Source organism: Phymastichus coffea, unplaced genomic scaffold (assembly GCF_024137745.1).
Source record: "Phymastichus coffea isolate CEN01 unplaced genomic scaffold, Cenicafe_Pcof_1.1 PCOF00100, whole genome shotgun sequence".
Classification (NCBI taxonomy): Eukaryota; Metazoa; Arthropoda; class Insecta; order Hymenoptera; family Eulophidae; genus Phymastichus; species Phymastichus coffea.
In genome coordinates this window covers 583127-684326 of record NW_026706911.1, presented here as the reverse complement: position 1 = coordinate 684326, position 101200 = coordinate 583127, and the positions used below count along the sequence as shown (strand labels likewise).

The 101200-nt window shown below is 46.9% G+C and overlaps 4 protein-coding genes across 5 annotated transcripts; 2 read left to right on the top strand and 2 right to left on the bottom strand.

Annotated features, from left to right (window-relative positions):
- Positions 1-25651: 25651 nt before the first annotated feature.
- Positions 25652-37889, top strand: LOC131670137 (protocadherin-like wing polarity protein stan). Its single transcript, XM_058945520.1, has 18 exons — positions 25652-25923; positions 26402-26676; positions 27557-27896; positions 27957-28346; positions 28417-29378; positions 29448-30070; positions 30153-30644; positions 30730-33256; positions 33318-33642; positions 33717-34291; positions 34371-34737; positions 34808-35023; positions 35092-35664; positions 35736-36165; positions 36249-36489; positions 36571-36930; positions 37100-37526; positions 37613-37889. The coding sequence occupies exons 1-18, from the start codon at positions 25652-25654 to the stop codon at positions 37887-37889; spliced, it is 9672 nt and encodes a 3223-aa protein (XP_058801503.1).
- A 1145-nt stretch (positions 37890-39034) lies between these two features.
- Positions 39035-95862, bottom strand: LOC131670141 (dedicator of cytokinesis protein 3). Of its 2 annotated transcripts, XM_058945525.1 has the most exons (22): positions 95581-95862; positions 81549-81632; positions 81276-81469; positions 81001-81149; positions 48957-49041; positions 48412-48870; positions 47383-47682; positions 47092-47296; positions 46531-46713; positions 45995-46260; positions 45389-45862; positions 44763-45319; positions 44279-44701; positions 44172-44189; positions 43546-43708; positions 42676-43113; positions 42451-42592; positions 42047-42381; positions 41640-41980; positions 41173-41570; positions 40759-41114; positions 39035-40686 (listed from the first exon to the last, which is right to left on the bottom strand). In XM_058945525.1, the coding sequence occupies exons 1-22, from the start codon at positions 95618-95620 to the stop codon at positions 40510-40512; spliced, it is 5787 nt and encodes a 1928-aa protein (XP_058801508.1). In that variant the 5' UTR covers positions 95621-95862; the 3' UTR covers positions 39035-40509. The 2 variants fall into 2 exon arrangements, with proteins under 2 accessions (XP_058801508.1, XP_058801509.1); XM_058945526.1 differs by lacking the exon at positions 44172-44189.
- On the top strand, positions 69163-80765 carry LOC131670142 (innexin inx3). The gene is made up of 5 exons (XM_058945527.1): positions 69163-69471; positions 75844-76031; positions 76776-77203; positions 77753-78148; positions 78503-80765. Exons 2-5 carry the CDS (start codon positions 75869-75871, stop codon positions 78707-78709), a joined length of 1194 nt encoding a protein of 397 aa, XP_058801510.1. The 5' UTR covers positions 69163-69471; positions 75844-75868; the 3' UTR covers positions 78710-80765.
- Positions 95863-96356: 494 nt separating the features above from the next.
- LOC131670140 (dihydrolipoyl dehydrogenase, mitochondrial) lies at positions 96357-100784 on the bottom strand. Its single transcript, XM_058945524.1, has 7 exons — positions 100640-100784; positions 99562-99850; positions 99114-99480; positions 98696-99040; positions 98523-98614; positions 98120-98445; positions 96357-98033 (listed from the first exon to the last, which is right to left on the bottom strand). The coding sequence occupies exons 1-7, from the start codon at positions 100679-100681 to the stop codon at positions 97968-97970; spliced, it is 1527 nt and encodes a 508-aa protein (XP_058801507.1). The 5' UTR covers positions 100682-100784; the 3' UTR covers positions 96357-97967.
- Positions 100785-101200: the final 416 nt, after the last annotated feature.

Below are 101200 nucleotides of genomic sequence, written 5' to 3'. Positions count from 1 at the left end.
AAGCACGCCGTCCGTCTCTTTTGTGGCAAAAGTGGCACGCGCGTCTCTTTCATTTAACGCTGCGCTTCGACTGCACCGAAAGCCGGCTGCAAGTTTAATAACGCACTGAAAAATAAAACTGTTTGGTCAGTGAGTTTAGCTATTACGACGGAGCTCTCGACTCTCGGTTATCTAAACAAGGATTGCATGCATTGCTAGAATAGCCGGCGATGGTTCGCAATTAAAATACTTTCGATAAAAGATTCATTTTCATCGTAGGCTCTCTAAAAGCAATTACATGCTCTTCTCTACTCTCGCTCTCTTGTTCGTATTATATTCCCGCGCGGAGTCTTGGAGTGTATATGCCCACTGCTGCTCGCACGCGGTTCACTTCGGGAATACATTCCAAGCATTTCCGCGCTCGTGCACGCGAGTTGGACAATGTTTTCCATCGCGATTTATATGAAAGACTACGATTTATATATGTGGCCCTGGCGTTGTACAATGCACTTTTGTTCGCCTAAATACAATGCCGAAAAAACTCTTCGACTTTCGTGTAAAAGTGGCTGTGCATCCTGCCTCCCCACGCGCAGCAATTCTATTATGCACAATTCTTCGTCCATTATTTCGGCGTATATATCTCTATCTCGCGACGTCCTCGCGTATTTTCCTCTCGCTCGTCGTTCTCCCCGACACCAACGTCGCCAGAGTCATTACTTAGCTTTTATAGTTTTGCAAGTTTTTGTGTCTTCACTTCAGCCAAGAAATGGCCTTTTCTTCTCCTTTTTGTTTTTTATTTCTCTGACCAAAGATGTTCTCTCCGTCTTTTGTTTTATTACCCTTCGCCACTAGATCTCTGGTCTCGACTGAGAGAGAGAGAGAGAGAGAAACAGAAAACGGATAGAGATAAACTCAGAGATAGAGGTGAATGAAACTGACTCGCGGGAGCGAGGGTGCGCTAATCTAAATGCAAATTTTCGAATTTGTTGGACGTTTTTTACTTTTCGTAAATTTCTCTCTCTTCGCGGTTACTTATCAGCTTTTTTTCCCAACGTGCTGTTATGATGTGCTTCCTTAAAACGTTGTCTTTCTGCGCGCTAGATATATATAATTTAGATTGCAAACAGAGATTAAATAACTCAGGCGCGTACCTAGTACTTTACGCGTGAATTTTTTCTTCTAGTTGGCTGTATCAAATGAGTCTTGTAATTTATGAGTTTGAAGTTTGCAGCAGCCGTCAAGTAACATCTTTAAGCGAATAAAAACGTAACGTCGCAAAATAATCTCTTGGATAAAAACCTACTGATCTGATTGCAATCAATTGCTCGGGTAGTTATCATTTGATCCACGTAAGCGCCATTGCTGCTATAATGTTCGACGTCTGCACAAAATGCTATTAGAGGTTGAAAAAAAAGCCGACTATTAGGAAAGCGGACGGGCACTGGCTTTCCAGCATTTCACAGATGCCTTACAAGTCGTCGTCGGGCTTTTCCATCGGCAGAACTCGCGACGGCGATTTGCCCATCCGCTTGGTGTATAATAAAGAAGGCAAAAACAGGAGGAGGGAGGCTACTAAAAGACTAAAGAGAAAGACCACGTATACGTACATACGTACGCGGTAGAGAAAGAGAGTAGGGGACGAAAAACTCGAACCTGCCACCTGCCGTAGTCTTCGTCGTCGTCGTCGTCGTCGTCGTCGTCGTCGTTGCCGTTGACTTCCCCTCTTTCTCTTTCTACACTCGCACGGCTCGATGAGATAAATGAACTTCTGCCTGTGAAGCGATCGCCGACTCGTTCGTGGATATATACATGCGTCGAGCGAGATGAGAAGAAAAAAAGGAGCCTCCGTGCGCGACTCGGCGTTTGCGCCGGCTATAATGCCCGACGGAAAAAGCCGCCGCGAGGCCTTCCATTCGGGACGCCGGAACTTTTCGAGCGGTTACCTTGCGCTAATTGAATTATGTTTTTCCAGCGGCCGCGCGCCCTGCTGCGCGAGCCAGCTCCGATTGGGAAAAATTAATTGGCCGAGCGCTTGGCACGCTAGGAATACGGGATCGATTCTTTGTGGCGCGGAATGTCTATAAACGCGCCGAGGCGCTTCGCGTTCGCGCGGCGATTTATATTCGACATTGCGATTCATGAATTCATATACGCGCGCGGTTCAATTTTAGATGGCTATCTCGACGACATAATAGATGTGACGTGGCAGCTTGACAGCAACATGAAAATATTTTGTGACATTTTCATGTTTCAATATCGCTTCGTTTATCGGGGGTATTGGACACTATTACACCACGGTATTGAGCATTAATGAAAGAGCCGTGCATTGAGTAATTACACCTTGCATTTAGCGACGCAATAATGCTAAGTATAACAAAAAATAAACGTGTTCGAAGATGGGCATTACTGATGTCGAAGAGTTTTTGCGCACGCGCGCAGGTAATGGCACTGAAAAGCCAAAACAAACTGCTCCTATAAAGTGGAAACTATCAGCGAGCAGGCAGATTAACTTGGATTAAATAATATTTGTCTCGTTTTATCTTTCCGAAATCCAGTTATTTATCCGACAACACATTCGCGAATCAATTTCTTACATTATTTATTGACAATTACGGCGCAGCTTGACATCGCTGGTTTCGGCCTAAGACAACTGTGACCAAATTCAGTGAAATTCAGTGAGACGGCTCGAGCGAAAACAAGTCGTTACAAAATCAAAGCCGTCAAATTGCGAGCCAAAAAGAGTCGGGATCAAAGGGACACGCTGAAGTGTGCATGTCGAGCAAGTCGATGGGTGTAGCTATGGAGAAACCAACAGTTCGGAGCGCGTTAAGATTTGTCGAACGTCAGCTTGCCCGAGCGAAAATAAAGCTTACCCCTCGGCAAGTAACTATAGCTACACAAAAAGTTAGCCGCAAGAAAACCTCGAGAGAAGGATCGAGTAGAAAAGCCGCCCTACGAATTACCTCGAGGCGCGGCGGTTGCGCCGCCACCCCCCCCCCCCCCCCCCACACACGAAAAAACGTCTCAGATCCCAAACATCCTTTCGTCTCAATGTCAGGCCGCCGCGCCACGGCTTTATTACTGGAGCGCCGAGAGAAAAGAAAGCTTAATATGTGCGCGCGGGCAATTTTCTTCCCGGCGAACGAGCGAAATTTTCGTCCGGGTAGCGTGAGCGCCAGCCAAGGGCACGATGCGCGCGCCTGCTTGCGCATTCCTCTCGCGCGCGCGACGGGGCTTGCGAGCTTTCCGCTCGGGGAATTCCTTTCGAAGTATACAGGTATATGGCATACTCGGCGCTTTCTATACCCTCAATCTACGATGGACAAGTGCTTGGATAAATGTTTCTCGTTCGTAAGGAAGCTTAATGAGAGATGTCACGCCTTGATTTGTTCTATCGTTGACGAATCGAAAGGAGCTTTTTAGTCATTGCTTTTGTGAGTTATTATTTGTGAAATCAGTATCTTATATTACGATAGGCCTTGAAGAATTTTTCTTTTGGCGAGCCGTTGACGAACGTTAAACAAGCGTGTAAATGACTTTGGACAAAAGCTCTCGAAGTAAACTACGTATTGAAATAAGTTCATAGCATCTGAACTTAACGCAAGATATACGAGTTTACGAAGAATGTTATTAAGGACATTCGCGCTGATACGAGGCATATGAAAAATTCTTTGTCCCGCGCGGACGCCATTTTTTATTGGCCACGCAGCAAAAGTACGAGAGAGGGAAAGGTCCTCGTACGAGAAGAGCGTTATCGGGATCGAGCAGCGCCTGACGCCGACAGCGAAAGCTCGCCGGGGAAAATATCGGTCCGCGACGAGCCGCGGATAGGAAATTTTTCACGAGTGAGATTGAGTATCATCGAGAACGTCGTGGCACCTGACAAAAAGTAAATCGCACGCAATAATAACACGCGAGCCGCGCGCTCGACGTATTCATCCGTCCGACCCTAATTCTTCCAAGCTATTAATCGCGAACGACGGGAGAAAAAGCTCGAAGTGGACGTGGATTTTTGTCCGACAAGACGCGGAAGGCTGGATGCGCTGGTGTGCGTGTGTAACGCGCTCGCGCGAAGGAACGGCGAGCGAAGCGCGGGGAAGAAGAAGCAACAGCGAAGCGGAGAGGGGAGTTGGCGAGTTTGCGAGAATCTCCCTAGGGCGTTCGCCATAGGAAGGGTCTCGGCAGGCAGCGAGAAAGTCGAATGTACGTATATATATATATATATATATATATATATATATATACGTGCTCGCCGCTCGGAAGGATGGAAAATTGCGCGAGGCCAAAACTACACCGTCGCGCCGGCAAAAATGTTAATCTCTCGCTATTACCCCCATCCTCGCAGCATCGACGTGCCTTGCGTGTTAGATGCGCCCTCGGCTGTTTCTTTTATTATAAGTAACGAGCGCATTTTCATCCTTCGCGTGCCAACGGACGCCCGCAGACTCGAGCTTTTCCACTCGAGTTTTCTTCCGACGCGAGCGCGCGAATCTGCCAGGATTCGCCAATGAAAACGTATTGCTGCGCCAGGCAACGTCGCGAGTACGGCAAATCAATGCCCGATTCGATTTATTCGCGAGCGAGCGCAAATTTTCGGTACAAGCTCAAGAGCATTATCTCACTGCGGGTGCCTTATGCATAATCATCGGGCATCAAAAACATCCTGCTGTCCCGCCGTCGCGGGCGGCAATATCGCTTCGTGTCTCCGTCGTACGCGGGCAAAAGTTATGCAAACTGAATAATTTAATCGACGAGACGACGACTAATCCAGAGGAGTGAAAGTTTCCATTGCAAGAAAAAGGACGCAGATAAAAGTTGGAGGGACAAGAGAGATAGGAAGTAAGGAGGGAAGTACACGGGTGTGCACACATATACAGTGCGCGAGATAGCGTTCTGTGCGTTGCTTATCCAAGGTTTTATGGCTTTTTGAGTCGTCGCTATTTAATCAGACGAGAAGGGCGAGGGAACGGCATTAGAAAATGAGATAGCACGAGCCGCGTACACAACAGCCGCGAGGTTTTCACAGAGGGAGACGTGTAGTTTGGCGCTAATTGCAGCTAGCGTCGGCCAGCGGATAATGGAGCCGTTACGAGTGAATTTTCCGCGCGTGTAATCGACGAATCAAGCCGGGAATCCGCTTTTGTAATTGAATATACATGCCACTTGACATTATTTTACAAACGAGCCAGCGAGAGCGTGTAACGAGATAAAACCCCGACGCTGTCCGTGCGCAGCGCCAAGTACGCGCGCTCGCGAAAATAATAATTCAATATCAGGTATCGAAAAAGAAAGAGAGAGAGAGAGAGAGAGGAGGCTGAGGAGATAGCGTCCGCAAACTGGAAACTCACCTGGGCAAAAAGAAGCCGTGGAACTGCCGCCGAGCGAGCGCACAAAAGAGACACAGCGATAAAACCACGCGCTGACGCGTGCGAGAGCGAACGGAAAAACGAGAGCGAGCGCGAGCGGCCGGACGCTACAAATTTAGACGACGCCCCCGAGATATTGCCCGAGGAAATGGAGCGTCAAAGAAGACGCGACGCCCCGGGAAAGACAGTGATTTCAACGCCGATCCCTTGACGTTGATCGATCGCGACGCGCGCATTGTCGTCGAGATCGTTCGGGCGCAGCTCGATCATTTCGCGCCTCTCGCCGACACTCGGACGCCGAACGCGACGAATCGCTCCACTTGCCGTTTCTCTTATGTTTGCTCGGCCGACCGCGAGCCAGGATTGATGGGCACGATCTGACTTTGACGCGATGCCGAGGCTTTATTACTCGAATGCCCGTGTCAAAAGCTTTCGTCAGATCGCATCGCGGCAACTTCAAACTCCGCCTACGCGACACCGTCAAGCTCTCGGAAACGCTCGAGCTTTCTTATTTTTTTTTTCCGCTTTTAAGTTTGCCGCGTCGCGCAGGTGCGTCCGATTTGCTCATACCAGCGCGTGAGTCATTTAAAAAAGGACTAATACTAGACACGAGCAGCCAGAGAAATGCCATGTCATAAACTCTAGGCGAAAAATGTCATGTGCAACAACGTGTACAGTTAGGCCATGAAAGAGAGAAAGACAGAAAGAGAGAGAGAGAGAGAGAGCGGAAAAAACAAAATGAAATTTACCGTTTCGCGTTTTCTAGAAAGCCGCGGACATGCTAATCACCTGCTTATTACTGCTCATTGTAAAAAGTCGAGGAAATAAAAACGAGCACAAAGTAATGAAAAGCTCTCCACACCCTCGCGCGGAAAGAAATCACTTAGAGTCGCTCGAGAAATATTAATAAAAAGTGCATATCTAAAGGGCGACGCGGAGAGCGAATGGAAAGATAAGCAAAGCAGGCTGGAGGCATCGTTTAGATAGGACGCGTGCCGGTGGCGTTGGCGGCACACACACGCGCGCGCAAGCAAGCAAAGCGACGCGTAGAACGAGCCTTAGACTTCCGGCGAGAGCCTCGGCGAATCAATATTTGGAGGGTAGCTACACCCCCGGCGATACATGAGTCACTCACCCCTACTCCGCCACTCTCTCTCTCTCTCTCTCTTTCGCCCCATTGTTCTTCGCGCGCGCCCGCCTGGCTACTTCGGTTTCAGCTTCGCTACTCTCCTCTCTCTCCTTTTGCACCACAGCAGCGTAAGGTGACGTTAGTCGCTTTGACTGATTGTACAAGTCGGGGGGGGGGGGTGTCTTCTTCTTCTTCTCCTTTTGTAAATGACGGCCTCCGGGGATTTTCAAATTGAGTGCATTTTTCTGAGGGGAGCGTCGTCACGTCGTTTATACCGTCGTTTTTTGTTTCCACGACGGGATCGCGTATCTCTTCATGATATCTGATTTATTAAAAAGAATTTCTTGTACGCGCCGCTTCCAGATAAATCGCGTTCCCCGAGCGCTCACGGCCGACGCATTATTTTCGTAAGCTCGAAGCAACGTCATCGACGTTTGCGGTGCGCAGGTAAGTCGTTCGATGAAATAAAAAGAAAAAAAAAACGTAAATGATGCATAATCACACGGTAAACCCTCCGAGCATCTTATTACGCTCCATCCTGCGCGAGCAGTTTTAATTGCGAGTTGATTGATTCTCACGATGACTATATGGTCACGCAGCCGTATCCTCGTCGCTTATAATAATTCATCGTCCCATTATGGATCGCTGAATCACTCTTTCGCTAAATTTTTCTCTGCACAGCTGAAAACGGCTGCGACGGGACGCGGCTTTGATTTATAGGGGAGCGCATTTTTCGCCCGGGCTAGAAAATGCCGCGGCCGACGAGAGCAGCCCCACGTCGGCTGGTTTCCGAAATGAAGGAACGAAAAAAGTTTTTCCACTACGCCGTCGAGGAAAACTGCTGCGTTACGCAAAAACGCAAAAGTCAAGGGCCAATCCACTGACACGGTCCACGGTATTCGTACAAAGAACAAATAATCTTTCGCCAAGTCGAGCGCGTAATAGCGTCATTTGAGTAATGCGATCATCGTGATCATCGTGAACATCATGTAATTAAGTTATTAATATCGCATAGCTGCGTGGGCATATTACGCATCCCATTTACGAGACTGCCGTGGCGTCTATGGAATACAAATTACAACAGCTGTCGATGAAAGAGTGTATTAGGTATCCTCCTCCTCGCAGTACATTATGTTTGCTCTCTTTGTGCTTCGTCCATTATGATACTCTCGGTTTATAGTGTAACGATATCGGCCTTCCATTGCCATTCTCGTATTTCTCTATTTGCTCGCGAGCGACAAATTCATCCGTTGACATTGTCGCCGACGCGGGGAAAAGTTTTAACCGAGTAATTCATTTAAATATGCTGTAATCCCCTGCGAAATTAGCTCGTCGTCGCGCTATGCTATCTTCTACCTCATCGCTATTGTTCTTTCTACCAGTTTCTCTATTTTCTCTCGCTCCTTCATTGCCCGAATAAACAGCAGGCATATTGCGCTTTCATTTGACTCTCTCTCTTTCTCGTCTCTTCGGCACTCCCCCCCCCCCCCCCCCCCCCCCCAGTCGCATTGGATGACAACCCTCACGCACGCTCATTGGCTTTCCTCTGCGTTTGTTTCTCTCTCGCTCTCTCTATTTCACGCGTTAATTTTTCGACCTTCCCCCGCGCGTACCAAAAAAGTTATTACCCGCTGTCGGGACATGATTCATTGAAAGTTGGATGTGGTCGTAGGTTTTTCCTGTTATCCTTTATTGCTGTGAAAAAAAAAACCAAAATAGTCCATCTGGAATTCTTACGGAAGTATTTACCGGACCCTATGAATGTGGGAGAGAATGAATTATTGTTATTAAATTATTTTGAGTAACTTTGTCTTTCTTCGTTTTCACACGAAAACGTTATCGTCGGTAATCATGAATGTACAGCGATTTAATGTTCTTCAAATTAATTTTTAATCAATTCATTCAAACGTTCCTACTACATTCGTTCGCGATACAATCGATGATTCATGCAGCATTTGGGGGGGGCTCTTGAAAATTAGTCTGGCTTTCCAAATTACTGACATACCGCCTGCGCACTCCCCCTCGGCCAATTTCATATTCCGAAAGTCATTAATACCGTACCATAAATTTGACAAATATGCGCGCGCGCACGCACCCACAGAGTATCGCTTCAATATTATCGCGACGCTCGTCTATCCGCGCGATGGCGCGATACCGATCAATTAAAGGCTCAAAACGTAATTAATCAAGAAATATAAGGCGATTCAGCAGAACGTTTGCGTATAGTTTAATATTACCATCCAAAGCGAAATAACTCCCACCGTGACTTTCGTCCGACAATGCAATAAAGGAAAAAAGCTTGATCCTGCGCGTCATTTCTTCGACGCAGGAAAAGAAAATAGTCCAAATCATTTTCATTAAAGAGCCTTTGTCCGCTAGAGCTACATCTCGGCACAGCTTATTCAACTGAAGATACACAAGCACGCCGGTGGGGAGAGAGAGAGAGAGAGAGGCGAACAATCGAAGCCCCATGCTACGTGGAATCCTCTCTCGCTAGACGCGTGTACAATGGGCAGCACGCGTAGCGACCCCTTGGTCGCGACGCGAGGCGACATTGTGCATTCCCCACGCGACGCGCGTGCCACGATGCGACGCCGAACGTCGCGCATTATGCGCGGCGAGGCTTTTCGGCGGCGAGCGTTGCGATCGCCGGACTGCCGACGAATCGACGTGGGCGAGCGCGTCCCCGCGCGGCTAATTTACGGCTCGACTCTATTCATAAAGTATAACGGAGTCGAGCGCACAAACGCAAGGATGAAGAAGGCGGCGGAGCTTTTACGGTGGGCTCTTTGTACGACTCCTAGTTAGGCCGCGCCGACGTCTATTACGCGCGCCGCGCGGCAGACAGAGAGATATGCGAACGACTGCTGAAAGTCGCCGCGTGACTCCGTATCTTAATACCAGTTTGCCGCACTTTGCAAGCTTTTACAAGCGGACGTACAATATTGATCCGCGCGCGCGAGAGGTAAATAATAGCGTGAAATAAGGGGCTCGGAATCTGATTAGCGAGGAGCGCACACGCCTTCCTCGTCCGAGTGATCGCGGTGCATCGAGCGTTCTTCGCGGAACGCAAGACTCGGCCGAGAACTGCAAGGTTGACGAGTGCGCCGGTGACTCGCCGTGAGAAAGCACGTCCCACCCCGCGACCTACGGAAAAACGAGCAGCGGCCGGCGTTCGACGGCTCGCGCGATGACTGATTGCGCGCGTCTCTCGCTCTCGTTGCTCCGGTAAAGGGGCGCGCGGCTACACCCTTCGGGTTATTAGCGGACCCGTCGCAATTAGGCTCGCGAACGACATAATTAATCAAGATAATTTCTGGAGCGATTTGCTTGTAATCGCAGAAAAACAGCCGAGGAGGGAGGCATCAATTAGCTTCGGCCGCGACGAGGCAAAAGGATCGTGTTTCCAAGGGCGAAAACTTCTCTCCTCTCTCCCTTTCGCGCGCGCCGAGCACGCGGTTCGAGCGTCTGTTTTTATCTTGTTTGCTCTTAGCCCCGATCATCCTCAACTCTCTTTCTTCTCTCTCGCTCTTTTTTAATCCGCTCCGATGCTTCACGCACGCTTTGCTCGTCGATCGGCTTAAGCCTGTTTGACGCTACTAGTGGCTGCTCGCTTGAAACGTCGATATGTCGACGCTTGTGTTTCGTCGTGTATACAGTGAAACGGATGACTTTGCTTTTCATCTCTGTTTATCGAGACTGCTTTATTTTTACAACCTCCGGCAAGATAATATCTCAATGAAACGTTTTACATTCAAGCTTATTATTTGCCATTCGCACGATTATCAGCGATATTTACGACAGATCCGTGATCGCTGTTACTATTCGGCGTTGTGGGCCTCAATTCCCGAGGCTTATTTTTTTCAAGATTTTTGTACGTAGCTGCTCCGGCGTCGCTGAGACATCTGCGAAAGATGGTATATTTTTAAGTTGGCAATGATTTCGTATTAGCTCGTTTGCGAATATCTCGCGCGATCGCTGCGGCTGCGTTAATGTAACTGGCTAAAGTTGCTCGAGTCCAAAACTGGTTTACGGTAGTTCCATTGTTGACTTTTTCGAGAGTTAATCCGATGGTCAATTGACGGACGGCGGCAACGTCAGCTACTGGTTTGCCTCCGAGTAGTTTCATTGGTGGTTTGGGCTCGAGCCAATCTCCGATCGGGGGCTTCGACATGTGGTCGTTCTGTATTTATGGGTTGCAATCAGAATTCCCGATGACAAGTATCGGCAAAGCCTTCCAAGCCTTGTGTGCTCACGCGCATTGGTCCTAAGTTTAAACGATAAACGCAAGCGGCTTTATAAAAATTGCCGGTGGACGTCGTTACTCTTACATCGATAAACCACACGCGTACGATTCGTTCCTGTTCACATGTTCACAAGCGACGCTTTTGGCACGGTCACGTATCAGTCGGATTGGCGGTTATAGAGATAACGGTCTTTCTTTGTTCCTTCGATATAAACTTTTTTTGTAGCTATCTATAAGCGCCTGCTCTGTACTTTCTTCGTCGTTGTATGTTTCGCAAAGCAAGAGCAAAAGATCTCGATGAAAACAAAGGGAAGGCTCGCGGAATACTACAAACAACTGTTTCGGTAACAAGCGAAAATCTGGAAAGCTGCACGTTCCACTGTACCTTCTGAGTTTTTATTTAAACAAACTCAAGCGTTGAATGTTTCGTGTCATTAGTAAAAAATATGATGGAGTCAGCTGTTGACTTTCACCGGGGACGAATGCTCTTCCTTTGTATCGTTCGCAAACATTGAAATGGGCTTACACAAAATATATCCCAGCTTGCGTTTGCATTGATTTGCCGATTTAAATGACAACATTTTTCGGAATGTCTTCGTTCTGTTTGTCCCAGTTTTCTTTCTATTTATCTTCAACTCCTTCGGTTATCCACTGAATTAGATAATTATATTATACGTTACAATCGCGGACATCATCGCTCCGATTGAATTCGGCTAAATCCGTAAGTTGATAAGCAATCTTGCATAATTAATTTTCGTATACGTATCTAGGCAATGAGCCACCGACATCGAATGACTCATCGAGAGTTCAACTCGGTGTTTCTCCGTTGCCAGTAGTCGTGGAAATTATCGATTAACTCGTAAAAGTGTAACCACATAATAAATTGGGGTGCTATGTAAATGGGCGCAAAAGTCCTGGAAAAAAATGCGCTCAATTCAGGAAACATCAATCTCACTAAAGCAGCCCTCCATGCTCCCTCTCAAATAAATAATAATTAGTCTTAGGATATCAGGTCGGAAACGATCCTCTCGCCTTCCTCGCGCCTTACTCGATGAGGAAATAAATTCCAATTTCCCGTTTGTATTTAAACGCTGATCATTTGTCAAGTTTATCTACCTGTATACAAATACACTTGAAAAAATTAATGTCCTTCGTGACATTTATAATTACTGTGCGCTCGAAACTTTATTTTCCACAAAATCGTTCACTCTTACGGACAATTGCGCGATACACTTTGCCCCGAACTAAGTAAAATTATTCTGAATTATAATGCGACCGTATGGAAATTAATTGTCGCGAGACGAAATATAATGTCTTCATTCTTGCACAAAAGGAATTCGTATTCCCCTTTCATTCTTTCCCAATTCTCGCGCAGGTCGACCGACCTTTTCATTAAAAAATGAAATAAGTCCTGTCATTAAAAAGGAAGCATTCCCAGGAAATTATTATCCTTGGCATCTCTCCCCCCCCCCCCCTCTCTCTCTCTTTCTCTCTCACTTACCGTTCTCCTCTTTTTGCACGTGCAATTACAAAACGAACAATGCAGTACAAACGCGCGCTTTTCATTCTTCGAGCAGCGATCGCTCAAAATTATGTCATTGCCGTTTTGTCCAGGCACTCCATCAATCAAACATATATTCCAAGACGGACATAGAGAGTATTGAAACGTCGCATCACGATGCGATGAATATTTGATTTTTGTTGCGTTACCCAGTAATGAATTGATCTGTAAATCTTGCTCTCGTCTTTTCGCAGGGCCCTTGTGCGAGGCTGCGATGTTAATGATCCAGGTATTATTGATGATACGGCCGTACGCACCGTCTCGCGCGCGCACTCACGTTGATGGATAGTGTTTATCCGCACCGCAAATTCGTTGCTTTGCTTTCGCCCTTGCGTTGCTTTCGCCCGGCAAAATAAACGTTAAATACGCCGTTATCTTTGTCGTCGCCGTTGCACTACGCATTGGAACAAGGGAATTCGGATAGTTCATTATAGCTATATAAGCTACTTATTCTCGTGAATATCTACGTACAAACAAGGAGTAATCGAAAGCAAACTCTCAACGGAATGACCAATTTTCCATCGGAATTGCGCGATATTGACCGCGGGATCTGCTTGGAATTGTATTAGAGGCAACGTTGAGTAGGCTTTATTGCAAATGACGGTCCAGCCAATAACCCGTCATAGAATACGCGATTTCTGCTCTATTATATCGGTAAAAGGCTCTGTCTATGTCATGATTTCGAACCCGTGCGCGCCATCAAAAATATTCACTCGCACAGCGCGAAATTGAATCTCTACCTCAGTGTCAATTTAAATTCCCCGCGCGCGAGTAATCCGATCGCCGTATAACAAATCGCGATATTATTCAACGGCGCTTTAATAACGAGTTGTCCATTCGGCAGATCCCTGTGTTCGTATTGATTTCGTTCGCGACAAACAAGGAAAAAATACAACCAATAACAGGCGCGCCTTCGCGCCAATTTCACCCGAAAAGCAATAAGAGCTAACGAGCTCGCGGAGCGTCGGTCAGTCAACCGAGGAACCGTGAGCTGTCCTCGCGAGGAAAAACAAAATCGATAGGCGCGCGTAGCGCGACCTACCCTCCCTCCATGTAAATGAGCCTCCCGAGCAACAACTTTTTTCACTTACGGCACACAGCCTCTCCCCCTTGCGTGCGCGATGATTCACCTTATTCAAACAACCCCCGCCGACAGTCCTTTGCCATACTTCTCTCTCTCTCTCTCTCTCTCTCTCTCTCTCTTTCTGGTTTGATTGCGAGCTTACCATGAGGATGGATGCAATCAAGCCATCCACCAAAACAATTTTCATTAAAGATTTTTGTATATCCGACTCACGTGAAAAAGAGACATTCGCAGACGCATAAAATCCTCGATATGTATATTAGCCCGCGAGATAGCCGATTTTACGGGCAAATACTACCTTGCGGAATCGGCGCTTTTACAACGTCTTCAACTCCAGGCATAAATAACAGTATTAAGATTGTGCAGCTTCCTTCTCCATAGCGCAGCGCGAATAATGAAAAAGGCGAATAAACAGCAATGAATCATCGGGCGTGCCGAGATCCATCACGACAAGCTTTCGCGCGCTCAAGTTATGTCATTGGCAGTCGCGGCCGCCCCCCCGCGGCGCGCCAATTAAGATATCAGCGGATTTTTGGATTCGCGCGCTTAATTTACGCCAAGTCTCTAAAGAGCTGCTCTCTCTCTCTCTCTCTCTCTCTCTCGGCGCAGAGTCGTTTCGCGCGCGAGCGAAGGGAGCGTACGGAACCCGTTGGCTGCGCACACTCGGCGAGCGAGAGAGGAGGGAAAACAGGTTCTATAAAATTGAGCGTTCTTCCGTGAAAGCGCTCTTATCTGCGCGCGAGTATCTCGCAGTTGCATATACGCGCGCGCGTACGCATATGTATACGTGTACGCGCGGCCGGCGTCGCCGCTGCTGCTGGCGGAATGCACTTGATTCTCGTTAATTTCGCGCGTCAAGATGATCCCTCGCAGCGCGCATTATGACGCGCGATCTGATATTAAACGCTTTTGAAGCCGAGGAGCCAGAGCAGCCAGATCGCTTTAAAGCGGGAACGAAAGAGAAAGAAGAAAGAAAAAAAAAAAAAAAAAAAAAAAATCATCGCTCATTATTGCATTGTAATCGTACGTAGCGTGCGCGCGGTGTCGCGTGTGGGCTTGCTTCGTTATGCAACGCGAGAGGCTTTATCCTTCATCTTTTTCGGCGCAGCTTTTATTTACGAGGAGAATGGACCGCGTCGGCACGGCGCGCTTTACGTTCGCGAATAGAATCGTAGTTCGGTGTTGTTGTTTTTCTTTGCCTTTTCCTTCGCTCGCTTTGCCGAAGGAAACGAGCTCGCGATATGGCTTTACAGACGTTTCGCGTACCGTTTATTCGGCAAAAGTATTAGCCTCGTCGCTTGCCCCCTCCGCTAAGCGCTTGTACACGTATAAAGTTGAAGAGCGATCGGACTCATTAGTTGAATCCACGTCAAAGTTAATTAAACGATCAAAATACGCGCGCATTCGACGTCAGCCGCGGCTCATTCATTAAAAGTGAGGAATATACGCACACCTACAGGCATGCGAAGAGATGCTGGCGATGCGCAATTGATGAGCTTCTTGCTTTCGCTTCTGAAATTTCAAGATCGTTTCATTAAGCCAGCCAAAAGGATTAGTTGCTTGGAATTTCTTCCTGAGTCACGTGAGACGGGGAGAGACAGAGAGAGAGAGAGAGAGAGAGAGAGAGAGAGAGAGAGAGAGAACGAGAAAGAGGAGCGATACTAATTGACAGGCTGTTCGCTTCGTTTGAGCTTCATCGCGCCTCCTTTCTTATTCTTCGTCCTTTTTTCACGCGCCTTGTATTAAATGCCAATCTCATGCTGCCTCGCACGCGATCCCATGAGGAACGACGTTCTCGCGTGTGAGATGTTGAACATCGCAATCGATATTTCTTACGTGTTTAGCGGCGAAAAGAAAAAACAAACGAAGCAAAAAATGTTGGAAATCACGGTGGCTGTACGCAGATTAATTTCAATGCTCAAGTGGCATTGTGCACGTCCAGCGCGGCAAAGTATGGGTGTAAATCAGTTGCCGTTACTCGAATCAGAGAGGGGCACAGACATTTGTGATTTTCATTAGCGTAGCAATATCTGCAAACATCGGTCTCCATAAAGCCGACGAAAAATGGGTTACAGACGTAACGAAGCTCTTCAAAGGATGAATCGTCGACTGTATAATAACGGGTTAGCATCAGACGAAGGCCTAAAAGCCCTAGAATAACGTTTTAAAAAGCTCTTCCGCGAAATAAGCCGTTCTTAGCTCTATAATTTCTCGCCTCAAAGGACTTTCGGCTGGCGAGCGAGCGAGCGAGCGAGCGAGCACTGACAGTCTGAAAACGAAAAGGAGGAAAAAAATGGCGTTACAGTTAGATAAATCGTAATAGCGGTAGGCGCAGTTACGACGATCGCGCCTGGACGCCCGCGCGACGATGTAGAGCGGCGCACTCCGTTCAGCTCGTTAATTACGGACCGCGAGCGGGCGAAAGACGCTGCAAGAACGGGGTCGGCCGGGGTGCCATCGACGACGTCGGCACACGTCGCAACCGACGCGCGAGACAAAGCGAGCGCGCTGCCCAGCGGACGCCGCCACCGCGGGTGAGCTGCGTATACTGGCTTCGACGCGCGTGGAGCCAGCTTATTTGCCCTGAATTTATGAGAAGGGTAGAGCGCGCCGCAAAGAGAGGGATTATTATCGCCGGACGCGCTCAACCTCGCGTCCAATTCTTAATCCGCTTTGGCTGATTTTTCATTTCCGCGGCGTTTCGTTTTCTCTTCTTGCCCGAAAAATAAATGCCCGCGTTGCAGTCGTCGCTTGCTGCCAGATGACACGGAACCAGTTTGCATTGCGATCGCTGCGGGCTTATTGCTCCCCGGACTGGTAAACTGAAAAATAACAATCACTTCCGCTATCGCAATCACTTCTTTTGTCCACTGATTTTACGTATCCCTCTCAATGGGAAGATCAATACTTCGCTTGGAGTACGAGAAACCTAATTTTCAATGTTGCCATAATCAAAATCAAATACTCTATTTCTCGCGCGAGTCTTCCAATAGAGTAATTAGTTAGACACTTATACTAGTGGAGGGGACGAAAAGACAAATAATATGATATTTTCTTCCGGGATATAAGGCAATGAAAAATAAAATGAAACGAAGGCTGTATCAACGACGACGGCGCAACAAAAGACAGGCAAGAAAATCCGTCGTCATTCGAAGTCTCAGAGTATGCAACAAAAGAGGAAGAAAGAGCGGCTACAGGCCGCGAACATCAGATCACAACACGCGCAGTCGTAGCATTCTTCATCGGCTTCTCATTACCATAAAGGCGTCGCGTGCCAATCGCGCGCGAGAGAAATCCTCCTTCTCGTTGGCGCGACTCACGCAGAGCGAGACCGATCCGAAGCCACTCGACCGCCGCCGTTGGCTAACAAAAGGGCCTCCGCGTCGTCTCTCCGTCTCAAGGCCGACTTCTTTCGCCTGTCCGCGCGCGTTACTTCGCCGGCCCAACTGGAATCCACTTGGTTTCTTGTGCGCAACTTTTAGGCGTCCGCGCGCCGCCCCGAAAGTCCAAGCGCGCTGCGCCCATGCTTTTCTTAATCCTCCTCGGATTTCTCAGCTGAAACGCGATCGTCGACACGGCTGGATTTACGCGCGGGCCTAAACTTTATTCTTCTCGCAGAGCGAGCCTATGGGCATTCCCCTTTCTCCTCCTCTTTTTCTTAATCGGTCGCGGATAAGGTTTCGCGGAAATTAAATGGCTTGGGTGACGCCCGGCCAAGGATACATCCCACTTACTTTCGCGAGCGCTCGTGTATTCAATGCCAGCGGTCGCGCGCGGCGCAATTCAACGTTTGTCGAGTGCTCGCGTCGCGCGCGCAAGTTTATCGTTCAATTTTCAGCCTCGCCGGTAACGGTCCAGTGGAATCCACGCGTATCGCTAATTGGGGAATCCAAACGTGAATTCGCGCGAGTGGTTCCCCTGTCGTTACGCCGAGACGACTCAATCGCGCGGCCTTTTCGAGGATTGCCCATGAGAAAGGTGGTCAAATATAATAGCTCGATAGCCCCCCCCCCCTCCCCCTCTGCAGCAAGCTTGTACATCTGCGAATACCACCGAATATTGCCGTGGACGCATGCTAATTAAGCCGTAAACGCCCGCTCGCCTATATTTACGGCTGGGCATATAGAAAAAAGCTTAACTTGCACACGAGGCAGTACACGAGGGGGGCGGGATACACGTGAGAGCGTATGTGGACGCGCGGAGTCCTAAGTCGTAAGAATCCGATTAAGTGCATTCGGTGTTTCGCCGGAGAGACTTTTCCAACCCTCGAGGCGTTATAGTGGCCACTCGACCATGTTTACGGCTTCTTTATCAGATGTAGCAGACCGCGATTAGATCTCGTTCTCTCTCCCCGTGCAAATCCCTTATTAAACTGTGTCCTCGCGCAACAGATTTTCATGGTCGATTTTTCTCGCTCTCGCGCTGCGCGCGCCTCGAATTCGTAGCGGGGAGCTTGTGGCCGTCTTCGCGACGCGCGTAACGAATCGATAAGTGTTTATGATCATAGACGCGGAGAGGCGTCGAGCGATTCCATTCTATTATTCGTATGCCACCGACAGTTGTAGCTTGCGCTCGCCGATCATCGTTCTCAATCCCTCTGGAAGCCGAATTAATTGGGAAATGCTGCGCGGTTCGGAAATAGCGGGCGTCTGGCGATTCGCTTCGGGGGTAGCTATCATATACTTTATTAAGCGCGGACCGGACGCGAGCGACATTCCTGTTCGGCGCGCATCTCGAGTATTTCGAATAAATACGTTAGCCGCGGCCGGTACACGTCGCCAGAGAGAACGCTTGTGCCCTCGAGGGCAGCAGAGCATTAAAGTTGCAAGAGTCGACTGTACAATAACGGCTGCCGCGCCGCCACTGCTCTCCCCCTCTTTTTTTTTTCGCTTATCCTCCCTCGGCTTCTTCTTCTTCTTCCTTTCCTTCGAGTCGTTTTTTTCTCTTATCCTGCCGCTGCTCCTTTTGCCTGAGCTGGCTCTCTCTCTCTCTCTCTCTCTCTCTCTCTCTGAGTTTTGCACGCGAAAAAAGTAAAGGGCTTTGTTCGATATTTTCGGGACTATAGCGACGTGTTTTATTTATGGCCGAGGCCGAGTTTATTTACGATAATTACGGTATTCCGACCATGGAGGAGAAGGAAAGAAGAAAAAAAAACGGTCTGTGGCCGTTAGATGCGTGTTGCGCGAGAGCTATCGGGACCGGGTGGGTCGAACATTAAAAAACATTTTTAGAGCGGTAATGTGGATTTTAATGCCGGGAAAGGAGCAGTTTTATGGAATAATTTCCTTGGAAGTTTGTGCTTTCTTTTTATTTTTTTATAAAGTTGCAATTGGTGAGTTGGGTGTGCACCCTGTATTTCGGTAAAACGAGTATTTTTTCAAGTGTTGCGATACTCCTTTTCAATTTGACATTTGGCTCACGAACGATGGTGGGCTTCGCATAAAATTACCGCTAGAATGTGTACCTTTTGCGTACAGAACGATCAATTAATTTGAAATAATAAATGAAAAGTTCTGATAACCATCCGCTCCTCTCCGATATAAGTTATGTTGCAAATCGTCATGCAAAAGACAATAAGATTCATACGACGAGAAAGCAGAGCCGGGCAAAAGTGAAACGGCGAGATGTTGCTGACGGCCTCCTGCCTCGGCTCGTGCCGAAGAGAAAAAAAAAGCCACGTTCCGGGTCGCTCCGTCAAATTTTTCATGATATCCTCTCTTCCGGAAAGTCCACGTCGAGCTTGTCCCGCGCGTTACTTGGCGTATGCGCGCGGCACTTGTGCCGCCGAAAAGTTGGCGCGCGCGGCCGTAGCTCGGCAGACGAGCAGAGGGAAGAGGCGGCGAACACCGGCGGCGTAATTGGTAGGACCGGATTCCATACAAGTTTTCAGGGCTGCTCGCGTAATTAATAGTTTGGCCAGTCTCTCCTCTCCCTGCTTTGTTTCTCTCTTTCATAAATCGCTCGATATATACCTGCGCTGCCGCCGCCGCCGCTGCTTTGCTTCATCTCCATCTTTTCGCCCTATATCTGTCTTCCCGTTCTCCGCATCTTGCCTCGCGATCCCTGTAGCTTTCGTTTTTATGGCACGCTAACTGTGATATAGTCTTGGATTTAAGAAACTCAGCGTGCTCGCGATCCGTCTTTTTCCAGTCCTAATAATTACGTCAATGAGAATTTTCAAGGCGAATCGCGTATAATACTGTGATATTGGACATCTTACGCATTTCCATAGACGTAAATGTAGTCGACGTCCAAGCGGCATCGAAAGCTCGATCTGGCATGATGTTATTTGGCCGAACGATTGTTTGCCAAATGACCACTTACTCGTCCATAACGACAGTCAGCTGTGCCGGGTAGGAAAACTGTTATTGAAGAAGTAAACACGTTATATTGCAGGCTCTAAAGCATCATTACTCGGCTGCACAAAAGGCAACTTCAGCTCTCGCACAAACGATTCCACCTCCACATAAAAAGCGCGGCGGCGGCGACGGCGGCGGCGGCGGAATAACCCGAGCGTTTACAAGTTCAGCGCTCGGAACAAGTATTCATCCTGCGGAGCAGTGTATAGCGCCCATTCAAAGGAGAAAAATCTCCGTTCAAACACACTCGAGTCCGGCGGGCAGCGAGCCTCCTCCTTTCTCTCTCTCTCTCTCTCTCTCGCCGCGCCGCAGCATCGTCCTCTCACCGCGCCTTACGCGTGCGTGCGAGCAATATTACCTTGCAGCGGCAGCCGAGCCTCCCTCGTCGCCGCGCGGCTCGCTTCCTGAACGATATCTTGGACTGGATTCCTGGTGCCGTTTCGCGGCGATGCTGCGCGCCGATAACATTTCTCGTCGCCGCTGCGTCGCCGCGGATAATGCCCCCGTCGAGCTCTCTCTCTCTCGCACTTGTTACCGCCGCGTCTCGATTCTAGGCGCAGATTATGCATTCTCTCGACGACTCGGCTCGTCCAGCCAGGCTTCGTCCTCCTCTTCTTCTTCTTCTTCATCTTCTCGGCCCTTTTTCCGTAGAGCTCGCTGCGAAATTAATCCCCGCTTTGCGTCCTGCGCGCGCGAAAGCACGTGTCGCGGAAGCGCCGACCACGCCGACTTAATTGCCGCGCAAGTGCATCGGCGCGGCCTTTCAACGTCCCTTCGACAATGCGCGATAACTCGTTCGGCCGCGCCGCGCGATCCATCTAAATAACATAACTTTTAATTGGCTCGCGCGCGCTCGGCGCGATGCGCCGCTGCTATACGCTGCGAGCCGTATGAAGAGCGCAAAAGGTGCCGGCTAATTGACGTCGGATCGCGAATTTACATCGCCTTTTAGCTTTCGTTTCGGCGCCGATAATGCAATCAAAGCACGCGTCAGCCGCATCGAACGCTGCAAGCGACATACCGAACGCGTTCGCCGTGGCGCCGGATATGCGCCTATCTTCGTGTCGCGAGCCGAGTCGAACTTGTCGCTCGCTCGTTCTCGCCTGTGAATTTCGCGACGAGAGCAATTTCACGTGGGGAAACTCGACGAGCGGCGGACGGCTATTTGCCGAGATTCTCGCCGTCCAAGCTTCAAATCAATTTGTATTTGCTCGCGAAATGAGCTTCGAGCCGTCGCCGCGCTCGCGCGTCCCTCGCTCCAAACGCCCGGCGAAAGCTGTAAAAAGCTATATTTCCCGCGAACGACACGGCCGTTGATATTTGCATAGGCGACTCGCGATTGAAGCACGGCAGCGTTGGTCGCGCAGGCGCGAAGCTCGCGAGCGATGTACGCACGGATGCGCGCGGGTTCCAGGGGGCGTCTGCGTGTAGCCGCAGTGGGCGCCCATCGTCCTACCCGTCTCGAAATCAAGCTCGCCACCGAGGAAACGTAATCGCGCGCCAAAAGACGGACGGCTCGAGTCTGATTTCGCTCGCCGTGTCTCCGCGCCGAAACTCGCCCCCGGGCTTTCCCCCTGATAGGCTTCTTTCTCGCGCGTTTCCTCGATCACTCCTGGGCTCCACACGTAACAGTTAGTTGCGCGCGTCCCGCGGCTACGATCGGTCGCTAGTTTCGTCCAGTGCTCGCGCTCGCCGATCATAGTTATCTGGCTGCCTTGCGTGCCGGATAAATCTTGGTTGGAGCATTCCATATTTTATTTTATTCGAGGTTCGTTTTTGCGCTGCATTGTCAGGCACGCGCCACGTTGGCAGATCTTCAACTGGAAACTCCATTATTGCGTAATTTGAATATCGCTCTCACGGTCGGACAGGCTGCTCACGCATATGGGAGGTGAAACGACTAAACGAATAAAAATTCATTGTATCTCTAACAGTAACATCTGAAACGCATCGTAAGCTTGCCCGTCTAGTGCGTAAGCCAAATTATTTAGCAATTACAAGATGTAAACAGATGGCATTACATGCGCGGATGCCGATAATACAAGCGGCAATAAGCCGTTTAATTAAATCCGATAAATACACGCATAGCTCGGAGATAGCTGCGCTCTCGATTAATCCGCGCAGCCTCCGTTCTATCTGATTTATGTGACGATCGAAGTTGCGAACGCTCCGAGACATTTATTAAACAAAGCTGTTATTGAACAGTCCCTACTTGGACAAATGGCTCTGGCTACGCTTTCTTAATTTACGACGTTTTTCCAGTTCTGTTTATATATCTACTCCGCCCTACGTCATATATCTCTCGCGCTCTCCCGTGCACGTCGAGAAATGCGCGTCTTGCTCTCGCGAAATAGCGTGCAATTAATAAAAACAGCCACTATCGCGCGGGGCCCTCGTGCGCGCAACCCAATTCCGCGTGCAAACAAACGAAGCCAAGTTCCGAGCGACAGCCATCATCGATATTCTATGCGATCCTCGTCGAAACTTAGCAAAGCCTCTCACTTAGCCCGCTCGCTGTATTGCCGATCCCTCGATAGGCAAACAATTCCGAGCGCCATATTTCCCGCGCACTCCCTACTAATCCACGTCTGGTCGTTGGATCACTCCTCCTACCGCCTTTTCGTCGGCGACCAGCTCGCGTCGTTGCGCCCGCCCCTCGAGCGCTAATCCTCGCGTCGCGAGGGGATGCGACCGCGAGCCGTATACAAGTATCGTCTCGCTATGTGACGGGGCTTCGTTCGCGCTGCCACCTACCGTACTCGCTGTTTCCAGTTTTATTTCGAGCACCCGATTCACTCCTGCGATCTCCGATTTCAGTCCGTTCTATGTGACCTGTTCGTCGACTGTTGCAATTGTCGCAATTGCTTATATTAAAGCTAACTTTATTACAATTAACGGTTAATCTTAGCGTATCAACTTGGACTGTTGGTCGTCTGAAAATGTCTAGAAAATAATTGGTAGGTGACTCGATACGGAGCACGGAATAATGTCGACACCACACTGATTCGCGACATTTCATTTTTCACGCTGTATTCCAACAATAAACGGGCACGCATTTTACAAAAGATAGTTCACCAGTTGGATCTTTAATTAAGTTTCCGCGCGCGTAAGTTACGTACTCACAGCATCGCGCGTAAGAAAAAACGAAAGGGAAGAGAAAACTCATTAGCCGTATAACGTGATTCAGTTCGTACGTTAATGGGGGCCGATAAAAGGAAGGGCAAAACAAAGCGAAAGAAATCCTCTCACCATGGCAATACGGGATTGTGGGTACAGAGGAAGGAAAAGCAGATCCAATATGTGAATAGAGCGAGGAAGCGAAAGACACCGGCCCGAGATAAAGGCTCGACGAACGCCACGGTAGCAAAACGAAAAAAATAAAAGAGAGAGACTCACGAGAGGGAGAGAGAGAGAGTCCAGCGTCGAGCGGCGCGATAAGCCAGTCACGAAGCTTAACGGTAAGCGCGGACATAAAGGAGACGTAATTAAAGCGATGGCGCCAACGTCTATACGCCAAAGAGGGAGGAAGGGCCGAATCGGCCGCGTTGAACTAATCGCGTAATGGACGGCTCGATGGTTTTTAATTGTCGGCCGCGGATTTTTTTATTCGTACGTTTATTTATTTTGTTTATTTTTCCATTTCGCGTGAGAAAGCTCGTTGCTTTCTGCACTTTTGCGCTGCCTCGATTATCATCCGACGCGGGAGCGAGCTTTCGTTGGGAGGGTTCCAATCGGCGCGCATTAATAATGAATGAAGCGGCGCTCTCCGGAAAGCTTTTTTATGTATGAGGAATAATGCTACGCGAGTTTTTCCCGTGTACGACATGTATCGGCGAGAGTATATCCCCATCGAGAGAGCGCCGCCGTGAATTTCTCGTAGAACGAGGCTCCATCGTTGCTACAAATTCGCTCGCGCGGAAATTTATGTGACGAAACGTAGAGTGAGAATAAACGTAAACAAAGTGGATAGCCCGCGTCGACGAGGATAGAGGGAAAGAGAGAGAGAGAGAGAGTCGAGCAGGCGTTTAACGGCCAGATAAGGCGCTGCGCGTTAAAGTGCAACGACAAAAACGTTCGGGGAAGAATTCGAAAACGATTCCTCGGAGGAATTAAAAGTCGCAAAAACGACCTCGCGATTAGAGTTGAGCAAACTGGGTAATTGAATTATCCGCATCGACGCGCGAAAAAAGAAAAGAGAGGGGGAGAGAGAGAGAGAGAGAGAGAGAGAGAGAGAGCAGCACCGGGGCGACCGGATGCCAGCAGCTTATACCTGGAATTCAGAAAGCTGCCTGCTACGCGCATACGGCTGTAGGTCGCGATTGGTCGTATGAAATGTTGCCGTCGAGTCGCAAAGAGCAGGGCGGCATTCAATTATGTTCGTTCCTACGGAATATATATGATCTGGGGCGTTTGTTTGGTCGTCGCGAGCGAGTGCGCGCGCGTTCGCCGAGGCAGATAGAAAGCTGCTCTGCGATGCGAGCGCGTTCCGGATCCTTGTGCGGCGGGAAAAGCGAGCGATTAAATTGGATCGGCCCCCTGGTTTCTCTCTCTCTCTCTCTCTCTCTCTCTCTCTCGCACTGCCGCATTCCGCTCGTTATGCAGCCGCCGTGCTCGTTCGAGGGCTAGTTCACCTCGGGGGTGGCCCGCGCGCTCTCGTCGCTACGGCGCGGGCGGCGCGTTGGTTTTTTAATTATGACGCGAACGCGACCAGCCGAGCGGGGCACTTTTAATCGCTTATTCCTGATTCGGTCGGCGGACTCCTTTCTCTCTCGCTCTCTTTCAGTGGGAATGTGGGTTCGCTCGAGTGGCGTGATTTCAAACGCTTCGCGGCGGCGTTTGACGAATGCCGTGCCGTTTCTTCTGCAGGGGCGCGCGCGAATACATTGACTTGGGAAACGTTCGAACTCGGCGGCATTCCGACTATTCGTGGCACGTTGCCTTGCGCTCGGCAAATTTTGAAAGGACACTCGGAGGGATGTTTCGTTTTACGCGACATTCATGTTAATTGCGCAGCGAGTGTTTACAGCTTTTAACGCGCGCGATCAACGGTCTATTTTTTCAGCGAACGTCGATGTTCTCGGAGGATAGTTTTTTTTTTATTTTCACTCTTTTTACGAGAATGAATAGTCTTCATTGTGAGTGGATAAGTTATCGAAGAAGCGACAAGCTGTTTCGTGATTTATGCACGAGATGGATAGCGCGATAAGTTTTTCATCGATGTATTTTGGCAATAACGTACCTACAACAATGGACGGTTGTGAATTGTCCGCGAGATAATGACTTAGATTTTATAGCATTTGTAACGATCTATCGCTTGTACTGTGTTTCTCTTGTTAGCAACACACGTCTCTTTAGATTTGGTTCGGGACATTGTTATCGCTCGGCATTAGCGGTCGGCTGATTAACCAATAAAATAAAATAAACGACTGGAAGTTGGCCGTATAAACGTTAAAATATGATAGTTGCTTATGGGCTTTCAACGATAGCTCGTTCCAGGTACACGCGGCACAATTCAAATCATACTCATTCCGCGAAGTAATTTACTTATACGAGCTGGAGCTCGCGCGGCTATCTCGCGCTGTGTAGCGCATCTCTCGGCGAGCAGTGCCAACAATTTACCTCGGTCCGGCGTAACACTCGCCTCTTCCGCGTTTACGGAGCCGAGGAGGCAGGAGGAGGCGATCCGCCGCTCGATCCCCGTAATCAGCTGCGCGTCGGCACGACATATCGCTCGGCTTTAATTGCGAATTCGTGCAACGGCAACGGCAAGCCTAATCCACCTTTGGCGCTCGCATGGTGATTGCAGGGGGCGATCCGGTGCGCGCCACACACGCGGACAGCGAGTGCACTGCCGATGGCCTCGGGGCGAGCGGCAAGGGCCAGAGGAGGGGATTCGGCCCGGAGAAGACGATGAAGCGCCGCAGAGGATGAGGTCGGCGCAGCTGTGGATGCTGGGCCTCGGGATCGGGTTGCTGCTGGTGGGACTGGCCGAGGGCTACCTCGCTGTCCTGTCGTCCGACCTACCCCAAGGCACCGTCGTCTTCGAGGCGGGTGTGCCGCACTTGGGAGGCAAGCGGAAGTATGCCGCGTCGCAGGATCGCACCGCTTGGTTCGCACTCAAACTTCTCAAAGTACATCCGCATTCTGGCAGGGTGACGCTTGCCAAGAGCCTCAACTGCGATGGGCTTCAGTATCCCAGGTCGGTATCTGACGCAGGCTGCCCATCGGCGAAAGCCCAAATTGAAAATCTCGGATTACGGAATACGACAACGATGAGCGTCGTCGTTACTAACAGTGCCCGTCGTCCCCTCGTGCCCTCGTTCGAGTTGGCAAACGGGCTCGCAAAGAAAATAAGCGAAAACGCCGCGGCTGAATTTCCACAGCACTGAATCGCGGCAGGAGGCGCGCGCTCGCGCATTACGTATGCGTGCGCCACGGCGATAACGGTGGCGAGCGTTGAGAGCGACACATAAATAAATGGTTCCAGTCGGGAAAAGGCGTTCCGGCGAACTAATAATGACCCGGTTCGAAGGCGCGCGCCCGCAAAATCGTTAATAGTCGCTAACAGCTCGTCGCTCATCGGCTCCTCGCCCATTAATAACGCGAATGACGGAAGTCCATTGGCTGCGCGCCGAAAAGCAAAACAAGCAGCAGCGAAGCGCTCTTTATGCAAACAGGCTGTTCACGTTCTACATCGACTCGACGAGCTCGAGGCTGGGCCGGGCGACCATCGACTATTACAGCCTGCCGCTCAGGGTATTGGTAACAGGATGCGGTGGCGAGCACGACGATCTGGCCTCGACCAAAGGATGGATGGCCGAAACATTGGCCTCGTACGCGATGCCGAGCACCGACAAGTTCACCGAGGTATGCCTCAGGGCCTCGCAGCTCGTCGCTGCCCTCAGGGACTTTTTGCCTCACACCGCGCTCAAACAGTGCGATACCAGATGGGGTATGTTTGCCTTTGTTCAGCTCGCTTTTTCTGCCTTCCGGCTAGACCCGACCTCTCCTTTTGTCTTCTCTTTTTGTTTTTGTATCTCGCTGCCGCCGCCGAGAGAGCGAGTGCGTTCATTCGATTCTCAGATTTATCGAGGCACTGACTTATGGAGAGGCGAATGAATAACGTCTGCTTTTATTATGTATAACGCTTGTTTTTTATTTTCATATTTCATTTGTTGCAAATGCTTTCTTTCTTACATTTCCTTCAAACGAAACGTTGCTCTTATTCAAAATTCTAAATCGAAAGAAAATATGTAAGAATTATCCAGGCTATCAAATTGAGATGAATATCATCTACAAATCACGCAATCGTTAATACGACTGATCCTTAATTTTCATTAGCAATAAACTGACGTTATTATCAAATCCTTACACGTTTGATCATTAAAACGACACAAAGTTACAACAGCTCACAATTCATGATATACTCAGATGGCAGAATATCTCGTAAAAGTATTTAATTATAAAAATTTTTTATTTTCCACGGTATACCGTTTTCTTGTAAATAACTGTTTTGCTGCGTGGTACCGTGCTCATTTGCATTCCATGCGCCAACAGATTCTTAGACGTGGCAGTAGCCTGCTATTAAAGCGTCTTTGTCGTGCGCTGGCATTAATTATTTTCAAACAAGTCTTGACGCTGTTGACGTGATGCGATTACACGTCTTCGATGTTGCTTGCGATTACTATAACTCGATTGAATTTTCTGACAGCAATTATTAGTAGCTGAGCAAATTCAGTGTGTCGCCTAGTTTCCTTTCTCGACATTTAAAAAAAATAAACGACTTATGAAAATGAATGATAAAATTGAAAGAAAAACATTGTAAAATAAAGGTGGCGTAGCAGATCCACGCTTCCTCGTGGAGGGTGCAGCAGGTGATCTAGTCTCAGCGTCGGAACAATGTCTCGTCGATCCACTGTGGAAAGTGTCGGTGACGATGACAATACGTTGCGGTACAACTTACTTGGCTGACGCGGAACACAGGTTGAAGATCGTCTTTCACCACCAACAACTCGACGATACCGATCTAGGAAGGCGCGTGAGACGAGAGCTTAGGAACCAGTCGCCATTTTTCGAGCAGGCGCTTTATCTCGCTTCCGTCGAGGAGGAGAGAGAACCGGGTGCTCTTGTTACCACTGTTAAAGCTAGAGATCCCGAAGGTGGAATTGTCAAGTAAGTATAATGAGGATTGAATTGATTTTTCACTGACCATTAACAATCGCATTTAACCAGGTATTCGATGAGTTCGTTACTGGACGCGCGTTCGCAAAGTCTATTCAACTTGGACGCGGCTAGCGGTAAAGTAACGACAACGGCACGCCTTGATCGGGAGAACGCCGACGTGCATTATTTCAAAGTACTTGCTGTTGACGACTCGTTTCCGCCGCGTACTGGCACCACCACCCTTCAGATCAACGTCATCGACACCAACGATCATTCGCCTACTTTCGAGTCGTCGGAATACGAGGCGTCGGTTCACGAGAGTGTGCCCATCGGGTCCAGCGTGATATCCGTCAAAGCTACGGATCAAGATCTGGGCAAGAATGCCGAAGTGGAATACTCAATTATCTCAACTACTGGTGGTGGCACGACGACGATATCCGAGGATCAATCGACATTCAGGTATTGATCGAAAAGAATGTTTTTTCTGAAATTGTGAGATTTGAAATATCTATGAATGTTTCGTTTACAGAATCGATCCACGCACGGGTATAATAACAACGAAAACATCGCTGGATCGCGAGAAAACCGAGGTGTACACCATCATAATTCAAGCATCAGACGTGGCTGACGATGAAGCTAACCGGCGAACAGCCTCGGCAACATTGGTAGTGCATGTGCAAGATGATAACGATAACTATCCGCAGTTCTCTGAGCGGACTTACATTGTGAGCGTGCCCGAGGACTTGGATTACACGATAAACCCGGTGATCGCCGAGATCCGTGCTACGGACGAGGACACCGGTGCAAACGCCGCCATACGCTACGCAATAATTGGCGGCAACACGCAGAACACATTCCAAATCGACTCGCAAACGGGCGATGTGATATTAGTCAAAGCTTTAGATTACGAGACCGTGAAGAATTATAAGATTATCATTAGAGCGCAGGATGGTGGTTTGCCGGCAAAATCCAATACAACTCAACTTCTCGTCAGGGTAAAGGATGTAAACGACAACGTGCCGAGATTTCACACGAGTCACTTTCAAGAGGCGGTTTCGGAATCTGCGGCAATTGGCTATTCAGTGCTCAAAGTTCAAGCTTACGATGCCGACGAAGGACCTAACGCTCAAATCAAGTATTCGATCGGTTCGCGAGATTTGATCGGTGGTTCGACTGAGAATTTCCCACTGGCCGTGAATTGTGAGACTGGATGGATATTCACGGTCAAACAGCTTGATCGTGAACGATGCTCGAAGTATCAGTTTGTCGTGATCGCGAGTGACTCGGGCGAGCCACCGAAGTCGGCTAGTGCTACTGTAATACTAACTGTCACGGATGTAAACGACAACGATCCTTACTTCGAACCGAAGAGTTACGAAGCTATTGTGTCGGAGAAAGATCCCGCGGGGACACCTGTCACTACTGTTACTGCCACCGATCCCGATGAGGACGCCAGGATTCATTACGAAATATCGTCGGGAAATTTGAGAAGTAAATATCAACAATTCACTTCCGGCTATGCTTCATTGACAATTCTAACGTGCTTTTTTCCACTTTCAGATCGTTTCTCCATAACATCTCAAAACGGTCGCGGTCTAATCACCATCGCCCAGATGTTGGACTACAAACAGGAAAAGCGATTTGTACTAACGATAACAGCCTTGGACTCGGGTGGTCGTAGCGATACTGCATTGGTATACGTAAACGTATCAGACGCAAATAACTTCACTCCGGTATTCGAGAATGCGCCGTACTCAGTCTCGGTATTCGAAGACGCGCCAGTGGGAACAACCGTGCTGGTCGTAAGCGCAACGGACTCGGATGTCGGCATGAATGCGCAGATTACGTACAGTCTTGGTAGCGAGGAGGACGGTGGGGCAGCAGCGGAAGGTAGCGACGAGTCGGTATTTACGATCAATCCACAGACCGGTGCAATTACCACTACGAAGCCATTAGACAGGGAGAAAATGGCCGGTTACCTGCTGACCGTCACGGCACGAGACGGAGGTGTGCCGTCGTTGAGTGACACCACCGATGTCGAGATTGCTGTGACTGATGTTAACGATAATCCACCGGTTTTCGATTCTCTCCAGTATCAGGGATCTGTGAGGGAGGATGTACTCATTGGCACGAGCGTCATCAGAGTGACCGCTACCGATATCGATGTCAATCTTAATGGCAGGGTAAGAGATATTCTCTCGAAAACACTTTGCGTTGAGTTCCGTTGACAGACTGTTAATTAACCGAATGCGTTTGTGCTTTCAGATAACTTACACACTGGAGGACGATGGTGATGGTTCGTTCGCAATCGATGCTGCCACAGGCATGATCCGAACGGCCAAAGCACTCGACCGCGAGTCAACGGCAAGATACACTTTAAAAGCCATAGCTACCGATCGTGGCTCGCCACCACTATCCTCCACTGTGAGCGTCGTGATAAAGATCGAAGACATTAACGATTCACCTCCCACCTTCGAAGCTGATAAAATAACGCTGTATATACCGGAAAATTCACCGATCGGCTCGACCGTTGGCGAGATCTACGCGCACGATCCTGACGAGGGTCCTAATGCTATTGTACAGTACACGATCATCGGTGGCGAAGATATTAACAGCTTTCAGTTGAGCTCGCGTTCTGGTGCCGATAAAGCTGAACTGATATCTCTCATCGAGTTGGATTATGAATCTCCAAAGAAGAAGTACGAGTTAGTTGTTAGAGCTACCTCCGCGCCATTGCGCTCGGACGCGATTGTTCAGGTAACATTCGACACATTCAACGATACTTGTACCGTAATATTATCGTAATGTTATTTTTGCAATGATGTTGTTCCATTTTTTTCAGGTTCTCGTTACCGATGTAAATGATAACGCACCAAAGCTCGAAGACTTCCAAGTGATCTTCAACAACTTCAAAGATTATTTTCCCAGCACTGCCATAGGTCGAGTGCCGGCGTTCGACGCCGACGTGACTGACAAATTAACGTACACAATTCTGTCGGGTAACAATGCCAACTTGATCAATCTCAATAAAACCAGTGGTGATATAACCTTATCCCCACAATTGAACACAAACGTGCCTCGCGTTGCGACAATGGACGTATCCGTAACGGACGGCATCAACGAAGTGAAAGCAACGATGACTCTCTCAGTAAGACTGATCACCGACAAGATGCTGCTCAATTCGATAACCGTGAGACTCGAAGAGATGACAGTCGAAGCCTTTCTCAGTCCGTTGTTGAGTTACTTCTTGGACGGCTTAGCAGCCATCATCCCGTGTCCTAGAGATAATATATTCATATTTAGTGTGCAAGAGGACACTGATGTGCATAGCAAGATTCTTAATGTTAGCTTCTCCGCTCGAAGAATCGAGCCTGGCTCCAGCGAAGAATTCTACAGCCCGCAATTTTTACAAGAACGCGTCTACCTCAATCGTGATATTCTCGCAAAATTAGCCAATGTCAAAGTACTGCCTTTCGACGATAATCTGTGCGTGACTGAACCCTGCTTGAATTACGAAGAGTGCGTTACGGTGTTGAAGTTCGGCAATGCTTCTGGTTCTGCAAGTAGTGATACCGTATTGTTCAGGCCGATATATCCAGTAACCACGTTTACCTGTCAATGCGCCAAAGGATTCACGGGAAGTAGAGAGGCCTATTTGTGTGACACCGAAGTCAATTTGTGCTACTCTAATCCATGCAAAAACGGCGGTACATGTAGAAGAAGAGAAGGTGGTTACACTTGCGATTGTCCGATAGGCTACATCGGCAACGACTGTGAAATATCTTTAGAAAGGGATGCTTGTTTGACAAATCTGTGTAAAGGTGGCTCTCAGTGTATAAACAAAGTCAGTGGTGGATTTTTCTGCAATAACTGTCCGGTAACGCCTTTGGAAAATGTAACACCTTTGTGTCAATTAAAATCGAGGAGTTTCGCATTAAACACTTTCCTCACCTTTCCCTCTCTCAAGCAACGACATAGATTACACTTGAGATTAAGATTCGCCACTGAAGTTTCCGATGGTTTGTTACTGTATAATGGTAGATATAACGACAGACATGATTTCGTCGCCTTGGAAATTATAGAATCTAAATTACAATTTAGTTTTTCTCTGGGTGATGAAATCACAACAGCAGTTGCTGAAATACCTGGTGGTGTGTCCGATGGCCAGTGGCATGAAGTTCAAGTATCTTATATCAACAGATCAGTTATAGTGTCTATTGATGATTGTGATATTTCATTGGCTTTAAGATTTGGTGAGAGATTGGGTGAGAAATGGGCGTGTGCAGGTAGAAACGAACAGCTTTTGGAATCTCGATGCAACGAAGTCACCGAAACTTGTCATCGATTCCTCGATCTTACGGGACCTCTTCAACTTGGTGGTTTACCGACGATACAATCCAAGTTTCAAGTGCGTAATAAGGATTTCGTTGGTTGCATCAGTGACTTTTACATAGATCATCAATTCGTCGATCTCAACTCATTTGTTGCGGATAACGGGACAACTTCCGGCTGTCCTGAAAAAAGACATTTTTGCGCATCGAATCCCTGCTACAACAATGGCAAATGCAGGGAAGTCTATGCCGGTTTTGTGTGCGAATGTCAGGAAGGTTTCGCAGGCCCCCAGTGCGAGGACGAAGTGACCAAACCCTGGAGGTTTCATGGCAATGGCTTGCTTAGTTTCAATCCTCTACTAAAGCCAATCCAGTTACCATGGCTTACGGGATTCAGTTTAAGAACGAGAAATCAAGACGCCTTCATCATGACAGTCCAGATTGGTCAGAACAGTTCCATCCTATTTGAAGTCGTTGGTGGACGACTGATAGTATTGGTAGACGGTGCTGACGTTATTAGATCGTGGTCTAAAGTTTCCGACGGTGAATGGCATAGAATCGAAGTACGTTGGCAGAGCGGTCAAGTGACGCTAGACTTGGACTATCGTAACAGGCCCATAACCCAATCTCTTCCTGTAAAACTACAAGGTCTTTATGTTGGTAAAACACTAATCGGTGGCTCAGACCGGTACTTCATCACTGAACTACCGTTCTTCAGTGGTTGCTTAAAGGATGTACGTATCGGTACCAATCAGACAATCCTTCAAAGACCTGTCATTCAAGACAATGTTGGCGAAGGATGCGAATCTGATGAATCATGTCGAACTGACTGTTCTGAGTCAACCAAGTGCGTGACTAAGTGGGAATTAAGCGAGTGCACTTGTTTGGAAGGTAGAGTTGGACAGGGATGCGAAAGGATATGTGATATCAATCCTTGCAGCGAATCTGGTACCTGTATTGAAAAATTGGGAAGTCGAAGAGGATATGACTGCCAGTGTAATTCGCCTGAATACTCTGGAGATTATTGTGAAGTCAAAGGTAAATAAATTTAACGCATTGTCGTGGTTAAAAACATCACAACGACCAATTTTATTTTCAGCTGAACAACCTTGCCCAGCAACTTGGTGGGGTTCGCCAGTATGTGGTCCTTGCCATTGCGATGAGTCTCGTGGTTATGATCCTGCCTGTAACAAAACTACCGGTGAATGTTACTGTAAGGAGAATCATTATCAGCCTCCTGGAGAAAAAGAATGTATCGCTTGCGATTGTTACGCTACCGGTAGTTATGGACCACGTTGTGATATTCTCACCGGTCAGTGTAGATGTAGGACCGGGGTTATAGGTAGAGATTGTACTGCCTGTCCCAATCCTTATGCCGAGGTCACGTTGAAGGGTTGTGAAGTCGTTTATGATGCTTGCCCAAGGTAACCGTCATTTTACAAAATTCATTTTGAAACTAATGTACTTGAATGTTTAGTCGTCATTTATTCTATTTCAGATCTTTCTCTGATGGGTTGTGGTGGCCTCGAACTAAATTCGATCAAACAGCGATCGAAGATTGTCCCGGCACTGCTGAAGGCAAAGCTTCACGTCAATGTTCCGACAAACTCAATGGCTGGCAAGAACCAGATCTCTTTAATTGCACGTCAGAGGCATTTATCGAACAGCGTCACCAACTTGCTGCTCTCGAGATGAACGAACTCACTTTTAATACCTATATCGCAGTAAAAATGGCAATGGAGCTACACAAAGCAGTCAATGCCACAAAGAACATGTACGGTGCTGATTTGCTTGTTGCTGAATCTTTGCTCACAGCTTTGTTGAAGTACGAAGAGAGTTTGGCAGGCTTGAATTTGACGCATAGTCAAGATAGGGATTACGTGTCGCATTTGGTTGAAATAACTGGAGCAATTCTACAGAATAAATACGCTAAGAACTGGGCGAGGATTGAATCATTGACCGGAGACAGTCCCGATACTATTATGGCTGCGATAGCTGAATATTTGAAAACTCTCGCTGTATCGCAGCATGATACCTATACTAGTCCCTTCGAAGTGGTTAATCCTAATGTTGGTGAGTATCTATCTGGTATTGTCTTATAAGCGATCCACAGAAAAATAAATGTTTTAATCTATTTACCTCCACTTTATAGTTTTGGGTCTGGATATCGTTACGTCCGAGAGTCTATTTGGCTACGAGCCAGCAGAGCACAAAGAAGATATATCTCTCTCGACAGCGCGACCAACCGAGGCTGATAAAAAAGTTGAGTTACCCGATACCTCAGCCTTCTTTGTATCGCCATTGCACATGGGTCCATCGATAAGTTTTCCCAAATACAACAATTACATGTCTGACCCAAACAAGTTCGATCCCTATTCGAAAGTACAAGTGCCTCTCAGTCTGTTGGGTATTCAAGATGTCACCCAAGGCGATCTCAATGTGAAAAACAGTTTAAGTAATCATAAGGCCGTGTTGAGTTATGTGCAATATCGTGAGCTTAGCTCTCTTCTTCCGAAAAGGTAAGCTAACATAATTTTCTTGAGTTTCTCTTCGACAAATCAAATATTTCGTGTTATTTGACCTTTGTAGATTCGACGATTCGGTGAATATAAGATGGGGAGTCGAAGTAGCAATCGGATCGCCCATTGTAACGGTATCCGTATTAGTGCCATCGGAAACTGGATACGAAACGCTGACGGGGATACCTCTTAAATCGCCCGTTCGTGTACAGCTTTGGCTTAGCGAGGACGACGGCTTCAAGACTCGCATTAATCCTCAGTGCGTGCATTGGAGTACGGCTCGAGGGTGCGTACGGTCAAGCTGGCGTCGCTTCGTCGGATTCGAAATCGCTAAGTGTTCGTTCGACTTTTCAGAATTGGCGAATGGAGCCGACTGGGCTGCACGACGGAGGTCGAAGAAACAGCGGTGCCCCTCGGCGGTGTCGTCAACTGTTCGTGCATCAAGCTGTCGACGTTCGCCGTACTTACGGACGTTCTCGATCTCGAGTACGTACCCGAACCGTCGCTTCTCGAGGACGTGACGAGTTACAGTGCATTCGTCATAGCACTGCCACTCTTGCTCACAACCATACTGATTCTGGCGTTGATTCGCGGGGGCGAGACAAATTCCAACAGCATCCACAAGAATCTCGTTCTGTGTGTATTTTTATCCGAGTTATTGTACCTGGTGGCGCTGAAAGCTAGACATCAGCTAGTCGGCAACGAGTTTCCCTGCAAGCTTGTGGCCATTGGGCTGCATTACACTTGGCTGAGTACTTTTGCATGGACCCTCGTCGATTCTGTTCACCTTTATCGGATGCTCACCGAGATGAAAGATATCAATCATGGCCCGATGACGTTTTATTACACACTCGGTTACGCTGTGCCGGCCATCATTGTTGCGTTGACCGTTGGAGTCAGGGCTGACCAATATGGAAATTTCTACTTGTGAGCACTCACTCGATGCGAGATTATTTTCAATTTGCACCGAAACTCATGCGACTCGTTGACTGTTTCAGCTGCTGGCTGTCTATCTACGAGAATGTGATCTGGTCGCTGATCGGGCCAACCTGCGCAATCGTATTCTTGAACTTTTGCATCCTGGCGTTTTCAGTGCGCGCAGCGTTCACCCTCAAAGAGCACATAGCCGGTTTCGGCAACCTGCGCACACTTTTATGGCTGTCTGTCGCCTCGTTACCATTACTCGGCACCACATGGACATTAGCGGTACTCAGCGCATCTGAGAATTCGCCAACTTTGATGTACATGCTGAGCGTAGCAGTCGTGGCACACGCCACTTTCAGCTTAGTTGGCTACTGTTTCATCAACGGTCGAGTGAGGAGAAATTTGTATCTGAGTTTGCTGAAGTGTGTTGGGAAAAAGGCGCCGCTGCTCGACGTCAGCGTCGCCAATGGGAGTAGTAGTCAAAACGTCACCTCGGGACCTGCTGTACGTAGCTCGTGAAAATTGCTCCGAACGAAGCTCGGCAAGCGAGAGACGACGTTAATCATTACGATTTTCTGCTAAAACAGCGGTCTGGGATCGCGTACTCGTCGACCTATGGAGGGACCGACGCAAACTCCAAAAGAGTCCACGTCGGAGTGTCGACGAGTAGTGAAACATCCCGAAGCACCAACAAGACCAGCTCGAGCCCGTACAGAAGCGACAACCAGCTCCGTAACACGTCCACCTCGACAAGTAACTACAACAGCGATCGTGGAGCTTACGTGCCTAAGCGAAGCAATCTGCTCACGAGGATATCCAAGAGACACGGTAGGTGCACTCCAGACCCTCGACTTTTCAATGTCGAACGTTTCCGTCCCGTCAACTCAGAGCTTCGTTGCGACTTTTCAGAGTCGAAGCAGGAACGCGAGAAGCCGAGGCGCGAGTCGGAGTCGGACTCGGATGCGTCACCACGCGATGGCCGAGGCCGTCCTATAGACATGGCAAGCTCGCACAGCTCCGACGAGGGGGACGACACTGCCAAGTCGTCCAAGCCAAAGCCGCACAATAACATCGTCGTCTCAACGCAACAGCACCAGGAGTCTTCGCAATCGCCTGTTTCCCACGCTTACTTGCCGAATATCTCGAATGGGCCGCCCGAGCCGTTGAACGTGTTACACTGCTCGAGCACCGATCTGTTCCCGAACATCAAGCCCATTTACGCGCCGAGGTGGAGCTCCCAGTTACCGGAACCTTACCCCGCTACGAACAGTAAGTTGCATCCACTCGCGCATGCTCATTACATAGCGCGCTCCATCGCGCTGAACGCTCAAACTCGAAAGCACGTTGCATTTTGAGAGCGTTCGGGTGACGAGCTCACTCATCTCAAAACGACATCTCAACTGCACGCGAATAACCAGTCCAATTTTTCACACTGTAGTAGACGCCCGAGGTAGTCAGTGGTCTGGCGGTACGATGTCGGACAACGAGGCAGCCTCGACAAAAGCAGTCAGCCCGAATCCACTGTCTTACGCCGAGTTGAATTTGCACCACCCGAAGCTACATCCAGACGAGAACTACTCGGAGCTCGGCGAAAAGTTCCACTCGGTCGACAAATACATGTATCCGTATACCGCGCCCGAGGACGCGCAGCAGCATCAGCAGCAATTGCCCGTCAGTCAGTCAATGTCGCCCACCCCGTACATGCTGTCGATGCCTTCGAGGATATTGAGCTCCAGTATGAGTCATCACTCGCAGGGTTCGAATCCCGATAATTATACTAACGGGTACGAGAGGTACGGCAGCTTGAAGAGGGGGCAGGCTCTGCACAAGATGAACGCCGACAATCTTGGTTACGCTAGCGATAGGTGAGTCTCGGGCGATAAGCTGGATTACCGTTGTTCGCCGAGGAAAATCGTTGACTGCAAAAATGAGTAAACGTCATTTCTCTCAGGTACGGAAGTTTGAAGAGAGGTGGAAGTCTGCACGGCTCGTACCACGACAACCTGAACACAAGCATGGAGAGGTACGGTAGCCTGAAGAGGGGAAAAATAACGCCGACCATGCTCGAGGATACGACTGACTACATAATGCCGATAAGCAGTAGGACGCTGTCCGGCTCTTTGAGCCACGACCTCCAGAAGCACAGCAACGAACTTGCAGCGCTGCGACAGCTCCAGATTCACCAACAGCAAATGCAGTTCGAGCAGACCATAGCCGAGACCGAGTGAGTATTGCTTCTTGTTTTCTTGTCAAGTTGAGCGTCGATCGGACTATCTACGCTTTACAACTTAACTTTCTACTGTGCCTTTCAATAATTTCGCATCACGAAGATGCTTTTATTTTTCGTAAGTTTTACTATGAATTGATCGTAGCGTTGAGTATGTTTCAAAGAGAAAATCGTATGAATGACTTATCGATAGCTACTAATTGGTGATGGTTATTACTTATTACTTCTTCGACTTTTTCCATATCGCTTGGCTTGGACCGTAACCAACTAACAGTGAAGAGGTAAGCTTTTCGCCAGTAGAAACTCTAACGCGACAACCAATGCCACTAGAATAAATAATTACCATCGAATAATAATCAAAGTATTTGTCACAATTTCAGGATGGGTACCAGTAATGCAGAAACGTCCGTATGACAATCTTGTCTACAACACAAACGAACAGAAGAAAGCAACAAAGCAACAAAATCTCGTACAAACTTACAGAGTTAGAAAAATATTTTAGGCTTCAAATTTTTCCACGCAATTTATATAAATAATAGAATAGTAAAGTCAAAGAAAAAATAATAGTGTTTTAAGCGCTGACCATGACCGTACTTAAAATGACGTAGCCATATATCGAATTCGCAAGTATGTGTGAGTGCCTGTCCATATTGTGCTTATTTCGTTTTGCACATTTGTTGTCGAAACGAGCGTTTGTAATTTTTTTGTTTTGTATTTTAAAACGCCTATGACTCGATGTTTTTCAGTCAGTTCGCCGCGATTACGATTACGTCGAATCGTTTAGACCGTAACTCTTTGCTATCCCGCTGCTTTTCTCATACAAGCTAGCTATCTATCAATCAAAAAAATTATGTCATACACCTTTGTAATTTACGTGTCACTTTTCTCGATGCTCAGTATTTGTGTAATGTATATATTCCCGATGTTTTACTGTAACTCTTTTTTTATTTACATTTTTATGCCGAATCGTGCATTCTTTATATGCCAAGAAGTAGGATAAGTATGAAAAGCGTATTATATATTGTATTTACTTTAAGCATTTGTATATATTTATATGATGATATTTGACGAAATATAAATAATTTATATACCCTTAAACCAGATTTTTTGAGTCATTTAAACAATTAAACATCGAGATATTTCTTGTTAAAAATTGCGTTTATTATTGCTATAAAATATAAGTTATAAATTACAATTAATTTAATACTTATACAAAAGCATCTTTATCGAACAAAAACTCAATTTACAATCTCATTGGTTAAGTGCTAACTGTTAAATTCCAATAAAAAGCTGCATTTTTGATGTACATGTTTGTAATTCAGATACGGTACGGAACGTCCTGCGTTCAAATGGAGCAAATATATAAGAATACGCTATTTTTTTAATGTGATCAAATCCATGTTTGAGAATGCAAAGTTTCGTCAGTGTTTTTAACGGCCCACATTATTTTTTAATTGAGTTTATAAAATTCTAAATTTGATAGTACAGTGATATAAACTAATCATACGTATCATTTTTCACGGTTAACAATTATCGTCGATTGAAAATATTAAAGCCGACTATTTCGTGAGAATTAAACGTATGAATTTGAAAGAATAAAAATTTATGTAAAACATATAGAGAGTACCATAAACAATTAATAAATAAATAATGCCGTAATATTATAACTGAAAGAAAACGTAAACGGTACCGCAAGTGCAAAAGTAAAACGATAAAATCAATAAATGATAATTTTTTATATTAATAAACGTTTAAAAACTTGCTTACACGATCAAAAAAATGTATTTCCACTTTATCTACACTATTAAATTTACAAATCCCGCATTGTTAAAAAGAAAGTTTTTAAAAGTGTATTTCATACAAAGTTGTAAATAAATTTTTATCTGTATAGAAACAAAAATAAAACCAATTCCCTGAATTTAAGCTTCAGCCCTGTACACACTACTTATAGAAAAAATGTGATTTTTGTACAAGAATTCATTTGATTCAGTTCCGGATATCGTTCACTCTGTTAAAATTCATGATAATGATTTTTTTTCTGGAGTGATGACTAGACAAAAGCAAAGTAACATCGCGTTATGTTACAGTAGATATAAAGTCACCATATTTGACAAAAAAGATTCTATCAGATTCATATATTCTTAACAACTATTTTTGTCTTACTAGCTAAACATTGTTTCTTATTGATCAAAGTGTAAATATCATATGTAAATTTTTGTGATTCTGAAAATTTGATTAAAAATGTTGAATTCACTGCTTTGCACCCTTACTTACAAAGCTGCATTGACAAAAGCTGCATTGACAAAAGCTGCACGGAATGAATGTTTCAAGCCACATATCTTTGATTATACATTTACCAGCACGAAAAATATGGCTGTCGACATGAGTCGTCCGACTTTTATTTCCTCTTTTCTAAACAACGTTGAAAGACTTACAGTACTAGAAATATCGGGTAAAGATCCATTTAACTCAATAAAAAATCTGCAAAGGCTATTGACATTAAATATGCATCATAAATAAACTTAACTCTGACTTCCGAAACTCACAACGTTATTTAGACAGGTTTCACAAACATATAAAATTACGTGCTATAGACTAGGATACAATGAAAAAACGACTCCTTAAACGGCATCCCCGTCCGAAGCAATGGAAAGACTATTTTGTAATTTCGGTACAGAGTAGTTGTCCGTGTGATTAGTAGACGTCGAGTTATGGTTTCGATTGTTAACGCGTTCCAAGGTTGACGGCGCTGATGGAGTATCTTGATTAGCTTTCGGAGGTATTGGCGGCGGACTTGTCTGATAAAAACACGATAAAAAAAAATTCATACATTTTCACTAGTAGAATTACTAATTATGCATAAAATTTACCTCTTGACCAAGTATGGTATGAGAATTTTGAAAATTCACACTGGAAACGCTAGAGAAGCTGACTGTCGATATAGTCATAGCGCTTATCACAGTGGGAGGTGAGATATTCATGATGTCGTTACACCTGGCCCGTGGCTCGAAATCTTCATAGCTGAGATTGTTCAGGTTGGACATGTGTGATTGAAAATCCGAGAGACTAGATAAAGTCGATATGCCACTATCGCGTAAGTCGTGTGAGTCGGTTGAATTTCTCGGATCGTCGTCGCCACTCCAGTCATTGCTACGTTTGTGCGACAGTCGTTTGGGTGGTGCTGGCGGTGCTATTAAGCTTGTGCTCATATCTCTTTTGTCAGGCACTTGAAATAATATTTCCAATGTAAGCACTGAATCTCCAATAAAAAATAAAGCCCATACCTAAACCACGTGGAGGTAAAGGTGGTGCAGGTTCCGTACTCGGTTCGCTCCAAGAATTAATCATATTATTCTGATCACCACCATCAGTCGGAGTGGAAAGTGAGTTTCTTAACGGGAGCTTGGGGCTAAGCGGTTTGCTTAGTGTACGCTGATGAGTTGGTCTTGGTGGCGTAGTGCCGTAACCAACGGATCGTGGTCGCACTTCGCGCTGTGGTATCGGCGGTGGCGGTCCAATCTCGCCGCTTGCACTGCCATTGCTTGTGCAATGCTCGACTTTAGTGTAAAAACCTTCGTCGTCGAGATGACTGTCGCTGTCGGCTCTTGACATTCGCGAACCGATCATTGATTCGAGAGTTACGGGTCGTTGTTTGTCCACAGGTACTGGTGGCAATGGTGAGCTAAAACATTTTGAAATAATATCATAGAGATTACTTTTGGAATTCAATTGTAATTTTAGAGAAACGTACTTGATAATACTGTCTTGATGCACGATACGCTGCCTTGTCATCGGACCCAGACTCTGCTTCAGTTGCGTAAACCTTTCAATCAGTCTCTTGTGTAACGGTTGCACACCCGCGGGTGCGATTTGGCCGTGTAACACTAGCCCAGATTCCAGCACGCTCATCTGATCTAGAATGAGATTCTTCAGCTTGTTAACGTGCGGTATCATTTCCGCATTTTGCCGTGCGAACTCGGCCGTCAGGAATGCCTCTTGATACTTGGTGATGCCACCCATTACGTTTGCGTCGATTATGCCTTGCAGTCGCATACTGAACGGATTGATATTTCGATGTGGCTCCGCGGTGTACTGTGCACAGAAGATAGAAACACATTATGTAACGGTCGGATCGTCAACGAATTATAGAATGTATACCTGTGCAACAAGTCGCCGCAGTTCACGCTCGACGCTCTGCATAGTCTCGCAAGCGTACTGCACAGGCGCCAGAAGTTCGGATTTCTTGTCGATAACTTCGAACCACCTCAAGATTCCCGGTAGTTTGGCCTCGGTGGTAAGGCTTGTACGTTCGATCCACAGGGACTTGAATTCATTCTCGCGGTCGACTTGTCCGCGGTGCAATGGTCGATCGAATACAAAACGACGCACGTCGTTCACCAGATAGAACGCCACTACGCGTTCTGGCACCTCGAACTGACTGCAGCCCAGACTTCCTTCTTCGGGGATTGGTTTTACATTACAAATTTGGATATCTGTTTCAAAAGTGAATATCAATGATTTACATTTGTCAAATATTAGAAGTATTTATTTAATTATCTTACATTGGCCTTCCGACGCAAGAATGGATTCGTCTGGCGGAGAATTTTTCATTAAAATTTGCGCACTCGGAAACTCTGTTTGCAGTCGTTGTGTAAATGCGCCGATTCTTTCGTATTCTAGACCTCGGTAGATAAAAAGTTTATTCTAAAATAAGAAATGTATCACAGTCAGATACGGAGTTAAAACAAGATCGATGTGAATAAAAACTGATGAAGACAAATGTTTACCCTGACAAACAACGGAAAACTCAATCCATAAAAGCCAACTCTGAAGTATTCCGGCTCAGGTCTGAGCTGGGTCAAGATGTTATCCAAAAACTTGGCCTGGACCTTGAGAATCTCGCTAAGTTTTGCATAATCGTATAGCCTTGTCTCGTAAAGAACCGCGAGCTCTTTACATAATGGAATACCCTTTTCCCAGCACTTTCCTCGATCGAAATAGTGGATGATTTTATGATAGAGTAACTCCTTTCTCTGCCATTCAGGTTGTTGGGGATAATTGTGATCAGCCATAAGAACAGTCGAACCCCAGCCTAATTGGTCGGCATAGAGCTTCATTGTGAAGCCAGCTTCCGTGTAGTTTTCCGCTGCGAGATGCAGGTCGTGCAGCTTGTAGATGTAACGGAGGTACATTTCTTTGCGATTGAACTCGTTTTTGTAGAAGTTCTGTGGGAAAGTAAAAATGGTACTTGAAACGTAAATAAGGAGCATTTCACAAGCTTACGAAATTTGTTAATCAGAAAATTACGTAATAATTATTACTTCATGATTGAAAAATTCATTTTTATAATAGTTCTGCAGATAGAGCAAAATTAATCCGAGATGTTTTTCAAAATACGACTTATTATTTTCTTTCGCGACTGGTTGATTTTGTTGCTGCGTTTTCTTCTCGAATTCGCGAAGCTTTTTTCTGATGCATATACACAGAACCTCCATCGAATACTGTCGCGTTTCTCGACGGGAAGAGGCAAATGAAATAACAATAATCATTTTGAAAGTCATAATGAAATTAACACTCGAGTCGCTAACATACGCGTTTATTACTTTGCATCTGAGAGTAATTTGAAGTGCACGTGGCAAAAATATATGATATCCTACCAGAAGGTTCACTGTGCAAGACATGCGCTTATCACGATTTTCGTCGCCTTGTATGACGCTACGATAGTCCAGTAGCCGCTCTAATAGGCGCGTGACAGAAGTTATGAAAGCCGTGCCACTGTCCTTCCAAGTTGGATCTTCTGATTGTACTCGATCTAACAACCTGCGCAAGTGAAAATTCATATTTTGTGCAGCTTTACTAGGTGAATTTTAGTTACTGAATAAAACAGGAATAGTAATGGAAAACTTAAAATAGTTAAGTGTTTAAAGGTTTATCGTCGATACTAAAGCTTAACAGAAATATTTGATTTGATAAGCTATTCTCGTGGTTTGATGAAATTATTTAGAAATTTTTAGGTGTACTCGTGCACAATCTCAGCTACATTTATGAAAGCTCGTGGTATTCTATTTACATTTTGGTTTTCTCAGTGTATGCAAAATAATCAATGAAAATTTTTTTAATTAAGTCACCAAAACGGAAAAATAACTACAGAAATGATAATCGAAAAAAAAACTAATAAAATTATATTTCTAAAATTACAAAAGAAAAATAAAGAAAAAAAAGGACAAGGAATCTCAAAAGAATTTTGTGCATTTCATCAACTTCTAAAATGTCATTAACTTACACAGCACTGAGATGTTCCCTATAATGGCATGAAAAACATCACGATAATTTTAATACAATTAAGTAATCATTGAAACAAATATTAGTAAGGCAGTTTAAGTCACTTACATCGTATTAAAAAGCTGTCTATATTCGTCATCCCCTTTGTTTTCGCTTATAAGAATATCCAGTTTATCGATCAATTCCGACTCGACCGATTTGAAGCTGCCGCGCGCTCGTTGTTCGCACTCCATCATGTCGAAAAAGATATGAAGCGTCGCTTTACGCAGTTCGCTTTCAGGTACAAGTGTAACTTCAAGAAATGGGCCGACCATGCCTGGAATGAACTCAAGTTTCTTGTCGCCTAAGTGCGACCACATGGAGAGAATTTGGAATCCCATGAGTACGCGCATATCGCCATATTTCTCGATGACTTTCTCTCGTTTGACTTCGGAAAATTGCTCAAGCTGCAAAGATGGTTGCGTCAAATATGCCACTGCTAGATTAAAATACGTCGACCACAATTGGGAATCGAAACTTCCATGTAAGAATCTGCAAACAACCAAAGCGTCAATTGAATATATTTGTTCGAGCAATTGTAAATGGTGACTACCTGAACGCAAGTGGTTGAGCAAGTTCTTGTAGAGATTTAAGAATAATCTGATTAGCCTGCATCCTGAGTACTAGCCAATCAGGAGGAAAAATTTCTTGCCTAACCAACTCCCGTAAAACTAAAAACACTTTCAGTAAAAAGTCTTTCAGAGGTTTTCTCTCGCCACCGCTCGTCAATTCTTCCCAAAGCCTCGCGTAATGATACTCGTCTAACAGTTGTAGCAGTCCCATGAGACAAGCAACCAGACAGTTGAGTATAGAGCCACCGGCGTTTATGATGATTAAGATCGTTTGTATGAGAACATCGAGTATCGCCAGACACAATGTTTCCACGTCATGATGAACGCAGTTGTTGACTTTGCCGTCTCTGCCTCTCTTGTACATAAATCCAAGAATTTCGCCCAAAATTTCAGTGCAGGTGCGCAGCTCTTCTCGACGTACCAGGTGAATTCTCAAGTGACGGCATATCGTCCCCAACAGCATGTTTCTACTTTCGTCGTCTTTAAATAGCTCGGACGAGACTAAACTCTTGATCGCTTCGAGTTTAGCTTGTATCAACTGCAATCGCGCGAAAGCTCGGTTACAACAAGTTTGAGAAACAACATAGTCGAATTTATTGTGTTGTACCTGTGGCGCAGCATCCCTCGGCACCGAATCCAACAGCGAGCAAGTCATAGTAGCAACTTCCAATATCGAAAGCACGTCGATTAGTTGCTCGAAGACAGCCGGCATGGATGTAATTACTGCCACTTGAAGGCCAAGTACCATCTCGTAGGGTAGAGTGAGCATCTTGTTGAACGAGGCGAAAACGCAGTAGAGATCCTTGCGAAAACTGTCCTCGTATTGGCCGGCGGTCGCTCGAGCGTAAAGTATTCGACTCTGGATAATGAACTTGAAGATGTACTCGAGAGATCTGAAGCACTTCATGATGAACTCCTGCTTCTCTGGTACGGTCACCCACTCGGTACAGTGTTGCACGCTGCTGATCAGACCCTGATAGACCAGTGCGGCCGCAAAGTGGCCCGAGATGTAGGCGTTTATTACCGGCTTGAAGTGCTCGAACTTGGAGTCCTCGAGGAGAATGAATATCGAGACGAGCACCTGAAATTGAAGATTAGAAAAGTTGTTTTGTCAATTTATTTATTGCGCTGCTGTATTTGATGATCACTTTTTTACTCGTATTTTTGAATAATTTTGCGAAATTTTTACTCTACGTGTGAAATGAGGGCTTACCTGGAAGACGAGGCCAGAATGGGCAGTAGAATTGCCATCTTCGGTGTGGAACATTGCGAACAAAGAATCAAGAATATCCTGGAGAAATTTGACCAGTTCCTCGCCCTCGAGACGAAGTACTCGGCCAAGAGCTTCGAATATCTTTTCTGGGTGAGCCTTCCATTGCAACAGACTCAGAAGATCGACGTTTTGAGTTAATTTTGTGCTGCACAGTAAAGTTTGCACGACAACGATCTCCTTCGGTGAACGTGAAAAAGGTGCCACACCTGTACGAGCAAATATTAGGCATTACTTTGAGTTTCGTATACACGGCAGTTTCGAATAGAAGCTCTCCTTAATGGTGCTTGCTTGTGCATAATAGTAATGTTCTCATAAACGCAATTTCTAGACAAAGCAATTCATCTAGAAAAGAAAGAAGTTAGAAACTTGCGACACGAAACACGTGGATCCAAAGAAATAAAAGGCCAAAGTAGTAGACGCCATAGCAGGTGGATATACACAGGGGGTAATTCAAAAGAAAAGGCAGTCGGTCGTACCTTGGCAATTTGGCTCGCGGGCGTTGCTCGGCAAAGCGAGGTAACTGAGCGACTCCAATTTCGCGCGCTCCTCGCATTTGTAAATGTAGAGCTCGTGCAGGCCATCCTGGAGGGTCGCGCCACCCGTCTCCATCAGCCGTACGAATGCGAAGGCAAACAGCTTCTTGTCATTCTTCTCGCGGGCTGCGTCGACCGGCAGAGAAAGAAAAGTACATTCGAATGATTAATGGGCAATGTCGCCCCGACGCCTCCTCCTCTATTTCTCGAATTCGATTGTCGCGCGTTTCGTGGATAGAATATTGCGTTTGTGGCGCAATTTTTCGCGAAAGCCGTTAAGCAGTTGTATTTATAACAATCGACAGGACTTCCCGAACGCTCCTTCCTGAAAATTCGTCGTTTCGTGACTTTCACTGTGCGAGTTTGAAGAAGAATTAAGCGCCTCGAGAACAAAAGCCCAGCGGCGGAGCTGAAATATCCGTCTCACTTTTTAGAAGTAAGGAGCAGGCGACGCGTTGACAAAAAGAGTAGGGAGAAGGATGCGTCCGAAAGTGAGAGACTCACTGGAACAATGTCGAAATTCGAAGCGCACGTGACTGGCGTAGAACTTGTCAATAGGCACGGCGAGCCGCAGAGTTTCAGCCCAAGACGGACTATTGTGATGGTAAATCACTAAACTTTGATACTCCGAACTCCCATCCATCCCGGCTGCTCCGAATAGACATCCCTCGAGCGGCTGGCCTTCGGCGTCTAATACCGTGATAGTTACCTGGAATTTCAATTGAGCAAGCCTCGGTCACCGTGCGATCGGCGGTCGACGGAGTTTTTCCGGCGAACCGCAACGTCGACACGTACCTCGATATTCTTGCCGGTGGACTTGCCACCGCGTTCGAATTCGCCGCGCTCGAGTTTGAGATAAAGATCGTTGCGGACGTCGCCAGGCATGATCACGTCGGAGAAGCCGAGCTTCTTGGTGAGGCAGATGTTCTTGAAGAGAAGCGGATTGTCCTCGCGCACCTGGCACAGCTCGCCGTGCAACACGCGGAACGATACCACTATCCCGTAGTTCGGCTGGCCCGGCAACGGCGAACACTTGTTGTTGCGGATTATTTGCTCGTGCAGCTGGTGGAATTCCTTCTCGTCGCCCTGGTACACCTGCGCGCACACGGCGAATCGCCATTTACAGATTTATCTGGCCCGTTCGCATTTCTTTTTCCTTATTATCGAGCGCAACGTTGTTGTTGCTAAGAATTTAGGTAACACTTCGATATCACTATACTAATTGAAAATTTAACAAGACGCAGATGGTTGGTGGGTGTTTGCATATAGTTGTAGGCTGCAAATGGAACGGCAATCCGCAAACGTTGCCGCTTCGCAATTACCAAGTTTTGCTATTATTCGGCACTACTATTCTAATTCAAATAGACTGTCTGAGAAACGTATCTTGCTTCACAACTTTACATCCGAATTCTCGATCGAATCACGCTATTCATTTGATTATTATTGTTACTTTAAGAATTACGTTCACGTGAAACGGTGCAGAGGTACAACAGGTACCTGTAGGCATTAATCTTGATTTCCTATAGTCGTGTAGACGACCTACCTCCCCCCACAATTTTAGGCAGAGTGCGAGAGGGGTTTTTTACACCCATCGTGATCAAACCTACACTTTTTAGTGGAATCTGAACCACCGAAATCACGGTAACAAACATATGAAAATTTCATTTTTGAAAATTCTCACATGCCTGGGGCTCGAACCCATGACCTCTTATACAGAAGTCTGAGTTCTTAATTTGATTGAGAAATACTTAAACAATAAAATCGAAGCGACAACATTGACAAGTGAAAAACATATAACTGAAGATCTAAAACTGATAGACTGACCTTAAACGTAAGCTCAAGCTCTTCGGTCTGTTCCTGGGTAGCATCGACCAACGAGAGCACGCCGACACCATGTGGCCTCCGATAGACGGCGGATCCGGCCTTGTTTTTGCCCGAATCCGAATAAAGCATCTTGCCGCATCTCATCACGTGCGCGACCATGTATAAATCCCTGCTCAAATCCGCGTTGCCCAAATCGGTGAATATCGTGCAGTTGCTGTGCATCTTCTCCACGTAGTTGGAGAAGCCCTCCTTGGATATTCGTACGAGGAAGCGTTCGCTCATGTATTGTCCGCGTTTGGCGTCGTACAGCGAGAAATATATCTCGGCGTCCTCGCCGACGGAGTGGCCGAAATCACGCATGCAAAAGTACAGATGGTGCGTCAGTACTTTTCTGTGCTCGCGGCGACGCAAAGTGCCGCGTCCTGATGCCCCTTGCGAGTTCTCGGCGCTCTGCACGTGCTGCGAATTTTCCTCGTGAGAGAGAGAGAGAGAGAGAGAGAGAGAGAGCTCGGTGCGGTTGAGATACGATTGCAAAGTAAACTTACCACTTGGTACAACTCGATCACGGACATGGAATCTGGATCTACCATGTGGCTTCCTTGTCGAGGTACCAAGTCGAGTCCCAATTTTCTGCAACATCAAAGTAATGCTGTCGTTAAGAAAATCACATGTAGCCTTTACATGGACGTTTAGTTCGGATTGTATAGAATTTTTTTTCATATATCAACAGATTTATAATGTTGAAGTTCTTCAGCAATTATTAAACGCTATCTTCTCACGTTTCACGGTCATGTGTAAAATAATTCTTGTACTGGATCACTTTAGGCTGATACATTGTATTTTATTTGACATTTTGTAATGTTTCGACTGACAAATTCATTTTGAGATGACAAGACGGTTTTAAAACTATTAAACTGTTGTTTCTGATAAGATTAACGAATCCGGTCAGCGAGACATCAAGTAAAATATAACGTATTAGCCGTGACAGAGGACAAGATTTATTTAAAATATCTTTAACAAGTGGCAATTGAACAAATCAGTTCCATAGTTATATGACCAACATTTTTAATATCTATATGAATACTGCCATTCTGCAAAGCACTATTGTAATATTTACCATAAGCATACTATAACGTTTTTATGTATATTTGAATATCACGGAGACAGCGGTCTATTGGCGAAAACTGATAATAGCTGATTAAAAATTGTCTTTGTCATAGGATTGCAGAAAACTGAGCGAAACATTGGTCATCTAATCGTAAATTCATGAATATAACAAAAATGACATCAATTTTCCAGATAATAATCAAACGAATTTTTCCATGTTTTTAATTATAATTTCCAAAGATAAAAAAATTCATTATATAAATCCATTATAATATGTCATCGTAAACCTACAAGCTTAAGCTTACTCGAGTTAGGTGGAGCCCTTTTTTTGCTACATACGAGTAAAAGACGTTTTACGAAGAAAGTTGAACTATGATTATGCTATGAAGGATTATTTATCTTCATATTTTTCGATGGCTTTAATGCATTTGAAAACTGAGATTTGACATTGAATTTTAGTTTCAATATTAATTGATGAAAAACAACTGACTGGCTATTGAATTGACGTGGATTCAAAAGCTACACTAGCGGCGACCTGATATTAGAGTCTTGAATATTAAATCTGTGAGTTTTACTATTTATATAAAAAAAATATTAAATAAGATGTTTTTAAGTACTACACAGTTGCGATAACGTCTAATAATTCTATTAATTCTAATGTAAATACTCTTTGCAATTAAAGAATTTTCATATTTCTCTTGGAGTACTCGAATACCTCTATACTTGTATATATATGAGTGTGAGTCAAATTTAAGAATGAAAATCAATCTCTTTATTTTTCCTGGGATTGCTAGAATATTACAAAATTGTAACATGTATATCAAATTGTATGATGTAGAGAACGATTGGCGTTATCAATGTCGCCGATAATGAGTGATTTGTAAACCTCATAGTTGTGCACTATACGTCTTCGTGAGATGATACTCCGATAGAGACGTGTCTTTCCTTGTGCACTCTGAATAAATTCTTTCTGATGGTTTAAAACATATATTTTTCGAGTTATTTTAATTAATAAATAATCATAAAATCTTAAAATTTCTTTATAATATATTCTTATTAAATTCCGCGTAGTATCAAACACTAATTAAAGCCCATATTTATCAATATACGAGTATTACTTTCAAGTTGTACGCGTTTCAGCACCGTCCGTCTACGAAAGCTCGCCAAGTGTCCTCGATGCGCGCAGCTTGAAAATCAAAAAGAAAAGAGGAACAACGTTACGCGAAAGATTGTTGTACCGGATCGAAGAAGAAGTTCGTCCGAAGCAAAAAAGACAAGATGCATTTTCATCACAATGAATCAGTAAAGTATCATCGTCGCAGAGCGGATCGGCGCTTCGACCCCCTTATTACGCCGGACATTTTCAAAGGAATCCGATCGCCGCGAATAATAGCCGCGCGAGCGCACGCAGGTAACTACCGCGCGGCAAAACAACGAGCACACCCTACACATAATAACAAGCTCCAAAAAAAACGAGAATTCAGAAATAAACGCTATCGCGTGCTATTTGGCATTCGGGGCGGAACACACGTACCAAAAGAGAGAAAAAAAAGGAAGCCACGAGATACAGAGGATAGCGCGTATCCGATAGATACCTTCTCTCTCTCTCTCTCTCTCTCTTTTTCTTGCACGTACAATTAAGGAGTAATCGACGTCTTGCGATCTTTCTCCCCCTTCGACCTTCGTGCGTGACGGCAGCATTCAAATAAAAGAGAAAGAGAAAAGGCGCAAAAGTTTTTTAATTGGGCCAGTTCCCACTGTGCGATATGCTCGATGATGAGCTTTCGTCGGCGACGGAGAGAGTTGCGGCAGTCGATTGGGTGCGAACGAGCCGCGCTGTCGTTCTTACCCCCGCGCTCGCGGCTTTCTCGGTTTTCGCAAACGCGCGCGATCCTTTATTCTTGGCCGCATCTCGCGCGCACTCCGCAGAGTTTCCGGGACATAAGTTTGCGTGCCCATTTGGCCAGCTGTCAAGACGTGCTCGAACTGGCGAATGCTCCGCCTCGCTCCCGTTCGCACCGAATCCGCGTCGATGAACGGGGCAAGTCGAGTCTCTTTTTTTTCTTTTACCGTGTCGAGTCGATCGGAGAACGAATCATTTTGAATACGTTTCCCGAAAGCTGAAGTGGGCGCGAGGCACGTCAGGACAGAGCAGGTATATTAGTATCCACAAGACAAGCGATCCCACCAACGAAGCCTCGGAGCTGCCAGCGCTTGCAAGCAGCCGATGACCACCCAAAAGCCAGCTGCGCGCCAAAGCCAGCAGCGTAGAGGCAGGGGCCAGCCTAATCCAACGACAAATCACGAACGCGCCTTGTCACCGGAGATAACGTTGACGCGATACCGCCTTGATTTCCGTCGTCTCGTGGCGCGATGGAAAACTCGAGCGAGCGGATCCAAGCCAAGATAAAACTTATCCGGAGGGCACTGCGCTACAACTCAATAATACACACCGAGGAATTCTTTCGCTCGGGCTGTCTCCGAGCGCCGCTTCTGCTACTGCATTTTTCTTCGCCGCGCGACCTGCCGCCGCTCGTGGCGCGTTTTTGTTCTCAGATGGCTCGAGATTCGTCTCCGGGGCAACAGCTGCAAGGTTGCGGCTCTGCATATACCGATGTCTCCACGAGTGGCTTCTACCTTCGCCTGTCCCCTTCCTTTTAACGAGGCCGATCAAGTCGTTCGATTATTAGCGATCCGCGCGCCATTTAATACGTCCATTTACGTTTTGCAATGGCGGGACCCAATGAAGCCCATCGGAATGCTTTCTTTATGCCTTCCGATCACGGCAATGATATTCTCTGGAATGAAGAGCTCGAGAGCTCGAGAGGCCAGTATTTTTACAATAGGCACCTGAGCGAACAAAAAAATGTGCATTTTTCAAGCGAGCAACGAGGTCCGTGGCCATCGTCCTCGCCCAAGTCCAAAACGCTCTCAGATATAATCTCTGTAACATTTTAAAGGTAGAGATAGGCGAAGAAGTGAAGGAGCGCGTAAAATCAGATTGAAAGTAAAAAAAAGAAAAGCTGGAAACGTTTCCTTCCATATTATTAAAGCTGGAAAAAAACCGTGGGTCTTTGGAGAATAAAGGTGCCTCGGAAAAGGAGTAAGCGAGAGAGAGAGAGAGAGAGAGAGAGAGAGAGAGAGAGAGAGAGAGTAGGTGGTTATGTGCAGGGTTCAGTCGAGGGCGTATTCGATCCTGAAGAAGAGGGCCCTTCTTTCGGGGCCTGCCTGGCGCGCGCGCGCTCGCTCGGCATCGAATGGAATGCAGGTGAGCACGGGAGAGAGAGACAGGTTCCGCTCTCCCGCGGCGCGCGGACCTATGCTCCATTCCGAAGATATCGGGGCGCGTGGAGGGAATATGGGACGCGCGTGGGCGAAATTCCCCGCTCGCCTCGCCTGCGACCAGCGCGCCCCCGAGGCGGCCTCGCGAAAAGCCCGCGTCTCGCTTTGTTACCGAGTCCCGCGTGCCCCGCCGCTCCCCCCGTCTCCTCTGCGCCTTTCTCGTCCAAGCTCGAACCTCGTCTGATTTGTGGCTTAATTCAATTTCGATTAACGCGCACACTTTGCCTTCTGCGCCACCTGCCCGTGAATACCGCCTCGCGGTGGACGACTGTCGCCGTCCCCTTTTTCGCAAATTGCCAAGTCAAAGGGGAACGATCGTTTCATTTCTAAGCATCGCTTCAACGTAGAGAACTATCCGCAGGAATCAATTCTAAATTTGAATATTTCATGAGAAGGATTCATTAATTGACCGCAAAAAGAGGATTCTAAAATTAGTACGCCTATAATGATTCGCGCAGGAAAAAACAGGTTTTCCACTTCTCTCTTTCTTTCTCGGTCCCGCTTGAATATTCACGAGAAAGAGAGAGAGAGAGAGGTTGTTTGAGAAGCCTTTAAATTCCATTTGATTAGTTTTGTCAACACAAAGTTTGCGATCGATACCTCTGCGATCAAGAACGTCTTTTGAAGTCGCAGCCAGAGGCGAGGCGAAAGTGCATCTTTGAAGTTGAAAAAACGCTGTCTCCGTTTCTCCCGGGCGCGAAATTCCAGCGACGCCAGAAAAGAACAGGAGGAGCATGGCTATACAAGAAGAAGAAGAAGAAGAAGAAGGCACGCGGTGGTGGATGGGATGCGGGAGCCGAAGGAGCAATAGCCTCCACGTTTGCCGCAGCCGTCGTCTTGGCGCTCTTACGATCAGGCAGCTATCACCGGTGTTACCGTCTCTCCCAACCCGCAGCTTGCTCTCTTTCTCTCTCTCTCTCTCTCTCTCTCTCTCTCTCTCTCTGTTGCTCTCTCGTCGACGGTCAGAGAGAGAGAGAGAGAGAGAGAGTCTCTCGTGTTGCCAGGTAGGTAGTCAGGCATGTGGACGCATACGCACACGCACACGTTGAACGCCAGTCAGGAGCGTATATTATAGGCGCGGAGTCAACGACTCTGGCCATTCTCGCGCGAGCAGCGGCTGTGTGTGTGTGTATAGAGAGAGACAGAGAGAGAGAGAGAGAGAGAGAGAGAGACCTCGGGGGCCTGATTATTATTGCTCCATGCAGGAGGAATTTATTGTCCACTTCTCCTGCACGTGAGATTTTCGGAACCGACTCTCGCTCGCTGCGACCACCTCTCGCGCAGGTGATTTCCTTCGTAGAGCCGCTATCTCGCTAATTCGCCTTCATCGCGGCGCCATCTGATTTCGTGCTCTCTGGGCACACGGACAATTGCGCATCCTCGATTTTGAAACAGCCGCGCGGCGTCATTTTCTAGAATGCGAATGTCAGTTGGATTGGTTAGCGGCCGGTGCAAATCCACGGGGGTTGCAACTGCAGTCTTCGATTTATCAACTTCGGAGCCATACGCGCTTTTCTTTTTCCTTTCCGATTGGTCCCGTCCCATTCCTTGTAAGCCCATAACAGTGACTCGACGTTTCCTTTGCGCGTCTCCTCTCGGAAAAGTAGAACTCTCCGCTTGTATTTCGAAAGTTTCACGCGCGACCATGTACAAAACTTGTCTTACACGAGGAACTCCGAAGGAAACTAAACATCGCCGCAGGGACGAGAGAGTCGATATATCGGGAAAAGCTACAGTCACTGTGCATCGGTGTTTTTACGAGACTACCGCCTTACACTTTCACGTCCACGTTGTAATAAGATAACGCGAGGCGACGCACGCACGTCGTAGCCTAATGCTCGCTCGCTCGATTACCAATCGCAGCTACTCCCTATCGGTTTTTTCTTCGCGCTGCCGTGCAGCAAGAAGTCGATTTCATTAGGCTCGCCGATCGATCCGCACTTTGTTTGAGAAGGCGTGAAACGTAAAGCCGCTCGTTTTTTCTTTCTCTTCTTTTCCTTTTATCGAGGCTGCGCTCCGGTGTCGCTGACCTGGTTTTTCGCGAGACCGCGCGAGCAACGCTCTTTTCGCGCTTCGCTGCTGCGCCAACGGCCGAGCCGCGTCTCGATCTCGCATGCGCCCGCGCGCGCACACAATTGACAGAAAGATAATTGCTCCCGGCGCGCGCGATGGGATTTACGATTCTTCTGCGCTGCGAAGCTCGCTACCCTCGCGTATGCGTTGACGATTCGAGTGTCCTCCTTCCAAATTGATTTACGTCTGGTTGCGCACGTGCGTGCGCTGCAGCGCTACACAAAAGAGAGAGAGAGAGAGAGAGAGAGAGAGAGAGAGAGAGAGAGAGAGAGAGAGAGAGAGCGCGCACCGAGGCTCGAGATATCAAAGAGGGCTTTTATACGGAGTTTCGTTGCATAATATCTGTGGGTGTGCGCCGCGAGATACCGTTCTGCTCAAAGGCAATACTTTCGTAACGAGTGTGTTTGTCACGTGGACGCTGATCGTTTTCCAAGGTTTGATGGAACAGGTGGAGCGGACAAATCATATTTCTCGGCGTAAAAGCGTCGACGATTGTCAATGGGCAAGAGAAGCTCGATGCGGCGCAACGCTCGATTTCAGAATCCAGGGTAACGCAATTCAATCCAGCTGGCTCGACGCTGCAGCGGGGCACGGTGTGCCTCTGAGGCCGCGCGGCGAAACTGCCGGCCGACACGAAGTGCGCTCGCTCGAGAGCGCCGAACAAAGTAAGTATAAGTATCGGGAGGGGGATAAACTGAAATAAAAGCTGATAAAAGGAGGCGAGCGCATCAGCCATATTACACACACACACGCGTATATATATAGACGGACACACCTTACTCTCTCTCTCTCTCTCTCTCTCTCTCTCTCTCTGTCTGCTGCTTCTCGTGGGAAGAGAATATCCCTTTCTCGTGCTCTCTTCGTGCATGTGTGTGCAAGAAGAACGAAGGGACGACTAGACGCCAAACGGACGCGTAGGCTAACATCGCGACAATAAAAACCAGGCGCGACCTGGGTGGTATGCGTGAGTAGTCTCAAACTGCTTCGGCAGTCAATGCTCGGCTTTTTCTCCAGCTGTAACGGGCCTATTCGCCTAGTCATTCGCACGGCCAGAGACGATCGACCTACGCCGCTCTCGCTGGCCTTTCGATTATGCGGCTTTATTGTCCTCGCCGCGACACTTCTATTAGCTTTCTCCGGGCTATTTCGAGTCCTTCGGTGCAATATAGCTGCCCGAGCAATCGTCGTCGGCCAAGATGACGGTGCGCGCGCGGCCAACCGAGTAAGTCAGATCGTTAAGCCTCATCAACTACTCGTCAAATGTAAATAGCATTGTACGCGCAACGATGGCCGTCCATAAAACTTTCAGCCAAGGCTGAAAAGCACAAACTCCATTTCTCCTCGAAAGTAAGGTGCCGCTGAGAGTCATCGCAAAGCCCGAGCGAAATACGACTCACGGTCCGGTTGGCCAGTTCCAGAGTGCTCGGACGAGAAAAAAAAGAAATAACCCAATCTCAGGATAGACGTTTAGCGTCGTCGCTAGATCGGCGAGCCGTCGGAAGAAAGCCAACTGCGGCGATAATTCGAAAGCGAAAAGGCGAAAGCTAATCCAATTGTACGCTCCGCGCTGACAACTGCAAGGCAGCACGACATCGGAACGCCCTTAAGTTGGTGGACCTTTACCTCGAGGCTGCTGCTGCTGCATAAAGCCTTTCTCTCTCGCGCCTCTCGTGTAATACTTTAGCGTATTCCTTGACGGTGCGTAGGCAGGCTGGAGAGCGTGAGAGAGGACCGAAGCGAGGTCGTTGACATACTCAGGTATGTAGAGCTGTGTGCGCGAGTATGCCGCGCGCACGTCCGTGCGTGTTTAAAGCGCGCGCCGAAGGAACTTGGAGTTTTGAAGTTTCGCCGCGCCTCGTCTCCTCGCCGTTTTCTCTTCCTTTTTCCTCGCTTATCCGGCGCCACCCGAGTCGCTGGGCTTTTCCCTTGACCAAAAAGTCGCTCGGACCCAAGCTCCTTATCTCACTTCCGCGAGGCTGTACCTTGCAAATTGTTTCAAATTGCAAATTGTCGGCATGCGAAGCGAAAAGCGCGTAAATCGGTTTGGTTACGGCCTGGCAATGATTTACCGCGCGACGCGATTCACGCGCAATGGGCGCGACGCGAGGAGAAAACTAGCTTACGTAATGCGATTAATACTGTGAGAATGTCGTCGTGTCGATCATTCCTCGCGTTCCACCGGCAGCGCTAGAAAGCGGCTATTCGTTCGCGTCTATCGCGAGCGTTAAGTACTCGTGGCCGGTCCTCCGACGTATAATGGCCAACGGAGTGCTTAGCAGCCAAGTAAAACTACGAGCTGAATGCCCAATAAATCTCAAGCCCAGTCTATCACGAGCAATCTAAATGGCAAAACAATGGAGTCCCGATCTATTGAGCCACCCACTGAATCGACAGCGCCGACGCGGATGAAAATAAAAAGCCGAGCAAATTCAACTTCTCTCCCGTGCAAATATCCATTTGTCTGCGTCGAGCGCCGATCGGCCGCTCGATCCCACTCCTTTCTGCTCGCTCTTCCTCCTCTTCCTCGATTGCCCATTTGAATTTCTAATCGTTTGACAAACTGCGCTCGCCGATTGGAGAAGAAGCGAGAGGAAAAGGAACGGGCGAGAGATGCACGTTTAGGCGATAAGCGCGTGATATACGAGGCAGGCCTCGAGAGAGCGCCGCTGTCTTCCCAACGCCGGAGCTGTTTAATTGGGGAAAAACTTTTCGTCGACGCGTTGCGATTAATTTATCACGTAATACCAGCGCTCGCCGCTCTCTTTCCTTTTTTCAAAAGATTCATCGCCGCGCGATCTCGCCAGTACGCGCGTGTCTCGAAAAGAGAAATAAACACACGCGGACCCGATAAATCTGGCAGAAAAGCTCCGCGCAGCTTCATTGGAAATTCGCGAACCGATCTGCGGCCGAATATAGGCTGGGCCGTCCACGCGCTCGATCCCCGGCGATAAAAAATCAGAAGGGAAACAAGCAAAAGACAAGCTCTCCCCTTCCCCGGCTTGTGATTTACATTGCCAGCAAGTAGAAGCTATCGAGGCGACTTCTTTCCAAGCGAAGAGACAAAGAAAGAATATAAAAAGGAGAGAGGAGCCGGGGCGAAAACAAAGAGTGGGCGGGGAAGGGAGCTTTCGCGACATGTAGACGTGATTAATGGGTCCGCGGAATTGAAACGTTGCGACGGCCGAGCTACGTCGGAAAAATATTGATTCGCGTCTTGCTACTTCCTTTTTTCTTTCTTTTTAGCGCGGCGCCCGTTAAGAAAAGTCGACTTGGTCAGCCGATGAAAAGGCGCTTTAACGTTGCTTGCCGCTATGGTTTTCGGGTTATCATTATTTTCGGATTATTAGCACGTGGCGAGTCGATAGATTCGTTCGTTCAATTTTTCTGATCCAACGGTATAATCGTAATTGACATTGTGACGCTTGCCAGTGCTCGACGATATTTCGTCCCGAGATTCAATTCACCAATTGTACAAAAGCGTCACACAGGCACCATTGCACAAGCACGCGTAGTTTAATTAAAGTGCATGGAAGACCAAATATTTTAATCACGCGTACCTTTGACGAGAAAAAATTAGTTTATTAATTAATTATCGAGAGTAGCGTCTCACGAAGGCATAGCTGTTCAAAAAGGCTGTATTTCGAGGGTGGGGAGGGGGTTTAGAATTTAATTACATACCCATCTAAAGTTAACCGCGCAAATGAAGCACTCGCGCTCTAAACATCGCGCGCAATCACAGCCACGATCGCGGACTTGCCTCGCAAACCCAATGGAAATTCAACGCTAAAAGCCAGAAGAGAAACAATCTCGGCGAGCGAACGGGAGTTTCAATCGATCGTCCCTCGAGTATATAGGCTGCACACGGGGAGGATGAGCAGACTGTTTTTTTTTTTTTTTTTTTTTTTTTTTTCTTCTAACGATACCCTTGCACGCGCACAGATGCCGAAGGGGCTCAAGATACCACGGAGGCTTTTACGCCGTTTGCAGTGGGACGTGCCGTGCATACCGTTAATTATTCCAGTTGCGCGTGAGATCCGACACGTACGCCGCGTCTTGGAATCTTTGTCCCTGGCACAATGTTTTTCGAGTTCGATCTTAGCGCGTCGAGGACGCTCGAGAGTTTCGAAGTTTATAGGTGAAATTTTAAAACGATGCCTCCTCGCCTACTTTTAAAAGCGAAACAAAATATTGAGCACTCATTGCGGTTCGGCAATGTTGACCGAACTGCGAGTTTCAGAAGAATCGTAATTATCCGGGGATCAGCAGACGACCGTATCGACAGCTAGAGGAGCTTGCAGTTCAATGAAGCTTACACGACACCTGCGTAACGCTCGAGCATTCGGACATGGGAGTGCAAGAAAACGACGATATCCATATGAAACGTCGGCCAACGCAACGCAGACTCCGGGGATTACTCCGAAAAGCCAAATGATTATAAAAGATGTAACGACCGCCCGCCATCCGAGCCAGCACTGGCGTCGCTGAAAATTACCACAGCCCGAAAACCAAGTCGAAGGCAGCGGTGGAAAAGAGACAATGGAAAGCGGCTCGGTTCCACCACGCTTGGCGCGTCAGAAGGAAAACAAAGTTAGCCGCGAGTGCTTCTTGAAATGCATAAGAAAGGAAGAGAGCCGAAGGAAGGGCGAGCGCAGAGGGGGGGGGGCGAGGTGTTGTCCTGATATTTACGAGGATCCGGGCCCGCGAGGCGTCGCCCCGCAGCGTTTGTATACGCATATATACTTAGGCCGGCTGAAAACGTGGCGCTTTTTCAGGTGCGCTGCTGCTGCTGCTGTTGCCGCTGTCCTGCCGCGGGGCGACGCGCATCAACGCACTTGAAATTCTTGAGTACGAGGTAGCGCCACCGCAACCAGGCAGCTCTCGAGAAACATCGATCTTGAGACACGTTTTTACTACCTCTGGCTTCGCATGCTTTTGCCTCTTTATACGGTTTTCAAAATTCTGACGGGCACAAAGGGGAAGCAATTCTTCCCGAGGGAGATAGAGAAGAGCCAGCGAAAAAGTTTGACTTTAATCGTGGCTTTAAGAAGGTAAAACCAGCAAGTACGTGCGACGCTGGAACTCATCTGGGATGATCCTACTTATACGTACTTAGAAATCAAGGTGAGTGCAATGGAATAGATTTAAAACTCGTTCACGTAATGAACTCGAAGTTGAACTAATTAGCAAAAAGATCGTGATGAGGCTTTAAGTTCGTCTGCGATGAGTAAGTTCTTAACTATAATTATTTAAATAATAAAACTTGATGTTAAAGTCAAATTTTAAAGTAAAATAACATTGATCCATCGAAAGATTATCATGTTTATATTATTAGGGTTCGGTGAATCATTAAGATCATTCACGATTTCAAATTTTGATACTATATGTCGTTTGCTACGACTAAATAGCTTTCATATAAAATCTATCTAAATACGTTATAGGTAGTCCGACATACAGCAACAACGCTGAATCTGGTTATCAGAATGCAACTCGCTTCAGGAATCAAAAAATTATTTTGATATGCAAGAAAGAACTTGTAAAAGAGTTAATTAGAGATCAGTTGGTAATCATTTTCTTAGACATTTCGATTAACTACAGTCTCACTAACAAGGAGGGCCCAGGGCCTCCAAGTAACCAATTTTTATGAAACTTTGAGAAAATACGCTACAGAGGAATAAACAGATAGTTTTCACTTTTATCTTGAAAGCTGTTTGTCGGAATTCATAAGGTTTCGTGCCTGGTATATTGAAAAATCAAGTATACTATAACTTTCAGCTAAATGGATTTGCGCCAATCAGAAAGTTAGCTTCGACGTTACCAATGGAAAGCTCAGATCGAATCCTTCATTTGAAAAGAAAATTTGTTAAAAAGGTTAAACCGTTTCAAAATAATTCCACTTCAAAACTAGCGAATAAACTCTTTTATTAAAAAATCCACTCATCATTGAATGAAATTTTGTTTTATTAGGCCGCAGGTCGGAGTCACATTTTAGCCCTAACAATTGACTGCCATTCATGATTTTACGGCATGTTGAAAGGATTTGCCTTACGAATGATTAATATACGTATATAAACTATCGTACATCTCTGATTCGTTATGCGTGAGCGAAGACAGCAGCTTACTAGCTTCGTTAAACGAGAACACGCTCACTTCAAAACACTCCATTCCGAATACCAGCCAATTCTAAATACTCGCGGCGTTAACGCATTCGACAAATTCCTTCTAATCTTCGCAATTACAAACTTTGTCTACGTGCGAGAGAAGCTGCAGAAGAAGAAGCGACCGCAAGCTCGTATGCATACGAAATCCCCGACCGCGCGACATAAGCTGCAATATCCGCGCTCAGGCTTGAAGCTCATTTTATTCGATTGTGATATCGAACGCTTATCGATTATCGACGAGCGAGCGATCTGCGTAAATGAACTTCCACCACTTTCCTAAAAGGATTTTCGCGTATTCGCAGACTTAAAAAAGGAGGGGGGGGGGCACTGCATTCGACTTGATTTTTTTTCTCATTTGCCGAGAAGAAAATCCAAATAGCAGCCGCTTCGCGCAATTCGTACGTGAGCAGTGGATTGGTTTTATTTATGTATTTTCTTTTTATGCGAAACGAGTCGTTCGAGTTTTAACGCGACTCTTAGACCCAATCGACACAACCTGTCATCTCTCGCGCGCGTTTAGCCTACAGACTGCCAGTGCTGCACACATATACCGCGCGGAGGTACACACTTTGCTTCTCTTCGGATTAGACGCCGCTCGATCGGTCCGCGCTGTTATTGTCTGCGCGTGCTTCCCCAGATGCCAGCCGCAATTTTTCAAATGGTCATCTACCGCTCCCTCGACGTTTACGTTGCTCCGAACTTCAAAAAGTGCCCGTCGGAGGCGGCTCAATTTCCGGATCGTGGGTGCGAGATAACGACTCGGGCGGCGGCGAGAGAGATAGACGTCCCGAGCTCGCGCGAACCGCACGGAATGTTATCGCGCGTGCGATATATATCGCATGCTCGGCGTCGGAGAGAGAGAGGGGGGGGCGCAATAGATGTCAGGGTCGCACGCGCTCGCTCTCAATTAGAGCGAGTTGCGAGCTTCGACTTTTCGCATCCGGTCGTCCGCGCACAGACGCGTCGCCGCATAAACGCCTCGCTTCCGTTTTTCGGGACGGCGATTACTCAATTTATGCTGGCTATTTGTGCATGTGCATAAGCCGCGCGCGATTTACGCCGATTAAAATCGACATTACGGTGTCGCTGGGCTTTTGACCAGCAACGACAAACTCGCGTGTGCTCGAGCCAGAATATGTTGGGCCAGAAGCGTCTGACTTCTAAAAGAGTTCAAGTGGAACATACTGGATTTTACGTATGAACGCTGTCGAGCGACCTAACCATGTCGATTTCTTATCATTGCATTTGGATGGTCGACGCGAAACGATTGCTGCTCTAATCACCGCATTTTTCTTTGAAATCACTCGTTGAAAAAGATCGCGGACTTTACGAGCGCGGTCTAATCGTTCAACTATCATCATTCACAATGATTAATCTTTTTACGTAATCCGCTGACGAGCTGCACATACCTTACAGAAGCGAATGAAAAAAAGAAAAAAATTGGCGATTATGCAAGGTTAAAAATACCATCGACTTGACTGGAACAAGGCGCTAACAAAGCCGCAAACACGCACGATCATCCTGCTTTTTCGCGATGCCCGTCGCTCGACTCTTCCTTCGCGAGGGAAAAGAAAAATGGAGAAGCTTTCGTCGTCCGCGAATCCTCGTCCTCGCCAGTGCGTCACACGCGTGCTTTTCTCGGAACGCTCATCGCGCGAGAGAGAGAGAGAGAGAGAGAGAAAAGAAAGAAAATTGACTTGCGCGCAGACGAGAAAAGTCTCCGTGTGTACACTGCCGCGACAAAACCAGTTATTGCCTCGTCGCTCGCTCTCGCTATATGCGGGCACTCGTTTCAGCGGCTATGGAAACGTATATGTGCACGGTTTCTTCGCTCGCTGTCGCGGCGGAATCGCGAGCCGAGAGCGCCAAATGAGGAGTTTCGTCGGCATTGTTCCGAGCACTGTTGGCATAATTCGCCCGTAAATACCGTAAGTTTTCTTCAGCGAAACAAGTAGATACACCTGCAGTTGTCTAACGCTCGCAACGATTGAGCTGAAGCGACACGGGTCGCTTATCAGCGCCCGCAGTCGACTCGAGTCCAATGGAGGAATGCTCGTGCCCGGTCAGTTTGCGGAACGGGTGGGTCAACGGCGAACAGCTCGAATCACATGCCCATTACGTTTGTTCGCGCGGGAACCTCCGACTTGCGCATGTGCTTCTGCGAAGATCTCCGGAGGCTAACTGCGATAAGCCAACTCGCGGATATTACTTCACGGGCGAGCGGCGCCGACGCGCTTATCCGGCGGCTCGGTCGCATCCACGCGTCTACGTATCCGGAAAGACGAGAAGAGATCAAAGCTGTGCAGCCCGAGGACGAGAAGGGACGAGGGGCGCTCGTTAAAAGCACGCGGAGGATGCGACGCTCGTCGAGTGTATTTCGGTAGTGTGCGCGACCTCGCAACGGCAGAGGGCAGATACGGAGGACCGCGCCGCCGTTCCCTTTTCGCATTGTCGGCTGGCTTCCGCTCTCCTCGCTTCCCATTTCCGAGATAAGGTGCTCTGGCGATCCCGGCGTGTCCGCGCGTGCGCCAAAGAGCCGCGTTGTCTCGCCAGGCAACGTCGAGAGTCGATCGACCGCGATTCGCAAATTGCAATCCTAACGTTCGTTCTCGCCGCGAAAGGCTGACAAATAATCGCGAGCATGCGGTCCGATGATAAAGACTTGAAATCATTCTCTCTCTCTCTCGCTTTCTGTCTCTTTGACGCGTTTCTCGAGGCGCCTCGAGATCTTACGCGAGAGGCTAATTTTCCAAGCTTGCTTGGCCTTCTTCGCGTCGACTCCATCAAGAGACAACCGAGGGAAGTATTCTCCTGAAGAGGCTCTTCGTTTTTTGCCGGCGAGTTAACCAAATTTTTTCGCGTGCCGCCGCGCTCAGCGTGGCTCTGACGATTTCTGCGACAGACTTGCTTAAAATGCGAGCGGCTCATTCGCAATTTGCCCGCGGCTCGTTCTTACTCAAATGTGTTTCCAAGTACGCGAGTTTTATCACTTCATCTTGATTTGTAATGTTATTATCCGGATATGTCATTCTCGCTAATCACTATTTGCGTTCCTTATACAAATGAATTGTTGATCGTTCGGTACTTATTTGCCTCAAGTATTTTTTCATTGAGCATTCGTCAATTGAAGTATCGGCAAAATGTCCTTGTAAAAAGGGTAATAATCTTAAAGACAATAATATTATACGAAACACGCAGCATTAATGCAACTAATGGTTGACTCGGAGGGCTTTACAAAAGCGAAGTCTCAGCTTATTATTCGGATCCTAATGCGGCATCAATAAAATTGCAAAAGCCCGCTAGACGATGAGGTGGAGAGGAGCAAGGGAAGAGATATAGCAGAAAAAACAAGGAGAGAAGAAGAGGCCGCAACCCGTGCGCAGAGCCCTGGGGCTCTCGCTCTCTCTCTCTCTCTCTCTCTCTCTCTTTCTCTCTCTCGCCGGTGCAAAAGGTAAAAGCCAAATCGAGTTAAAGGCTGCCGCGTCAGGAGGCAACTGCCGCGGCCACCGAGCAAAAAGGGCAAAAAGCGGCGCGGCATACAGTGGAAATGGTGCGCCGCTGCTGACGCGTACACCCGCGCGAGAAAGAGAACGAGCGAGGCCCAGACGGTCGGCGCGTAATGAAAATGTATAAGAGAAGCGCTCGTAGTGGAAGAGCTCGCGATGCAAAGCAGCGATGGCCGAGCGGACGGCCGAAATCGATCGACGCTTCGGACGGTAGCTCGCGCCCCGAGGAGCCCGCGCGTTCGCCGTGGCAATCTCATTTCGTAGACGAACGCGTCGACTTGGCGCGATACCGGCGAACCGATTACCGCTAGCGACGTGGAGCTCGCGGTCGCGACTGGCAGCGAGCGGCCCAGTTGCCGTCAATTATCCCGGAGGGGAGCGCGCGCGCGCGACTGCGGATCGGCCATGAAATTGAACGATCAAACATCGGCGAGGCAGCGAGAGAGTCGATTGCCACCTGAGAGTGGAGTCTCGCGCACGACCGGCCGGCCGAGGAGGAAAAAGAAGTGTCGGCTTGGAGAATATGTATCCCGTGTGCATCTCCGTGAGAGGCGCTGTGTACACACGGAGAAGCACAAAGGAGCTGCATACCTGGACGAGAAAGCCGATACGTTCGGAGTCGAGAGAGAGAGAGAGAGAGAGAGAGAGGTGTGTGTGTGTGTGTTTGCGCGTGCGCGTGCGTGTGAGAGGAACAGGTTCTCTCTCTCTCTCTCTCTCTCTCTCTCTTTCGCTCGCTCGCGCGCGTATATTCACCGAGCTGAAAACCTCGACTCGCCGTTGCCTCTAAAGTATACCATGCGGTAGCAGCAGCTACGACAGCAAGCTACATTTTTCGTCTAGAGCTGCTGCTCTCTAAGAGAAAGAGAGAGAGAGAGAGAGAGAGAGAGAGTTTACTGCAAATTGCGAGGGAGGCACCCGCCACGCGCACGCCTACCTCACTCGTGCGCAAGGCTCGCTGTGCCTTTTGTCCCAGCCACGGCTTCGTGGCTACTTTCTTCGTTCTCTTCGGCTTTTGCAGATGAGAGATTATCGCGCGGCTCGCCGCCGCTCGTCCCCCTTCTTTGTCCACGTCAATCACCGTTCGGCAAGTTGGCTTCGTCGGGAGACGGCGACCTTTCCACGCTGTAACGCGAGAGCGCTTTCCAATGTGACTCGCCGGCTGTGCGCGCGAGCCTCGCTCGACCTTTCGCTGCCGCGCGATAGTTACAATTTCAATAAAGTTTCGCGCCAGCGAGAACTAGTCAGCTCGGGAACGGCGCCAGCTCGACGATCAACGTGGCGCTCCTCGCGAAAACAATCGAGAGCGAAGCGATGCCGTCGCGGTGGATTCCTTCATCCAGAAACAAGCCAATCGGCGCCAATAAACTTGATGCGCGTAAAGCTGTAGAAAAATCAACCGCGAGGGAGGGAGGGAGAGAGAGAGAGAGAGAGAGAGAAGGAGAAGAGGGGGCATCTCATCAATCACCCTTAAGGACGCCTACTTGCTACGGGAGTCGCGCGGGTAATGAATGGAGCGCCTCGGACAGGCGAATCGACGGTTTCCGATAGAGTTCGACGGGCAAGTGCGCGGACCAAGAGCACTGTGCCCTCGGCCCGCGCCTCGTACCAATCGCCAGCCCCGAGCACCATCCCTGCGCGACGCGTGAATTCGGGTGCCGCGGACCGGCGCTCGGATGAGTCATTGTCGACGAGTACAACGCGACGCCGTCTCTGCCGCGGGTTCAGGGTCATGCACCCCGCGAGTCTCACGTACGGAGCTGAGCGTGCGAAACCGAGAGAGAGGGCGCCCTTCTCCTCCCCCTCCTCGTGCGTCTTGTCCAGCCACGCGCGTACGCGCGGGGTTGCACCGATCGGCGGCTTTCCAACCTGGCGTTCCTCGCCCTGCCTGTCCCCTTTTTACGCGCTCAACAAATCTCCCTCGCTTCGTTATGCCGCGGCGCGCGCTCCGCTCACGGGATCGCCATTTCCTTTTTTTTTATCTCTTTTTTTTTCCACGGCTCCGCCTCGCGCGCGCCGCGGATATTACTTCTCGAATCGCGGCCAAGCGTCGCGTTCTGTGCGCAACGTTGGAGGCAGAAAACGCATCGGGCGCTCCATGAATAAATTACGAAGGCGAGGGTGTATAATATTCTCGTTGCGCAGCTTAAAGAATAAAAGAAAGAAAGGAAAAATTAAGAGCGCATTATCTCGAGATATCGAGGAATTTAAAAATCGCTCGTTAGTCGAAATATCATACGATCGGCGATCCTCGCGCGTTGCGACGTCGCCGCGCGCTGCTTCTTTTCTCATTTTCTCCTTATCGGCATCTACGTTGATTGCACGCGACGGACCTGCATTCTTTCGTCCCGCTCGCCTCTGTCGAAGGCACTCTCTTTCGTTGTTCCGCTCGTGCCGCCTGCACTTCACTCCGAAGAAATACGGAAAATCAACTTTCGAAGCTACCAGACGTTCGTCCAACGCCGGTAAAACTCGCGCTCGCAATAAATCGCAGACCCGCGGTCAACGAGGGAATCAATCTAACGAGCGTCGTACGCCAGAAGAGTATGTGGGTCGAGGCGTCGAAAGGATTTCTTGTTCAGGCGGCGACTGTCGATCACATCGGAAGGATTCAGCTTCTTTTGCAAAGCGCAGAGCTTCGGCTCGGTGCGAAGATTGTGAATGCCGACTTGTCTCGTCCAAGACCATCGTGACTGGCTTTCTAATTGCCATGGCGATTACATCGATCCGGTGCACTTGGACCGAGTTGGATCGTTTGTTGCAAGCGCGACTGGAAGCGCGCCACTGTGCCGACTACTTGGAACTGTTGTCGAATGCGGAGATAAGGCACATATTTACGCAAGCTTTCCACATTAACGATTCAAGGAATCTCTATACAGTGACCGTGGCCATACGTGAGAGGGCCCAACGTACCCGTAGCTCAAAACACACTGGAGCGCATTATACTCGCGTTCTGGACTGGCTTTTAGCAAACGACAGCGAAGCGAATAAGCTCGTTATCTTTCATTGTTTCAATGCCCTTTGAAAAATCGTTCAAAATAACATGTCGGCACAACGCGTAGTTCTTTTTTTCTTTTTTTTTTTTTTTTTACGGTGACCATCCTCCGAAAGAACGCACGGCGCTCCACCGTAAGAACAGCGGCACTTTCAATCGAATATGAAGCGAAGGTCAAAGAAGATGCGTCTTCTTGGGCGCGGTGCGAAACAACAACACGCGCATACAAGTGCAAACAAGCAAAGGCTTGGTTTTCGGAAATCATTCATCAAAAAATGTGCGAGCCCGTGGTGCACAGTTCACGGAAAAAGAAAGAAGGGAAGAGAGAAAAGAGAAAGAAAAGAAAAGAAAAAGCACGCGCAGCAGCACGTCGTCGTGGCGGCGGCGTCGGCGGTGGCGTGTAGTCGAATTCGAGCTCAGCCAAGCGAATACGAAAATGGAATGCGCCACGAGTGCACAAGTGCGTATAGCTGCGCAGAAAGAACCCTTCTAGACTTTCACGGATATAATAATCCCGTCTCGGAGTTCGCCTGTTGCACAATCGACTTCTGTCCTTCTTTTTCGTATGGTGCGCGGGCCAACACCGTGTGCACCTGGCGTGCGCGCCACGCAGCCATTCGCGCAGCGAAGAACGAGACGCCCAAAAGAGAAAAGGAAATGACGAGAGCGCGCGCGTGTTTTACGTAGTGGCGCGTCGGCGATTCAAGGTAGGGTGACGCCGAGTCTACGCGAGCACACGGTAAATTCTTCTTCTCGTTGCTGCGCTTCGCGGACAGCTGCCGATTGCAAACGCACAGCTAATACAGCCAATCTACTGCGATGCGGCGCTGCTCGCCTTTTATGTCAGCCAGACGCAAGCGGGCATCTCCCGCGATTTCGATTCCGTATGCGCGAGCGTCGCATCAGAAACGTCGCGATAATCGACCGCGAGAGCTGCAGTGTCTTGCCCGATGAAGGAAAAACCGCCGCGACACGAGTGACACGAGCGAGAAATATATGCACGCGTCGCCGCTGCGCGCTGTCTAGTCATCGCGCTAACAATGACTTGGAGCGCACGCATTTCGTCTCTGAATCGATGGCGTATCAACTGATTCACGCTCATTTCGTGTATCTTTGCAGTTTCTTAAAAATGTTAACCTTTCAATTGCACTATTCAGCTCGCGTAAAATTTCTTCGAGTCGCTCTGTATGATGCAACACCACCTGAAAAGACGCATGCTCTAAAAAGGAAAAAAGGAAAAAAAGAAAAAACAAAAGTCCCAACCACGTACAAAAAAAAGAACGTCGTCGTCGACTAATATATAGATCCTAAATCACGCGAAAGCGGAGAAGTTTAACAAGGAAAGTTTATCCACAAAAGCGGTTGGTTAAGGTTCACACACGCGCGCACACGTAAGCAGCAGTAGCATGGAAGAAGGGCAGCAAAAGAAGAGACAAGCAGCAGGCAGCAGTAACGCGGGGACGAGAGAGAGAGAGAGAGAGAGAGAAAGAGAGAGACAGTGGTGGGGCCTGAAGCTGCTGAGCTCCGTTCGGTTCTCACAGCTCTCGCTCGCGTCAGTCGCTCTTGGGGCCCCGCTCGCTGTTGAGCCTACTGGCCCCCGTTTGCACGCTTCTCGTTCCTTTCCTATTTCCGTTCCGGACGCACAAAACAACCCTCCGCCTCGCTCTCCTTCTCTTCTCTTTTCCTCTCTCTCTCTCTCTCTCTCTCTTCCCCTCTCCCCCTGTCCCTCTCCTTGTTTGGTCCTTCCTTTGTTTTTCGGCCGTTCGACGCGCTCGCGCGCCAGCGCGTCTGCCCGCTATCAGTGACGTGTGATTGTGTGTGAAATAATAACAGTGCGGACACGCTGCTGTACGGCGAACAGAGGCTTAACAAGAGTGGCAAGGTAAACAGCGAAAGAAAAGCTGGCGCGTCGCGGTCGCCTCGTAATGAAAGTGTGCGCGAGTGCCGCTGCTTCGAAAGACGCCAGATGCGCGCTGCGAACACGCGGCCGGGTCCGTTGGAATTTGTGAAAGGGCAGTACCGCTGCGCGCGCGCACTCTCTCTCTCTCGCTCTCGCTGCTGCGTGGCTTCTCTCTTGCTCGCTTCTGCGTGCGTATCGATGCAGCGTTCTCGGGACCACCGTATCTTCTCGCTTTCTTCCGAGAGACGCGAGATCTTCGCGAGGTTCGCGCGTCCACGACGATTAACCTAAATGTCGAGTAGCAGCCCGAGCGTAACGCGACTCCGCGGAAGCGACACGTGCAACTCGCCGCCCGCGAGCAGTGCCGGAGAAAGAGAGCAGCAGAACGCGAGCGCCGCCGGGCGTCCTCGTGTTCTCGACGGCGCGACGAACAATGAGGCACCCGGGCAGCGATTTCTCTTGCATTTATCGCGACGCCGCCGCCCGTGCTCTGCTTTTCTCACGGCCCAGGCAGCCCCCGCGGGCCAAAGCGTGCGCGGCGCGATGGTAAACAGCCGGCGAAATTACCTAGAGAGAGAGAGAGAGAGAGAGAGAGAGAGAGAGAGAGAGAGAGAGATCCCCACCCCCGCCTTGGGCCGCCTCCGACATCCGAGCGCGCCTGTAATTGCTGTCTTTCTCTTGCCTGGCTCATTTCATTAATCGCGCCTTCACTTTTCTCACGATCGACCGGTTGCGTTGACACGGCGCCGGCCGACCTTTCGAGTCTGGGCTCGTTTCACGAAAAACGATCGTTTCCGCTCGCCTGCTGCTTTTCTCTGTTTGTCTCTCTCTCTCTCTCTCCCTCCTTGGCGTGCGCGCCGCCGTGTCATCTGCATGGCGTACCAGCACAAAGCGGGCCGTAGAGACATTTTTTTTCTGAGCTCTCTGCGCGCGCGACGCCTTTTACCATGGTTATTCCTTCCTTTTTTTTTTCGTCGTTGTCGTAACTGCGTGCGCGTCGATTTACGGACGCCAACTTTACGAGCTCGCTTATTTTTTTTTCTCTTCGACCTATATGCCAACGGTCGTTAAACAAATACCAGAAGGAAAAAAAAACCAGAATTTCGCGACTCGTCGTAGTGGCGGTAATCCGTAATGGCTGTAATAACGCGTGCAAATGACTTGGTTTTCAAGTCTCATCGGCGTTACAACAATAGACGCGTTCTCGTACAATAATGCCGTCGCGTGCGCGCGTTCGCGCAAATATGCGCGGCGCTGCGATTAGAGGTTATTTGCGCGCGGCAACGACAATCGCAAGTTAGCGCGATTTTCAGTGCAGTCGAGCGCAGGATTGAAAACACGACGTCGGCCGAGAGATCGAAGGGCGCGCAACGGACGAAAAGCGCGTTCCTCGAGAACAGATGTGGCAGCCGAACGCTCTGCCGAGAATCAACGGTGACAATTCAGAATTACAGCGTTTAGGAGAGGAAGCTCCCGTTTTCTTCGCCGAGTCGAGCGTCAGCGGCTTAGCTGGCAAGCGGCAGGCGGGGCGACCACATGGTCGCATAGGCTTACCGAGAAAAAGGAGCAGGCAAGTCGAGGCCAAAAAGAGCGAGCACGCGCGTATCGCCGGCGGCTGTGAAAGTGCACGAGACACATGTGCACCGCTTTATATACTTTTTCAGCTCGTTACGAAACGCCACGCTGCCAGTTACGGCGTTTCGATCGAGCGCAGGCGCGCGCACGAGCAAAGGTACGAGCGATTCATAATCTGCCGAGGGGACAGAGGAGGTCGTCGTCGAAGGCAACGTTTGTCGCCTCGGCGACAACTGTCCACGCAGTTTTGCCGCGCGCGTCGCAGGATGTGGCCGGCGCGGCACAAGAGTCCCGAGTCATCCTTCGTGGAATCGAGAGGCATTTTTGTCACGGTTCCACGTTACACCACATACTGACCGGCGCTGACGGTGGCCCGTCGTTAGCGGCGCTACCTGCTGGCACCGTGGAGACCGTGATTCACCGCCGTTGCTCGTCCCTTCTCTACTGACTTTCTCTAAATATTCGACCGTCGCCCGCGACGAGCTTTTCGGTGCTGACTGTTCGCCCAAAAGATTTCCCGTCGTGACGAGCATCTACGATCGACGACTCGAGGGAAATAAGTCGCTTACGCCACGTATCCTATATGCACTCGATTGATTTTCAACTCTGTTAATAAACCATCTGGGGGAATCTCGTTTCAAAGATAAGAAACTCGCTTACCTCGCCCCCCTAGCCCTTAAGAAAACACTCGAAGAGAAACAAAACCGTTCGGCCCTAAAAGGAAAAAAGTTCTCGGATATATATCTTGTAAAAATATTTATTCAAGCCGGTCGCTCGGTGTGGATGTGTGTGCGAGATAAAGCTCTTTCTGTAAAATAGCTCGCAACATAATCGCGCTGAACAAACGCTCGGCGAAAGAGAAAGAAACGCGATAGCGAGTCCAGGTGTGTGATCGCGTGCTCGGCAGGGATGAGTTTCTTCTCTGCGGGCGCTTCTCTTCTTTTTCGTTTCTAATCTTCCTGCGCGGCAGAGAGTTTTGGGAAGGCGGCTCTCGAGTGCTTTTTTTTTGGCCCCCTATTTTTCGTTTTTGTTCTTTCCCTTTTCTTCGGGAGACTCTCGTGCGCGGACGCGATGACGCTCCTGTTTCCTGGGAAAAGTTTACGTCGACGATGATTGCACGTTGGTTATGTGCTGCGAGTACTTTGGAAAAGTTTAATGTGCTTAAACTTGCCGCGAAGATTAGTTCGAAAGTTTGAGGTAACGTCCTACCGTAACGTCGAATCGACTCGAAACGCGCTCGCAATTCGAGAGCACAGCAACAATCCCACTGCAAGTGCCCGCAAAAAAATGCGCAATCGGCGTAATACGGTAAATCGCAAGTCAACCGAGAAAGCTCGCTGCAGCGCGAAAAAAAAATATGGAATCGGCTCGGGCGTCTTGATGGCAATGAAAAAGAAAGAAAAAAGACGACGTCGTCGCCGAATAAGCAGAGCGAGGGATCGGCAAGAATGCCTTTCCCACGTGCGAACAAGGGGTCGACCTTAGACGATTCACGCTCGGAGAATGCTCTTCTCCCGCGCCCTCCCTCTCGCCGCGATAATCCTCTCGTTTTGTTTGCCTCAAATGAATACTTTCCCGTGACGGTTTCTTGGAAAATCGGCCGGTCGCTGGATCGCCTTCGGACGACTAGCGCCGTTCGACTATTCCTCGTTGGGTCGTTCCCGCTGGAAAACTCGGGTGGCTGCCCGCTCCGCGCGATGACTCGGTCCGTGAAGAATGTTCGTTCGACAAGCTTCCGAGGAACCACTCGTGATGCGAGTGTCGCGATCGTCGAAATTTACGCCCGACGCCACGCGCTCGGGTCAAGAGGTCGCATCGGGGATCGGGGCACCGCGTCATCCTTGTGCACATCGCGCGAGCCATTTTTTTTTTTTTTTCTATCTCGGTGATCTCTCGTATTGAACTCCACCGTGGCGACCGGTGCGGGAAAACCGGTGCACATGAATCAGCAAACTCTCGCTGATTCACTCTTTCGCTCTCGAGCACACAAATAAATAACGTTGAAATTCGCATGAATATTGTCGTTGCCCGTCGCCATTAGCATTCCTCTTGTAACTGTAAAAACCGTGTGAGCACCTGCGAAATCATCGACAGAGAGAGAGAGAGAGAGACGCAGCTGAATTATTCATGAATCCCGCGCGCGCGATGTGTAATTTCCCTCGCGGCGGAATCGCTGCGCGCGCAAGAGCTTCGCTTTCTTTTCGCGGCGACGAGTCTGTCATTATACCGATCGATGCCGAGCCCTCTGCATGCGATTATAATGCCAAGGGACTTGTCGGTTGCACACGAGCGAGCGAGCGAGGATGAGAGTCGCATGCGTTATGTGGTTTTTGCACTGGAGTCGAACGGCACAACTTCGCATCTTCTCACGACGGTTGTTATCGAAGTACGTAGATCGCATTGTTCTCCGCTGTTCGAAGCCCAGCGAACGCATCGCGTTTATTTGATGCGACGAGCGACGTCTGCGCGTAAATTACAAAAGCGATGCCTCGGACCGCGGGCGAGCTAATAGGATCAACGTGCGCGAGTCGTCGATTGTTATTTCGAGTGACGCATTAATATTAATGGCGAAATGAGAGAAGGATTTGCATGTAAACTCGATGCAGCTAGCAAGCGCGTCGACTGTTCTCTATTCGTGCGAAAGGAAAACCACGACGAGCGTCAACTTTTTCGAGAAATAAACGAAACGCATTGCAGTGATTTCGCTTGAGATCCCTTTAGCTCCAGAGGAGAAAATAAATAACGAAGAAAAAATGACGCGAGGAACGCGCGAGAAATCGATCGGGGATAATTCAATAAAACTCGATGCGTGAAATGTGTTTATACGTGGGATCGAAGGAACGGTCGCGTGCCGATATTCTCGGATCATCAATCGCAGATATAACGGCAAATGACGTTATAACGTTGAGTAACTTGATTACTCACGCTGGCGCGTGTGAAACCAACCCATCGCGATATACCTGCTTATTAAAACTCTCAAGCTTGTCCGCGTACAGTTTGTCGTTTAGCAAATTTTATGGTCGTTTCTAATACCTTGCAGTAGGGTCGTTTTGATGACTGCGAAACTCGCGATTCGTTTCGATTAAAAGAAAGGAAAAAATATTCGATCGGAACGGGAAAGTCGTCCTCGTATCGTCGGGGACGCTCCGCAGAAAAAACGAATGTTCTGGCCGACGCGAGCGAAACAGCAGTACGACACGATAGAATAATGCAACGGGGACGCGCGACATCTGGGAAGATTGACCCCGCGCGCGATTACGTACGAAAGGCACGCAGCGTCTTCAATTAATCGACTAATAAACATCCAACGACCTACAACTCGATACTCCATTCGCGTGGGACTGACCGGAGATTTTCAGGGTCTTATTGCTTAAGCGCAGCTCAAGTGGCTTGCTCTTATTCCTCTTTTTTTCGGGGACAATCAATTGTTGCCGCCTCGCCGCCTCGCCGCTCGCCTCGACCGCGCGTAAACGATTATTAAAGCGGTCTACTGATTTTTATTCGGTGATAGGACGTGCCACGCGCATCCACCAAGAGTGTCGCGCTGCTTTTCCATTTTGCCCGTGTAATTGGGTTTTATTTTCGCCTCCGGTGTAGATTCCGAAAAACGGTGGAGATAACGGTTCGTTGCTTCCGGTTACGGTGCATATCTCGGGCGAGTACGTATCTGCGCGAACGCAAAAGAAATGTGCTCGCGTTTGCTTTGGCAAGTTGCAGTTTATAAGCAACGTCGCGCGACGGCGGCACAAATCGTTTGATATAAAGAGTTGACGGGAAACATGTATTAGTGGCTGAAAAGAGGAAGCGCGGCTGACGCAAGGAGATAAAGCGACGCGCGCAGATAAGATTGTTCATTCAGGAAGCGAGCCCAAAATAAATTTAGTGATGTAAACGTTCGCCGCGTACTTTTTTTTTTCCTTTCTCGTTCAATTGAACGTCCACGGCTTCTCTGAAATCTACGTGGTTCGCGATACGATGCAGTTCGCTGCCTCGTCGACGACACGGGACAATAAACGACCGCAACGCGAATCGGAGGTCGATCCGGCCGGCCGTGGCGATCGCGATCGGCTACCACGCGAAATTCAATTCCAACGACAAAGGCACGAGAGAAACGAGAACACGCGGCGCTGCCGGCAATGAAAGGATCAGCTGCACGCTGAACGCGCGAGAAGCGGAAGTCGGTGACGTCGCTGTCGCCGACACGAGCCGTCGTCGTTGTCGCCGTCGCCGCCGCTACTGCCACTGCCACCGCCACCGCAGAACCCGTTGCGCTTGCGAACTCTGGTACACCGTGATGGCGCGCGTTGGCTAGTGTCTTTGCTGCTGCGGGCCCGCTGCTCTGCGTTCAGCCGGCAATCGTCCGAAAGACAGCGACGCCGCGCTCGTTCGTCAAGATCGATCAGCTGGCAAGCTTGTCCGCTTGATTATGCGCGCGCGCAATTTCTCAATGGTAGACCGTCGCTGAGCGCGTGTTCAATCAATTACGGGTTACCGAGAAAAGCGGCTCGCTCAATAAAATCCATTATGGATTTATACGTCTCTTATGCGATACCGAGGTCTATTAGAATGAAAAAGAAAAATTATAATCGCGGAGTTTAATCGACGCCTTGTCGCAATATCAAAACCGGTCGCGCGGAAAATTCTGAGCTTGCAGTGTGTAATGAATGTGGAATGCGTGCTTTCGTATTTTTTTTTTCACTCGCCGCGGCAGTAGACAGTTGCGATTTGAACGGAAACCGCTGATAATAATTGGCATGTGTGATTTTTGTGATGTTTCAGGAGAGAACAGTAAAAGCCGTGAAAGATGGCGGTGTTCGGGATGATGTCGGCGGTCGCCGGCTTCGTAAAAGTACGATATTTACTCGACAAGGCCATAATTGATAATATGATCTTCAGGGCACACTACAGAATCACCTCGGCCATTCTCTTTGGCTGTTGTATCATAGTCACAGCGAACAATCTCATAGGTAAGTTTGGCTCTTTTTTTCTTCTTCTCCGTTGCGTAATCGCGAAGCTTTCTACGCAAGGTTAATCTGCGATCTCGGTAATCAAACCAAATTACCCTTTACGGACGGATCAATCTGTAATTGCTGGCCTCTTTGTCGTGCGCTCACAATTGCATTCGCTATTGGATATCATATCGCCAGTACGGTTCATCTAAATTTTACATTTTACCAAAGCTGCGACATTCCCGAGCACAAATTCATAGGATTTAGGTAAAATTTCACGTTTGGAATATTTCTTACAACTCAAGCAGGGACTTTCTATCAGATAAGCTTTCTCGCTTGATTCTCACACACGGGTATTGAGTCGCGCGAGTACGTTAGACGACTCGAACCGTAGCTCCTATTGTTCCTTTTAAGACTCTCGTTTCGTCCAATTTTGGTGGCTTTGCACGTTGCGACATGTCCTTAATCGTGGCTTTCCGCTTACTTTTAATTTGTCCAACGGCCAAAGCAACAGGTCTGTCTTCGCTACTTGCTGCTTCTATGTGGGCAGATCTGATGCTTTGCTCGCTTGGCCTTTTTTTCTTAATTCCACCAGATGGTGATTTTCGAAATTCGACGCGGAAAGTCACAGATAGATAAATGAAATTTCAGCTCGATTATTTGCCAAGGGTCTGTTCGCGTCTTGCTTGCCTTCGAAAGACGTCTTTGGCAAAGCAAAGGTTGTCGAGGATATTATAAAATATGACGAACAATCGTTTTCAGGTGACCCGATCAATTGTATCGCGGACGGTGCAGTGCCTGAACACGTGATAAACACGTTCTGCTGGATCACATACACGTTCACCATGCCAATGACATTGACGAGTCCAGTGGGCACGCACGTGGCTCATCCTGGTCTCGGCAACGACTACAACGGCGAGAAGACGTTCCACTCGTATTACCAGTGGGTGCCATTCATGCTCTTCTTCCAAGGAATCCTTTTCTACGTGCCGCACTGGATGTGGAAACAATGGGAGGAGGGCAAAATACGCGTCATTTCGGAGGGCATGCGCGGTGCCACCATGGACACTAAAGTCGAGAGGCAGGCCAAGATGCAGCGACTCGTGCAGTATCTTTGCGATACCATGCACTTGCACAATACATACGCGGCTGGTTACTTCTTCTGCGAATTTCTCAATTTCGTCAACGTGGTAAGTTGACGTCAATGTTTCTCGTTCGCGTGCTTGGAAAGTCGTTGTATGATCCCACTCGAGTTCGCGCTGCAAACGAATGCTAATTGGGCAATAATCCGAAGCTCGATGCGCCTTGCTATCAAGGCACACAAAGCTCGCTTCGTGAAAGCTAGCGGCGAGACAAAATATAAAAATTCATCGTTTCTTCAATCGACTACGTACTTAGAAAAGTAACGCGTGTAATAGAGGGCCGTGACTGGAAGGCACAGCCCGTCTCATAATCGTCAGTCCCTTAAAGACAGCGATAATCACGGATCGTCAGCTTCGCACGTCTCTCTCTCTCTCTCTCTCTCTCTCTCTCTCTCTCTCTCTCTCTCTCTCTCTCCTCTCTCTCTCTCTCTCTCTCTCTCTCTCTCTCTCTCTCTCTCTCTCTCTCTCTCTCTCTCTCTCTCTCTCGCGCTCTCTCTGTGCCTAATTACCAAGCGTGTTAACATCCTCTGAATATCAGCTTTGATAAGACAAGCGCGCATAAATCCACTTCATCACTCGACCTTACGTGTGTTTCAGATAGGCAACATCTTCATGATAGACGCGTTCTTGGGCGGTACCTTTCTGTCCTACGGCTCGGAAGTCATCAAGTTCAGCAGCATGAACCAAGAGGATCGCAGCGACCCCATGATCGAGATCTTCCCGCGCGTGACCAAGTGCACATTCCACAAATTTGGCCCGACTGGCTCAATTCAAAAGCACGACGCTCTGTGCGTGCTCGCACTCAACATCCTCAACGAGAAGATCTTTATATTCCTTTGGTTCTGGTTCATCATACTGAGCGTGCTGTCCGCGCTGGCAGTCTTGTACAGTGTTGCTCTTGTGTTGATGCCGAGCACCCGGGAAACTGTTCTCACCAGGCGATTCAAGTTTAGCACGCCGTCAGGAGTCAGTTCACTCATCAGAAAGACTCAGGTTTGTTGCCGCCAACTTTTCTTTTTCATTTTTGACGAAGCGCGTTAAACGATCGGCCTAAATAGAGAGCCAAATTAGCGCACGTTACAGAGAGCCAGAGCCCTATTTAAATTTACAATTACGACAGAAGTGAGAGCTTGAAGAGCACGGCTGACCGATTCATTTTAAATGCTAAGTGCTGCATTTCCGACCAAACGAAATATGCTTTTTTCCTCCATTTCTTTCGCTCTAATGTTTCGTTTTAATGACACTGGCAAATGGAGCAGTTGAACAATCGTTGCTTCCATTTTTCTCCAAACTTAAACCTGCTTACTTTGTCACTATCTCGCCAATCAACAATTGTATTTTTTTTAGATCGGTGACTTCCTGATGATTCACCTGCTCGGTCAAAACATGAACATTATAATGTTCAATGAGGTGCTGGACGAGCTGTGTCGTCAATTGTTACTTGGCTCAAGCAGCGGCGCGTCACCAGCGTCAATGCCTTCAGCACCGAGTACCATGGAGATGTCACCAATGTATCCTGAAATCGACAAGTTCGGCAAGGACCCAGAGACTTAGAAACAGCACGGAAGAAACGAGCTCCTTACGGCTTACGACACGATATAACACGACGCGAAATGTGATATAGGGCTAAGCTCTCTCTCTCTCTCTCTCTCCTCTCCCTCCCTCCCTCTCCCGTCTCTATCTATCTCTATCTCTCTTCACAACCCGAAGACGAAGTCGGCAGCGGTTGTGGCAGAGAGACACTAAGACGATAGGTGGATGGATGCAAACTATCATATTGTATTCGTATATATTATTTTTTTAAATATCCGCCTCTACACTCTCGCTCTCTTTCTATACCTTTTCCATCGGCAGTACGTCAGTTATTATAACGCCGACGAGCGAAAAAATTAATTGATACCGTCAGCCGATACATATTGCACTTTCTTACCTGACTTTGGACTTTTGTCGATGAAAATCGATTGACAGTGTGCGATATTTCACGTAGTGGTTTTTGTTTAAAGCCGAAATGGATAGATACAATAACGTATCTCTTGTGTTCATAAGAATACGTTTAATTGACTTGCTGTCCGATATTTTACATTTCTTATTTTTTTTTTTTTTTTTTTTTTCCTTTGCCAATGAGAACTTGACGAAAGAAACAATTTATCTTTTATACTAGCACGCAAGGCCTCGCACCGAGTAGCTAGAACGCCTGCGTTAGCCAATTTTTATGGATGATTTTTTTTTAATTAATTCTAATAACAAATTATTCTTGTCTAACTTTTATCATAGATCTGTTGTTTTTCTATACACTCCATTCGAAGCTTTCTTATTCGATATTTATATAAATATACATATGTACACAACCAAGCATCGTCCTTGAAAAAACGCCTTTACAGTATATTTTTTTTTCTGTTGTGTAGGTTTATCTTCATAAAGGCAATTGTATGTTTAAGGAGTATATCGAAAATAATCAAATTTTATGTAGATTAGTGGTGCAATCGTGCCTTTCTTTTCTTCAATGCGATAGTGTGATTGTGACAATAACGATGAAATAACAATAAAATGAGATCAATTATTGTAATATTGTATTCTTGTTGAAAATTTAATCACCGAGTATATAAGAGACGAAAAAAAAAAGAATGTTACTACATTGCCATTAAGCTCAACACACTGCCTTGACTCTTCTTTCTCTTTCTCTCGCTCTCTGTCGCGCTCTTCATTGCGAAATGTAATCATTTTTCTTCTTTTTTTATACGACTCGTAAATCACAAAGCGAAAAAAGAATAAACAAGCGAGCCAGAGGATAGTAGTATTTTTCGAATTTTCCCGCGAGCGGGAGAACGTATCTCCGTCCGATGGAATTTGTTCGTTCGATTAATTGCAATTGTGATTCAACTGAATGACGTAGTAGAAAAACGCTAGCATTGTCGCCCCTATTTCTTTCTGCTATTCCATGTAGCGTATGAAGTGCCTTAAATTTACTATAAAAAGTTACAAAATCAACGGTATAGATGCACTGTATAGAGGAGAAAAAAGTTAAAGGGAGCAGAATGAGATTATGAATAATAAGACAATTGCAATATCGTTTCATCAATAATTTTTATAGATTTGCTGTAAAAAATCTATTAATGAAAAAAAAACACTGCAATAAAGCTACGATGTACGTAGTTTATAGAGCCCGATTATACATAAAATAAAAAAAAAGTATATTTTACACATAGATTATTATAGTCCTGTTCTATGAGTGATATGTTGATGAAATAGCCTTGCGAGGAGAGATGTAAAACATAGGTAGCGCGCGAAGCATATGCACATGAGCTTGGCGAGGAACGATTGAGATTTTGATTATAGAAGAATGAATTCAGAGTGTAGTTACATTTTTTTTTGCAAATTTCACGATGTGCCTCTCGTAGGGTTATGAAGACACTTTAGGTAATAAGAGATTTTATGGAATAATAATGAGACAAACAAACAAAATGAAAAAAAAAAAAAAAAAAAAAAAAAGAATGCTGTATTCGTCAAATATGTTATTTTACGCTGCGATGCAAAGTGAGAGGAAGACTGCCAATTTGTGCAACGCCGTATAAATAAAGTAAAAGATTTGTGAATTTATAAATTTAGTAAATAAAGCTATTTCTTCAAAAAACCAAACGACTTGTTTCTCATCGCACAGCTTTCCGAAATAAAAATCGTAAAATATGATTTTCGAAGCTGGTATATATAGGAGAATAGAGTTGAACGTACTTGAACAAATGCAAGCAGAAAATCAATCCATCGTCATGAAAATGTATACGTGTGCGACACTGTTTAGTCTCAAACGAAGTAAAAAACTATTGTTCATTATTTAATCCATTACTCACCGATTTCCCCAGTCGATTTTGTTGATAATCTGCAGTTTGAGTTCGCGCGTCTGGTCGGTCGTCAGCGTGCCCGCCAGTAACTGCCTCCTCCATTCCAGCAGTTCGTACATGACCTTTCGCAGTGTGTTGAATTTGTAGGTTTCTCGGTCCTACGCGGCAAAAGTGCGCGCGTTGTCGTCACGAAAACAGCGAGAACAATGCTCGTATTGTAGTTCCAATCAACGGGAGAGCGAGGCTGATAGCGCGAGCGTGAAAAAGTCAGCTTTTATACAAACCACATATAGCCTCTTCCATATGCTGCCCCATTCTCGCAAGACTAGCGTGACCTCTCGCACGACGGGATCCTCCAAGGGAACCACCGACTCGAATAGACCTTCGTTTTCTATCCTGCACGATTTCAAATGTACATAGGAACTTGGAAATATGCCTTTTACGGCACGGTTCTTCGTTGAGAATCCTCTGTACCAGCCTGAAACATTGCAATTCATTTTTCCCTGGTAACCGTGTGATATACTATTTCATCTTGAATGCAAGTAGTCGATCAATACCAGCGCACTCCTCGAGGATCTGCACGGTTTCGCCGATTTCAAGTGGGAGACCATAGCGAGTGTCGCCGCGCCAGTTGTAGATGGCTGCAACAGAGGAAAGGAAAAAGTCAGCCAGAGAGGAAGTGTAAAAAACGAGGCAATTACCTTGAGACTAAATTTGTATTTGCATGATGGGCCCAGACGCCGTCGTACACCAACCGAAGATAGGGCGGATACGCTCTCTCTCTCTTTCTCTCTCTCTTTTTCGTTCTCGGTATAGGAATAATTTATAATCTAAATCCTCATTAAAGCAAATCAAAATTGCAGAAAACATTGTCATCGTTCAGTTAACGCTGAGCTAAATAGTCTATGATAATTTCGGTAATGCCGTATTTCAATAAAAACAAAATGCGACATATGCTCCTCACAGACAAATAGAGCATCTGTTAGCGGAAGTTATCCGAATGTCTGGATAAAAACTGGAATGAATTCCGAGTAAATCAAACTCGGGCTAATTATTCGATAAATGGCGTGCAAGAGATCAAAGTGTACAGGATATACTAACACGCGGTTCTAATCGGTCTGGTAATGCTGGAGGATGTCACAGTTGATAATCGAACAAACGAGCTATAATGAATTGTTCACTGATCGTTATATTCGATGGAAACTAATTGAACGCCGGTACGATGCGACAATGCGCAGCTGCATCTTAATCGTTTAATGGATAATAAGGGTGTTAAATGAATGTGAACGTCCCGATGTGGGAGCTAATGTTCGACAATGTAGATTTAGCTGAGAAATTCCATTGAAATTGGCCATTCAGCCTGTATCAACTGTCGCTCGTCAGTCTTATTAATTCTTTACAATCTTCTAAAGCACTTTACTCGCAGTTAATCCACGAGCATTTCAAAATGCTTCACTAGCAGTATCCAGACTTCAACAATCAAGAGAGAGAGAGAGATTCTCGAGATAAACAGCAGCGTAGCGCTCGCAAAATTGATTTGGCGTGCATTTGAAACTCGCGCAAACAAGCTCGCGAACAGCCAAGTAAAGCCAATCTCGAGCGAACTTTCGAGCGAACTTTCGAGCTAACGACAAAGCAGCAGCGGCAACAGTAGCAGCGAGAAACTCGTCAAGACTTCGAGAGAAAGAGAGAGAGAAAGAGAGGAGAGCGGAAACGCGCGACAATGCGCGTATGACGCGTGACTTCCTGTGCGCGCGACTGGCAACCCATGCGAGATGCATCCCAATGAGACTGGCGTGTACACGTGTACATCATGCGTCAGGCGCTCTACGCTCACAACACGTGCCGTCGTCGAAAACGAAACACACATGTAGCAGTTTGAATCAACAGCGAGGATTATGCGCGATCTTACTCTCTGTCCTCTCTTTTTATTTTTTCGCTACTTCTCTCTGCGTCAATCGTACGCTTGTGTTCCGGCTTGTGTCTACACGCGTAGTGGTATTTGGACGCTTGTCGGGAGATGCTTTCGCTTTATTTACTGTTTGCTTACGAGGTTCTTGCGATTCACGTGGGCGAGCAATTATTTGCAATGTTTTCGTTTATTGGTGGCAAGTGTCTGGAAAAAGACGTACGCGCGACGCGTGAGGAATTCGAAATTAATTATTCCAACAGCGGATCATTGAATTATTATGGAAAATGCCGCGTCCGTCGCAAATACGACGTACGCGTCGTTAACGTTTACGAAAAGGTTTGGCGAATAGTCCTTGGTGAAGACTCAACGGACAAGCTTTTCCGAATTTCAGTCGGGATTTGTAAAATTTAAATTGCTCTCATTAGGAGTGAAGCCTCGGCTGAGAGTCACTTTAACTCGAGCCTGTCGCGTTCTCACGGCGTGGAGGATATTCGTCAGCTTTTTTGAGCCCCGCGTGCAAGTACATCCGCACTTCCACGAGGACAATTAAGTGGGGACGATCAGGCGAAACGCGCACCGAGGTAGATTCGGCGCGGTCGGCGGGCATTCAAGCTTGGACACGCGATCTCCCTCTCTCTCTCTCAATTCAATAATCGGACAACGACAAGAAATAATCCTTAATCCGTCACACTCTTTATGTCTGTATATTTGTAATTCAAAACTGTAATACTCAAATGTCAAATATATCGTCGATTTTTTATTTATATCTATCCAAAATTGTTGCACGAACATTTCATAATTACTCATTCAGTTAATACAGTCCACTTTACTATCATACGTATATTATCATAACATACTGTTTTCAACCCGGTTCAATTGGTATTTCACATCTAGTAAGACGAACTGTCGTGTTGACAAATAGAATTGATTGAAAGCAGAGATGATCAATGTACGTTATCATAGTTCACACAGTACTGTAGCACTATTGCCGTTATAAATAATCACAACTCGAGACAAAAAACTAATAAGTGCCTCGGTTGAATGATGATTGAAAAGCTAATTAAATCCATTCGCCAATTGAATTTTACAATAAGCATGCCGCAGACTACACAAGCATCAATGCAATCATCTCGATGGCAATGAATGCTCAAAGCTGTCAAGTCGGCCATGAAGCATTCGCAAGCTGCCGCTGCTACTGCTGATCATCAGAGCAAAGGCGAAAGTAGCCACAATGCGAATCAATAAGCTATGTGCTAATTAAAGCTAACAGCGTAATGTGCCTCCGAGGCGGTTATAATGCGTGCTAATCGACGATGGATTTTCCACTCGGCTGCGACTCGCGATGAGTCCGCGGCCTGCCTGCGAAGAAGCTCAAGTGCGTACTCTTTCCCTTTGCGGCTTTCCTTCTTCTTCTCTCCGCGTCTCGCCGGCTCGCCGGCTCGCAGTCGTTCATTTGTCCCGGTGCTATGGTGCTTTTGATCTCGGTAATACCGGAAGTTCGCGGATATTAATGAGAGACGTTGCTTCTAAAATTAGCATTTTTGCGGGAACCACTTATGTGCCGGCGTATTTCGCCTTTTGAGGAGAGAAACGTTTGCTTTCGTTTCTTTATTCAACTTTTGACTATTCGATACAGTCTCTCTTCGTTTTCTTCGCTGTCTAGAAGTCGTGGGGAGATGACAAAGTGCGTCAATTTAAGTGCACAAGCTCTTTTCCTTTTCTTGAACATTTTTAAATAATTGTCATACAGTATCGAACATAAATTATGAATATGCGACAACACTTTTTATTCTTTAAGAAAACATTTTTTATTATGAATGACATTCAAGCATGATCATGTAATTAACACAAATTTTAAGTTTTTCTATTGTGATACCTTGATCCCGTAATCCTGTTATCCTATCAAGCAAAGAAGACAGACAAAAGGGGAGCGCTGACCACGTCGGTTAAAATTGTTCTTTCCTAGAAAGTAATTAAATTGTCGAGAGAGTGGTAAAAAGTAGAAAAAAAAAGTTTAGCCGGTTCGCTTTGATTGTAAAACCGGGACGCGCTTTCATAGTGTCTGGTACACTGCCAGCGGTCAAGAGATTGGCTTTTTACGTTGTTTTCCACTTGCAAAAACAAAACGACTGGCTGACACTGTTTTCCGTATATATACACAGTTAAACTAGATGGATTTCACGGCTGAACGACGAGGGAAATCGTGAAAAAGCGTCGTCGACCGCATTAAAAATATCTATCATATACATTCGTAAAACCAAAAAATAAATAAATCAATCAATCAAAGAGAACGTCTACCTGATCCGACTAATCGCTCTGTCGACATTTTGCAAGCGAACAAATCTAAACGCAAAATCCGCGGCTGAAGCTCCTTACGTCCGAACGTTCGATTCAACGTCCATCGTAGAAGCCGCGAGTTGGCGTACAAACCGCGAGGGACAAGGAGCAGCGGCGCTGCAAGAGCTCCACCTCGCTTTATTTACCGGCGCGTCGGACGCTCTTCGCCGAATCGATACGCGCCCACGCGCTCGCCGCCGGTGCGTTAGCTTCGTCTACGTCCAGTCCGCCTCCCATTGAACGCGCGCAACTTTCCCCGGTCGCTTATGATTGCCGAGTTTTTTTTCTTTGTTTTTTCATTCCTTTCGTTCGTTTTTTCGCTGTCCACGCGCACCGCGGCTCTCGATTGCACACGCGACGACGAACAAATTAGTGACCACGAAATTCGTGCTTTTTGGTTTAGCGTCGGACAAAATAATTATTATTCTTTATTTCTCGCAAGGACACAAAGAGTAAAGATATTCAACAGCGCGAAATATTGTTTTCCAGCCCAGTAAATCCAATCTGCTCGGCGCGGCGTCGAAAAAACTTTAAATAAAAGTCCATTTCCGTGATATCGTATTCATTTATTTGTTGTTTTGTTCAAAAAAAAAAAAAGAAGAAAAAAGAAAAAAAAAGAAAAGCTCTCTCGCAGCTTTTAAATCGAATAACGCGCCGTGACTGCGCACACGCGCGCTCGCGCAAAATTCAAACGGATATAGCCCGAGTGCGAGCCGCCTGTGGATGCAGCCTGTGGGATCAGCGCGCGCCCGCGCATTTACGTGCGGCGCACGGCAGCGTCAGCGGGGCATTGTTTACGCCCTCTTCTTTCGTTCCGGAAAGCGTCGGAGCAGCCCCTGAAAAGAGTGGGTGCGCTCACCTCCCCTGTGGACCATCTCTCGTCTCGGGATCGGACTGCCACGGCGGAGAAAGAAAGCGATACGGGAGGAATAATCGAGGAACTCGGGAAGGGTCACTCCAGAACAATGGTTTTGGCTGTGCGCATTTTCAATGGGCTTTCTGGACTGGCGTGTACGCTCCTCTCGAAACTGACTGGCGGCGCTGCTCGCAGAATGTTCATTGTTCTCGGTAGCTGCTACGTACGTGCTCCGAGCTACTTTAATTCCTGTCGAATGAAAGTGCTTTGTGGCTAGATTAGAAGCCGATGAAAATTCATGACGTCGAACTCGTACCTTTACGTTTGAGATGAGCGATGCCAATATTTTGTATTCGAGCAGTATTCGATTCGTTTTTATTCGCCTTGCAATGGTGCGCACAAGCCAGAGGATCGACAAATTCATATCGACTGCCAAACAAGAGATCTGGCTTGTTGTCGGCGCTCGCACAGCGTACAAATTCCCAAAAGCACGTGTCGCCTTACAAAAAAGAAGTCGCGCAGCAACGCTATCACGTTCGCTTGTCTCGCGCATCAAGGTCAGCATAAAATTTACATATTTGATCGTATAATCCCAATCGAGCAGTTCAGTCGCGCGAAAGAATATCAGTCGGTCCGTGGCACTCTATCAATCGGAAAATGCCGCGCTCGCCGTGCGCTCGCCGTGCGCTCGCCATCAAGGTCGCGGCGTACGCAAAGGGAGGACCCAATCGCGACGCTACGTCGAATTCGGCTCTCGGTGTGCGCGTCTCTCCCCCTGCGCCTGGGTACACGCATATACGTGTACACTCGCACAAGAGAGAGCGCGAGAGAGACGGTTATTGATTCGATTCCCCGGGAAAACCTGGGAAAGTTCTCGACGCGCGCACGAGAGCGCCAGGCCGGGGAGAGACAGAGCATTTCGCTTTTTACACGAGGCGAGGGGGGCTCCGAGTCCCTCTAGCGACGACGACGCCGTGCGGCATTAGCGCCCCGCTGCCGTATCGCCGTCCTCGCTTAACGCGCTCCGCCTCGATTTCCTCGTTACGTCTGCGCGCACAGCTGATTTGTCGTCGCGCGCTCGTGGGATCGCACTTGATTCGGTATCCGTAAGTCACTGAGATATACAGCGCTCGGTGATCATGTACGAAGCGCATCGTTGCGGACCGACTCCGAGCAATGAACGGAAGGGTTCTTCTATATATCGTGGTAAGAAACTTAGGGCTTTCCAGATTATTTCATTACAAATAGTACACTGCGACGAATTTCACGTTTTTTACTATCTACCATTTTTTTCCGTATACGCAAAATTAAAACTCCATAAAACTGCTCAATTTAAGCAATTTATTTTATTCTGATTTCAAGTATACAAGCAATCGATTTATTTGCTTATTTTTAATAATCAGTTACTTAGTAATGGATAACTTATTTTTGGAAATAGTCATTACTCGATTTAATCACTAGTGTCAGTTTGAAAAACTTTTCACGAGACTTTGTGTTTAGTAGCCGTTGGCACTCAATTTAAGTAAACTTTTTTCAGCGTGTACTGTGATGTCGTTTGACGAGTATCTTCCCCTCTTCCGCCAATGGCAAACTTTATGGATTCGCGATCAAATGCGTTAACTGGCACGGATTTAAACTTTGCTATGCCCTATAATGAACTCCTGGCCGGACTTTCCCCCAATCTTCCCGCAAACGACGCGCTCACTTTTTTCTTAGAGATGCATTTACCTTTTACTCCCCCTGAAATTGTTAACGAACGACTAATATCATTTACGCGCGCAATCTCATCCCCGGGCTGCGCTCGGCAATACGCGGAACTTATTTAATCGCGCTTTCCTTCGGCGACTCTAAATTTCTTTGGCATTGCTGCTTATATAGCGCCAGCGTCAAATCCCTTACCGAAGATCTAAGGTTGACTCTCACTCGGTTGCCGGTTACCGAAATTGCAGGCTTAAAGTTTTAGCTTCAGCTTCCTCATTGCCTTGTTTACTTTTAGGCTTTATATTCGCCCTGCTAATCCTACGAACTCAGTGTTCATTGTACGCTTCTGGGAGGGGGGGGGGGGGAGAAAGAGATTCGTTATCGTTAACTTATTCTAACGGAGGTTCGCGTAGGAAAGTGTTTTTTTTAATTAAAACTGCGCATCTGATTATCATCATGCGTACGGTGATTTAATGCTTATCTGCCCGCTTTTCCTTGCCCGTGCTTCTGGAACGATTTACGAGTATTCGAAGAGGGAGTAATAATTTCGGGCCACGAAACTTCCCCCGCGAAAACTGCGCTGCCACCGCGATGAATATTATCGATCCGCGCGCGTCGCGTCGCCGAAAGCGCATAAATTATCCCCTTGGCGAACACCATGTACAAATCGTCAGTGTGTCGTTTGTTGTCCGATTCTCGGATGCTACATTTCACAGTGAGTCGGAACAACGCCTTGGCCTTGGCGTGCATACACGCTCGAAAGTTTCGATGAGATTACGTGGCGTGTGCCGAAAGAAAACGTCCGCGTGTCCGCGACGACAGTAAGCGCGACGAGGCGCGCGCTTACGTCTGGGGCATGACGACTGGCAGTTTACCGAAAACTGACCGTACGAAAAGTCAGAATCGTACTGTTATTTTGCCGCGTACACATGCTCCGACGTAGTTCTGAAACGGCACGAGAGTAATGTAATTGTTACACACGAGTTTGTACATGCGAAGTTTACGTGTAAGCAAATGAAATCGAAGCATGAATTTAATGCTTTTTGAATTAAAAAAGTTATGTGCATCGGTGATTTATCGCACGTAAAATGGAGAGTGATGAGGTCGTATAAGGAAGAATAGTTTAATTAAACGAACAATCACTTTGCGAAAAAAAGGAATAATTTGCCGAGGTCGGTAATTAACTTAATTACTTGAGCGTCAGCTAAAATGCAAAAATCGTTGAAAGTTGAACTTGGCTTCGCAGCAGTATTAAATGCACCGACAAAGCGAGCCGAAAATGAATGGAATTACGCAGAAGCTCTCCGATAAGCTCGCAACATGGAGCTTTTCCGACAAAAGCCGCTTGGGAAAATTTCCATCCAACCCTCCCTGTCGGACAGAGAATAAAAAACAAAAGAAAAAAGAAGTAAACTGGCGTCTTTTCGCAGCTACACTAGCCAATTAACCCTCTCTGTGGTCTGACCGCAACGTCGAAAAGTGCATCAAAAGGTCGTGTAAACGCACGCGAAAGGAAGAGAGAGAGAGAGAGAGAGAGAGAGAGAGAGAGGGGAGGGAGGGAAAAAAGCTCGCTGGAATATTCATTCCGAGCTGGTTTTTACGCGCCAGAGCCTGAACGCGCGGAGACTCGGGCTCGTCGAGTGCACACGCGCGACGCATCAATTTTCATTCCCCTTTTAGGTGGCCCACCCCCCCTCGATCTCGTCGCGCGAAGGAGTTTCGTTAGGGTGACGGGAGGGCAAATTCTTTTCGGCGCGCCGTACTCTCTCCCGTTTAAACGAAAAGCAGATAGGTACGCCTCTGCATAACTCGACGAGATTACACGGACGCCGTGCGACGGGGGATGGGGGGGGGGGAGGTCGATGCCGCGACAGCTGTTACGCCGGCCTTTATTTTATTTTCTAGACACGACTGCCGCGGGCCAAGTTTGCCTTGCCTTCCCGCTAGCTACGCGTAGGGGTTGCAGCGATTATATAGAGTCTGCAGTGGCGACGGCCAATTACCGCCTCGACACGACCTATCCGCAGTGCACCGAAGCTTTTGTGCGCCGAGAGGGGCTATAATGCCTTTTGCTCGTATTCGGTGTGTGTGTGTGTGTGTGTGTGTGTGTGTGTGTGTGTGTGTTTCTCATCGTAAAGTACATCAACGGCAACGGCGAGTCCAAAGTGTAGTTTCGAGGAAACTCTGTGTGCAGATCGAAATATTAGGCTGCCGAATGGAAAGAGCAAGTCTCGTGACTACGTATAGCATACAGTACGGCTCTCGCAAGTAAGAAGCCCTTGTACGGCTGCCTGCAAATGTCACTGTACTCCGCGAGGCTATCGTATTCCGCTGTGTTTCTCAGTTACACCCGAGCCTATACGTACAGTTCATTATTAATTAACGATAGCGTCACATATTTTTAATGACATCAATGAGAACCTTATCGCGCGCAGGCAGGCGCGAATGCAAACGTCGTGACGTTCATCTGATACGTTGCGGAATAGTCATTGTTAGCGCTGATACATCCTTCGATATGAATGCCCTACGTCGTATCTCTCTGCCAGGCCCTGTTTTTGAAGGGTGCTTCACGAAAAGCCATAGTGAAAAACGAAAGAGGTTAAAAGTTTCGCGGTGCGCGCGCGATATGAAGTGGCAAGATAACAGGAGCCCTCTGGCTGGAAGACACTTACCTACGTCACTTGAGCTCTAAGAAAAGGGCGCCTAATAAAGTGTCATTGATATTTCACGAGGTCTCTTTTGTCTTCTCGTTCGCCAAGAAATCAGCCACGACGGCAAGCTCTCTCCCTCCTTCTAAAGCACATCAAATCAATCTCACGAAGCGACAATTCCAGCGTGGCGCGACGGCATCGGGGTTGTTTACTGCACGCGCGAGTCGCGTCGACGAGCACCGCGAGACTCACGATGTACGCTCGTTTATCAAGATCGAAGAAAATAGATTATCGCCGCTGATATATGCGACAATTACCGCCAGGCCAACCGCGAGTGCCTTCGAAGTTCAAGTGTCACTCAATAACGTCATGTTCAATTTCATTGGAAATCTTTCCCACGCATTTTCCTTTGCGTTAAGCAACATTAAATTATCAGCGTAAACTTATTTAAGCGTATCGTCGATATTAATTGATCTTCAGCACTCTTCACATCCGCAAGACTTGACATCTATAATCGTCATTGGCTCGGCGATGTTCCGCGTGACATCGCGAGAAGGTGGCGCAACGACTCGACGACTCACACTGTGCGAGCGAGACCGCCGCGTCGTGCGCCTTTCGCGAGAGGCCCCCAAAAATAATCGCGAGCTACGCGTACGAAAGTCCACGCCAGCGCGCGACGAGGGAGGGTCGCTGGCGGCCTTCAAAGGCTTCCCAGCTCGAAACGAGCGAGGACGACCGCGCGATCGCTCCTATATTTATATGTGGCGCGCGGCACATATCCGTTGACGCAATTTGCCGACGATGGATTGTCGCGCGCGTGGTCTGACTTGCTTGACGATTGGCAGGCTCGACGATCCTTTTTTAGCTGCGAGCTTCAGCGAAACGCTGGCCCCCGAGCGGCGTGTCTCGCGCGCAGCCGCGTTAAATCTCCGAGGATCGGCGTACGACGATGCTGCCCATATTTTAATTGCGCATACTCGACATTTTACTAGGCTGCAAGCTTTACGACTCTTCGCCCGTAAAACGTAACTAAGGAGATAGCGCTAAGGTGTGTGCGACGAGGAGAAAACCATTGTCAAGCTGAGCGAGCCTCCACTGCGACGATTCAAAGGGTGCTCGTATCGCGTTCGAATGATGGATTGCAGCGGGTCGAGGTTCCACCGAAAAGCTGATAAAAAACAAAAAATCGCTGCTCTCCGTGGCAGCATTGTGCGACGCGACTTATCAGCGCGACAGCGTGTCCACGCTGAAAATCGTTGGCGCTTTATCGCCTCTCTCGCATCGGCACACGCTCCAATGGTCTCTCTATTTCAGCAGGCATTGAAAGCGCGCATTCGTTTCCTCGCGCGTCGCTGCGCGAACAACGTGCAATCCGCTTTCACGCGGACGCGTTGAGTGCGCGCCGCGACGTATACGCGCGCATCCAACGGTTCGTCTTCGCGGTCATCCGCTGTGCAGCTGCAACGACGGAAGTCGCCGTGTGCCTGTCGCGCGTGACGTAACGCGCGTTTAACGCACGCAGCCGATCATTAGAGCTGGAAGGCGCTCCATCTCCGTGAAAACATTCAGCTGGAATGCGCGTGGAGCTTCCGCGGCGCTTCCGAGCGAAAGCAATCAATCTTTATATATAGACTCGCGCGCATGTGGGCTTACGCGCGATGTGGTGCCGGCTACATCGAGAATATACAGACGTAACGATAAATCACCGACGGGCTTTTTTCTCCCTCTCCTGTACGATTAACATCGGCAACGGCGAGTCTGTCGATTCGGAGAAATAGGAAAACTGAGCGAAGGTTCTTGCCACTCGGTGGAAACGAGTTTTGGCGCGTCAGGTTTTCGCAACTCCGTCAATTCCGCGTTTCACGCGCGTCCACGCGCGTCAGCGGCGACACTTGACAAAGTTAGACTGTCGTTTTTCAATCGCACGCTCGCAAGGAAATCCAACCGCTTTTCTCGCCTGGCCGAGCGCAAGAACGGCTTTCGCAAAAGACCCACTTCGTCCATTGCCGCGTCAACGTCCGAGGCGGCTTTCGGACGCGCAGCGCGAACTCGACGACGACAAACAAACGATCCCTCAAAGAGAAGAGGAAGAAAGCACCGGCAGCAGAACTGGAAACGCGCGTGCGTTCCCGTTCCTTCGCGTTTCCGCATTGTGCGCGACATTTCATTCCTCCGCTGCTTCTTTTCGATGATCTCGCCGAGGGTCGCGGGAGCGCGCCCGGAATTAAGCGACCCGGCGCTCTTGTGCCTCGTTTTATTAAGGTTCCGATTTTTTTTTATTCCACGAGCTTTTGTGCATCCCCGCCAAGACAGCTGCGAACGTGGCGCTTTTCCAGCGTTGAACTGCGACGATCAATTAGCACAGTGGCGATGGCATTCCGAAACCTACGCGTAAATTTCTGTGCCAATGTTATCGATCGACAATTATCAGTTGATAGAAATCTGGAGAACGAGAGATAGTGAGGGGGAGAGAGAGAGAGAGGCCGCGAAAGGCAAAGAGGCACTCTCGTCATGGAACTTTTATTGCGGAATAATAGGTTTTCATGATTGATTTTTAACGAGGCTGCCAGAGGATTATCGGAAGGAATGGTAGTATGCGTAATTGACCCAATTTCCTCGAGTTGCTTTCAGTAACAATCGCATCTTTACAACGTAATTGCATCTAAATATAGACAAAGAAGCAAAAATGCGAAAAGGGCACAACAGAGTTATGACTAATAAGCGATAGTACGCTACATCGATAAAGCCGATTGATTAGATGCTTTATAATATCCATGATATCTTATAAGACAAGAGGGTCTTTATCAGCGACAACGTTACATTATTTTGATGTCATTTAATACACTGGCGAAAACAGAGAGAGAGAGAGAGAGAGAGAGAGAGAGAGAGAGAGAGAGAGAGAGAGAGAGAGAGAGAAAGAGAGAGAGAAAGAGAGAGAGAAAGAGAGAGAGAAAGAGAGAGAGAAAGAGAGAGAGAAAGAGAGAGAGAAAGAGAGAGAGAAAGAGAGAGAGAAAGAGAGAGAGAAAGAGAGAGAGAGAAAGAGAGAGAGAAAGAGAGAGATAGAGAGATAGAGAGAGAGAGAGAGAGAATGCAAAGCGCATGAAAGTCACGCATGAACGAATAAAAAATTACAATGCTTTCTCCATCTGTGAAAGTCAAATAAGGAAAAAGCCTAGTGGATGTCCAAACAAGTCCAATTTGGCCGAATACTAGATAGAAGAGGTCGGTGTCGGTGCACTTGGCTTAATCAGCAAAGACCCATCTGCCTCTCTGCAACAATGGCGAGGCAGAGCAAAAAGCCCAGGGAGAGACAGGGAGAGAAAGAAAGAGATCGCGTTGACGGATACGAAATTCGCCGCGCGGATGACAATGAGAACGAGGGAAAATTAAACGCGCTGCGAAATTTAAGATGAGCAGCAGTGCTGGACAAGAGAGGCAATCTGATGCTTAACAAATGGAGATTTGGAATTGAGATTTTGAATGGACGTTCGATTTGTTTTCCTGTACCACGTGAAGCTTAAAATGAAAAAAAAATATATTAAAACTTTTTCGCGTAACAGGCGTGAAGATAAAAAGCATTTGTGTCTCTTGGAAGTAGACAAACGTATTGTTATCGTACCGTTTTGAAGCAATTAGCTAAGAGACACCTACTTTTAAAAACTGGGTCAGTGCCCTGCCTGCGAGTGTCTACTTTTTTTCAAACATGCGCAATTAGACCTAATAAATCTAATTTCGCTAACGAGTATTGTGACGATGCAGCCGAAAAACTTGCTGTCGATTTTCTAATCAACAGAAGCCTTTGATTCATTGAAAATGAAAATAAAGCAATGTTGCTTCTACGAACGAGTCGTTGTACCGAACCTCTTACGAAAAATAAACGTCGCCACCCCTATAATCGGAAAAAAAACGAATTCCCCGTAAGCGGAATGCGGTCGTCAGCTAATTATGAACGATCGTGAAATAGCGACTTCAACACCGAAAACTCGCGGCAAGGACCAACTGCGTTCCTGACGCTTCGGCTGCTGTAGCGATCAATGTATGAATGGGTCGCGTAAAAGGCACGCGCACCGAGCAGCCGCGTGCGTCGACGATGCGAGGAGAGGGGAGAAAGTGAGCAAAAACGACGCGTTTTTCAACCCCTCCCCGCTCGAAAAATAATTCGGCCTCTCGTGTCAAGCGCCTCGCATTTCGCGCTCATGGAATAGCAAAATGCAAAGGCAGCGTTAGCGAAGCGAATGAGCTCGTTTATGTGACGCGCTGGTGATAAGAACCAGCGAAGAATTTCAAGTAATTAAGAAAATTTTTTGCCCACTCATGTCCATTGACGCTTTCGACTAATCGACCTTAGCCCTCCTCCCGATGCAAAACGAACCATTAATTTGCTTGATAACGAAATTGTCCTATTACTTTGCGTTACATTTTTGTTTCGCCTGCGCGCTGCCGACAACATCATTAATTTTACGCGGATAAAGTTATGAATCAGCAGTGGCAGTGATGGTTTTGCAACTGAAACACGTTGGTCGTCTGTAAAAAATATGTTGAACGTTATTGACACTGCACGTAGCATCCTGGCTATTTTAATCTGAAATTACTAGTCGTGAGTCATACAACGCATTCGGCGCCCTGTACACATAACACAACATAACAAAAGGAAATGTAACATTTCACCGTAATTCAATGAGCAAAGCATATAGTAAGCATTGTGTCCTCCTTCTACTGCCAAACAACAATACGAGAGTGAAAGAGTTCTCTTATAAAAAGGTTACTATCCCACCGTTTTTGCTAGAAGCGAGTACAATTAAATGCTAATCGCTCGTGATTAAACAGAGCTAATAAAAGCGTAGAAACCACCACAGAGAGAGAGAGAGAGAGAGAGAGAGAGAGAGAGAGAGAAAGAGAGAGAGAGAGAACAGACAAACAGACAAACAGACAAACAGACAACAGACAGACAAACAGACAGACAGACAGATAGACAGAAGCGATTCGATTAATATTAATGAGCACTATACTCTCCTTCCCGAGATGTCAAAAAAGAATCTGCGAGAGAGAGCAAATAGCGGCGTCTCGCTCAATTAAATCATCCCCCTCTATATAGTAACAAAGCAGCAATGACGACAAGAGCTTGCACTCACCGACAGCGTATTTGGTCGTCCTCGTGGTTGTCCACATCATCTTGGCGGCGCAAAGCTACATCTCGCACTTAACACTTAATAGCACACAACTTGCAACCTCATCTTCGCGCACTGTTGCACTCAAAACGACGACGACAACAATAACATTACATGGCAGGGTGTGCGTGAGCGAGAAAACTTATTCCCCGGCACAATCGCGGCGTTGCCAGGGTTTGTGTATATAGCTGGATGGTGAACGAGGGGGGACGATGCCGGCAACCGTGTGATGGCAGAAGACGACGACGCACTGAGCTGAGTGCCTCGTAGCCGCCGACACTGCCGCCGGCTCCCGCTACCGCCGCGCAGCGCGACGCTCGTCGGCTTTCAATCGACAAGCAGTGACGGTTAACTTCTCGTTGACCCCCTCCTGGTGCCTTGTTATGTCTATACGCCCCTGACACCGGAACGTGTGTGTAACGCGGGAATCTTTGAATGTCTATGCATATGCAATTTTTTAACATCAAAAACAACGTGAAGCAGATTGACCGATAGAAGTGGAAGAAAGCGACAAAGAACTAAATTTACTAATTTCATTTTGTTTTTCATTACGAAAACAAGTTCATAGTCATTTCGTGTATTGAACTGAATCATTTTTAAAGTTTCGTTTTTAAATGTTATGGCAAAACATTTTGGAGTTTATAAGCATATATTTTGTTCATTCGTACAACGTTATGCACACAACTTTTGTAGAGCCCTTCACTTCAGTGAGACATAAGTCGCAAATTATGTTTTTATAACCGTATAATTAAACGTGATTGATATTCCAACTTAGTTATTATAGTGTAATTTTTATTGGCAACTTATACATAAGTATAGGGCCATATTGCTACTCCAGATTATAGTTATTGTAAATAAGATTACTTATGACACCCTCTGACAAATATATAGATAAACAAATACGTTCCAAAAATAGGCAACCCTTTACTCTATGACTTCTTTAATGAAGAAAAAGCGAGATTCGGTGAATTTATGACAAATATTTGTTGATATAAAGTTTGCGCTAAAGCAGTTCTCAATAATCATGTGCAGCCATTTTAAATGACAAAAAATTTAGAAAAGGAATAACAAATCCAACTGTCATCCACTTGAATACAATAATTGCAAATGGAGTTTTTGTTTGTTATTCATTTTGTAATCGAATTGTAAAACGTGTTTTTTTTATATTTTGTCTAATAAAATTGCTACATAACACAATCCAGAATTGCTTTAGCAATAACTACTTTCACAGGGTATATTTGTGGAAATCTCCCGAATCCCAACTTTGCTCCAGCAAATAATTGTAAAACAATGAATCTCCTATCTCCAACACACATTTGCGTATCTACATACATACCGTGGGAGGAAATTTTATAGAGTAGCCTTTACTTTTTACTATAAATATTAATTTTTGTACATAACTACACGAAAAAATAAAAAATTTCAGGTAATATTAATTTGTTTAAATTAAAAAAAACATTTGGTATGTGATCTTCACTATATGCTCAATGTTTCGCAACTTTTATAACATTTTATTTCGTTAAAAATAGCAGGCAATGTATAATACATCAGTTTCATGAACTTCAACGGATAATGAAACTACCGAAATCTGTTAATGTTTCATGATAAATATTAATATTTGACAGACTTCATGTTATTTAAGTGTCACATTTTTTTAACTTAAACTTTATTGCTTTCATTGAATAATTCAATAACAATGTCAACCTAATATAATACATGTATTATATAACAGCTTACTGTTTTAAAAAATTCCTTAATTTGTTTTTTGCTCAAAAATACCTCAAAATATAATTTAGTAACATCCAGATATTGAAAGTTTTCCAAACACATTTCCATATTTGAAAAAAAGAGACTATAAACATGAACAATATACGAAGAACAAATGATAATTACAGAAAGTAAAATCAAATGCATTTTGAGGAAGGAAATGAGCATTATAAATAACGATCAGCGTGTATCCTAAAGTCAGCGTTTATCTTGGGTATAGGATTGAGAAGAAATTCGATGCGAGCTTTTCACAGCCTTCTTACACCTTTGAGACGTAATGGCTATCGATTTATTCTCAATAAATACGATAAGACAATGATAAACCTTATTTGAAAGAAGGCCACTGGTCCCACTTTCAAATCGATAATTGAAAATCTTATTTACAGTTTTGGGTTAAATTTCCTCTTTTTTTAATCGTTCATAGTTAGCAGTGACGAGCGAGAGGCAGAGAATGACAACCGGAACAGTTTGCCTCAGTGTACGTATTTTTTATCTCGGTGTGTAACGTCTCACAATGCAGACTAGATTTTAAGCTACAGTGCCTTCCCGAGATGTATAGTATGATGTCTGGTGCTTCTAATGTCTTAGAAGTTAATTGGTTTACCAAAGTATGCTGCTAAATGCGCTTCCCTCAAAGCTTCCGCGCAAGTCTGAAATTGAAATATTTTTCATTAGTTTTTTATTACAAATAAAAAAACAATTGCATTTTATCTATAAATTTCCTCGTAATACTTACCGGGTGAGCGTGGCAAACTCTAGCAACATCTTCAGCACTCGCTCCATACTCCATAGCAAGTACAGCCTCGTTAATAAGTTCACCAGCAGCCGGTCCAATCATGTGCACACCTAAAATCTTATCGGTGTTCTTATCAGCTAAGACTTTCGCAAAACCATCTGTCTCCAGATTCGTCTTTGCTCTTGAGTTGGCCATAAAAGGGAATTTGCCGATTTTATATTCGATACCTTCTTTCTTGAGGTCTTCTTCCGATTTACCTACCCAGCCAACTTCTGGATGGGTGTAAATTACACTTGGAACACAGTTATAGTCAATATGTACAGCACCTGATCAATAAATGTGACTAAATTAAATCAAGCGATTACGATTACAATTTATTGATAATAAACACAATATAGTTTACCTCCAGCAATGCCTTCAACAGTAATAATACCCTCATCTTCAGCTTTGTGTGCCAGCATAGGTCCGTGAATGCAGTCACCAATAGCATAAATGCTATACAAAATTGAGAAAATCAAGTGTATTGAAATCGTGCATTGAATCATATATATAAAACAAAAAATTATTCAAACGCACTTTGGAATCACAGTTTGGAACCTGCCGTTGACAGGTATTCTTCCTTTCTCGTCCTTTTCAATACCAATTTCTTCCAAACCAAGATTTTTGGTGTATGGTCTTCTACCTATGCATACTAAAAGAACATCGCAATCAACGTTTTCTTTTTTGCTGGGATCTTTAGCATCTTCTAAGGCGACTTGAATGCTTCCATTAGTTTTGGCAGCAGCTGTCACTTTTGTTCCTAATTTGAACTTAAGTCCTTGTTTAGTCATAATTTTCTGCATGGTTTTACTGACCTCTGCATCAATACCAACTCCTCCAATAGAGCTCATAAATTCAACTGCAGTCACATCAGATCCCAACCTGAGTAAAATATGAATCTTTAGTAAATTATTTTATCATGAATAGCTATTATTTAATAATTGCTTTTGCCTACCTTTGCCATACAGATCCCAATTCCAAACCAATTACACCAGCACCAATAACAATTAATTTCTTAGGAACAGAGGCTAGTGAAAGAGCACCAGTTGATGACACAATTTGTTTCTCATCAACTTCAATACCTGGAAAAGGAGCTACCTCACTTCCTGTTGCAATTAGAATGTTTTTAGTGTTGACAGTTGCTACAGTTGAGCCATCTGGGCCCAAAGCAGTCACTTGATTTGGACCAGTGATTTTGCCATGACCACTGACTAGCTCTATTTTGTTTTTTTTAAACAGCATTGCAATTCCTCCAGTTAAAGCCTTCACAACATTACTCTTCTGTTCCATAAGTTTTGGCAAGTCAAGACTAACTCCAGAAACTGTCAGTTTGAAAATAATAAATATTACATAAAAAATATCGTGATCTCCGCCAATTAACAATTTATATGAAAAATTACTACCTTTGATTCCTCTCTCATCTAAGTCACCACTGTGTGCCATATGATAATAATGTGAGTTATTAAGTAACGATTTTGAAGGAATGCAGCCTACATTCAAACATGTACCACCAAGTGTTGGATCTTTCTCAATGCATACAGTTTTCATTCCGAGTTGAGCAGCTTTTATTGCAGCAACATAACCACCAGGACCAGAACCAATAACAACAATGTCAGCATCCAAATTACTAGCATACCCACGTTGTTGCATAGCTGACAGCACAGGACTCATAACTCTCTTCATACATGATGGCTGCAAAACAAAAATGCAATGTCAGTTTCATTGATGTTGTAAATAATATTGCTGATTAAACTGAATTTAATCTTCAGAATTAATATTTCATAAAAAAATTGAAATGAAGTTGAAATTCAAAGTAGTGTAAATGAAAATGAAATCTATATTGATTGTCAAAAAAATGTATAACCTTTCTTTTATGGCTTTTTATTTAAAAAGGTACTTTCTATTTTATTATTTTATTTTATGGCGAAATATAAAAGATTTAATTACTTTATTTAAAAAGTATTAGCATGATTAAAATATTTTTGATGATGATTTGCATTTGAGTTTATAAAATTCACTAAACATATGAGCTTATTAATTAGAATAGCGAATTCTGCTAAATAAATTAATCTATAAACTTTAATATAATATTTTCAATCATAAATTTTGACACTTATGACATTTTTAATTCAAGTACCAAAGTGATAAAAGCGTAAACGCAAAATCCATTAAAGCAAACAAGTGCGAGCGAGACAGAAGTAAGTCGAAAGAAGACCTCCGCAAGCAGTGCAGAAGCGCCTCCAAAAAAGTGACATAACCAACGGTCTTTCAATAGCGACCTTCCTTCACGGATGATGGCTTATCAACGTAATATTATTGTGCCACGGCGAAATTCGTAAAATTGTTAATGAATTGTGGCAAATCGGAATATAAGAAGTAATCTTTCAAAAATGGTCAGTCGAGATTGCCTTTTAGAGCTTTCGAAGGAGAACACTTCACTGAAACCAATCACACGACCGCGTGACACAAGTGCGTTATTACCTTCATGGACCTCGTCATCAAATTCAAAAGATTCGCCTGCATGGTGCAACTTTTCCTTGAGAATGCGAACCCGCCTCAATACTGTTGAACGTCGTCGTCGTCGTCTTCAGGAGACGATATTAGTATGGAGGGTTAAGGCAGCCGATGAGAGAGAGAGAGACACCCGAACAGTACCCAATGAACTTTGCCGCTATTACGAGCACCGACATCGAATACGATCGACTTTACGGAGTTAGAATTTGGGCGGGAAACTTTGCCGATATGACTTATTTTAAAATGAAAGGCTTAAAAAATTTTAGAATAAATTATTTATTAATATTACATATATATTTTTAAACGTATTTTCATTTCACGCACGATTTCAATTAATCTGCTAAAGCAATCTAAATGTACGATGTAGTATTTCCTTCATTATTAATTTCTCTATGTTATCCACAGCATTGATTTTTCAATTGGGTCTTTATTGCTATTTTTATGAAATTTTGACATGTTTTAAAATTTTATCGCAAAACCGTTTTTATATTTGATTTTAAAATAAAAATTGATATTCTAAGACACGGA

Bases quoted from the DNA above. Each gene is read 5' to 3' on its own strand.
- LOC131670142 (XM_058945527.1), top strand. From the start codon at position 75,869: ATGGCGGTGTTCGGGATGATGTCGGCGGTCGCCGGCTTCGTAAAAGTA. The intron at 76,032-76,775 runs GTAAGTTTGGCT...AATCGTTTTCAG, and splicing joins CACAGCGAACAATCTCATAG to GTGACCCGATCAATTGTATC. The intron at 78,149-78,502 runs GTTTGTTGCCGC...TATTTTTTTTAG, and splicing joins CACTCATCAGAAAGACTCAG to ATCGGTGACTTCCTGATGAT.
- LOC131670137 (XM_058945520.1), top strand. From the start codon at position 25,652: ATGAGGTCGGCGCAGCTGTGGATGCTGGGCCTCGGGATCGGGTTGCTG. The intron at 30,645-30,729 runs GTAACATTCGAC...CATTTTTTTCAG, and splicing joins GCTCGGACGCGATTGTTCAG to GTTCTCGTTACCGATGTAAA. The intron at 37,527-37,612 runs GTGAGTCTCGGG...CATTTCTCTCAG, and splicing joins CTTGGTTACGCTAGCGATAG to GTACGGAAGTTTGAAGAGAG.
- LOC131670140 (XM_058945524.1), bottom strand. From the start codon at position 100,681: ATGCAGGCGAATCTTTTGAATTTGATGACGAGGTCCATGAAG. The intron at 99,851-100,639 runs GTAATAACGCAC...TTTGTTTTGCAG, and splicing joins TGATGACGAGGTCCATGAAG to CCATCATGTATGAAGAGAGT. The intron at 98,446-98,522 runs GTAAACTATATT...TTTATTGATCAG, and splicing joins TGTTGAAGGCATTGCTGGAG to GTGCTGTACATATTGACTAT.
- LOC131670141 (XM_058945525.1), bottom strand. From the start codon at position 95,620: ATGATGTGGACAACCACGAGGACGACCAAATACGCTGTCG. The intron at 44,702-44,762 runs GTAGTCACCATT...GGTTGTTTGCAG, and splicing joins GCTCAACCACTTGCGTTCAG to ATTCTTACATGGAAGTTTCG. The intron at 43,114-43,545 runs GTAGGATATCAT...ACTTTCCCACAG, and splicing joins CTTGCACAGTGAACCTTCTG to AACTTCTACAAAAACGAGTT.